General features: G+C 35.3%; 9 protein-coding genes, 2 long non-coding RNA genes and 1 other non-coding gene across 20 annotated transcripts in view; 7 read left to right on the forward strand and 5 right to left on the reverse strand.

The window, feature by feature from the left end:
- The window catches only part of LOC130646012 (uncharacterized), a 2,589-nt gene extending 328 nt beyond the window's left edge, over positions 1 to 2,261 (reverse strand). Inside the window, exons 1-6 of the mRNA XM_057452144.1 lie at positions 2,084 to 2,261; positions 1,977 to 2,013; positions 1,813 to 1,921; positions 998 to 1,396; positions 541 to 953; positions 1 to 471 (exon numbers count right to left, since the gene is read on the reverse strand). The exon at positions 1 to 471 is cut by the window's left edge and continues 328 nt beyond it. Of these exons, the coding sequence (XP_057308127.1) occupies positions 1 to 471; positions 541 to 953; positions 998 to 1,396; positions 1,813 to 1,921; positions 1,977 to 2,013; positions 2,084 to 2,261 (1,607 nt within the window). The remainder of the gene's footprint in view (positions 472 to 540; positions 954 to 997; positions 1,397 to 1,812; positions 1,922 to 1,976; positions 2,014 to 2,083) is intronic.
- Positions 2,262 to 26,372: 24,111 nt separating this feature from the next.
- Positions 26,373 to 33,930, reverse strand: LOC130645026 (uncharacterized). 2 transcript variants are annotated; one of them, XM_057450866.1, is made up of 7 exons: positions 33,706 to 33,930; positions 31,734 to 32,462; positions 31,303 to 31,551; positions 28,042 to 28,145; positions 27,562 to 27,644; positions 27,114 to 27,165; positions 26,373 to 26,599 (listed from the first exon to the last, which is right to left on the reverse strand). In XM_057450866.1, the coding sequence occupies exons 1-7, from the start codon at positions 33,725 to 33,727 to the stop codon at positions 26,513 to 26,515; spliced, it is 1,326 nt and encodes a 441-aa protein (XP_057306849.1). In that variant the 5' UTR covers positions 33,728 to 33,930; the 3' UTR covers positions 26,373 to 26,512. The 2 variants fall into 2 exon arrangements, with proteins under 2 accessions (XP_057306849.1, XP_057306850.1); XM_057450867.1 differs by having other exon boundaries at positions 26,515 to 26,599; positions 27,562 to 27,640; positions 33,706 to 33,927.
- Positions 33,931 to 35,680: 1,750 nt separating this feature from the next.
- On the reverse strand, positions 35,681 to 47,795 carry LOC130645027 (lymphocyte cytosolic protein 2-like). Of its 5 annotated transcripts, XM_057450868.1 has the most exons (18): positions 47,643 to 47,795; positions 46,196 to 46,245; positions 45,747 to 45,777; positions 44,385 to 44,413; positions 41,355 to 41,409; positions 39,970 to 41,133; positions 39,635 to 39,690; positions 39,448 to 39,484; positions 39,116 to 39,235; positions 38,903 to 38,930; positions 38,214 to 38,333; positions 37,845 to 37,899; positions 37,697 to 37,725; positions 37,430 to 37,592; positions 37,031 to 37,129; positions 36,815 to 36,900; positions 36,514 to 36,559; positions 35,681 to 36,297 (listed from the first exon to the last, which is right to left on the reverse strand). In XM_057450868.1, exons 1-18 carry the CDS (start codon positions 47,704 to 47,706, stop codon positions 36,208 to 36,210), a joined length of 2,322 nt encoding a protein of 773 aa, XP_057306851.1. In that variant the 5' UTR covers positions 47,707 to 47,795; the 3' UTR covers positions 35,681 to 36,207. The 5 variants fall into 5 exon arrangements, with proteins under 5 accessions (XP_057306851.1, XP_057306853.1, XP_057306854.1 ...); XM_057450870.1 differs by lacking the exon at positions 38,214 to 38,333; XM_057450871.1 differs by lacking the exons at positions 45,747 to 45,777; positions 46,196 to 46,245; positions 47,643 to 47,795 and adding an exon at positions 44,831 to 44,961.
- Positions 47,796 to 51,716: 3,921 nt separating this feature from the next.
- Positions 51,717 to 58,106, forward strand: LOC130645029 (uncharacterized). Of its 3 annotated transcripts, XM_057450873.1 has the most exons (3): positions 51,717 to 51,790; positions 51,908 to 56,181; positions 57,343 to 58,106. In XM_057450873.1, the coding sequence occupies exon 2, from the start codon at positions 51,912 to 51,914 to the stop codon at positions 52,629 to 52,631; it is 720 nt and encodes a 239-aa protein (XP_057306856.1). In that variant the 5' UTR covers positions 51,717 to 51,790; positions 51,908 to 51,911; the 3' UTR covers positions 52,632 to 56,181; positions 57,343 to 58,106. The 3 variants fall into 3 exon arrangements, with proteins under 3 accessions (XP_057306856.1, XP_057306859.1, XP_057306857.1); XM_057450876.1 differs by lacking the exon at positions 51,717 to 51,790 and having other exon boundaries at positions 51,797 to 56,181; XM_057450874.1 differs by lacking the exon at positions 51,717 to 51,790 and having other exon boundaries at positions 51,797 to 56,143.
- A 1,414-nt stretch (positions 58,107 to 59,520) lies between these two features.
- Positions 59,521 to 60,862, forward strand: LOC130645030 (uncharacterized). Its single transcript, XM_057450877.1, has 2 exons — positions 59,521 to 59,993; positions 60,088 to 60,862. Exons 1-2 carry the CDS (start codon positions 59,878 to 59,880, stop codon positions 60,707 to 60,709), a joined length of 738 nt encoding a protein of 245 aa, XP_057306860.1. The 5' UTR covers positions 59,521 to 59,877; the 3' UTR covers positions 60,710 to 60,862.
- A 143-nt stretch (positions 60,863 to 61,005) lies between these two features.
- On the forward strand, positions 61,006 to 62,359 carry LOC130645031 (uncharacterized). The gene is made up of 3 exons (XM_057450878.1): positions 61,006 to 61,196; positions 61,392 to 61,748; positions 61,968 to 62,359. The coding sequence occupies exons 1-3, from the start codon at positions 61,119 to 61,121 to the stop codon at positions 62,181 to 62,183; spliced, it is 651 nt and encodes a 216-aa protein (XP_057306861.1). The 5' UTR covers positions 61,006 to 61,118; the 3' UTR covers positions 62,184 to 62,359.
- A 3,820-nt stretch (positions 62,360 to 66,179) lies between these two features.
- On the forward strand, positions 66,180 to 68,192 carry LOC130645032 (uncharacterized). The gene is made up of 2 exons (XR_008982673.1): positions 66,180 to 66,575; positions 68,037 to 68,192. It is a non-coding gene; the product is annotated as an uncharacterized LOC130645032 (long non-coding RNA).
- Positions 68,193 to 77,486: 9,294 nt separating this feature from the next.
- LOC130646013 (uncharacterized) lies at positions 77,487 to 78,465 on the forward strand. The gene is made up of 3 exons (XM_057452145.1): positions 77,487 to 77,614; positions 77,707 to 77,783; positions 77,843 to 78,465. The coding sequence occupies exons 1-3, from the start codon at positions 77,487 to 77,489 to the stop codon at positions 78,463 to 78,465; spliced, it is 828 nt and encodes a 275-aa protein (XP_057308128.1).
- A 3,471-nt stretch (positions 78,466 to 81,936) lies between these two features.
- On the forward strand, positions 81,937 to 86,435 carry LOC130645033 (uncharacterized). The gene is made up of 2 exons (XR_008982674.1): positions 81,937 to 82,214; positions 86,280 to 86,435. It is a non-coding gene; the product is annotated as an uncharacterized LOC130645033 (long non-coding RNA).
- Positions 86,436 to 93,404: 6,969 nt separating this feature from the next.
- Positions 93,405 to 98,751, reverse strand: LOC130645034 (uncharacterized). The gene is made up of 2 exons (XM_057450879.1): positions 97,320 to 98,751; positions 93,405 to 94,767 (listed from the first exon to the last, which is right to left on the reverse strand). The coding sequence occupies exons 1-2, from the start codon at positions 98,585 to 98,587 to the stop codon at positions 93,738 to 93,740; spliced, it is 2,298 nt and encodes a 765-aa protein (XP_057306862.1). The 5' UTR covers positions 98,588 to 98,751; the 3' UTR covers positions 93,405 to 93,737.
- A 2,960-nt stretch (positions 98,752 to 101,711) lies between these two features.
- LOC130646346 (5S ribosomal RNA) lies at positions 101,712 to 101,830 on the reverse strand. Its single transcript, XR_008982783.1, has one exon. It is a non-coding gene; the product is annotated as a 5S ribosomal RNA (ribosomal RNA).
- Positions 101,831 to 102,685: 855 nt separating this feature from the next.
- The window catches only part of LOC130645036 (protein pitchfork-like), a 54,534-nt gene continuing 13,040 nt past the window's right edge, over positions 102,686 to 144,179 (forward strand). Inside the window, exons 1-4 of one of the 2 annotated variants that reach the window (XM_057450881.1) lie at positions 102,686 to 102,918; positions 125,857 to 125,990; positions 133,682 to 133,780; positions 143,753 to 143,880. In XM_057450881.1, the coding sequence (XP_057306864.1) occupies positions 102,864 to 102,918; positions 125,857 to 125,990; positions 133,682 to 133,780; positions 143,753 to 143,880 (416 nt within the window). In that variant the 5' untranslated portion in view covers positions 102,686 to 102,863. The remainder of the gene's footprint in view (positions 102,919 to 125,856; positions 125,991 to 133,681; positions 133,781 to 143,752; positions 143,881 to 144,179) is intronic. The other variant, XM_057450882.1, reaches the window with a different exon arrangement.

Here is a 144,179-nt window from a genome sequence, read left to right on the forward strand (position 1 = left end):
TATACGAAGCTGTCCGTGTCCATGTAACAGAGCTGTAGCTTGCTACCATATAGGGGCTGCATGTAGTCGTAATGAAATTCATACATGACTATTTTTGACATATCAAAGATGGCATGCCCTATATACACAGGCTTGTTCATTTTGACCTCTGTTTTACCAATCTCTACACCCAGTAGGTGATTGCTAAACCGATTAACCCCCTTGAAATTCGGTCTCATTACAAGCTTTGTGTACTTCTCCTCATTAGTGACCAGTTGGATGTTGCGGTAGTTCCGGATGTTTTCCATGGTCTTGCCAAACACGCTCAAATTCATCAACTTGTAGAAGTCCTTCTCGAACTCGCTCCTGGCAGCCGTTCTCAACCTTGTGTTGTGATCAATGTACCCCCTCAACCATGCCTTCTGGTTGAACCTGATCACCCTATGCACCTTCTTGAGCTCAAACCCATGTTTTATAGCCTCGTAAAGGGCTCTGATGTGTACAACATATTTACGCTTGTGCTCTAGATTCGGTATCAATTTCTCAACCTTGTGGACCTACCTTCGTTCGGGCAGAAACGGCAGCGCGTTATGCTTCTCATGTAATTCCTCGGGGAAATCAATATCTACCTCTAAAATATGGCCATGCTTGTTGTCCTCAACAAGTTTTCTGATCCGCCTTTCGGTGAATGCCTCGACATTCCGCACCCATTTGAAGCCATCTGTGGGCAGATCCTGCTTCATGGCCCAGCCGTATAGGTTGTTGGCATCGAGGTATTGCAAGTATGAGGATTCAAACTCCGGATCATACTGCTCTCTCATGTACTTATTATTAGCCTTTGCATATCGGTGTACGGCTTGTGTTATACCTCCTCTTATACCCTTCTCGAACATGAGGAGCATGTCGGGGTCCATAAGGAGTTCTAGCCTTTGCCCGTGAATTTTAGGGCTGCTTTTCAGGCCAAGCCGGGTGCGCTGTAAAAATGGGCGGGATCAAGGCTGTAGCTGCTCAGGCATACACCTCGAAATGTCTCGAAGACGTCGGCCAACAGCAGGACGTCTGTGGTCAGGTAGAGGTTGTGATAGTCTCTTATGGTAACGTTATCACCCTCTGTGGTAATGATATTCCATACTTCTTTGGCATAGGTATAGTCCCTGTAGCTAATCCCCTTCATATTTAGTTTGCTGTAGAATGCACCCTTTGGAGGTAGTTCCAGCTCCTCGAATCGCTGCCATCCATCCATGTATTCATAGGGATACACGCCGTTTCTCAGCATCAGCCTGAAGGTATCTTCTTTGTCCATAAATTTGGCCATGGACGGTACATTCGTCTTCACCTGATCCCGGTTAAGTTTCTTGGTGGTACTTGAGTCGCAATTTTTACAGTAGAATTTTGCTATGTATTCAGCGTCTATTCTCTGGAATTCAAAACAGTTAGTATCCGCACACTTTTATTTATTTATTTATTATTTCTTTAAAGTCGATATACAATATACAATGAAACATGCTAGATACATTAAAAAAAGAAGTTTAAATTTGTTAGCCTTGGGCTAATTAAAATCGACTGTCCTAAAATAAAGTTTCAAAAAAATAAGAGATTTATATTATAATAATAAGAAGCTAATTTGTATATCCCACGTTACAAATATATGTGGCACAGAGACGACAACTGCACTGAATAAACAGAATGGTGTTTAGCCCGTGATGGAATAAGGACAGCGAAGGGGCATTTCCGACAGAGTTTGGAAGCTTCTCCCATAATTTAGACGCAATATAAGAGACGCTTAATAGGCCATGCTTTGTGGTGCGAATTCAGCACCTTTCAAAAGCACACCCCAACAGTTGAAAAAGCACTTTCTAAACATAACTTTATCTCCTCAAATTGTTTTCCATATGTATAAAGTGTATTGTCATCTGCGTAATTACAAATTTTAACATCAGCTCTATCATTTAAAACAAACATTAAATCATTTATATAAATATTGAGTAAAAGTGGACCCAGAATCGAACACCACTAATAATCTCTTTCCACAAGCTGAAATAGCCATCAATTCACACAATCAAATGCTTTACTCAAATCCATCAAACATGCTGGCTGCTAATACCCTTACGAAAACCTGGCAAAAGAGGTGATAATTTACTATCAATAAATTCATAAATCTGATCAAACAAAATACGTTCAAAAATTTTTGACGCACTGCTCAGTTTACTAACAGGACGATAATTCAATTTTGATGAACGATCTTCGTTTTTAAATAGTGGACAAATGTCAGCCAATTTCATTGCTCCAGAGAAAACTTCGTCGACAATAGATTTCTCAAACAGCTTGTTGAGATGTTCTCAGTACACATCGACGTAATGTTTGAGGAAACACGGTGGAATTGCTCCTTTCGGACCGGATTTGTTTTCTTTTAGGTGACCAATATACTTTTTCATGATGTCAATTTCAATTGATTTGAAGCTCATTTTGTTGGTAGTGGTAACATGTTTCTTTATCCATATTATACTTGGATGCTGTTCGTAATTCTTGATGACGTTTTCAATATCGTTTTTAATATCGTTATAGTTTTCGTGCGGAATTCCATGAATATTCAAAGAATTCGTGACATTAATAAAATGATCGTTTATTATATTTGCTATATGTTCTTCTTCACGAATTATTTGATCATTTTCAACTATTAATTGGACTGTATCTTTTACACATTTGTTGTAAAATATCGGCTTTACAGTTTTCCAGAACTTTTTGTTATCAAAAATGTTGTTCATATTTAGTGATGTGTAATAAATTCTTTTCGCGTCTTTACAAACAGTCACACATTTGTTTCTTTGCCTTATAAAGTTTTCCCAGTTTTTAATAGAAGGGTGCTTATTGTAGATATTTTTAAATTCCGATCGATCATTATCTCCTTTGACATTTCATACCTGCGGCATTTGTGCCAATGAGGTTGCTTGCCAATTTCTCCAACGAGGATGCCATAAATCGACAGGAATCTATGAACCTGATTTCGATTGTCTTGTACTTCTCGCCATCACCATAACCCATACCTGCAAGGGGTACCTTAATTTTAACGCCGAAGCTTACATATTTCTCCGTGTTCTCGGCGATGCATCTAATGTCCTGACTATCGTATTTTTCGCCCAGTTCTCGGATAAACAGGTGGGCGTCATAGCCTGATAAGTTGTGGAAAATGACAGGGATATGGGTAGGTATCTTGTATTTGAGGTTAAAGCTGTTATGCGCTGTGCCCCTATGTAACCCCGTATAGTGTCTTGGTCTCTCTGGCATCATCCCCCATCGGGATTAGTTGGCTTGCAAAGTCGGCATAGATGGCAAATGGCACCTTGAATTGTTGCTGGCCATCTCTGTAGTATAGCTATTTTTCGGCCTCCGTTGGCATTGTGATCTTGACTGCAGAGTGGTCCTTGCAGTAATTATATTTGTTTATCTCCAACTCGATTGTGGGAAAACCCTGTAGACAATTTAGGCAGAAGTGCATTTGATTCCTATTTTTAGATATCTCCTTGCCCAGGAGCCTCGATAGACTTTTGACTGCCGTATAGTGATTCTTTTTATCATCCGTGATTAACAATAGGGTCACCACTTTAGTACGCCCTTTGTGCACCGATCGGCGTAGGATGTTGATCCTCTTTCCTTCTATATACAAGAAATTCACCGCAATGTCGGGGTTATTCGCCTCGAATTTGTAGATTGATTTGATAGCGGTTGGGTACCCTATACCATATTAATTGCATAGGCCTGCGTAGGGTTTCAGCTTGCCAATTCTTTGTGGGTCTTTTTCAGTATCCTCATGATGCAGGTATGCTATAACAGCCCACTTGAAACACTCTTCATGCTCATTCTTTTGGTTAATAATTGTCTTTTTAGAGGATACCCATTTAGGTGCTTGTACATATGATGAGCCTCTTGTCAGGCGTAGCTTATGGAAGTCCACATCAAGGTGTAGGATTTTAGATATTGTGAAGCCGCTTTGGGGTAACGCCGGATTTTCCACATGCGTTTTAACCTGGGCAAACATGCTGGATAGGATGTCATCTACGTAGTTACCCTGAAATACTGAGGCCATATTGCTATGGAAGACCTTTTTCACCTCGATGTACTCCTCACCATTAGCCCCCTCTATATTTGTTGGTTTTTTTCACATTATCCATAGCAACAGCTGTACCTTTGCCGATCCCATATCTTCTACCTGCCCCTCAAATAAGGTTTTTACGTTTGGCCTCACCATCCCGATATACCCATCTACACCTGCATTTCCTATACCGGGAATTCGGAAACTTCGGAAGTCCTATCGTGAGCATGCCTATGCTCCTGTGGTGTATAATCTTCCCCTGGCTGTTCATATAAATTTTGGATATCTTCTAAATAGTCCTCCTCGGCCTCTTGTTCGACTTCGTCATGCAGTGTAGGTTTCGCGCCGGCTACCCCATTATATATCCCCATAATAGTACGTTTAAAGGCCGCATAGGTCCTCTTGGCCCTCGCCATTATAGGATTGGGGACAGCATCAACTAGCCAGTTGTACCATCCCCGCATCTTGGTTTTCACGATCGATCGATTTTTCGACAGCTCCCGTTTTTCAAAAATATCCATGTCCTTGGGCGTTAGTATTATGGTTACCGGCCTTACCGGCCTTACCGGCCTTCGTTGTCCGGCCCTTCTGGGTGGCCTCTGTGGTACATCATTTAATAAATGAATCAATTCGGCCTTGCGTAGCTTATAATATCCGGTTAATCCACGGGTTTTTGTGATATCTCGTAATTGTTTTACGGTGTTTGAATCCATTTCCTTTATATTATACAATTTTTTGTTTTGTCAGACGATTTCATTATGCTCGAACTAGCATATCTTTATTGCGCATGCGTTGGATTTTTGATGAATATTAGTATCATTGGGGAATTCCCTGAGATGTGCGCGTTGATTATTAGGGAATTGCGCTAGAAAATTACTCATTTGCAGCATTGATGATGTTGGCATGGCACCGCATTGGTTACTAGGGATATAATCATGGCTATGTATTGATTATTAGGGATATATTATTGATATGCGCTGCATGGTACCGGATTGGTGGGGATTTGTTGTGTTTGATTGTGGTGTGCGCGAGATGTGCGTTGCGCTAGAAGTAACATTTCCCTATTTTAAAACACGACAGTTACAACGTACGACTGTAACACAACTCCTCTTTATCTTCAATGCTAACCTTTTATATAGGTTGGGGGGTTGGTGATAAGGCTATTATAGCCTTCTTCTCGCTCCTGCCATTTTTTACCTGTCTAGCTAATATTTTTAGCATATTGACTACTGACAATCTATGTCTATTTTAAAAATCTCTGCGTTTGCCGAGGTGACATTTTGCCCCAGGGTGATTTCACCCCTTTCTTTACAATAGGGGCGAGATTTCACCCGGGGCGCAAAATTCATGAAACCGCATTGCTCCGGGGCGAAAAGCGTACGTTTAGGAATAAATATTGAAGGTAATTTTATAACATTTTACTTTCACCCCAGAGAAAGTAAAATGTATGTTCTAGTGCAGTCGCGCATACGCGCACGCGCACGCCACAAGAAGTCCCTAATATGCGGTACTTAGCCATGCCTAGCCAATGTAAAGTCCCTATTATTCAATGCAATGCAGTGACGTCATCAAAGTATACATACTAGGAGTCCAAAAATTTTCTACGCGCATATTAAGAGTAAGTCCCTATCATGCAAAAAAGGGGAATTCCCTGATCGCAGTAAAAAAGGGAAATATCTGCGTTAGTTTTGACCAATATGAAATCTTCCGACGATGGTAAAATCCATATAATAAATAAGTGGATGCATACAACATGAAACAATTACGTGATATTGCAAAAGGTCGTGGACTATGTAAAGGCGTTCAGGGACTACGCAAGAAGGATCTGCTTCAACATCTCAAGAATGATATTGCAAGCCAGGAAAATTGGATGGCTGTTGAGGAGAAGTCCTATGCGCTCGCGTTTATCCCCGACAGGTTTAAAACGTAAGACATGGGGAACAAGGCCGTTGAGGAGGATCCTTGTATGTTCGAGTAAGTCTCCAACAAAATTAAAATGCAAGACATGTGCAATGATGCTGTTGAGGAGGATTCCTACCTGTTCAGGCACGTGCCCGATCAATTGGAGACGCAATGCATGTGCAACAAGGTCATTGAACACAATCCCCTTATGTTCAAGTATATATACGACCATTTCAAGACGGAGCATATGTGCAGCATGGCTGTAGAAGGAGAGCCTATGATGCTCGGCTATGTCCCGTACCAGTTAAAAATGCAAGTCATGTGCAACAATGCCGTTGAAAAAGATCCCTGGGCACTCATGTATATACCGGACCAATTCAAGACCCAAGACATGTGTAATAGGTTTATTAAAAGGTCTGCCTACCTATTCGAATACGTAGCGGATTGGTTTGTTGGTAGGGACATGCTGGCGAATAGGAAAAGCAAACCTAAATAGCGAAGAGCCAGAGGAAAGCCGGAAAGGCTAGAATTAAGGAGGAGTTAGCTCCAATAACCTGGTATCCGGATAGGGTGATAGATTGGTGCTTTTCAGAGGATGAAAAGGCAGATGAAAAGTTGTGGGGGTTGGCTTAGACTAAGGTTATCATACAACAATTGTTGCAGGATAATAATACTATAATAAATGAGTTGTTTCAAAAAGCAAGACATGTGCAATAAAGCTGTTGAAAGGAATTCATGGCTAATCGAGTATGTCCCCAACAAGTTCAGGACGCAGGACATGTGTAACAAAGTTGTTGAAAAGAAGCCCATGCTACTCAAGTATGTGCCTGATCAGTTCATGACGTAGGACATGTGTAACAAGGCTGTTTAAAAATATCCATTTATGATTGAGCATATACCGGACCGGTTCACGACGTAGGATATGTGGAATGGGGTTGTTGAAAAAAATCCTGAAATGCTTGAGTTTGTCCCGGCAGGTTCAGGACGCAAGACATGTGCAATAAAGTCGTTGAAAAAATTCCCAAGGTGCTCAAATATGTTTAAATAAAATGTGCATTAAATGTCAATCGAAATTCAATATCTACGGAACAGCTGCGTTCATGACCTTCATTGCCGGTATTGGCATATCCCTCCAAATCATGCCCCTGGCATTGGCACAAGAATCGGGAGGGAGAAGAAGAATGAACCGAGGATTCAAGCCCTGGATGATCGTCTTGAAGACTATAGAGTAAATGGAACAATGTAACGACTGCGAAAGGGTACTCGATGCATACGACAGGTGTACCTGCGGACGTAAGCTTGTATTAAGCGATAGGATGTTATGCTGGGACTGCTATCACCAATATATCACATATAATGCAGGAGGTTGCGTACGTACAATGACATACAATTCTCTGAAGTCGTTCGTAATATACAATAAACACGATGCTACAATTTGAGAATGAGCTTGTCAACCCTAAATTATTCTACTCATTTGCTGCTACTTTTACAGACATCGACGATATCAATGTGGACTATCTGACGGTGTCGGATCCCATTCCTTTCAATGGGGGTAAGGATCAACAGTATATAGTAGGCTACCATACACGAGACCTTGTAGTAGCCCTCAGGGTAAAAACACCAAAAATCTGGTCCGAGCATGGAGTCACTCGGTATAATGCCAATGCAGTACCGGCAATTAGTCTCGATTTCGAAGAGTACCCTGATTGGGTTGCGAAATATCGTCAAATCTGTTCCAAAATTGAAGAGTTGATATCCGAGCAATTGACGACAGAGCCCGCGAAAAAGGACCGCTATGATGAGCCATGCCAAGCCAGTCCCACCTTGGCAAGTTCATGTGTGTTTATACAAGCAAACAACACTACCCTCAGGTACATATTACAGAATGCCGATATAAGGACTTCAAAAAAGAATGGTTGCTGAGTGAGGAATAAAGAACCATAAATTTTATAGGCCATACAAGACCTATAAAATATACCAAATTAAGGCTTATACTACACAGATTGAAGATTTTTAAAAGTCTCATCTTTTTCCTCTTGCCTGCCCTTAGCGACTGTTCATTGATGACATTCACGATCCTGTTGAAACGCTGCCGCATCTGTTCCTTTAATAGCATATACCTCTGCTATTCACGGCTAAACCAGCTGTACTCGTAGTTGCTCACCACACCGTTTTCTACTGCCTTTGAGATGAGATCAACAACAGATTTACTTTTAGCGAGTAGGCTGATACCCTCATGTTTTTTCTATATAACACGGAGCCTTTTTGAAGCGTTTCGGAGACCTGCTTGACCTATTCCGGCCGCGATCGCGAGTCCCCCCATGGCACAGGCCAGGGGGACCCCCAAGCCTGTTCCACTCCTTTATTTCATCTCGTAGATATACCTCTATTTCTTCGATTTTTTTAAGCCTAAAGACCTGTCCTTCATCCTGCATATCGGCACCTTGTGCGGGTGTACTCGGCAAACTCGGATACAGTTTATCTATGTCGCTTATCTTTTATTCTATCAGCAAATGCATCGTAAGGCTGGTGAACGAGGCGTTATTTTCATGATGATAGACGTCCGTTAGCATGAACTCTAGACGACCTGTGTTACCCTTCAGTGGAAGGTAAACAGGGGTATCAAAACTCCAGGTTAACATGTCTCCCCAGGCGTTTAGCTCTTTGGTGGGAAGCAGGGCCAAAATTTTGGACTCTTTTCCATCCAGAAGGCAGTCGTCCTCGTCCAACGGCGGACAGACGAGTCTCAGCCTATGGTAAATATCAGTTATATAATAGGCATCATGGTCACCAGCGGTGTAGTATTTTTTCGCAGGGTCGTAGGGCAGCCCCAACAGCTCTCGCAATGGTCGATGAACCACCACCGTATTGCCATCACTAACACGGAGCCTGCAGTAGCCATTTTTAAGTACGAAAAGCTTAATCTTAACTTCTGCCCGGGTGATCCTCGATCTTGTACAGACCGTTCATAATCTCGATCCGGGTCACCCTCTGATCGGGTCCCACTTTCCGGATCGTGAAGTCGTTGTTACTGTACAAATTCAGCCATGCAGGCCTGATACTGATGGATTTTAAGGCAATCCTGCTATCCTGACCCAGATAGTCCTCAAATATAGTAGGCTTTCCTATATCTGTAATATAGAGTTGCTTCATTCCTTTCTTCTAAGAAAGGGATGAATATATACCAATACAATCCTAATGCAAAGTACAAAAGTAACAGGGGAGAATGGCCACTTGGTATTAAAAATCTTGAGCACCAGGACCTCTACGTATCTACAGAATCACATATCTTTGTGGTATTCCCCGAGTTTACCAAGTATGCCATCAAGGTTCAAACAACATGCCTTGATGACCCTGTTCAACTGGAGTGGGCAGGACAGGCGCTGGACTATTGGAATATCCAGGTCAATTTCGCTACCCATTGTGCCACAACAGCCCTTGGTATCTGTACCAAACATATGACAGGCTCCGTACCCCTTATCAACTCGATCATTACAAATCCACGTATATTGACACATGCGTTGCATCCTGGAAAGAATGAAAGTACACATGCCCTACGATGATGGGTTTTCTCAGTATAAAAATCCCTATTCCACCTCCGGATACGAACAGGTATGCCGCAAGTATGGCACAGATCCTAATAGTCTATACAAATTCAAGGCCGTGATGTCATCATTGACAGATGGTAGATGATGGCCACGGGTTGATGGGGATTGGGCAAAATTTATCATGCTGACAAGTCAAGGCTTGACATCTGAAGGGTTGACCAAGCTAAGCGAGAGTATCAGGGTTTACGTGGTCATATTGCGGGGATCGCAGGCAGGTGCCAAAGCATCTTTTAGACAACTACACAGCCAGACAAATATAGTGCAGAAATTTGAAGCCATGGTCCAAAGTCAGGAGAACGTAAGTCATGACATCACCGAATTCCAGAAGGTATTGCAATATGCCCGTAACTCCTGTAAATTTTGCGGTCATGCATGGCGTGTACATGCTACCTTCCGATATGAATTTGCGCATAGGCAAAATCGTAGGGTATAACAACAACATCCTTATAGCGTCCGCTAATGCGATAATTGGTATTCGGCCTGACCTGAATAACAAACCTATGAGATATGCATCTGCCCCACCCCTCAAGCATACTGCCAAAACACCTGTATATATTCCACGGCATACCACGCCTCCTATACATACTCCTGATCATACTATACGGGCTATACCATCCATACCTACAAAACATGCTACATCGCCTCCCATACCCGAACAACCACAAAATCAACAGGAGGATACCAAGACCGCATTAATAGCGACAGGGGTCGGCCTCATCCTTGCCTACATATGGTTTGGAAAATAGACTTATTTCCTCACGTATAGTCCAACAAACCCGACAGCGGCCGCGATGGCCATGTACAGATGCTTAGCTGCATATTCCACAATGGTTGACGCTACCCTCAGAAAGAAGGAGACTACCGTACCGATAATCCCGGGTAAAGCAGACGCTGCTTTACCTGCCAGATATTTCAGGAAGTTTCCAACCCTTTCAAGTTGCTTTCGTACGAATCCTTTTTCACCACCTCTTGCTGCACTTCCACCTGTATCACCTGCCGCGACACCTCCACCTCCGTAACGAAGAGTACGATAGTGTTTATCAACAGCCCAATAGCAGAGACAATGCTGGCTAACATTATGCCCTGCTCTTTAAACAATATCTTCAGCTTCTCGAGCAAGGAAATGTCATCTGCGGCATTTTTCATCAACATATCCTTGATGGAACTCAGCTGGCTATAAATCTGTAGTCTTTGTGTCCTCTCCGATTCCTCAGCAGTCTCCTTTAAATCAATCCATTTTTCAAGGTCCTCCTTCGCCTCTTTTATATCTTTATCAAGGCGGTCTTGATCCCGCTGGCCCCCATCTTTTCCGGCCTTCCGCTCCTCCAGCATTTTCAACCTATGCCCCACCGTGTCAATCTTGTCCTTATATAGGATCTGCTTTGCCCGCAGTACCTCCAGGGCGCCCCTGATAGTTTGCGATGTCTGATGAAGCCCATTTTTTTTACGCTGATCAAGGCCTTTGTTATCCCCCCCCCCCCAAAGCAGTTTCCTGAATAAGTCTTTCCGACTCATTTACGAAAATCTCTGCATTTCTAATACCATCCAATGAATCCATTTCAACATGTTCTACCCTCTGCAAATTTCTGGACCTCTGCCTTACTTCCCTTGTTGGGCGTGGTGATAAATTTTTTAAAACCCATGTCTTTCACAAAGTCTACCCCCAATTTTTTTATAATGGTACCAGCAGCCAGCAAACCAACGCCCTTCTATTTATATATTGAATCACTGATGTCTACGCCTCTATATAAAGGACGTTCCCCCTTCACACTAAATCTATCATAGGGGATCACGTGGATGGGCCCTACCCTCGGATCCTTTCTAATTTGTTTATTAGATCGTTGACCTTCATTTCCACCAGCTTCTTGCCCGTATCAATACCCGTAGCCGTGGTGTCTCCATGTTGTTGCTGTCCTGATGTTGATGGAAGTTGCTGCGTTCCAGGAGCCCGCTGTGTTGATGGTATATCTTCCTTATCATCCCAGCCCATATTATCCTCATGTGTAAAATCATATCCTGGATTATCATCTATTTTATTAGAACATTTTCCCCTATAATAAAAACAATGAGCATATACGAAAGCAGCTCCTGGCTATGAAAGGACGTCGTCAACGAGTGCAGATATCGCATACCCCATCAACCATCAACCAGAACGAGGACTTGTACGTCGATATCCCCAACATGCCTCAGAATGATGTTATTTTTCCGGGTAGTCTTAAGCTCCTATTTCATCTGACGCTAACGGGAACACACACCAAGCGCACCATTGTCAGCAATATAGGCAAAAGCCTGGTGAAGAATTTACGCATAACGTTGAATGACAAAGAGGTCCAGAATATAGGCGGCTACAACATCCTGGCCGTGTTCCGGGACTTGTGGTTACCAAAATTTGATAGGGACAACAACCTTATTATGCAAGGCATTAATCCGAACGACGGAACGATCAGAGCCCTATAGGTCGAAGCTAGTGACCATGTGGCGACCGATGAAAAGAAGGCGATCGTGGCGGCCTATGGCAACACGTTTTCCATCCCTCTCGGCAAAATGTTTGAACTGACTCAGGATCTCCCATTTTACCCGGCGGGCTTCTACGATAGGTTGCAGTTTGCAATACATTTTGCGGCTTATGGTGACGTCATAAAGGATGCCGGGACAACAGCCTCGGGGTCTATCGCGGCCAAGGCAGCCGACGCTGCCTACAAAATTACTAATATCAAGCTGCCATTTGACAAACGCACTCATGAAGGCCTTGCGAGTGCCATGATGACCCGGTATGCGAGATTTTCTTGCCCATGTGAAGGAGTAATTAGAATGAAGGTAGTCACAACGCTCCTGCTAAGTCCTTCAAGGGTGTTTTGCTATTGTTTATAGACCCAGGAAAGGTGAAGCCCTTTGCTGGTGTCAATGAGGTCTTCTACAACCCCAAGATCGAGGGTATTAATATAACTGTTGAGGGGGGACTTAACGAGTTATATTCGCATGCAATGCTTCCAAGTGATCATTTGGAACAGATTGTCAACATTTTCGGTGCCCACGATAGTAGCGGCACAATTGGGCAATTCTTCAACGAGAGGTATGCATTATTCATCGATTTCAGGAGTTCCCCCGACGGTATTTTACATGGTAGTGGAAGGCCCCTGCAACGCCTGAGTGATGGCATCACGTTGCATATTACAGAAAAGGTCGATGGAACTGGGGATTTTAGATGTTACGTGTATCTGTTGCAGGACGCCTAAATGAACATCTTAGATGGTAGGCTCGATCGTGTGGAGTATTGAAATAAAGAGACATGGCTACAATCGCCGTCATTATCGCGTGCGCCGCAATAAACGCCCTAGCATTCAGCGGAACAAATTTTATATTTTCAAAGATCTGGGGGCATGGCGAAGCGGAACGGAAAAGACACGACGAGGCTGTTGAAAAGCTTAACGAAGCCCAGGCGGAATGGAGACGGAAGAGGCAAGGCAAACTCGATTGGTTTAATGAGCAACGCGAAGTGCAAATAAAGGCCGGTAAAAGCCTCAGAGAACTCGACGATAGTATGTATCAGTATTTCATCGCTTCAAGTAAAAAAGCCCCGCAATTGAAGGATTTTTACACCCCTTCCAAGCAGCAGCAAGATGGTGAGTTAACGTTCGTCCTTGGCTCCTTATCCTTGCTGGGGTTCCTGGCATATAATTATCTGTAAGAACGTTTTTGTGACATATAATAAAAACATGTCAGAAAAATCACCACATACCGTTACGGAGGAAGAAGCAGAAAAGCTTGGCAATATCTACTATACCCCGGAACATCTCTGGACCCCCGCAAAGCTATTAAATTACTCGCAAAGGAGAGCGGTCTCTCCAAAAGCTGGTAACTCATTGGCTATCCAGGCAACTCTTGTGGTTAAGATTGACTACCCCCATTTCACAATTACAAGGCCTAACGAGATGCATCAGTTCGATCTGCTATATATGCCCCATGATCGGCTGTATGGTAATACGTACAAGTATGTTCTGACAGGCATTGACGTTGCCTCGAGGTACAAAGTAGCGAGACCCCTACGAACAAAAAAGGCTAGTGAAGTCGCGGAAATGTTGAGGGACATATACAAGGAAGGACCACTTCATTACCCCAAAACCTTCCAGTGTGACAATGGTTCCGAATTAAGTCGAATGTAACCAAGCTAATAGAAGGCAAAGGGTTTGAGATTAATCGGGCCACTACCAAATATCACCACACATTTACGGCCTTCGAATCGTACAAAGGTACTCGCGGATAGACTCTTTAAGCCTCAAGATGCGCAAGAGCTGGCTTCCGATGAGACTAGTACCATCTTGGTCAAACACCTGTACACCATCGTGAAAAATCTTAACAATGCCAAGACCGCCATGATAATTATGAAACCCAACAAGGCGATCAAGCTGGAGGAGGTACCACTAGCGAAAAGCGAGGAATATCCCGAAGAAAAACCCCTACCTGAGGATGGGCTGCACTTATACCTCCTGCAGCCTGGGGAAGAGCACGGTGATGCGAAACGACGCGCAACTGGTGCTTTCTGGAGTAGGAATATGTATAGGTTGGACCGTATAGTAGTGGGTAGCCGTGTTTTGTACTATTTAAAGGATGGTCCCGATCGCAGCTTCGTCCCGCAAGAACTCCAGAGGCACCTGAACATCCTAGAGGATGCTCAGGTGCCTCATTTCCGTGTGCCGACATTTCCGTATCTCTTTTGTAGTATTTTTTTATCTTGCGCTGATGATTCGTAACAAAGTGGTGTGAATAATTTCTATTTCTACGGTAACTTACTGTTGTTTGCTCAGCCGCCATACCAAGTTGAAAAAGTTAATAATATTTCTATGCAACAAAGTAATAAGTTCTTGCACTTTATCTTATACCAAACCAAAAACAATGTAATGCCCAGCAGTAAGAATAAAGCTCTATGCGACTTGTAAATACTGTAAATTCTTGTGAAAGATTATATAATCTTTTTTAGATTATAAAGTTTCATTCAGTACGTCCGTACACTTCCGTGTTTATGTATGTATGTACATACATGTACATGTATGTACATGTATGCGACGATTGTTGTTAACCTCGCTTAGCACCGTTTTGTTGATTAACAACTGTTCAACGCAACCCCAGACATCACGCTTCCCTCCAGCTTGTTCGGTGGTTATAACACACACAAAGCACACAACGTAATCCCTATCTCAAAAAGGTTGTGGAAGGAGAAAGCGAATGCATCGTACGACAAGCTAGAGAGTTTTTATCAACTGCGAACATCGATGTTGAAGAAAACTGTACGCCACAGAAACTATCACAGAAGTACTTACAGTACTGTAAAAAACAGAGATTACAACGATTTGAAGAAAAAGCTATGCACAGCTATATCTGGAGAAAGATATCATCACAAGAAAGTGTAAATCTCGCCAAAACAACATCTTGGTCGGCGAACAAGTATATGACTTCGCATTTTGAAGGTTATGCACATGCACTGTACGAACAAGAAATCAATACGAAAGACCTTCAATACCGCCGCGATAAAAAAGCCGGTTTGCAGCCTAAACACAACAACCGATGCCGACTCTGCAAAGTGCACTTCGAAGACATCACACACGTCGTCTCGTCATGTCCGAATATGTCAGCTAGATATTATCTCCCATTGCGAAATGACCCGATTGCAGCAACGGTCTATACGGCATTACGGAAGAAGGAAGACCCTCATGCGAACGTCAAATGCAGCGAAAACGAGTTTGTGTACAAGGAAGGGTGTAAGGAGTATTGGTGGAACGTACCGGTGAAGACAGCGACAAAGGTTAAACACAACAAACCCGATATTATCCAGTGGGATTTACAAAGTAAAACATGCAAGATTATCGAAATTAGCTGCCCTGCTGATGTAAAAGTTACATCGAAGATATGCGAAAAAGAGAACATTTACGGACCTTTAATACGCAATATGCAGTTAATGTACAAAGACTATACCTTCTCGTTTGTGCCTGTTATTGTCGGTGCACTTGGAACTGTTCCTAAACGCTTGGAAAGCAGTTTGAACGATCTCGGTTTCACGCAAAAGGAAAACTCTAGCTTAATACGAACAATACAGATGCGCGCAATTAGCGGCACAATAAAAGTTTGCAAAACGTTTTTGAGATTCTCTGTGTAATTGTTCTTAGTCTCGACTGTCTTGATCCCACATTAAACTGAATATGTCACATCTATTGCGCACACCGCATATGCTTTTCCGTAGGCCGGACGAATGTGTCTGCAGTGTGCACAATAGGCAACTACTAAGTTTTAACGCCTTGTTACTTTGTTAGTGACCGGCTAATTGTGAATTATGTCATTATAGAAATAAATATTAATCGACCATACATACATCCTCGTTTTCATTCACCGGGTCTTTTTAGAGGCTACCCATTTGGGTAGCTCTATATATGATGAACCCCTTGTCAGGCGTAGCTTGTGAAAGTCTACGTCAAGGTATCGTATTCGACTAATTGTAAAGCCACTTTGGGGTAATGTTGGATTTTCCACATGTGTTTTAACCTGAGCAAACATCGTATCTAGCACATCGTCTACGTTGCTACCCTGTAAGGCCGACGTCATATTGCTAGTGAAGACCTTATTCACCTCGATATACTCCTCATTGTTGGCCTCCTCCAAGTTCGTTTTCTTCTTCTTCCACATGATCCATATGAATAGCCGTACCTTCGCCGAGCCCATATCTTCCACCTGATCCTCAACCAAGGTTAATGCGTTGGGCCGCACCATCCTTTTATACCCGTCGATGTCTGCTCCTCCTATGCCGGGAATTCGGAAACTTCGATACGTCCTGTTATAAGCATGCTTATGTTCTTGGGGTGTAAAATGTGTTTATATAGATTTTGGATGTCTTCCAGATAGTCTTCCCCGGCCTCTTTTTCCACCTCGTCATGAAGTGTAGGTTTCGCGCTGGCTGCCCCGTTATAGAGCCCCAGAACCGTACGTTTGAAGGCCGCATATGTTCTCTCGACCCCCTCTTTTATAGCTTCGGGGACAGCGTCCACCAGCCAATTATGCCATCCCCGCATCTTGGTTTTCACGACCGAACGATTTTTCGACATTTCCTGTCTCTCAAAAATGTCCATGGCCTCCGGCGTTGGTACTATAGTCACGGGCTTAACCAGCTTTCGTTGTCCAGCCCTTCTAGGTGGCCTCTGTGGTACATCATCAAAAAGAAATCAACTCAGCCTTAATACCCGGCTAAACCACGACTTTTCGCAATATCTAGTAATTGTTTCACGGTGTATGCATCCATTTCTTTATTGTATAGAGTTCTTTTGTTTTTCAGAGAATTTCATTCTGCTCAACTAACACAGTTATTCCCCTCTTTACTGCATATGCGTTGATTTTTAGGGAATTCCCTTTTTGCTGTATGATGTGCGCGTATAATATTATGGGAATTGTGCTAGAAAATTACTCATTTGCTGTATGATGTCAGCATGGTACTGATTATTAGAGGATAACCACTTGATAGGCACTGCACTGCGTGGATTATCAGGGATCAGTTGCGCTTGACTGTGGCGTGCGCGTGCGCGACTGTACTATAACCAACATTATACTATCTCTCCCCATAATTGCAACAAGAACATTTAAAACATGCATCTGGTGAAGCTCCTAAACAAAAGTGTTCTTTATCGAGTACTAAGTCCATATTATCTACAAATTCGAAATTTTCGTGTTTTTTGAAATCTCCAATTAATTTCAGTTTGCTTGGATATGTGTTGCAATTCATTAAAGACTTAGTAATTTAAAGCAACGGTTTCATGATCTCTACCCCACTTTAATGCAGGAGTGTTAATAGCTAAAGACTGACTTTGACAAAGTCGCTTTATAAGTGATATCGATGGGGTGGAGGAGGCTTGGTAAGCGGTTGAACCAGTAATTTTACTAATTCTTTGCTCATACCATGTTGAGCTTTTATTTTGATTCCGAATACTTTCCTCCAAATATAAAAGCTGTTCTGTTGTTACCTCTGAACAGAAAGAATCCCAGATTTTTTAACCCTCTAACTTTAAAACGTCTGGCGGTGCTTGAACAAGGTCCTTGTCAAAAAAGCTTCGAAGTGCGGGAGGCAGTTTTACTTTTGGAGCAGCTGGTTGTGTGGTTATAAAATTGTCCTGAAACTTTCCAAACAAGGAAAGAGCAACAACCTTTTTTTTTTCTTTTGAGCTAAGTTCAGCATAAATTTTTCCTTCTGTGCAGAAGTAGGATAAACTGGTTTTGATCTTATTGGAGACGTCAGTTTTAACTTTGCTTCATCAGTATAAAATTTTATTTGGTTAAGAGGAGCAGCAGTAACATTTTTAGTAAAATTTTGATTCTACATACATGGCATATCTGTGAAAACCCGCTCTGTAATACCACTACGCACTTCTTTCTTAATTTTATACGGCACTGCAGCTACATGTGAACATGTCTCTCCCAACCTAAAAAGCATTAGCAATAAAGATAAGATGCAGAAAATGTATTAAAACTCAAATGACAGTAGTAGTAAAAAATAACATTACCCAGCCATAGAGGTGCAATGTCCTGCAATAACACTGCCAGTAGCAGAAAGGGCAATCCATGGAACATGACAATCATCTGTAATTCTGTACGAGGGTCTAACTTCACACTTGGCAATAAATATGTTATTTCGTGTTGCATGCTTGATTGTTTGTACCCACCCAGAGACGAAGTAGTTGTAGGCATCCAATGATTTATAATTTTCAATTATTGGGCTAGTCTACAAAATAAATTTCTTTGAAATAGATATAAATATACATACTTGGGCTCTTTACCAAGTAATGGTACAAATCATAGTATTCCAAGGAAGCCATTCTTTTATATTGTCTTTCCACTCATCTTCTGGTAATTACCGGACACTTTTCCATACCTGAAGGAAAGTTGTATTTTAATATCTACCTAGCTGTAGCTACACCCCTGATACTATCAGGCTAAAAATATGTATGTGTTTAGCATAAAACGTGAAATATATATATAGGCAAACTCACCTATTAAACTAACTTTTTCTTTGTATCTTTTACTTGTTTCATTATCCAAACTCTCAGCGTACGAATACAACGTTTTACTCATTTTATTTTGCTAAAATATTTTGCGCGCAAATTCCACAATGTTTTCCCTCGTTTCATAATGGCTGCTACAAATTACGTAATTGTCACGTGATCCTCCGGACGCGGGAATATTGCCAGGTTTTTTTTTACAGGGGGTGTAGACATTTGATTGGAAATTCATGTGGGTTTATGACTTTTTTTTAATTTATGAGAGGATGGTCGTTCGGTTCGGGAAGGTTCTTCGTGTTTTTGTTTGTGTTTGAAACTGATGTTTTTTAAAATTTTCTGTAAACTTTTGTGGGAAAAAGACCACATGCAATATACTGAAAGCACAAATTTTGTAGAATTGGTCTCCACTGAAGGCTGTTACAGATTTTAAATAACAATCGATTACAGATTAAATAACAATTTTCTCTGACTGCATGAAATGTAACATCCTATGTTTTATGACTTTTTATCTCTTAGTAAAGCAACAAACATAAAAAATTGAAAAAAGTTAATTGGTTTTACCGTAGTGGCCATTTAGTTGTAAATGAGTTTCCAGGGACCCGTTTCGTGAAAAACCAAAAGTGCAATATGAAATGAAAATTAAAGATATTGAGATGAAAAAGAAAGATGAAAAAGAAAGATATTGAGCTAAAACTTGTTAGGAGATGCTTTTAGGCTGGTCTGATGGGATTAGCATAAAAAATGATTCTGTAATAGCTATACTTTCCGAATTTCAGAATTTAGGCATTTAAAGCAGGGCGATAAGATTTTTTTTAAAGACAATTATAAATTTTGACATAACAATAACAAGTTAGGTAAAAAAATTTGACAATACGATTTTATTTAGGTGTATATGCACGTTACAACAACAATAACAGACAAAAGGAGCCAGTTATTATATACGTCTAAACGTATATATCTGATCTGTATCTTACACATGGTTACGTTGATGACGTTTGATGACTCAATACTAGTATAATATATAGCTACACGCGACCATAATGCCGGCGTGATAAAACCTCAACTTAGGTTTATAGAGTTTAGCAATAAGTCGCCTGCAAGACAAAAATGGAATTAGAAAGACTGCATGTTCCTAAAAAAATACTTAAAACTTAACTTGCTATAGCTAGGCATTTTTAGTGCAATTGTATTAACAAAACCCTCCGATAATTCTGTGGCTAGCTAAAACTACTTTCTATAATATAAAATAATATAAAATAAAGATAGCTAAAAATCATAACTACCTCGGATTTTTTGTTTTTTTGGGGGAAGGAGGGTTCAGTAGATGATGACGTAATTCTGGGGGGGGGGTCAACCAAATACTTACGACTGATTACATGAGGGAGGGGGAGTAGAAATAGGTGAGAAACGTACGTAATATGTGAACGCTCCCTTATGACATTTCATGTCATTTAAGAAAAGTTTATATAAACTTTTTTTGAGGGAGTACTGTATACATGGTAACACCGAAGAAACTTGTGCTTTTTTTTAATTCTTATTTGAAAGAGGTTTTTGACATTGTGGGGAAAATTTACGTAGCTTTTTTACATTTTTTGATTTTGTTGCAGTATTTACATCGGTTTTTTATTATTTATTTTTTAATTTTATTTTTGGGGGGAGGTGGTGGAAGAATTTACATTTTTTACACTTAATGTAAAAAATGTACAGGAAAGGCTGGGGTGACTATCCATTTATATACATATATAGTGTATATACTATATACAAACTTTTTTTTAAAAAAATTATGTTAACTTTTGTGGCAAAAGGATCATGCAATTTACCGAAAGAACTAATTTAATAGAATTTAACTTTTCACCTTGCGTTGCAAGCCATTCCTGTTTTTTATATTAAAATGAGAAATTCAACTGACATGATATATACAAAAAGTAAAATTCCCACAAAATCCAGCAAACGTTAATAAACCCTGAAAATTTTAGGCATTTTCCTGATTGTTTTTTTGGTTTTCAAAGTTCTTTTTCTTCTGCAAAAATTTCTGAAAATAAAGTACAGAAATTACTTATTTTAAATGTAAATTTAATTTCTTCTAATTTATGTTTGATATTTTCATGTAAGAGTGTGTGGGCAAAGACAAATCAACATGCTAAAAGAACTGATGTTTGTTGATTTAGAATTACTAAACACAACCGTTTTTAAAATTTAGTGTAAACTTTTGTGCATAGGCCAATATTCAATACACCAAAATAGCTACTTTGTTGATTTCGGTTTTATACTCTTAGTAAGCTATTTTTTTTATTCTTTTTGATATTTTGGATTAACTTATTTTTGTAGAAGGCATATACATTATATGCATATAAAAAATTTGCAAATTTCTGTTTTACAAACCAATTTTCACATTTTATATAAATTCTTTGGACAGGAGGTATGAAATAATTAAATTGATAAAGCCATTCCAGTGCACTTAAAATTTTGAGGCCAAATAACTTGAAAACGAGGTGGTGACGTCAATGTTTTTTCACCGCGTGGGTAACTAGGGACCACCTGGGACCAATTTAGGTAAGTTTTCCAAACCTGGGTCCTCAAATCTGTTTCGGAATGCACGGGTTTATGTAGTCATCAAAAAACCTTTAAACCACAATATTTCCGTAACCGTTTGTCAAGAGTACATGATCCTATACATTTTCTTGATCAGCATTTCAAGATTTATAAGATGAAGGCAACGGGTATACAAATTTCAAAAGAAAATTTTTTTGTTGTGTTATATTATGGACTTTGCTGACGTCAGCAAAATGCTTAAACCCTTATATCTCAGTAATCATTCATCAAAAGCACGTGATTACATACATTTTTTTGATCAGCGCTTTAAGCTCTACCCAATAGAGGCAACGTAAAAACAAGTTCTAATTTTTTCTGCAGATGGTTTGCTAACGTCATCAAAATTCAAATGACGCTTCCTCTTTATTTTATCTTGGCTCAGTGGATTTTTCCACGGGCCTTATCGACTAGCTTATATAATAATCCGCCACTTCTGTCTGTGACTTTTGCAAAGTGGATTATATTCTTTACTATTTCCTTTGACAAAGTCTTTAAAACATCGCCCATAAAATTGTTCTGTAATTTACGAAACTTCAACGTTAAAATAATATTAACGTCAAAGGAATGTACATAATTAATGAAGCCATTGCAGTGCACCTAAAACTCCTATACATTTTCTTGATCAGCGTTTCAAGATCTATAAGATTAAGGCAACACATTTTTTGTGTTTTTAGGTCTATGCTGACGTCAGCAAAATTTTTATATTTCATTAATCGCTCATCAAAACCACACGATCATATACATTTTCTTGATCAGCATTGTAAGCTCTTCACAATGGAGGAAACATGAAAACAAGTTTCTCAATTTATTTATTGTGTATTTTCACTGCTGACGTCAGCAAAAAGTCTAAAACAACCTATTTTTCCTTGTGCTTCTGCCTAAGTGGATTACTCCACGGGCCTTATCGACTAGTTGCATTAACAACGCGACTTGTTCATTAGAAGAAGAAAAAGATAAACTAAATGAAGGGATTAAGGACCAGGCAGATATTAAAGAAAGAGAAGAAGCAGATACTGAAGATGCAACAAGTGTAATTGAAAAGGATGAGTTCAGAAAAAAAAATCGCATGAGATTCCAACAGCTAAATTTGTAGATAGCAAGTGAAGAATGTTTCAAACGTTTTTTGCTTATCAGAGAGATCAAGTATATTTAAATCTGGCAAAAGATGAATTTCGCTTAAAGCAAAATATGGTGGACAGAGTTACAGAGGCTGCAGAAGAATCTACTAGAGCTTTGAAGAAAATATCTAAGTCTATATTGCAAGTGTTGGTAGGTCATTTGGAGACGGATTTGCTGCTTTGGCTAATGCACTGATAGGAATGCAGCAAAAAGGCTATTATCATCCCCATGCATTCTAAAGTTTTAATTACGCTACTCAGGCCTTTTTTGATATCAGAATGATCGAATGACTACTTCTTCAATTCTTCTTCCTACGTATCTTCCTTCTTTCGGGGGCAACATTCCGTGACACAATTACTTCGTCGTTACAGTAGACTCCCGGTGGCTCGAACACCGGTTAACTCGAACTTTTATTAGCTCGAACTGTTTTCTACGGTCCTTTGGACAGTTCTTAATACTTCCTTACAAAAACTACTCGTTAACTCGAACCCCGGATAACTCGAACATTCGTCTTCTCGAACCATTTTTTGGTCCCCCTTAAGTTAATTTCTTCGGATAACTCGAACTTTTTAGTGTCTAAGTAGGAAATAAATGTTCGAAAAATGAATACTGGTATGTATTGTAGCCAGAAATTTTGAAAAAGTTGTTCTCAAATGATATCGTCTCTGCTGCTGATTTCGTCATCAACACCGACGAGTTCTTATCAGACGTCTTTGATGAAGAACATCCTGCAGAAGAAGACGCAGATGATGATGCTTCAAATGAGCCAATTCGCCCGCAATCTTATGATGTGCGTCAAGCTCTGGAGTTACTCCGGATGTTGTTTAGTGAAAATGGAACCTGTCTTCACAAAAACATTAACCTAATAAGTCGAGTTATTGAACCAGAACTATCAACAAGGCTAAGCCAAACCGACATACGAAATTTCTTTCAGTGTCTGAAGAAAAAATCGCCTTAAATCGAACTAATATCTCATTTTTGTCTAAGTTCGAATTAACGGGAGCTTCGCTTAAGTCGAAGATTCGTTTAGTCGAACTGTATCTCTGGTCCCATGGAGGTTTAAGTTACCGGGAGTTAACTGTACTTATTGTTGTTGAAAAAAAGATAGTCAATGTTATAACTGAATCAGTAGAGAAAAAGATGCCAAAACTGTATTTAAGGAAGTGATCTGCATAGTTAACAACTTCTTATCACGGGCCATTTATAAACAGAAATAAAATGTACTAGGTATCAACGTTTCAAATGTGGGCCATACTATTTTATGCAGCAAAACTTTTTTTTTTGAGTCTACATGTAACCCCAAAAAATCTCCCCCCGTGGTGAAATTTCACCCTGGCCACTTGTAGCGGGCCCCAAAGATATGTTTTATGTTATAAATGTGCAGTAAGTAATTTTGAAAGTTATGCTTGTAATTAGAGTGGTCAATTTTTAAAAAAAATCATTGAGCTCCAAAGTTGGTTTACGAGTGTTAAAAAAAAAAGTTAGAAAAACACATTTTTTACAATTACAAAAATTACAATTAGCTCATTAATTATGCATAATTAATGTCATTTTTGATCCCGAAAAAGATCAAATTTTTTGTAAAGATATCCTTGGATGTCTTAGTAGTGCTATGAACTTGAAATTTTAGGTTTTACAATTCATATACGGGTAAATGTTCTAACATTGACATTACTATTTTTTTAAATTCCTTCAGAGAACAGAAATTGAGGCTATGCATTAAATCCGATATTTTTTGACTTCAAAATGCACATAAATAGAGCACAAGAACCAGTAATAAAGTATAAAAGTATTCAGAATCGCAATGTCAGAACATGCTACATATAGAAAGGAAAATATTTGGAAAACCTGGGAGAATTAGCATTATTCTGTAATAACGGCTCAGGGGCCACAAGACCCTGGGGACGAGGTTGCCACTGTTATTCTTTCTTGGTCCTCATACTTACCAGTGTAGCCTTTCCTCTTTGCACGGAGTTGTTTCCTTTGTGTTTTCTCGAATCTGTGTTTTTATGGTTCATATGGTGTATTCGGGTAATGTCAATGTTGCGTAAACCCTTAGAATAATAATGTCCTACTGGGATATAAAGTTTCTCAAAAACACTGCTAAATCCTTGTTCACCCTCATTAAAACTAATAACTGCAGATGCTACAGCAATTTCCAAAGTTGTATGGCTAGAATAAACACGCTTTGGGCATCTTTAATAAATCATGTTGTGGAGCGATTAGTATTGTTGCAAAGTTAATAAAACACTGTCAATCTGCTAGATTTCATTTGAGCAGTGGCGCAACGTCTTTGTTCGCTTCACGAGTACTGTTGCTCTAGAGAATAACATTTTTCCGTAATAAGTTTAAACCAATATACCTGTGGCATTTTGTTTTTTGATATATAACAGTCGGTGACCGTGGATAAATCCATGATTCAATCCATCCTTTATTTAGAGCATTTCGAGTGTCTCGCTACTGTGATTAACATTTTGCGTGACAGACAAACTTATACGGGCATTGTAATATAGACTAGCTGGGGGAACCGACGCCAGATTAAGTCACAAGTACCTGTGTGACCTTGTGTTGAATGCGCGGTGAAGCACGTAATAAGAGCCCTACACTGTGTAATTTCAGATGTAGTTAAAACATGGGGTTAAGCCATTAACTAAGCGTTAATGCCAGCAAATCCAGTAAAGCACTGGCAACGATACAGCATTTCAGGTAACTCCTTGTCATTGCAAATAACAGTCAGCTGGCATGTAATTTTGTATTTTTGTAATTTTTGCGAAAAAGTGTTCATAAAAGTTTTAAATTTATAACAACAACGGGATGAGCTCTTATATGAACGTAAGGTATCGCACGATTATATAGGCATAATAGGCTTTCCAAAAAAACTTTATCGCAACTTTAAAATAAAAATACAGGAAACAGCCCATCGTTACCCCGTCCAGCTAAAAAACATCATTAAGTAATTTTATTTTTCGGAATAAGTTTTTATGACAATAAATAAGATGAAGCTACCACACTGCATTTTCATTAGGCGTAGTAAGAAAGATTAAAGATTTTGTTGTAGCCAACTGTATTTATTTAGCTATTTTCACTTTTCACCAACAGCTAGCTAGATACCCCGTTGAAACTTAGTAAAAATAAGAGTGGCAAAAAAAGCGCAATTGGAAATATGGCTGACTAAGATAAAAAGCTGTTGTATCAAACTGAATGAAAAAGCTAGCAAGCTTCCTTGAAATCTATAGCTAATATACGCCAAAGTTCAAGATTTGCATGTGGCTAAAAAACGTAACAATATATTTACCTTAAGAAGTAAAAAGGCATAAACTAAAGTAAAACGAGTTTTATTTCAACTTCGTGTAAAATTGCCGATAAAAACGCATGCTCTAAAACGGCTCCAAAATACTAATACGTACAACGTTACGTTACATAAAAATCACGTGATATAAAGAATTATCATTTTTTTGGAAATGATTGGGGAAAATGGTTTAGCATAGAGATTAAAAGAGTTAAAACCAGATAAGATAATTGAGAAAATCAGAGGAAAGTCAGTCTCTTATAAGGATCTTTCCTAAAGTAAAATGGCTAAAAATACCTGGGGAGAAGGTTGGAGAAAGTGCCATTTCACAACCTTGTCCTTATCTTGTACTTTCTCTGAAATTGCGGCAACGCGGAAGCAATGTTAACATCTCGGGTAAAAAAATGGATAAAAAAATCTAATACTATGTGGGAATAAAAATGTGAGGTACCACACGTATTACTGAAAAGATGTGAGGTACCAAACGTATCACTAAAAAAATGTGAGGTATCAAACGTATCACTGAAAAAATGTGAGGTACCAAACGTATCACTGAAAAAGAGGAGAAAAATGTGAGGTACCAAACGTATCACTGAAAAAATGTGAGGTACCGAACGTATAACTGAAAAATGTGATGTACCAAACGTATCACTGAAAAAATGTGAGGTACCGAACGTATAACTGAAAAATGTGAGGTACCAAACGTATCACTGACAAATGTGAGGTAACGAACGTATCGCTGAAAAAGAGGAGAAAAAACCTTCAGTCACGTTTTATTTATTTATTTATTATTTACACGTTAATAACGCAATAAAGTAATAAATATTTTATTTAAAAATATACAATAATCAACATGTCCTTCTTGTTTTGTGTTGTACAATTGAGCAAGCTCTTTTAAAATTTACAGTGCTAGAAGTACCTGTGACTCACTTAACAAAATAGCATTCCGTCGATAAAAGGTAATCAGCTCTGGAACGGAGAGAAAAGTCTAAATTGGAAATTAATAGTATTGTATATATTGTATATATATTGTAATCAGGGCTTTTGGGGATCAAGGTTACCTTTAACTGTAAAAACGGCTAAATTTAACATTTTTATGCTGGTGGCAGTATTTCTGGTTTAAAGATAATAAAAAGTCAATGCTATCTTTCGACAGAAAAACTGTCGACTGGTTTTCGAAAAGGAGTCCTAAATATAGATTTAGATGGCCCAACATTATAATATCTAACTTATGGAAATTATTTTTAGACGGTGGTTTAAAACGCTTATTCTTCAGAGAAATCTCTGTGAATAATTACTTGCGAGACGTTGGCCCATAGAAAAATCCAAGGAAATTAAACCGTCAAAAACACCTATGAAAATTCACCCGTCGACACCGGCAGCTTCTTTTCTGACTTACAAACATATGGACAGACGAACGCATCCTTTTTCGCATCCTGTTTCAAAGTTCTATGCATATATAACAGAATAAAAGTGCGCTAATATCTAGTTTGTTTACTTACATGCAAATCGAACCCATCAAGACTATAAGAAGCATTTGGTATCGTTATTATTCTAAAAAAAATGAATAAAAACTGTCTGAAGAGGATAATCTCCATGGTCTTCCCCATAATATCGGTATGCTACAGACCCTCCAAAAATACAACAACAAAACAGTATTATGAATATAATTAAAATATCGGCCAAAAGTAAGAAAGTTTTTGATGTTGTCGAAAATTGTTTGTGGAATTATGAATTAAAATACAGTTTTTTTGGAACCATGCATATTTGACTGTACTGCAAAGAAAGTGTACTACTTCTAAAAGAGATACAATCTTTTTGAAGAATGGAAAAAAGTGAAGAAATTTTATTCGAGTCACGAAAATTATCTGACATTTTTTGTCTAGGAGGTAGCTCTAATGAAAATGTCATTATTGGTGATTGCTGCGAAAGCCTAAAGACTTTTCTTACCTAAAAGACCGAACATCGCCTTTATGATATACGTGCAATGTATACGGATGATTATCAGAATCTCGCACGACAAATGAACCTTCCTAAAAAAGAAGATTTTATAAAACAAACATTGCTAAGCAATTAATTTTTCTCCGCTTTCTATTTCTTGCTATCTCAAGTTATTTTCTGTCCCCTGTCAAAGACGCAATAAATTTTTGTATATCTTATCGTCACTTTTACTTACCTGGATATGTGTTGAAAAAAAGTTACCATGTTGGACAAAAAGTAGGTAGGTTTTTTGACGGTTATGGAAATTTTATCTGACAAACAATTTTATAAGACAGAAATATAGAAAAGTGACGAAAATTCATTTTAAAGTTATAAAAAATAGACAAAAGTAAAAAAGGTGGCCAGATTTATTTTCGACAAATAATTTGCCCCACCAAAATTATGATAAAATAGATTGGCAGGCTAATTTGCAAATATAATAATATTCACCTCTTGTTTTTTTCGTAATATATTTTCAGCCTCACTACGTTTCATTTTTCCTTTGTACCAAGAATAATTATTAAGTACAGTGGCTTCAGACTGTGGAATACATCCTACGGTAAAAAAAAGAATTTGGAAAGTTTCTAATAATACTTTTTTGAAAAAACAATGTCTTAACAACGTTCCCATGGACGTTTTTTTCCGGTGTATATTTAAAACGGCATATCGGAAAAGTGGGATGCGGGATGCAGGATGACCTATCGGGACAACATATCGGGATGCAGGATGCGAGACCGAACATCGCGTAGACATTAAAATAAACTACGCTGGAATTTTCTAAAAAGAATACAACAGTTAGAAATGAATGATTTGATTTTTTTTCGCTTGGTGAACTTAATGTGATACGAAACAATTTGTTTGACATTGAATTTTTATGTATCCTTTGGCGAGGTTGAGATATCAAGCAACAAATGTAAATGCCTCGCATCTGAAAAAGTAGTGCTTCGAGCTATACACTCTAAAAAGTGATTGAAATGGTTGATATTGCAGAAACCAGTCTATGTGTGAGTGTTTATTTCATTGAGTAAGAAAAACGAAAACTTTCGTGACTACGAATTGCCCATTTAGAGTAGAAACCAGATTTTCACAACATATAGCACAGAAAAGTAGACACAACTCTGTTTTGTTTTCTCGTATCTAAACTCAACTATCCGCGCTACAAATTACGGTCTACCGACCGAAATGATCAGGAAAATTAATGCGCGAAAAGTTTGCCAGTGTAGTGTGTTGAGATATTGTATGATTGCAAGCTGTTATTCTTATCATTGTGAATATTATTTTGTAGTGTGAAACTCGATTCTGGATTTTAGACGCATTTCGATTATTCTTCTGGACACGATTTTGTAACTGGATTTTGGATGTTTGCTTGCTGGACAAGATTTTACACATTTTGAATTTTGAATATATCTGTTTTTTGTTTATTATTTGTACTAATTGATACCAGCAAAAAGTAATCCCTTTTTGAAGGATATCCTTTCTACCCACTCTGCACATTTAAAATTTTCAAAGCAGAGTCGCCTTCCCTTATCCTTTGTGTTTTTTATAATTCACATTTTTTTGAATTTGTTAAAATTCTGTTAATTTTCGTTATACTTTATTAAGTCTGTGAAAAATAAACAAAAATGTTACTTATTCATTATCGAGTTTTTTTCGTGCGTTGAATCCATGGCGAGAAAAAATAACATTGACGCGGTCATTATTCTATTTCGATGATTTTTTTGCATCCCAAATCCTGCATCCCGCATCCTGCATCCCGTGTCCCAGTCAGCATCCCGCATCCGGCATCCCACTTTTCCGATATGCCTATTTAAAACAACATCTTTCAACAGAGATCTCCTCCGCCTATGATAACGACAGCCTTCCTGGTTGGAGGAAGGAAGGATATTAGAAATACAAAATATTAGTTGTCTAGAATACATTAAGTTTTTAGATATTGATCTTGTCAAGATTGTGCAGTTGGTGTTAATGCTGGTTGGAGTCCCCTGGGATCCATTAAACTTAATATAGTTTTCTGTCCTCCTAGATTAAACGTATTGTTGCTAGTCTATTTGCAGCTATCTGTGGCAGGCTAGCAACGTACGTATTTTAGTATAATTGTCATAAAGAATAACATTTCCTTTAGTTTCTTCCTTTATAGCAGATGTCATAACAAGTTTCTTTTATAAGAATTTAGGTGGAGCATAAATGCCCTGGCTTAGCATGTTAAATTTAAATTTCTCACTTTTTTAAATCGGTGTTTGCTGGAAGAGTTATTTTAAGAGTTTAGCGTTATATTATATAGATCACAACCAAACAATCTGGGTGATCGAAATGTCAATACTACGACCCAAACTTAGTGATAGACACACCAGTTAGATGTAAGTAGCTAGTAATGGAAATTTTAAACGTTCGTGTGTTGTAGATAAAGCAAAGCTAGAATTCTCATCCAGCAAGGGCGTGTATCTTGTTTAAGAGAAGTGGTTGATTCACAAACATTCACATTCGCGACATAGTTACATATGTTTGGTTAACCAGCAGAAAAAATGCGAGCAACAGCGTAAAAGAGTTTTATGATATATAACAGCAAGCGAGAGAAAAAAAAAGATTTATTTATTGTTTAACTGAATAATTTGAAAACATTCTGTATAGCTTCCGGTGGAGACAGAAAGGGACGTTGTATACCAACCTTACTAATAACTTTTCAAAGATTTCTACATTTATTCAACCTACAAATACACTGGACCTTTCAACTTGTGATATTGAAATAAAAGATACTCCTGATTACTGCTCAGTTAAAAGAAATTTATTGAATATGTCTTTCCCTTCTTTTATAGACTCAAAAATTCGCTAATGAAGTTGGAATCGATGTAAACAAACACCAATATGCTATTTACCAACACCGCCCAAGATAGCTAAGCAAATCTTCTGCCGGCAAAATTTATCACCGAAAAAGCCGTTAACTGCTACTTCATCAACTAACATTATGCCACCTCGACTCAATCGCGTGCTCTAGTTTACCGGCAAGCAGGCCTGGCTGGGTTTACCCAGTTAGAAGAATATCTTCTTCGTGTAATTTGATTTCACTTAACACGAAGATGACTTTCTCCTAACGAAGCAAAATTGCAATTCTATGGCACATGTTGGAAGAATTAATTTGTTTTCAAAGAGTTTGTGTTGTAAATATATCCAAATAAAAAGAAAATGGACACGTGGAGAAACAAAATACAATCTCGTATTTTGCAAATGGTTGTTTCTTGTTCGATTTGCTAGAAAAAAGATCACCGTTTCAAAATATTAAAAACAACATTGATGGCAATGTTAACAAAATATGTGGATAGCTGTAGCTTAGTTGATAGAGGGCTGTACTCATGCTGAAATGATGTGGTGTTCCATTCCCAAGATGAGCCGTGGTTGGAGAAAAATTCAGAAGGAATCTTCAAAAACTTTAGAACCGTGACGGTACATTTTTGGCGCCGTAGCTTAGTGGTTAGAATATTCGCACTTTGTGCGGCAGACACTAAGTTAAGTAAGTGCTATTTTATTCATGTTTATTTGTCTGAAGATAGATGAAAGTTGCGCCATTTTGAAATAAGTCCGACAACGTGTTTCAGACGAAAAACGTTTTGAAAATATGCAAAAACCGTCAGTTATAATGTGTAATCGTTGAAATAAACAAAGTAAACGTTTCCTTGAAATGCTGCGTGAATGTTAAATAATCACTATTACTCTAACCTTTTACTTGTGTGTATTCCTCCATTCGACAATCACAGGTTGAATTACATGAAGCTGATTCTTTTGTAGGTGACAACGTGTGTAGAATTTTTCGAACACCATCCAATGTAAATTTTTTAATCTTAATAATTTGTTCCTTGGTGTCTTTAAGTTTTGCGGGAAACTTTGATGGAAGACTATCTACGTCTACCATGTCGTCGTAATCGTTATCTATTTCTTCATAAACGTACTCCGAACTGCTGCTTGAATCTACATATAACAAACATGCAATGTTAGAAGAACATAAAACAACAAACACAAAAACGGCAACGACAACAATGACAATAAATACTCTGGTCTGCGTAATATACCCTTATTGCAAGTGCCCTAAACCTAAAGTAACACTAGAAACCTTGATTTAACAAATTTTATATGAAGAATTTTTTTAGTACCTGGTAAGGAGAACTGTGTCTGCCTTGAATTCCATGGAGTTTCAACGATAGGTCGTTGTTCCATGCTGTTTGTGCGTGATTCCTGAATGCGAAAGTTAGGTTTCTGAGCTGAGGGAGGGTCAGGTCTATACTCTTGATTTAGCACGTTATACCCTGGTCTGTGTGTATGAATCTTGGAATCTTCTTCTATATTTAGATATCTCTGTGCCGTGAAGCCAGTTTTGTCGTGTGACGCGTCGACAGGTATCTCCACTGGCGGGCGGTTTAGTCTTCTATTATTGTTTTGAAAAGGTTGAACACCTAAGTTGCGTGGTCCTTCTGGCAAATCTTGTTGAGGATAGAAATTGTTACTTTCTATGTTTAAAAGTTCTGCCAATGGTGAGGTAGAAACAAGCCTGTATTGCTTAGGTTTCTTCTCACAACTATTACTAACTTCTTGTGATGTAGGTTGTTGACTCGTAGGTAAAGGTGGTAGCGCTTTGCTGGTATGTCTTTCGGTAGAACCTCTTCTTGGAATGTTGGGTTCCGGTGCATATCGTGGTTTACTTATTAAAGATTGTTTTTTGGCGTGTTGCTTATATTTTGATTGACAGTTAATTCTTTCAGGTAAGGGAGGAGGCTTAACAGGTAATTGTATGCGTGCTTGGATCTCTTTTTGCAGCTTAGAATTTAATCTTGGGTGCAGGTCACGCTGATATGAAGGTGGAATTGGAGATGGTCCCCTGTTAACTAAGTAGAAATTAATAAATATAATTAAATTGATTTATGGATGACATTTTATTTTTTGAATGGAATTGGAGGAGGATGTAACAGGCCCTGTTGCAAAGGAGTGGAAATTTTGCCATTATCCAATCGTTTTAAATAACTTTTCTTTTCGGTGAGATGGCCAGACTTTTTTTATTTTCTTACTAGCCGATAAGGCCCGTGGAGAAATCGACTTAGGCAAGGGTACAATGGAAAAGAGAACCATAACTTGAATTTTGATGACGTCTGCTAGGAAATGTCAATACACAAAAAAATTTCGGAAATTTGTTTACACGTTGCCTTTATTGTGTAGAGCTGAAAACGCTGATGAATAAGATGTATAGGATCAAGCGGTTTTGACAAACGGTTAAGGAGATATAAAGGTTTAAAAGTTTTGCTGACGTCAGAAAATTCTCCCCAAAATTAAAAAAAAATTTTTTAGAAATTGGTATACCCGTTGCCTTAATCGTACAGAGCTTCGAACGCTAATCAAGAAAATGTATAGGATCGTGTACTTATGGCAAACGGTTACGGAAATATTGTGGTTTAGAAAGGTGTTTTGATGCCGTCATTAACCTGCTATTCCGAAACGGATTCAGCGACACAGGTGTGGGAAAACTAGGGTCCCCGAAGCGTGTCTATCAAGCATAATTATAATCTAGGAGGATATTTCCATCCTTCTAATGTTAACTAAATAACAGAACTTAACAACTTAAAGTAATATGTTTAAAACAAGAATGTGCAAAGAGCTTTTTTAACCGTAAACTGTCAAATACAACACTTCAATCAAAGCTAGTTCATGATGTCATGTATAATCAGTGGAATGTCTGAATCTAAAATCTTCAGATACATGCAAGATTTTTTTAAAAAATATACAAATTCTTAGGCAACTTTTCAAGCTTTTCTTATGAAATTGACTTGTTTCTTTTCGCGGGAGGTAAGCTATAACTTTATGTTTTAGAATAAGTACAGGTTCGATGGCTTATTTCTTTTCTAATTCATATATTTGTTGCTCAATCAGGTTAGTGTGCTAAATCAAACTTTTTTTATATGAAATTTACATGACTACATAAAAGAAGAAGCTATGCCTTATGATTCCTGTTTTTGAATTTTCTTTTTATCTACTCCAGGCATGTCTGTTGCTTGGAAATTATTACATTTTCAAATCTTGCTAATAAAGTCTTGCTTAGACGTATAGTTACTGTATGTTAAATAATACAAGCCATACCATTTTGTCTATTGGCAAACATATCTTGAACTTTTTCCTCAATCTCGTATGTTAATCGATTCTTGTGCTCCTGGCAATCAATAACATTTTTTCCTTTTATTTTGTACTTAATAACTGCTTGATAAAAGAACTGTGTTCTCGCTTAATATTCTTAAAGCAGACGTGCAAACTCAGCATCATTTACTAACGAAGGATGCCACAGTTGTGGTTTTCTCTTTTTTCACCTTCAAATATTTTTTAATAAAACTATAAAACAGAAGCATTAACATATGTTATTGGATGTTTCTTTCTTTTTTCTTACGTTTTTCAACGTTCTGGTATCTCTAAGGTGACGGAAAATTCAATTTTTTCAAATCTCTTTAACATAATCCCTTTTCACGATGCTTTAATACTAGCCATTATCTCAAAGGATAGAAACTTAATAAAGCTAGCACGAATTAACAAAAGGCTGATAACTGAAACCGCGTTTCACGAATTTGCTGCAAGCTGTCATGGAGCTAAAGGTAGCTGAGCAAAATGATATTGTGTAAGACAAGGTTGTTGTGTAATTTTGAACACCATGGAATTATTTGCTACTCAGAAGCTCATTTTATGTATCTTTCTAACAAACACTTATTACAACCTTGCCCCCTGGGCTAACGCAGCCATCAGCATCAGGGTTTGCAGTACATCAAACTATTATCTTATTTTCAAACATAAAAATGACATATTTTTCTTGACAGCAAAAAGGAGTTATTTTCCTGACTTTGACTAAAGAATTGCATCTTACGGTACAGATTACAGTATGACATACAAGCAGTAAGCCTACAGTCCAAGGGAATCCACCAATTGGCTTGCCGTTGCTATTTTGGCGAGAAAAAGTTAGTGTGAAAGAGAGACAACGAATGTTATTAATAGAGATATTTTTTTAAAGATCTAATATCTTTACTGTTATTATCCGAACCTTCACCAATATTGTTGACCATAACAGTCCATGTGAGGCTTTAATGTGTCGCGAAATGTTTTACTTAACTTCTGAAATCAGAGTTTTCTAAAAAGAAAATTATACGAAAACAAAAATTTGGTTCACTAGATCATGTTAGCAATCCATGACATTAAAATATAAATGTTGTTTACAAAGGCAAATTCAGCTTTTTGTTGTGCTTTTGTCTCCTTTTACATTCCACATAGAGTTGGCAAAATAAAAACGAGCGATTTTATACTATATTCGTTTCCACATATTCTTAACTTTCGGGAAAATCATCCTGACATACTTTTAGCATATTTTTAGCACAGTTAAGGTTGAAAGAATGAAAACTGGTGTGAAAATCATCTCTAAGGAGCTGTTGTTTAAGCAGTCTAACTTAATTCACTAACAGACGGTTAAGAAAATATATTTTACGCCAATGATGGGATACAATTGACTTACAAAGATTAAAAAACAAAGCCCAGCATCTATGGCCTTCTTAATGTTAAAGTATGGAGGGGACCCTGGGAACGAGGTTGTGCTATTCATTTAGTTACCCCTTAGAGCGTCTAAAAAATCCTTTTAGACTTTGAAATTTAAAAGGATATTTTTAAAGTTTATTGCTTCTATATAAGAACTAACAGGAACTTAAACGATAAAATCAGTTCAGAGTGAATTTATAAAGTTTAAGATTGGTACCAAGCTGCAACGCAGACTGCAGACGAGGTTGATTAGAGAGTAAACACTTAGTCAATCGATGAAAGTACAGCTTGCAGTCGCTATCCCAAATATTGTCTCGCAGTCAACCTGCAAGAGTAAAAATATCAAATCAATTTTGTAGTCACGTTGTCCTGATATCCAGTTAAGTCAGGTTATGTGTTGCGAAGGTGTACTTACGGAGGTGATTTTTTGAATACCTCATCAAACAAAATAAATTGTGCGACAAAAATCACCCGGAATATTTCGTCACTTTTGTCTAAGATTTTTTTCGTCTGATAAGATGGATTTTTTAAAATAAGTAAAAATATGTGTTTTAGATAAAATAATTTTATGAAAATACTTTGTTCATCTTTTAAAAACAATTATTTACAATATAATATTCACAACAAATTTTCTAAAGAAATCGAAAAACTTTGTTTAAAGACATTATGGGTAAAATAGCGTCTTGATATACATTTTGAGAATGATGATGGGTCGTCGAGTTTCTTTTGTTTCGATATATATTTGCTCCTCGCTTTGTAAGTTATAAGCTAGGAACGTAAGCTAAACAAGACAAAATTGATTGAGGCAAATTAAGCAAGAAAAAATAAGCGAGACAAAGACACATAGGAAGATATGGGTAAACGAGGATCTACCAAATTTTCTTATATTTTGAAGGTGCATGAACTGTTTTTCCTTAACATCGTCGTTTTCTTCACTTGTAACTCGATTTTTCTGTTCTCGTACAGGCTATCGTAAAACTTTAACGTATTCTTCGGTGGCTCAACACAACGGCAGGCGATGGATGGGAGTTGTGTTTAAGAAGATAGTTCAACTGATACGATTTACTTTCACGTTCAGGTTTTGAGAAGTACTTCACCTCCAGATATTAACGCTACTTTGTTCTTTTGATAATATGATACCAAGTCTTGTACTGTGGCAAAATCCTACCAAAGATAAAAGATTTTTTTAAAGATTTTTTTGTGTGGATATCGAGGCCAAACAGAAAACATAACATAGATTTAAAATTTTTTTGCCAGACCTTGAAATCCGCTTCATTGTTATTCAATAAGATTGCGCAATATTATGATAATCTCATTCATGCGCAAACATATCACCGCATAAAAAAATATCTTGAACTTCAAATTAACAGAGCGACTTACCTGATTAGAAGTCCCTAAGTAATAACGACCATCTTTTAACGGAACTCTAAAATAAATAAAATTTCAGTTTTCAGGTCATCTAGAAAACCGCACCCTTCATGAAGAGCGTAAATAAATACATAGTGCAGAGGTCAATTTCTTACTTTCCATTCTTGATTTATATTTTTTAAAAGCAAAAGTTTGCACTCTTATAAACTCGCCGATATTAGTCGTAAATTGAACTCCGCACCATGTAATTACGCCTAACAAATAAACAGACTAATTGCAGGCTAAATTCTTAAAGCTGCCGGACTCCACTTACCTCAAGTGAGTCACGTTTCCATTGTGATATACAGATATAGAGTAGCCTTCTCCTTTCGTTGTGTCTCTGATGATAAATCCGCCTTCCTATATAAACAGTAAGTATATGGAGTAAGAGAAGTGAAACATTTAGAAACACAATGTATTATTAATTCTCCCTTAATATCGTTCTATTTTCCCATTACAGCCCTTGCCTTTTTTTAAAAAGGAAGCTTACCATTCTTTTACTCTTTAAGGTTTGTTCTGAATGAATTCTGTCTATTTTTCCTTGATACCATGAGCAAACCCTCAACGATGGAGAGTGGGAATGTTGAGGCTAAAGGAAATCAAATACTGGTCAACAAAACTTGTCTCGATAAAAGAAAACCCAACATTTTTTTAACGTCGAGCAAAATAAAAGACTTTAGTCTTCAAACACGGACAACGTGCAATGCTTAACCCACCATTTCATTTTGATACACGGAAAACTATTGTTAAAGAGAAAAATACAAAAGCATATCTTTCCTAAAATGTTCTCTAAAAATATTACTAATAGTTTCGTTATAGGTGCTCACACAGAGAAAAAATACTGAATCAACGACAATAACAACGCAATAGACAAGGACGTAGGTTTTACCAGAGAATGTCGCTGAGTGACATTAGGTTTACTAGGAGGCGGTACAGGTGGCTTCGGCTGTTGACTAATTTGCTGTCGTTTCAGACTATTATTAATGATGTTTATCGGTAGACAAGGTACACCGGCGTTGAACGGTCTCGATAACTCTTCAGGTTTTGATGGTCTAAATATATACTTTGTTTTATACTTAAAGTTTTATGCCGTTTACACGACAATCCAACGAACAATCAGAAATAGTTTTTACGCTTTTAATACTTCATAACTCACATAGGTATTGACCTCTTTGAACTCATCGCCTGAATTGAAAGAGAGAAAAAGCAGATAATAAAAAGCAAAAAAAAAGACATGCAAACAAAATTATGGACAATTTACAAAATAAATTTAGGAAAAAACATTTTTTTCGTAATAATCTTACTGGTTTAGCATTGTCAGAGCCACTTCGTCCCTTTTCTTGGGTCAACGGGGTTGCGCTAAAACGCAAAAAAAAATTTTTTCAATGAAGTTTCATACGCCGCTTATAATTATTTGTATTTGGTTTGGTATTCAACCCAATGCACGGGAGGATGTAGTAATTTATAATGCATATTTTCCGTTTTAAAAATTGAGTAAAATGGTATGAAAACGGTTATCATCAACCTAGTCCCCAATGCTCCTTAGAGTTTTATAAACCTTCAGATTCTATACCGATTAAATATCTAAGCAGTTTTTGTAATGAGTTAGAGTTCTTGTGATTTTGTGAGAGCTGGAGCGCAATGCGTAAAATGAGTTTTTCTGAATTATATACCATGGCAGTTGTAGATTATGTTTAAGTTTATTGCGCATGTGCTCTACGTTCTCATTGTCTTTTTTCTGCTGACAATGCAAACCTGCCAGCCAGCCATGCGTTAGGATGTTAAGTTCTAACCTGAAACATGAAACATGCAACATCAAAGCAAAGGAAACATAATACTTGATGTCAGGTTGGTCGGATATATTAGGAGTGTGCGTCTATTTTGTTACACATTCATAAATGTGGTAAGGTTGTCGGGATGTACTAGTAGGTGTAATGTTGGTTAAATGCCCGAAAATACGAATACGGTTGGTCAGATATCCAAAAGTGCGTGTACGGTTGGTAAGAAATCCGAATATGTGTGTAAGGTTGGTCAGATATCCGAACGTTTCTATACGGTTGATCAGATATCTGATATGTAGACGGTTTTTCGGATATGCTAAAATATGTTCACGGTTAGGAAAATTTGATTGATCAGAAATAGCGGAGCGTGTGTGTAGTCAAATTTTTGTGATCCGTTCGGACCCTCCTGGATATAATGTTGTAAAGTAAATAAGTGTTGCAAAAATATACATCGTTTAGCAGTTGTATTATGCTGTCCTAAGTATTATGTATTTAAGCACTGATGTGTCTACATAGGTTTCTGAAAGTAAACAAACGTTACAGTGTTTTTTTTTAAAGTTATATAAGTAAAAAGCATGTACCTTTCTCTTGTGTTTGGATTCATATTGCCTAAAAAATATAAAATATAAAAAAATACAAAAAACATTTTCTTTCGTTTTTTGGGGGGTGAAGTAGTCTAGTATATATACGTGATATACCTTTTTGTCGTATTTATTTATTATCAAAACTTATTATTCTTTTATTCATTTACAAATTGATTCATTCAGTCCATGGAGAACATCAATCATACATACCGTCATAACTATGTCGTGGCTTCATGCGTGCATCATCAATAGCTGGTTGTGATGGTAATTTCATAACGATTTTTGGTGGTCTGGAGGGCGGCGAAATTCGCTTAGGATCTTCAAAACGTTCTACAAATAAAATTATTCTCTTATTTACATATGTCCAATAAACATACGGTTTCAAGACCAACGGCTAATTACACTAAAAAAATTACTTATATATTCGATTCTAAAAAATAAACAAAGTTGCCATAACAACTAAATGACGCAATTTTGCACAACTTCGGTTTATTTTCATTATTATGATGGCTGGTTTGGAAAAAAACTTGATATGCTCTTACCAGGAATCATTGGAGGAGTATCTTGATGGTTGGAAACCTGAGATGAAAATAAATTAATAAATAAATGGAAGATTAAACGAAGAGAAGAAGTAGGGAAAAATACAAAAATATTACGTGCTAAAAAATCAAAATAACATGTGAAACATGTTAACATTAAAATGTGGAACAAAATTTCTGATCAACGTACAGGATCAATGTATTGCAAGCTTTCACTTCTGCCTTTCCTGGAGGCCACTGTAGGATCTAAAATTTTGAAATAAGAGTTAAATTAGTTTCATTCAGCATCAGGACCGCAAGCTCGCTAAGAAAATATTAAATACACATTGGGTTACTAGTTATTCGGAAAACTCAATGCACTAACTGTACTACAAATGACTTTGAGTAAACAACAGATTTTTTTTACTTATAAGCTTTTAAATTTGCATTTTCATTTTCTCTACGAGAATTTATTCATGCAAACATTGGACATTAATTTGCAATGTCGTTGCGGCATAAATTGCAAGAAACGCTTATAAGACATACTGTTTTCTGGTGGCATTTCATATTCATCTTCATCAGGCACCTTAATGTTAGGATCAAGTTTTCTTGGTGGTGGAAAAAGTGGCATATCTTCTTCTGCATAGACATAATCTTCCATCTCTTGCGAAGGTTTCGTTGGTGGAATACTTCTATTTCTAATCGGTGTCTGATTGTTATGAATGTGATGTGTCGGGATAGGTGCAGGTGGGCGGGAGCCTGGTTGTGATTCGACGACCTCGTAAGCTTCTTGTTCATCTTCATTAGGATTAGGTAAAGGCCGCGACTCCATTGGTGATCGTGGATGGTGGTCAGAACGAAAGCTGTTGTGCGGTGACGAATGCAGTGAAGGTGGTGTTAAAACTTGGTTTAAGTTGTTTCGGAAGGAATTCTCTCTTGATGAGAGATTTGTTGGACTGCCTAAACTGCCGCTCCAGCTACTATTACTCTTTGTGCTACGCTGGCTGCTGTTGGAATTGTTCCTTGACCTTACAATATCAGTATCGCACACTTCGTAATTTTCAGGTGTATCGCACACTTCATATGTTTCTTCAGCAACAGGTGATCTCTCTTTTTGTTTTATAGTATTGATTCTGTTAAGAAATTCATGAGTGGGTATAGGTTTTTTAGGTTTATTTGGAACCGCTGGTAATCCCCTCTGCGACATGTCAGGACGTGGTGGAAGATCGTTCCTCCCTCTACCATCGTTGTCTTCTAGCGGATCTACGTACATTTCATCGTTCTGTTCGGGCACTTCATAATTTTCGGGATTACCATTGACTTCGTAATATGAATCGGGAGTAGGCTCGGCGTTATATCCATGTTGTGAGCCATTATTATTACTGTCTTTACGACGCAGCATTGAATTATGGTCGTTGTTGTTCATGGAAAACGTGGATGGTGGATTTCGCCGAAATTGTGTTATCATTTGATTACCTAAAGGTAAACTATTCCGAAATGGACTCGGGACTTTTCCACCTCCAAGGTTTTGAGCAAACATGGCTTTTCTTTCGGTTATAGACTGAGCTGCGTCTTGATGTTTGATATTTTTGTTCAAGTTATTGACTTGTGATGGTTTGTTCGATATAGGTGGTTTTATTGGTAGTCTTTGTTTTTGCTGATGCCCTAGTTTTGGTTTATTTCCGCGAATAACTGCCGGTGGTGCAGTACCTAGATTACAATTAAAGAGGTATATAGGTCAATGTGGCAAAACTAGCACCTAGTTTATTGCACTGGTACAACAACATGAACATAAGTAAGGATAAGATAAATCTTGCATCTCAAACATTAAAAAATGAGTCACCAACTAGGATTAAAGCTATATCAAATGACACTGTGTTCAAGTGTTTGTCTACACTTGAAAGAAATGCTGAAAGTGAGATCATACGTACCACTTATCTCATCAGGATCGGGAACATCATATAATTCCTCTTCGACAGGTTCCGGCTACAAGTAAACTTAATGAGTCAGATAAACAAGTAGAGGAATGTTAGTAGAAATGACAAAGCATGAGATAAAATAAAAAATAATTCACAATACGTAGAAATGGTTTATCATGTGGCTATCACGTGACATCAGAAGGAGAGCTGTAAAACAAACAACTCTAATAAAAACAACAACAAAAATTAACTTCATATTCAAACAATAAACATAGAATGATGGGTTAAAAGTTGGCGGTTATAGTTAAGAAACATTAAAACTGAACACAACGACAACGACGACGACAAAGGCAGACATGTTAACACACACGAAAATACTTACGAAAATACTTACAAAAACACTAAAAACTTCTTTCATGTTGATGTTTACAAATAAAGTTAACTCGATGTTAACACTTATGTTTTAAATAGTACAAAACTCATAAGAGTTACGGGGGATGAAATAAACAGATAACAGTGTTGAAAACTTCATTAAGATAAATAAAGCTATTGTATATAATTAATAATAGGCTTAATTAAGCGATTTGGCACATTCTTAAGAATTGTATAGACAAGCCAAAGTTGCTCGTCTTATTTTTTATAAAATTAAACTATTAATTTTTTCAATAATAATTTTCACAAAATATTTTAACGAGTCGCATGCTCATAAGCCTAAACTAACCCCTCAGTTAAAATTCAGGATGCTGCTTTCTAAACAGAATCCTTTCAACATACATAAATTCTATGTAAAATAAAAAATGTATAAAAATATATGATTTCCATTAATTTTTCTATACTGTGCCCTTAACTGTATCTCATGGGAGGAAAATTGCGTGATAACAGAAATAAAGAAATCTGAAAAAGTGTTTTCTCACTGTTAGCATCGATGACAGTGACTATGTTAATCTATGGGATATACCAATGCAAATTAATTTTCACACTTGAACTAATTCAACACTCAACTTTACGCCTCAAATCAATCTGAACAATTTCCAATTTCCTTGTCATTTCACACTAACCTGTTTCAAATTTTCATAAATGTCTTCAATTGACATTCGTCTGTCAAAGATAGGCATGTTTTTTTATTCTCGCTAAGTGTTTCTCCGTACAACTATAAACTCAAAAAATCGTTCTCATATGCAATGTATCGAACTCGTGTGCGACGTAACAAATCTGTTTATCGAAACAAAAAACGGATTTAAGAATTATTTGAGATATTTTTCAGAATTTAAGACACATTCCAGAAGTAAATAATAATTTGAAAGTTTCTAGGATCATAACTTGTGGACCGTTAAGTTTCTTTAAAAGAGAAAAAGGCTGTAAATAAATAATAAATGTTTTACAACAAAAAACATACAAATAATAACATATACTACATATTAATACATTAAATTAGCATAACACATTTTGAACCTTTGGCACCCTCCTTCGTCTTTGTCATACGCTTCTGATTTTAATTTTTTTTATTTATATCCGCTTTCCCTCCATGAAAAAAGGATGTCTGACAGTATGATGTTGACAGTAATTGCGAAACTATGAATAGTTTTATGATCTGAATCTGCTGACACATTTTCATTGTCAATATTATTGCTGACGTGAAAAAAGGCATAAAATGTTTAGCAGAACCTCAGTTTGTTTTCTGCCGGTAATTTGACAAGGCTGTACGCACGCTTTTGCATCAGAGGTTGCTGTCCTCCTAGGCCGGGCGAAAATGAACATAGAAGGTTAATAAACCCCATTTTTTCTGAATCGTGTGATCAATTTATTCTGTTTACATATTTACAAAATCTATACATTGGTAAGGCTGCGTTGTAATATCGTCGGCAGGATATTAAAATTAAAAATAGCGTAATTATGACATCATAATTTATGTGGCATAATTAAATCGAAAAGTTCAAATTGCCATTAGAATAAAAACAAAAAAATTAAAAAAATGTCAGGCGCATTTGCATTTTTAAATGGCATAACACTACACTTTTCCTAATTTGAAGCCTTAAAATATTCTTAAATTGTTTTAAAGAAAAAAAAATTATTCAAAAATTATATTCCTTAAAATATTTTGTATAACTTTTGAAAGAAAAAAAAACTTATTTTATAAGAAAACTCAACTAGAAGAATTTTACCAAGTTTTTTAATTTGAAGCCTCATAATGCTTTTAAAGTGTTCCTAATTTTTCTTTTTATCACTTTTGAATTTAAGGGAGCATTTCAGTACTTGTTGATACTAACAGAGTATTAAATGAACATGTTCTCTCGTTTAGGACCTCAGTAGACATATTTTTTTATACATTTTGCTCTAATAAAAAAACTTTAACACCTGGGTATGACCGTAGGTGTTTTACAGCACAAGGATAAGCTTTTGTGTTTCTATAACACTAATACCTTTCTTACTGGATTTATCACTGCTTGTTTAACACAGTAAGTAGAATTTAGGTCTTCTCATAACACTTGAGGATGATCTACATCAGTTAGATAAAGATCATATTCCATGCTTATACAAGTGTTACTTTTATTCAACTATCCTAAACGCCTAGAATAATTTTTACTGGTCATATATGTCTTATTCAGGTGATTTCACCCTGGCCACCCTGTAATATACATGTTGCTATAATAAATGAACTAATGTGAGAGTAATAAAAAAGATTAATCCATTGTGATCATGTATATCTTATGACTTTGTAGAGCTGTTTATCTGGAGGCAGATTCTATCCACTAAATTTTTAACAGGTTTTCATTGTGTTATTAAGAAACAATTCAATATCAAACTAATGCATATTAATTGAGACAATGCAAATTCAGTACGTGTTTTTAACAGTCAAGAAAAAGAGGCATTTCTTGTATTAGTCATGTCTACATAATCGAAATTAAGTAAAATATGAAATAAATAAAAAATAATAATAAATTAACAAGGAAAAGAAGAAAAGAACAATACAAACCCAATTGCAAAACAAAAATGTATGTGAAAATGTAAATAAATAACTCAATTTACAAAAAACAAACTCACAAGTAATTCTGTAAATCGTCTTGAGTTGTCTAAAATCAAAAACAAACAAATCTTAGAAAAAATACATATCGAAACGAACTAAAAATTCTGTCAGCCACGAAATCTCCATCATGCTAGTCACATTTACTGTCAGAAACAAAAACATACTCCTTTTGCAAGTTTTAGCAGAACACTCAACAATTGAAGCAAATTGTTAAAGTCATTTTCGGGGATAAAAAGGAAGTTGAGATGGTAGTCCTATTCTGCGGAAAATTTGATAAAATGGAACCTGATAATGTGATATTTTAGAATGTAACAGGTAAATGTAACAATTATAAATATCAACAAATTCATTCAAAGAGCAGAAAAATATTTTCGGCTATAGGATCTGCAAGAAGATATTGTAAACAAATTAGGGCAAATAATACGAACAAGATTATTATATTAAGACATTGAATTTTACTTACAACGTGACATTTTTAGCTATATTTTTATTCCTGAAAGCAGCTGCTCGTGTAAAAGATCTTTAATTTTAATGTCAACATTTTATCTGTGTTATATGGAAAGCAAGTTTTAACACATACTTTGTTGATATATCTTTCAAACAAAAACAAAACATCAAATAACTTGATGTTTATAAGAAAATTTCACTTTTTATTGTTTGTCTCATCAGGGAAGATAAAACTTATTGTTACAAAAGACAAATAAAGATTTTTTATGTAAATATGATTTAAAGTTTGAAGAAAGCACCACTTAAAAAACATCAAATTGGCGATGTAAAACTAGGAGTTTACACACACATTCTAGAACTGTAACAAAACAGTAATTTTTATGCCCCTTTTTTAGCAAATATGTACTCTTTTATTTAAAACATACATTAATCTTCGCTTGACTATTTTTTATGAAGCATTATCATGTCTTAACATCTGTTTGCTTGTTTGTTTGTTATAATCACTTTTTAGTTAAAACATGTGCACTTTTGAGAAAAAATGGATAAAAATTTTTTGGTTTGTTTGCTTTGCTTTCAACCTTTGCACTTAAATTCTTGTAATTAGGAATTATGCTTAACCCTGTTCATGTACCCTCCTCCACCCCATCCCTGGGCCCTAACCTGTAGTATTCTATATTCTACATGGATATGCCTAACCTACACATTTCTGCAGCCAATTCACAAGTGATTGTGCTTGAGGGTTGTAGGATGAATATAATTAACCCTGAATTGATATTTGTAACAAACGAATTTGACATTTAGCATACACATTTTAATTTTTCATCCGACCCTAAGTGGTGAAATGATGACTGCAAACATAATGGTATTCCTGTCTTTATGAAAAATAAAACGTTTCTGGCCTCTCTTGACAAAAATGAGAAAATTGTTCCTACCATCTAGTTGATCATCTTCTGAGTCTGAGAACTAAAAACAAAGTAACTGTATGAACAAAGAGCATTAAATACTATCCAATATAAAGTAGTTCAAGTGAAAAAACATATTATCGTAAATCAAATTTTCCCACAGTTTATAAACTAAAGGAGAGAAATAATTTCAAAATCCTCTAGGAATTTTTTTGTGAACCTTATAATCTGATTTCCTACAAAAACCTTCAAATTTTTTGATGATATTACATTAATTTTTAATTCATTTTGTTGTTGTTGAGAAATTGGATGTTTGCTTATAGCATCACATTGGAGCACATTAGTTGGTTATGAACTTTTACCAAGTTAAACTTAAAACGAAAAAAGCAAAGGAAATTTTTTATAATAACCCAGCAGTTCCGGGCACGCAGTCAATTTTGAACAGTTACATATAAACAAAAAAGTTTAAAATTCCATACCTCACCATCCCATTCATCACCATCACTTTCCACATCATCTTCAAATGCATCTAAAATTACATGAAACAATTTTACAGAATCTACTCACAAACTTTGCCTATTTTATTTACATTGCTTTGGCTATTAAACTTACTATAAACCCATAAACCTACTGAACATGGAGAAACGAGATAAAGATTTAGGCATTTATATATTTTTGTTTAACAATGTTTGATAGTTAATATGCAGTCAATTGTATATTTAATTATAATTTAAAATAATTTGAAAAGAACATTATCATTCTACTATCTATACCTTCTGCATGTTCTAACTCAAAGTATAAGCCTTGGTCATTCATTGTAGTCCAAACGGCTGTTTCTTGTGCACTTGGGTATAACTAACATTTTTTGTATAAAAGTTTTTAAAAAAATAAAAAAGTACGAAGATAATTATTATCACCTTTAAAACATACTATAGAATAACTTCTTACAAATTAATGAGAATTCTATCATAATATAGCCCCCACTATAAATTTTTACAAGTTCATAATAAAGAAATGTTTTACATGGATATTGTTATTGATATCTATGGAACAAGTATTTTAGAAGCATTCTTAAGTGTTACATTAAAAGAAGGTGGGAATTGTTACTAAATTATCCTAGTAATCTCACGCTCTTACTTTTTTATAAGAAACATGGTGATTTGTATTTATAAAGGGTTTTAAAATCAGCTACTTAGCTCCACAATCAAAATAATATACACAATAGCGTCAAAAAAAATTAAATGTTTTATTTATTTGTTCTCAACAGTTAATAAAACATCATGTTTGGTCTGCTGCATTCCCAACAAAAAAAATACTTTAGACATTTTTCTTCCTTTTGTGAAATATAACATCTATAAAAATCTATACAAGAAACCCGTCAAAAACAACTGTAAACCATGATCAGGAAATACTTTTGACAATTAAAACAACTATTAGGGTTGACCTTGTAGGATGGGGAAGGAAACTTGCTAGGGAGTGTTAATTAAATCTTACCCACTCTTCAAGTAAATTAACAAAACAAACAAGTGTAAAAAGTACACAGTACACACAAACACATAAAATAATCACAAAATTGCACTAAGTGCAAGGTTTATAAAGAGCTGTTATTCCCTGCCTTGCTACTTCTTTCAGAAAGGAAAAATCTTTTTACTTGTTTATCCAGGATACACAAATATCTTCTGAACTTAAAAACAGACAGGTAAATAGATGTTTGTAGAAACGTTAAAAAAGAAATATTTTCTTGTCTCGTAATATAAAATACACAAAAGCCCTGGGAAATTTAGTAATTTGAGATGAAGAAAACTTGGAAGAAAATGACTAGGATTGGATAGTATATAATTTGATTTGAATTACTTTGCAAACCTTTCTCAGATCTTTGAAGTTTATATAGCAATAGGTGTGAGAATTTAATTTAAACCTTCCTACCTGATTTCTGCTCGAATAGATGCACTGCATTCTGAATTTCGCTTGAGTTTCCATAGTAATCCATTTTTAAATTTATTTAAGGCTGGAAAAGAAATTCTAATCAACTATAGGACAGCTTCGTAAATAGGGCAACCATATATCCACCAAATTGAAAACAGCTACCAACAAAGATAAAAAAAAAACTTGCCGTAAAAATATTAAAAAATGTATACCTATGATATACAATTTTAAAACAAGAAACTTGTACCTCAATTACAAGCAACCACACAACACAGCACACAAGAAATGCAGATAAAAACTAATTAAAAACTAATTAAACTCATATATAATACCACAGCAGAAAGAACACTATAGATGCTACTAAAATAAAGATTAGCACTGACAAAGTTATCTTACATCAACAAAATGAAATCATAAATAAATAAAAAAAGGTAAATATCTAATTTGATAGCAACACTGCACTACATAAGTATAAATAGAAACCACAAAAACTTTTCAAAAATCCATGCTAAAGATAAACATTAGAAACCTGATTCCTAGAAATTCTACAAAGTGACGTTTACTTAAGCTGTAATTGTATCATATCTTAACTTCAAATTGACTACAATTAATGCACTGTATCTTTAAACAATATTAGAGAATTATTTTTTTTATTGTTTCATAATAGGTCATTAACTGCAAACGCATGCAACAGCACACTTGTAACATTCTTTACCAGTTAACTTTTATTATACATTCACAGCTTGGAAAGGTTGGTAAAGTTTGGCACAAAGATTGGAAAGCCAAGTTATTTTTCAGTTTTTGATTTCAAATGCGCAGTGAACTTCAAACAATATAAAACAATGCATAGGTACATTGACTGTTTTTGCATATGAATGTACCAAATTGACACAGATATGTATAACGTTATGCAAACTTGTTTACCATAGTTGATTGAACTTAAATCTTTGATTAACAGAAAGACTAACAAGAATTCATTAGCTGCATATAAAGACTTATAGAAGATTATATAAAACAGCAAAAATATAATAAAGTGCCCTGGAAATTACCATGTTAGCCATAATATTCTTCACACTAAACCAGCATATTTTGCACAATTAAACACAACATAAAAATGGGGGAAGAGGTTTTGTGGTAAACACAACATTAAATGTGTAGAAAACATTTTTCAGCACAACTTAACGTGTTAAAATGGTTATGGCTGAAATTTCAAACTGTAGTGTATATGAAATAAGAAAGGTTTCTCTTTCTACTTACACATGTAATGTTTCTGTTTCTGTTTCTTATATTACACTGCAATATAATCATGTTATTGTTAAAGTTTCTACGCCAGCTAATGTAAATATTATTATACATTAAATAAAGCTAAATTTTAGAGTTAAGATTTAAAACATAAAAAAATTGAATTGTTATAAGCCATTCATATTTATCACCAGGTAATGTTTTAAAAGCATCAAAAGTCTACAACTAACAAATAACATTTAAAATCTTTTTGTGTTTCAATAAAGCTTTATAATTGCATAATTGCTATTATAAAGCTATGACAATATAACCAGACTTAATCAGTAACCAACATAAACTCTAAGTTACCGCAAACACCAAAATAATTTCACAGTAAAACCAAACTATAATATAACACACACTGTTAACCTACAAATTAAAACTATTGCTATTTTGTTTTGTTAAAATACTAATATGGCTCAGAAGAAAACATAATTCTTTTCAAAAAACTTTTTTTTCAACTTTGAAAATCAAATAAGTAAAGTAAACAAACGCAGATAATCTAACATAAATACATCATAAAAACCATTATTTTAACACAAGTATGTTTATGACACCAAGATCCCGATATTTATGACAAATGTTTCAAAGTGTTTTAACATGGAATACTCATAACAAAAAAGGTGTTTAAAACTACTGAAAGTAAAAACAGAAAATGGCGAAAGAACGTTCAAATTTCAAGGTGCTTTACTTTATAACACACTGCCAAATGACCTAGGTGGATAAATTAAAAGTGAAATTAAGAAAATATATACCAATTAAATGTATTTTACAATTTTTGCAAAAATCATATATGTGACTCTCCAGAGGAATTTGATAACAAACACTTACCTTTTAACGTTACATCGCTACGAAGAACAAAAGAAATAACGCTAATTAACGCTAGAAAAAGTTCACTTTAACATTATAGCGCTAACATCAGATAACACTGCAGTGTTGATTATCATTGCAAAATAGCGCTAATGTTGGCTAATAACGTTAATAGCGCTAAATTAACGTTAAAAGCGTTAAAAGCGTTAATATAATTTAACATTGTCTACATATTCTGAAGCTTAAAAAATTTTTTTAAAAAAAATAATAGGGCCAAGTTGTGACTTATAGAAGGATTGATCTTTGTGGCGCATTTACTTTGTGGTAGAAAACTGGTTGACGTTTTGAATCAGGAACCCCAAACACGATGATCAAGCTGGTATAGCAAAACTCTTAATCATAACTTCTTTTTCCACATGTCCGAAATAGTATGCATGACTATACTGTTATTTTCATAAATTTATTGCTTATTTTTCAGATCATCACAAGTGTATAGGCAAAAATATGCTTTGTTTTCAAATTAAAAAAAAATCTTTATCCATGTGACTTAAAAAAAATTATACCCGATGTGGGTTTCGTTTTTAAAATTGTTTGAATAAAATTCATTAAATTCGGACCTGCTATGGTTTCCAATTATTTTGTCAAATGAAGAAATTAGCTACAATTAAATCCATGATAAAATGTCTGTTCTGCCTGTAAGTGCAGTTTTGCAGACTTGCTTAATCCGTTGTTGCCGTTCACCTCCGCATTAGTTAAAAACCGCATGGCTGGATTTTTGTCTACGTAGTTTTTTTTAACTAAGTCAGGATGGTCAGGTCGGCTATGAATAGGCTTGCTCATGGATTAAAAGGACCATGACTATTCAATAATTTTGAGATCTAAAAGTGTGTGATCAAGACGGAAATTTATCGGACGTTTTGTCCGAAGAAAGTTCGAAACGAGCTACGGGCAGTCAGTCTTGCAGGAAAGGTCTCAGCTCTGTTCGTATTATTTGACATTCGCTGAAAAACAAATTTTGCTGGCACAGGGAAAGTCAAAATGGCATACTCACGCTTTTTAACGTTAACAGTGCTATTCTAACGCTAATTATTACTATCATCGTCTTAACGTTATTATCATTACAAAAAAATTGTATTATCGTTATTAACGTTATAGCGTTAAATGTTAGCACTAAAGCTAACATATTAGCGCTTTAAATGCTAATTAACGCTAAGCGTTTGTTATCAAATTCCCCTGGACAGTCACATATAAACACATAGAAACAAAACAAACTTTTTTTATATAAAAATAGGTTACAAAGATTAACCGATTGCAAACTATGTAATGTGTAATGAAATTATAAAACAAGTGCATACAAAGACAACACATACTGTTTTAGTTTTGAAAATACTAATTTTGTTTCAAGTAAAATTGCTACTAATAAAATTGCTACAAAATAAACTTGCAATGCTATTTCAAACTTTTTGCGAAGTAATTGACCTTCGCGAGCGAAGCGAGCGAAGCGAAATTGTGGAGCACGTTTGCTACGCGAAGTATACCAAGAGAATTATTGAGATTCTCAAAATTTCGGTAGAAAAAAAATCATATAAAATCAGCTTAAGGAGATATGACTGATATTTTTTCAATAAGAGGTAGGTTATTTTTTTGTCTAATAGAACAAATAAGTTTGGACCAAGCAGCTGTTATAAATGTTAGCTAAAAATGCCAATAAATAGGCTTTGTACCCCCCTACCCCCCGTCTTTCGTACCCCCCCCCCCGTTATTTCCCGATTTTCCGTTTGCCGGAAGCGAGAGACTGGGAAGTACACTTAGAGTGAATTACGGTCACAGTTTTGTATCTCAAATTTTCAGCCTTCTGATTGGCTAGAGATGCCGTACGGGTTGTGGTGTACGTAACGTCCGTGAAAGTAAAAAGGCAAACAAAGATGGCAGATAATAATTTAGCCTCTGATCGTAAGTATTCAAATGAGATTCGGCTTCCGTAAATTTCCTCTTTCGATTTCGTAAACAAATGTGAACGGACGCGAAGTGCCAAGTGCTCGAGTAGACACGTTTAGGTATCTTTTGTATTGATACATAGCTAAGTGACATAAACTAAATGAGTTTATAGTGCTGGTGTTAGGTTAGGATAATTCCTCTAGTGTTAATTCCTTTTACTAATTATTCGGTTTAAGAATAATGCAACAAGAAAGCGACGATCCCATGCTCCCACAGCACAGCCAAAATGGCGACCATGACTTCACCTTACAGGACCCCGAACACCCTGTTTCTATCCCTGTGGACTGCACAGGTATCGTAGACCAAGTCGTATCCATCGTATCCGAGCGACAGAAGGCCGAACTACGTCGGATACACGACACACTAGCCAACATGAACACCTTTATGGCAAGACTTAGCCACCTGACAGAACCTATTGCCCCAGAGGGGACCCGGTCTAGTCTTAATCCTAGCCCCAATGTTCCAGATGGAACTCTGGCTAGCCAATCCAGTACCCAACAGGAGGAAGAAAGAATATCTATCACTGGTTCAAACCTCTGGTTTAGATCCACGCGCTCAGAATCGCCTTCTTCCAAAGATGAAGCACCAGAGCATTCTAAAAAGGGTACCAAAGAGCCAGCCCAAGAGTACTGGCAACAGTCCACTGATGACTATGAAGAGGAAAGCAAGGCCTCGGGACCAGAAGTCACGTCATCAGTGGCATGTGCCGCCAAAGTGTTTTGGCAAAAAAGGCTCAAGGGCGATGTTCTCAAGCGGAAGTTAGAAACGGCAGCAATTCCATCGAACTGCAACTTTCTACTCCCAAAGAGAACAAACACCGAAATTTGGAAAACACTTTCCAATTTTCACAAGTCCACTGACGTAAAGATGCAGGACATCCAAAACATGCACTCAGCGTAGGTTGCTATGCTTCTGAAAGCTTCATCTACGTTGGTGGAGAAATTCGGTGATGCCAACGCAGACACAAAGGGTCCGTTAAACGACCTTAAGGACGCCATGAACCTCGCTGGTAAGACCTCCCAGCTGCTAAATCAGGTCAGGCGAGACTTAATTAAGCCTTCCTTGCCAAAAGAGTACGTAGCCTTAGCTACGGAAGTGGAAGAGGATTCCGAATGGCTGTTTGGTTCCTCCGTCTGCGAAAGGCTTGAGAAGCTGAAAAAGGCAGTGGAAAGACATAACTACCGATGGGGAGATCCTCCAGACCGTGTCTGGTTTGCAAATTCCAGTAAACGGGATGCCCCAAACCACATATCGGACATACCCCCTAGATAGAAAAAAGAAACTCTTCATTGACGAAGAAATACAAAGCCTTTTGGGGAAAGGTGTAATAAGGTTGAGCAGTCGCGAACCAGGCAACCTTATCTCACTCATATTCGTCACAGAGAAATCAGACGGTGGGTTCAGGCTCATCCTAAACCTCAAAAAACTCAACGTACACATTGAGAAAAGAAAGTTTAAGATGCATACCTTAACGTCCATTCTCCGATTAATCCAAAAGGACATGTATCCGGCAAAACTTGATATCCAGGATGCATACTATAGCATACCAATACACAAAGAAAGCCAGAAGCTCCTACAATTCGAACATGAGGGTAAGGTATACGTGTTCCTGGTACTCCCCTTCGGCTATACAGAAGGACCTCTAAAATTCACCAAGATAATGAAACAACCCTTATCTAAATTAAGGAAGGAACAGGTCACCATTGCTGACTACATTGACGACTCACTATGAACGTCAGTAAACAACAGTGCTGCAATAACGTACACAAAACCGTTGTTTTGTTAGATTCACTGGGATTTACGGTCCACCCAGACAAATCCAAGTTTGAACCAAAACAAGTTTTGGAATTCCTTGGATTCGTCATCGATACAGTGAATATGACCGTCGCTCTCACCCCCAAAAAGAAGGCAGCCATAATCGATCTGTGTCAAGCTGTGACACAGAGAGAGAAGATAACAATAAGAACTCTAGCGCGATTAATTGGTAAGTTTACCAGCAGCCTCATTGGGGTACCACACGGTAGACTCTACTATAGATCTACCGAAAGACTAAAAATTGAGTCCTTAAAAAAGAGCGCCGGAAACTTTGATGTGCAGATCACATTAACCCCTATTGCCATGGGTGACATATCTTGGTGGAAGAATAATTTATGGGGTAGCATATCCCCAATAGTTGGAGGCAACCCTCAGGTCATTATATCCATGGATGCCTCAACAAGAGGTTGGGCGGCGTCAATGACACAAACCCACACAGGGGGTGAGTTTTCATCTCTGGAGCAGGAACACCACATAAATGTCCTAGAACTAATGGCAGCATTCTTTGGACAAAGAGCCTGCTCTTTGCAACCATACTGCAAACACTACCATATTGCTAAAAATGGATAACACTGCAGCAGTAGCCTGTGTAAACAAAATGAGTAGCGTAAAATCTATCCCAATGGATAAGATTACACATAGCATTTGGGAATGGGCAATAAGCAAAAATAATTGGATAGTCGCTACACATCTTCCTGGCATTCTTAACGTAGAAGCAGACAGAGATTCGCGACAACAGGAGACAAGAACAGAATGGATGTTAAACAAATCAACATTCCGCTATGCACTGAACGAACTGGACTTCCGTCCAGAAACAGACCTCTTCGTGAGTAGAATAAACACGCAGTTACCTGCCACAATATCTCGTTTTATGCCTTTCCACCCTTCGCCTGCCTTCCCCAGGTAATTCAAAAGATCCATAGTGATAAGGCAGTAGGTATCCTGGTAGTTCCGGACTGGCCTAACCAACCATGGTTCACAGGGTATTCTGAACTAATCATTAAGGAAATTCTTGTGTTACCTAGAATGGACCTATTACTGCTTCGACAGCAACCAAGTGTCTTTCATCCACTGCACCCAAATCTTAGTCTTCGGATAGCAATTGTCTCAGGGAGGCAATAAACCTAAAACAGTCATGTTCTGACGATCTTAAACAACTGCTCACTGCATCGTGGTCAGAAAAAACCCAATATAATCTCTATTTAAGGAAATGGCTGAAGTTTTGTAAAAGTGAAAAAATGCCAGAACCTTATGGGGCTAGTCATAAACAAGGTATGGACTTCCTTGCTTTCCTTGTCCACGTAGAAAAGGCAAGTTATGGATACATCGCAGCGGCAAGGTCAGCCTGTCAGCTGCATTACCAAAGGATGCAGGAACAAGCTTTGGTAAAGAACGAGGACGTTAGCAGACTAATCAAGGGAGTTTTCAAGCTACGTTCTTCCCTACCAAAACACACTGTGATATATGACCCTGATGTAATATTAAACTATATGACAACCTTGCCTGGTACCAGCACCTGGAGTTAGAGTTACTAACGAAAAAACTAGCCACCTTGTTGTGTCTCCTGAGTGGCCAGAGAGCCCAGACAATAGGTGCCCTAAAGGTTAACTTTTGTCATCGATCTTCAGATAGGTACACTTTCTACATCTCTACAATCATGAAGACAACAAAACCAGGCAAACATCAGGAACCTCTGCAATTTGAGAAGTACCACCTCGATAACCGGATATGTATAGTCCACTGCCTAGATGAATACCTGAGGAGGACAGACCTTATACGAGAGAACCTTGAAAACCAACCAAGGGAACTACTTCTCTCCTATGCATATCCCCATAAACCTATCGGAATCACCATTGCAAAATACGTTAAAACTTTCTTAGGCTTGGCTGGCATCGATATTAAGACGTTCAGCACCCATTCTACAAGGAGTGCGTCTACCAGCAAGGCAGAGGACATAAGCGTACCTATAAAGACAATCACAAAAGCGGCAGGCTGGAGAGGCCTTAGCACGTTTGCAAAACATTACAAATTGCCCATAAGCAAGAACTTTGGGAACGCACTTCTTAAATGTTTATAAACACATTTACTTGCGTTAGATTCTGTATATATATATATGTAATAGACATGTACCGTTATGGTACATTGTGGCATTGCCAGGAGTTATAACAGACAAACCATAAATATGTAGTTCTGTTTAATCATATACTGGTCCTTGCCCAGTTTTTACTGAACTGTTTGTTGAATCCAAAATAGGTGGCTTTGAAATCTCATTTGAATACTTACGATCAGAGGCTAAATTATTATTTACAAAATTAGACAAATGAAATGAAGTTTAATTAAAATAATAATTTAGCTCTGATCTAAGTATTCAAGTGCCCACCACCACTCCCCTAACACCTTTAGCACTATTATTCACTATTTTGGCCTTCACAATGGGTCTTTGAAGCAGGAAATTTACGGAAGCCGAATCTCACTTGAATACTTAGATCAGAGCTAAATTATTATTTTAATTAAACTTCATTTCATTTGTCTAATTTTGTAAAAAAGATGTAGCGTATCTGCAAAATTCCACTGGCATCAGGCACAAAAAACGCGAAGTAAGCCGTCTATAGCTAACACACCTGAAGATAGGAATGTAAGCCTTTGTTATTATCGCCTTTAGCTATAACTTTCTAAGTTGATGAAGCTAAATGTGTCGAGAACTGACCAGCCCATTTAACTTCCAGCACCTTCAAATGGCCCACATCCTCACATCAGTTAGGTTAACCTATCATCATCATCATCATTCTTGGCTTAACGTCCGTTTTCCATGCTAGCATGGGTTGGACGGGGTATATTAATGACCCTCTTCAAATCTGATCTGGACTGTGTTAGATCTAAACTCAACTTCCGCTGTATCAAGTCTGTCCTTATAACCTCCTGCCAAGTCTTTCTCAGTCTGCCTCTGGGCTTTGCCCCAGGAACTATCAAGTCTCTACACTTTCTTACCCAATTATCCTCCTCCATTCTTTCCAAGAGCCCCAGCCAATTCAATCTTCTTATCTGGATAACATCTTTAATTCTACGGATACTTATCCTGCTTCTTAGCTCATCTGAACTCTTTCTGTCTCTCAGACTGGCGTTACACATCCACCTAACCATTCTTATATCATTCCTTTTTAAAAGGTCAAGATCTTCCTGCTTCACTGCCCATGCCTCACTACCGTACAATATAACACTTCTTACACAGGGCAATGGTAATATTTACTTACACATATGGAATCAACGCCAATATATATCTATATCCATCGACAGCAAAAAGTAATACCAACATCTTGTGGATAGTTCATGTGTATGAAATCTGTACAATAAATGAATTTCCAAAATTACTCAAAATTTATGAATTTTTGTACACACGCTATTTAGTAGGTAAAAAAGCGAAACCACAGAGGGCTAAATGAAATGTAAATCGTAGATTTTTTAGAGGCAAGATCTAAAAGGCACTGGAATTAATCTTTTTAGTAAATAGTTTTTTTTTGATTTATTTCTATGATTACTTCAATTTTTTGCTTTTATGTGTTTATTGTGCTTAATGCAAAATCAAAATAATGAGTTGCACAGAAAGTCATTTAAACAATATATACTCTATTTAATTTTTGGACTACTTATTATTATTGAGATACAAAAGGGTAGAATCTGAACCGAATAAAGGAAAAAAAGTTTTTGGAACCTAGGGGTCATGGACCTGATCCTCACATTATATAGGATAACCTCTATTTGCACATCAATCATTTATATTTTGTTATTTTTGTTTTAGTCTAACATCAGGCACCAGTAGGTATGTGTGAATATGCAGTTCGTGATGGAATTTATTCATTACAACCCGATTGTAAGAAAAACAACCGATTAAAACGTTATGATGGAAGAACAGCAAAATAGCATATTATAAACATGAAAGTCGTTTTTGTTCTATGGTAATAGTTGTTGTGATTGTTATAAATATATATATATAAAAATGAGTAAAATTTGAAAAACCAGAAAAAGACGATTGCTGTAATAATATCTCCTATATAATTTGAAAAAAGTCCGTCTGGGTGTGAGGCAAGGTAAATTATATTTTCTACAATTTTCTTTGCCTAAAGAAACATCTTCTAAAACTATGTTCTGTATTTTGAAACTTCTTTAATTGTCTAAAACAAATCACATGATAAAAGGAAATAATTTCATTAGCTGGGAATTTTGGCAGTTTTACCCTAATTTTAATTTGCTAAAGGTTTTTTAAAATGGACTCTTATTATACGAATTTATGTTTTGCGTTTGAATGACGTTTTTATATGTCGAATATCCCAAATAGAAATTACTATCTGCAAGGAATCTTTTTACTCCTTGATGGTTACTCATGTTTCTAATCAAATATTGGTAGAGCTTAGAGATATTTTATAATTTTGTTGTTTTGTACAACCCATACTCAATTTATTTTGTTTTGTAATTATCTAAAAAATAGAAAGTAACGAGCTGTGACTATTGAAGACTGTTTACTTTTTGTTCTCATTTTCTTGTAATTTGAGTTATTGTCGTGAGTTTTGTGAAAAATAATACCTTAAAATTTTGTTTTATGGTAAAGAAATATTGTACACGAATTCGTTTTTTTATTCTTAACACCAGCAGGTTTAATGTAGTTATATTTCCGTTTATTAATTCGACCTGTTATCCCCTTTCACAGATACAGTTATTTTTTTAATTTCATAGTTAGTAAGTTAAGTATGGACGCCATAAGTACGGATGAAGTAGAATATAATGCAATGCTGACATCATTAGAAGAAGTTCCAGAGGTGTTAGTTGAAGACATGGAGGTTGCTTCCAATGTTATTATTGACAGTGGTTTAGAAGATACTAATTTCAGTATCACGTCAACAGATCTTGCCAACTCGTGTAGGTGATTAATATACTGTCAACTCCCGAAACTCTAAACAACTCGAAATTTTATGACCTCCAACACTAGCGTCGTTATCATGAGTATTCCTTAAAGATAATACTTACCCGTTAACTCTGACCTCGGGTACCTTGCAAACCGCTCTTAAGCCTACTCTTAGTTATAATGTTCAGTAAATCGAACTGTTCACTGAGGAAAGTAAAATTTACTAAAACGACGAAAAGAAATTATTGTAAACATTTTAAGTGTTAACTTTCCGGTTGGATATAATATATTACATACTTACGCAAAGTTAGTACGCTTTAAGATTATTATGCTAAACTGTATCAAGAATGCATTACCATACATAAAATTGAAGCATGTTCCACTCGACAGTAAAAAGATTAGAGTTAGAGGAAGTTGACTGTAGTTTACATTTTCTTCAAAGGAAGCAATATATATATAAATATTTTTCATATTTTCCCACTTCATATCTTGCGACTAAAAGATGGCAGATTTAAGAATGTTGATACATATTGTCAGTAATGTTAACCCATCGTTCACTACTTTGCTAACGTGACAACAGCTAAACTTTGCGTTGTCACCATATTAAAAGAATTACTGAGTATTGTGTTCTATATCATATTTACCTTGTCATATTTAGCCCATTCAGTGGAGGCAGAGACAGATAAAAAGAAAATCGTATTGGCAAATTTAAATAAATGCCACGAAGCGTTAGATTTGGAGACTTCAATAACAACGGCAATGCTTTCATCTTGTTTTAAAGCGAGCAACGCGATAATAAAAGCAGAGGACACTTGCTTGACAATGGCAGCATCTGGTTATTATGATGATGTGTTTTATTGCTCTGTTTTGCAAATAGAAGTACCAGTTCGAAGAGTTTATGTGTGCCGCCTTTTTGAATCTGGTGGATTTCAAGGGTATTTTCATAACGAAGGGCAGTGTTTTATTCAGCAACGCTTAGGTTTAACGAATGACCTGTTACCCTACCATGTCTATACAATGGATGATGTCAACATGGAAAAATTCAGATCTAGAAAATTATACCAAACAATGCGCAATTCTGGTAATTCGTATTAAGTAATCGTTATTATAATCTGGTAGAAGAGTGTTTTAAATTTAAGCTAGAATAAAAGAAAGTTGCAAGGCTTTTTTTATTTCCCAATCCATTTTAGAAGTTGATGTATCGCTGCAGTTTCTGCGTATCTTGGACGAATGTGCTTTTCTTAACGCATCATACTTTCCAATAACCAAGTTGCGATTGCTTTGTCAGATTATTGAAATTAGAAACAAACTTTTGCTCTCGTAAATTATAATTTAAAGAGCCGTATCTTTATTTCTTTAGAAAATTGCAACGAAAAAAAGAAGAATGTAACTTCAAGGAATATAAAAGGCAACAAAAATAGTTTTTACAATACTATGAGCTCGATTATGCCAACCATACAATCAGAAAAAGTGAAATGTCTATTTGTTTTTGGTATTACGTTGCACAACAGCCAAAAGTTTGAGGCAAATGAAAATAAAATTGAGAATCGGTACGTATGTAACCTTGCGCGCATGCGATGAAATGATTATACTGAATTATCCTTCTGTTTCCTATTATTTCTGTGTTTTTTTTTTGTATTTTAGTCACGTTATATGCGATAATAAAGAAATTTGTTCAACACTCCAACCTCAAATTGTCAAATATCGTTCCAAGTCAACATTTTCACAAAGCATACGGAGATGTCTCCTTCAGCAATATCCCTCTGTGATTTCTCTGAACGATCAGTTTTCTATTATTTCATCTTTATCAAACCACCATCGGTGGGACTGGCCTGCTAGTTCCTCACAATTGAAGTATGAACAACGGTTTTCCACATCTATGAAGTACTATCCCGGGTCACCAAGAAACCGGATCATACAAGCATGGTGTTACAGAAATGACCCAGGAAATATAATTGACGCGTGCCTGAACAATTTGTTCGGTTCCAAATGCGAAATTCCGTATTCAAAAAAGAGGTCTGGAGAACCTTATCGGAAACGATATCCTGTTGCAGTAAGGTCAAAACAAGCGGCAACTATAACACCAGCCATTTATCCAAACTTGGCAGATGATTACGGAACAAATCTTTATAAATATTTCTGTGGTGAATTATTCCGTCATAACCGTCTTCACTGGAGATTAAGAAACGAAAATAAACAAGTTGTTGCTATGGGTGGTTACAACAGCTACAGTGGAGACTTTATGGTAACCTTTTCTTTCTCTTAACGTTCAAATTAATTTCAATTTGTTTAAATTTAGCTGTTTTCAACTCTCTATGTAATCGCTATGTACATTTTTTCAGCTTCTTGCAATCATTACATAACAATATACGCCAGACATAGACGGACGGTAACAACAGACACGGTTACGAGCTATTAATTTTTTTCCAACTTTTATTTATACTGATTTTTTGCCTTAAAATGTTCTCCATCTATAAATAACATTTTAATGTCCGTTATATTTCTCGAATTTTTAGAATTATGAATACGTTCATGTTACTGCGGTAAAAACGGAAACGACACCGATAATTACATGCCAATGTAAAATCTTTAGTACGTTGCAAGCCTCAATCGATGTTAATCATGGAAATTATGCAAATGCGAGAGAGAGGGTCACGTGTTGCCATTGTCGCTTAATGAAGGAATTAATGATATTTGTAGATTTTGACGGTTTAAACGAATCAGCGATTATTCCAGAACATATTAACAAACAGGTGTGTTTTGTTATATTCATTTGTAACTACATTTGTAAGAAATACCGGACAAATTATTGAGTAGCATAAAGGGTCAAATTTTGAAAATAATCTCCTTAATTAACTATATGTGTTGTGTCAATAAGAAACTCTGACAGAAAGGGTTGTTATAAATCTGTGTAAGTCTGTTTTAATTTTTTTTATTTTAAATCTTAGATTGTTCTGGAAGCTCTTGAATGTACGAACGATCAAGTCATTTCACTTCCCGCCAAAACAGGCGTTAAACGTTTTTCTATTGTTGCAGATCAAGTTGAATTTGTTACAGTGTGTAATGTTGACAAGACTCACAAACAAATCGCAACATGTCACTCAACTCAATGTCGTTTATCAAAGAACCAATCAACAAAACGAAATGTAAGAAATTTAACTGATTGTTCATCACTTTGTCAACATCTTAAATTGCTAAAAGAAAGTTTTGACGAAGTGCCAACGAGGATGGAGATGGATATCGAGGTTGATGATGGTAACTATGGTGATAGCAGTGATGAAGATGATACTTTACCCTCTGAAAAGGTTGTTAGTTTTACTTATTACAGCCAAACCTATGTACTTATAAAAGCAGACTTAAAAAATAATTTTTTGAGGAAACAAAGCAACGTTAAAAATTGAGAAAAAAGTAAAAAAAAAAAATCCTTCAAAGTTTAAGCTTGACTTTAGAAAGTAAACATTTTTTGTCAGAATTATTTTGAATCTATGGACATTCGGCATTTTACACACATCTTTTCTTCGTAGTGGGAAGATATATTTGATGTTGCATGTGGGTTATGGACCTTTGGCAAGAATTGTCCTTCTACTCAAATTGTTGATTCCAATCCAGATTCAAACAACTTAAGTATACAATTCTATCAACGAAGTAGAATAGATATTAAAGAACCAGAAACTTTCCCATTGTTCGTTCCTAGTGCTAATGGAACGTGTACTTGCCAGGTAAATTTTTCAACCATTTAGAAAAACTATTACTCTCTTAGAATTAGTTGATTAAGGTTAATATGTTTTGATACTTAGGCCAGATGGACGTCTGACGAAAATCCAGATGGTCTATTGGAAGAAGTCGGAAAGACTACGCTGTTTTTAAGCTTAGGTAAAAGATTATCAATTTTGAGAAGCCTTTTTCCAAAACAAAGCCAGATTTACCAATCCAATCTTTTTAGGCGCCGTAGAAGCAAAAGTCTGGAAAAGAAAATGTCTTCAAGGTACATGCATAAGATCATGGGCTGGAGAGGATGAGTGTATATTCAGGCTTTCCGCTCACACGTGTGCCGGATATGAAATTGGTTGGATGTTTGTTGATGCTGTAAATAGCGGAAAACAAACATTTTCAGGATTTACCATGTGCATGAATAAAACGTACAAGCGCCTGTTTCCGACAGGCAAATCTTTTATGTCCAGTCGGACTTTTATTGCGTGGTGGTTTGCATGGGCATCGCATATGAAAATCGACTTTCGTATGTCTTGCTCTTGGTGCGGCGGAAAATGCAGTTCACTTGCTTGTGATGGAACGAAAATTGGATTAAATTTTAAACAAGCATTTGTTTCACCCATTAAACGCTCCAACGAATCTGAAATTTTGGAAACGAAACTGAGACGATTGAATCGGTGCTTTATTCCCACATCCATGAACAACACTGCAGCATTTTGCAAATTGGCGCGAGACACTTTTCAACAAATGTGTCGATTTATAATTGATGGGGATTATAACCAGATTTCGTCACTTATGTTCAAAGAATATGTGCAGTTACTTGATGATCGAGTTGTACCTTTTATTTCTCGCGTTTTTAACATACAACAGGAAGGTATAGATCGAAACGAACAACTGGCCGCCGCCAAGTGGTTATCGATGCTGTTTACTGATTGTTCCGTTGATGTCATATGTCCTATAGCTTTAGCAAAAAAGCTGAACAGTTTTTTTAGCACTAGCAGTATGGACACTTTGGCGTTTGCCGAAGATGTTAAGACATATTGTCCTGAGATGGCATGGTTAATGATACAATCATTCCTCGTTCATAATGGGACGATTCCCGAGGACACGCTTAGCTTTTTCGTACACGTATGCGAGCGTGTAAAATCTATACATTCTTTTAATACTCCACCTGCACCAACTCAGAAATTAGAAGGTACTTATAACCCGGCGAAGTACGGTCGAGCGTACTACTTTACTGAGAATGGAGAGCAAATAAGAAAAATGCGAAGTTTTTCCATGGATAAAAGGGAAATAAAAGACACCGCAAATGATGACACCCCAGATGTTAGATGTCGGAAGGTGTACCCGGACGTGTCAAAAAAAGGGACAACATATCTTTTTTTGTGGTTTTGTCCTTATCATGGTCACTGTCTTGGGTTTCACATTATAACAGGAAGTGAAGGAAGAAAGGACGCACTGGCATCATTGTATACCCATTTGGAAAAAGGGCCCGAAACCATTTTTTACGATTTTGCTTGTAGCTTAAGCGAGTACGCCAAAAATCGAGAATCTGGGTATTTTCAAGACACGCGTTTTTTTCATGACGTGTTCCACGGATTCAGCCATAAATGCTCTCAAGCCTACAACAGTAGCAGGTTAAGTGGAATGAACTCACCGAACACAAGTATCTGTGAACAATTTAACAGCTTTCTGCAAAGAATTAAAGCCTCGGCAAAATTAATGGGACAAGCGCATTTTACGTTTTACGTTCAATTCTTCATACACCAGTGGAACATTAAAGTTTTTAATAGTAGCCGGACTAGAATGAAGATTGGTTACTACGGTGCGTTTGAGTAGACACTGACTAAGAAGATTGTGCAAAACGATATAAAGTAACATTATCAGGTTACAAAAGTGCTAAGCCTAAAATCTATTATTAAATATGGTGCGTGATTTTATATAGAAGCCTGAATATTTACAAAAGTAAAAAATATCCACGTATATTATAATACAATCACTGTACTGGAGCTTCTATCATTGTTTGTTTCATAATTTTGTTGACATAATATCTTATCGCCTTGTTCACACTAAGGAGCTAACATCGTTACGACTTTACCAAGATATGTAGTGTGTGTAGGTGTAAAAGGTGTTAATAACTTTTTCTATATATAATGTCAAAGTTCAGGTAACAAAGCTCTTGATATTTAACACAGACTTCTTACTGACTTCAATCAAAGCTGTGTTTAAATACTTAATAAATTCTATTTGAAAATCTGCCTTAGGAATAGAAAAGAAGTGCTTTCAATAAAATTATTTTATATACATAAAATAAAGCAAATATGTTTTTGGTTTACATATATACATGCTTGACTGCATTGGAACAAACATTAATTTAAGTTTTTATAAGTTTCATGTCTAGCTTTTTCATATTCAGTGTTCATGCTGCTACCAAGTATAAGATATATAACAAATGAAAAAAATATATATAACTAAGGTAACATATTGTCTTCCTCTATGACCATAGAATGTGCTGCTAAATTTGTATGCCAATCTTTTCGTAGATCCATTTCATGTCTCATTATTCACATCGCAAATGTCATTTCTTCCCAAGCTATATAAATAAGGAAAATATATTATCTAATAATAAATACACAGTTTCACATTGTCAATCACCAAATATGTAAATAATTATTGTGGTGCCGTAGGTTAGTGGTTTTAACTCTCACAATTTGTGTGGGAGACTGGGGCTCAATTTCTCTTGGTAGCGATTTAATTTTGGCAAGAAAATGTTATCACAACTCAAGCCATGTGAGGGAAATTGGGGCATGGCTGCTTTTCCTAAAGTAGGAACCAGCAGTAACCAGCAGTATTTTGAACTAACCAACAGAGAACCAGCAGTTTTTTAATTAACCACAAGAGAACGTTTAGTTAAGTAGATAAAAACGAAATAAATGCAACTACCGCTTCGAATGCGCAACATGTTACAATGTATACAACAGTTCATGACACGTTTTTTCTGAAATGTTTATGTCTGGTGGGAGTCAGGCTTTATGCAACAGTTGATTAAAAGGGTGAAGGCTTTTTTTAAAAAAGTCTGCGTAACTCAAAATGAGCATTAAATAGATAGATAGATGTGCATATTTTACATGGCTAGCCTCACAAATATCGAGGGATATACCCTGTCTATTATTTCCAGGAGGGGCCATGGCTTAGATTGGGAGTCCTCGAGTATAGTAGTCCTCAAGTCCACGCTCTACCAGACAACTCCTGGCAACATCCAACAGCCCACACAGTGTGCCATCTCTCCAAATTCCCTCACATGGCTTGGGTTAACCCGGGGCTATGGTAACATTCACTTGCTCATGTTGAATCGCTGTCAAGAGGAATCGAACCCCGGTCTCCCGCACAGCTATAACCACTAATCTACGGCACCACAAATACTCTAGGACTCCGCATCTATATTACTTCCAGGCCTTTCCTGGAAGTAATAGACAGGGTATATCCCTTAAATTTGTGAGGCAAGCCATGTAAAATAAGCGCATTTATCTAGTAGGATTAAGTAACACTCATACTTAATAACACCTATGTGTACAAAGTACATGTCCTTTTGAAGTGCATTAGAAAGGCTTTGGAGTACTCTACACTAGAGTGCGTATCATCAGTGAGTGCTGATATTGTAGCTGCAGAGCTACAATAGCACTGATGGCAACATAGCAGCTACATTTTTATGCAAATTGCCATTAAGCTAGCCAAAAGAAAAAGGAAAGTTGGGTGACTATACCCTGTATTGTGTCATCAGCTAGGCTAGAGTAAAGCTAGCTAGCTATAGATTTTGTGTTGTAATTACCTCAACAAAAAATGTTTAGCTACCAAAAAAGGTAAAAAGTAAAGGTAACTATACATACATCCTGTTGTATATAGTTAGCATTCCTTGTGACTCCCATAATATTCAGTTTTTTCAGCAAGAACATTTAAAATCCGAGCCAGAACTGCCTTTACATTCTGCTGCAGCTGTCGCGCCATTATTTTTTCCTAGACGAAAACATTTGCCTTATATGGACACAATTTCACCATATATGGGACAAATCTTGAGATACGAAACTGTGACTGTAACGGTGTGCTTAAGCAATCAGAAAACGGCTATCGGCTAATTTGAATTGTCGTGTATTTTACAGATCTAACACAAATACATAGTTTATACCAAGTCCTGACAATAATTGGCTTCGCTGGTATGCTATTTCTCTTAAATTTGGACTTGGAAAGCTTGTATATACCTTTTAAAGGCACATTATATTATAATTTGAACGTTTATAATGCGCAAAAACGTGTTATATTTATGGCTTCATTAAAAAGAAGATTTTAAAGTACCAAATTATCAGCTTGAATTGGCATGTTTGTGGTATCCTTTTCATACAGCAGAAGAAAAGGGAGTTGCGAAGGTATGGATGATTTGAAAGTTGTATTTACGTTTTTTTCCTTGGTTTAATGTAGCTAGCTAACTAAATTATTTTTTGGTGCCTATGGCCACCATGGAAAATTATTTTTGCTGTCATCCTTCAATCGAATCATTAGCTAGCTAGCTAGATAGCTACCTCTAGCTACAGTCAGAAGAAGAAAATTCAATTCATAATGATTAACAAAACTCTTTTATTTAAATTTTTAGATTTTTAAATATTTCCTAAAACTCAAGTTGCTTCTTTTTTTTGTTGCATCGTGGAAATAAATTTAAGTGACCAATCCAAAACTAACGGGAAAATATCTCTTTATTCTTTAAGGTATTTGCTCATTTGTGGTTAAAAACTTTTGTACTTTTGCTACTAGGGTCTTTTTACTGATATATGTTCTAAATCTGAACTATTTTATCAAATGGTGCCTTTACCTGGAAATTCTACTTTGTTTACCCACTTTCGCATGTTGTTAAATTCTTCAACACTCAAACCTATAGCAATAAATTTTTCAAGAAGTTAGCTTATGTACGACGTGTGAAGTCACAAATGACCAATTGGACTTTTGTTCGATAATGGTGGCAACCGCTAATGTAATTATTGTTTTTGTGAGATTAAGTTTGGACATATATAAAATATTTAAAAAAGATAAAAAAAAATTTAGGGCTTCATCATTTTCATTTTTTTCTTTGCGACCCTATGTTTTTGCATTGTGTTTCACGAGCTTACAATAATGTGGTATTGCTAAGTTATAATATGTAAAAACTACTCTTGAATGACCCTTTACGAATGTGAAACCAAATAATACACCTTAATCAAATTTTGTGTTTTTCGTAATTTTGTGTTCAGTATGGTAGATTAGTATGCGTGTCAACTGGCCAAAAAAGCCATAAGTATGAGGGCAACCTTGAGCAAATTGTTAAGTACAATTTTTACTTTCCAAATGGAAAACAGTGCCTTCAATTCTGTTGTCTTGGCCACAAAAAGTAGTGATCTATATTTTATGTGGTTAGCCTCATTAATTGCAATAAATTTACCCTGTCAATTGTTCCAGGAGGGACAACATGACGGTTCTAGAGTGCTAAAAAGCTTCCATTTGAGCTACAAAAACCCTTTAAATTTCTGTTCAATAAGAAACAGCTGTTATGTGGGATTGAACCCATATGAATATGAAGTGAACACTCTACCGACTGAACTACCAATCCCCAAAAGAAGACAACCCTCAAAGTAAACAGAGTTGCATGACTTTATTAATTCTATCAAGCATGTATCAATCATATTGTATTTAGTAAATAATTTTTGAGCACTCTGTCCCCAAAAAAGATATATATTTGTAGTTTAGAAATTTAGCTCTAAATATCGTCTCTCAAAGGCACTGGATTTTAATGTATTAAAAGACTTTACTATATATATAATATAATATACTATATAAAAATGTTTTCTGTTTCTTTTTAGATTGCGTATAATGAGAGCGAGAGATGTTATCTTTCAATACGTGAGATAAAAAGAAGAAAGCGAAACCTCATCCCGCGTTGTTATTGTTTTTCTGTCAAAAACTTGAAGCTGTTTTATAAATCTTGATAAAGTTAATAATTTGTTTTCGTTTCTGTAGATTGTTTGTTTTTGTTTATTGTTTCCCGTGAGTTTACAAAATTTATTGCAGCAGATTCATTGGCTTCAAGAAATCGGTTTTCATAACTAGTGCCGTTATTTTTAAGTGAAAAAAAACCCATGCTGCTTCGTTCGCCTTCTTGTCTCCGAAAGTCTCTATTATTATCTGCGTTTCGAGTATTATTTTCCGGTTGAAAGAAAATGTCACGAATGCGCATCGTAAGGTACACACCTTACGATGCGCATTCGTGACATTTTCGCACACTACGGATTGTACAACTCGATGTATTGCATTTCTTTCAAAATAAGGGTTTTAACTTTATAAAAGTATAACTTTACATGGATTTTTAGCGCTAAAAGCTTCATCAATGTTGGATTTACGTCGGCCACCACTGTCAATATTGCGATTATTATCAATATTTAATTTTATAATTCTGTAAAAAAGAGGTTTTACGAAATTTCTTAGTTATCGTTTATGTTTAGTTTCGCGCGATCTAAATTTCTCGTACCTTCTTAAAAGAAATATTCCGCATATATATATTGCATTTTTGCCAAAAAATCACTACTTTTGCACAACGAGTTGTTGTTCCGCGGCAAGTTTATTTTACAACCTCGTCCCCAGGGTTTTCTACGTCTATGATATTCAGTTTTAGTGTATTTCCCAGATATCAGTTGCAGTAAGAGTAAGCACCTCGTCGTATTATATCAAAGAGAAACAAAAGCACTGGGGTCAACTATTGGCTAGTTTCGATTTTGCTTGCAAGTTGCGTAATGCTTCGCAACCTTTTTTTAATTTCTACTATAATTACTTTCAACTATAATATTTACTAATATTATTCCTACTTCTCTGCTATTGTAGTGAAATATTCGGCACCCCTGAATTATTCGGCACACCCTTCTGCTGATGGTTTTTAGAGTTACATTTGTTTGGTTATTTGTACGGAATTAAATAATTCATAATGGTAGATAGAACAGTCCATAATGGTAGCTTGACAGTAAGAGTATGAGTATGAGTCTTTTCTCTGAGCATGGACTTAATTGTTAATGTAATGGATCATCCTCATTCAACCGTTTTATCTTTCTGATTATAAAATAGATCACTCAAGTATTTTGATATTAATAAATAGATCACAGAAAGAATGATATTTTGCTTTACTATACCTAGCTAGCTAGCTGCTCCCCACCTTTTTTGGACACACAGGCCAGTCCTTTTGAATAAAAGCTGACGAAGTAAGTAAGTAAATCATCTATTTCGTAGCTAACCCAAGGGGGTGCCGAATAATTCGGGGGTGCCGAATATTTTACTACACCTGTCTATCTAGTAATTTCCACTTCTCTGCTATTCCTGCTTCTCTAGTATACCTGCCTATTTTACAAGCCTATTTTAATATCCATTTCCATTCTGCAAAATACACCGCCTAGAATAGACATTCTAACATTAAAACGAGGTTACTTTAGAGACAATTTTAATTTTTTAGCGAAGTGATGCACATATAGTCTGTTTACCTTTATTGTGAACTTTTGGTATAAGAAATAGAAAATGGCATTTATTTTATATTGAGTTTATTAAAGTTGCTGGTTTTTTACATTTTTTTTGGTATTCAGCCAGCTAAGGTTGAATGATTTGGATTTTATAATTTAGCTACACTCTCTAGTATTTGTTACCACTAGCTAGTTAAAGCTTTAACCAATGTTGCTGACATATATTATACACTTTATTCTTTGTTTGGATATCTTTTTTTTTAAAACATCTGTAAATAACAATATAACTTGGCTATCCTGAGCATGTTTAGTTGGTGGTAATAGGCTGAATACTGGTTTTCATGTTATATATTTAACACATTTTATAAGAGCAAGCATGCTAATTCATAAGTACCCCTAAGCCTTGATTTTTTCAAAAAATATGGCCTGTAAGAAAGTTACAGTTGCAGCTACAGATAATTGTTGTGGTTTTTTAAAATCACAAAATGTTCTGTCAATAAGTATATCTATATAATATTATTTCTATAAGTATTGCCTAATGGTTATTCCACGTCAAGTATAACTATAGGTATTGTCATGAATGATTCCCTAAAGCTAAAGAGAATTGTAGATAAATAAAACATCCTAATTTGTTTCAAGTCACATTGTGTTTCAATGCAATAAAATTTGGCCAGTTAAGCTGGGCAGTACTCCCTAACATACGTTTATTACTCAATCGATTCACCACAAGAACTTACCTGATGGCCTAAGAACGTTAAAGTTTTAAATATAACAAACGACCTTACAACTAATAAATGGCTTTGTTTTAATTTTTGAGGATAACCCAGACAACGTAACCCTACAATTTAGTCAGGTAGCTAAGACCATCGATTTACTGGAAAACTTTAGGACAATTTGAAATTCTGTTTAACGTGACGACTATGGACGTGTGATGTTGAAAAAAGTTACCGGCATTGAAAATTATATTTATTGTGGCCTATTGAGACTTTAATTTATAATGATGACGTCACACAATAGGAAAATAAATGAAAATCATCAATTTTATTCTTCAAGTAAACGAAACGATGGATTTTGTGTTGGAGAGCAAAAGTTAAAAAAACAGTGAATGGTAATTCGCTACACAAAACGAACAAACACCCTGTAAAGCTCAGTTAATGATGTCACATGTCTTAACAATGTTACGCCGTACAAAAACCTAAAGCACTACTACCTACAGACAAGAAATAATTACATGGCTAAAATTAATTTTATTTAGAAAGAATCGGATCCTTCATCAGAACAAGCAGAACTTTCTTTATAATTTACGTCAATATTATCACAATCAACGCTATGACACAAGTCGGTGCAGCTTAAACTATGCGATTTGCAAATACAAATTCTTGTTTTTTTCTTGTTTTTTCACAGTTGCAAGATATAAGTTGCAGAACTCCTTCTTGTGCTGGAAGACGAATCATCCATTCAATTTCCAAAATACCATGTTGAAGGATCCAACCATACCCGGTTGCGTTGGGAATCATTTTCCAATCAATGCCAGGAATGTGCACGACGTATGGAACCGCCCATTCTCAAAACAATAAACCTTTTCAAATCCGTATGAGTGGGATTCATAAGAATTTCGGTTGCTTTAGCGTAGATAGCTTGATCCAGCACGACGTCAGTTTCTGTAAGAACAAGCGCCTCCGCTTTACACTTTGATTGTAGAAGTAATATTTTTCGCTGGTAGGTAAGTAACAGTATGAACGTTTTCCTCATTATCAGGATATGTCAAGTAATTAAAACCAGTCCAATTGGGTATGGAGTTGCAACTTTGCCGTAGTAATACCCAAAGGAAGTCATAAGCTTCTGACATACTAAGATCTCCATCGATTTTTGTTCTTGTATCAAGGTTTATATTTCTCAGATGAAGCGGCTTGGCTCTTTTTGTACCTGTGTAACGTGGCATGATGGCAAAGGCTTGAAAGTTCTTTTTCTTTCCCTGTAATATATTATTGGAATACGCTGCTCACATGATTGGTTCCTGTTTGAAGCTGGATTATTATGCCGTTTGTAACATGCATAGAAATACCTGACAGTGACTCGGGATTTATGTCATTATTATCCCAAACAAATGTTACAAATTGTGATGGCTGAAGTGATGTTGGACAATACGATGCAAGTGTTTGCATCGCAACTGCATGATTAGCCAGAGACGTTTCTACGTGGTTGACTTCATTGTACCATATCTCATGACCAAAACGATTAAACCATTTTATTATATCTTTGGAACCCGTTTTACGTTTAGTACATAAGGATAACAACACATGTTTTGTACAACGATGCCGCCCATTAGTTACGTTATAAATGATATCTTGACATATGGAATTTATTATCGATTTTTTTCTTTTTCCTATCCGCGAACTCTGCGAACTAGATGAGATGTAGGTTAGCAAACTTTGAAGCAATGGCGGTATAACAGTTTTCAGTGAAGTTTCTTAAATGTTGCTGTATATTTCGATATGAATTATACAATTATCACTATTCTTTTTACTTTTGTTCTTTGGCGTTAATAGCAGTTTGCGAGACATGTTTAATACTCATGTGGATACTCATCCACATTTCAAACTATTCCCGGAAAGACTACTTTTTCAGCTTAAGTTACGCCTTTTTTGTAATGTACAGTTAGGACGGGGGGGAGGGTCCCTTTTTCTTTTAAATACGTAGACAGTTTTTTGATGACTTTTATCTAAAATTTGAAACTATTTGATAATTTATATGAAATAAATAAATAATTTTTACGTATTGGCATATTTTAGTTTTAATTTTTGTTTATAATCAACTACTTTTGAGAAGTATACACCCCCTGAATATTTTTACATTGGAATGCGTGTGTTCGATATCAAAATTCGAAATGCGTTAAATATGGCGTCTTAAAGTAGTGTAAAAATTTTGTAAGAATTATTTATTATTTGATTGATATTTGTCCAATGAAATAAACTTTTTGTGTCCGGTAAAGATTTTTTTTGTTTATTTTTTTCTATAGTTTGATTTTATGTAGGTTAGAAATTGTCCTAAATATTGCATAGTTTTCCATTTATTTATGCTCTCAGTTACCTGACTATAAGATTAGTTTTATATTGACTTTTATCTTGGATTTCTGCACCACAGTTTACTATGGTTTATTTTTTGTAGATTTCTGATATCATCATTTATTTGCAACTGATTGTATTTTGAAAGTTTTAACAGTTTTTAGTCCCTGTATCAGCTGAAAGCATGGCTGAAAATTCAAATGCAAATGATACTACAGTTACTTCTCCTAATACAACAAATGTCGAAGGCACAGACAACGATATGAGACAAGCAATTATTGCAGATGTACTCAGTGCAATAAGAAAAGAGTTCTCTCCTTTACTGCATGGACAAAAGAGGAGACCACTGCCTCCATCTGACGATTCCCTGTCTGTCCATGCTGACAAATACCGTCTTGTTGATGACGAGGATAATATACCAGGAGATACTTCTTCTGAGCATGATAATGACAACAATGATGAAAATAACTTACCAAGGCATTCCCTTGAGAACACTATCCCTGGAGATAATATGTCAGATTTATTTACTCCAAATAAACATGGTGGCAAACGCTACCGTGATTTGGATGTTGCAGAAGACATCCTCTTACAAGTGGATAATGAAATGCCACAATCATTAGACCTTGGTGAAAAAATCAAAGAAAATGTTGCCACTAGAGTTACATCTCATTTCCTGGAAAAATGTCTTATTCCAGAGGTAAAAAAGAAGATAGGGAAAAGGCACTTGCTGCCTGAAAACTGTACTAAAATGGCTGTGCCAAAGATGAACAAATGCATTTTTAATCTCAAAAGTTTTTCAGAATTTCAAAAACGTAATGAGAGAAATTTGTACAACACACAGCAAACACTGTTGAGTGCAACATCAGCCATTATAGAGGTGGTTGAAAAGGTTTTACAGTCTGATGAAGGGAAAAAGCCCTTGAATTCCAAGGATGTTGTCATGAATTGTCTTGATGCAATAACATTACTCGGGTCAGTCAATACAGACCTAAATAATAATTCGCACCTCTTTGAACCCTCAATACCGAGATCTATGTCGAGTAGACCATGCAATGAATTTCTGCTTAGGGATGATTTACAAAAGGGTATGAGAGAAGCCCAGGAAGCCTCAAAGCTTGCCTTGTCCTCATCCAGTACATATAGCCACAACAATAGCAGGAAATATCAATCATATCCTTATGTTGGAAGGTTTAGTAAAATCCCTAGCTCAACGACAGCATCCAGGAAAGATAACCAGAATTTTTTAGAGAAGGCCCAGAAACCACAACAAAGTCATCGGAAGCCCTCAACAGAAGCAGGAAATAACTCCTGGCCTCACTGTATGTACGTATATATCAAACCTTAAAACTAAGTTAGCTGAAAATGTTAAAAATTTTCAGGCAGGTGCTATTTCTAGATGTTTGCCTGCATGGAAAGAATTGACATCAGACCATGAGGTGTTGTCAACCGTTTCTGGTCTAAAAATAGAATTTGAGGAACCACCTGAACCTGGTAATGCTGAATGCATGAACTGTTCTTTCTCTGCTGGTGAAAACGTATTTATCAAATCAGAGATCACCAGGTTACTTAAAAAAGGAGTAATCAAACAAAGTTATCATGTAGCTGGAGAGTTTATATCTCCTATTTTTCTCACTCCAAAGCCTGGTGGTTCATTCAGACTTATTTTGAATTTAAAAAAGCTTAATAGTTATATGCCATATATACATTTTAAAATGGACACAATTTCTTCAGTTTTGAAATTAGTTACAAAAAACTGCTTTATGGCAAAAATTGATATTAAAGATGCTTACTACTCTGTTCATATAGATGACGAATATCAAAAATTCTTAAAGTTTTATTATGATGGTGTGTTATACCAGTTCACTTGTCCCCCTAACGGTTTGTGTTCTGGACCACGAAAATTTACGAAGCTTCTTAAACCACCTCTTGCTGTCTTAAGATCATCCCAGTGCTTGGTTTCAGGTTATATTGATGACCTTATTACCATGCACAAATCTGACAACGGCTGCTTTGTAAACATAAAGAGTATTGTATCTTTATTAGGAGAATTAGGATTTTCTGTACATCCTGATAAATCACATTTTCTCCCCACTCAAACCTTAGAATACCTCGGTTCAATCATCGATTCAGTTAATATGAGAGTGTATTTAACTGACTCAAAAAAGAAAAGAACCAAGGAATATTGTCAAAAACTTCTGTCTGCTACTCACAAAGTTAGTCTAAGGAAAATTGCCCAACTTCTTGGTATCTTCAGCTCTAGCTTTCATGCTGTGTTATTTGGAAAACTTCATTATAGAGATTTAGAACGTCTGAAGATAGACTCATTAAGAAACAACTATGGCAATTTTGATTCATACACTACTTTGTCTGCTAATGCAATAGCAGATATACAGTGGTGGTGTGACAATATTACCTCATCATACAGTCCTATCTCATTTGGTAAACCCACTATGACTATTTCCACTGATGCTTCTAAGCTTGGGTGGTGTGCAGTATGTTCTAACTCACAAACTGGTGGCTTATTCTCAGAAGTTGAGTCTGAGCAGCATATAAATGTATTAGAGCTGAAAGCTATTCTTTTTGGACTGAGGTCATTATGTGACTCAGTTTTCAACACCCACATCAAAGTATTGTGTGATAATACAACAGCTGTACATTGCATAACCAACATGGGTAGTTGTCGTTCTATCCCTTGTGACATTGCTGTCAAGCATATTTGGGATTGGGCCATTAGACATGACAACTGGCTTACTATCTCACACATTCCAGGGCTTCTTAATGTAGAAGCTGATGCAGAATCTAGGAAGCATGAAATTAAAACAGAATGGAAATTGAGTGAAAAGATCTTTCTGGACATTGTTTCACACTTTCAATTTTTCCCTGATATTGATTTATTTGCCAGTAGAATCAATACTCAACTGGCTACATTTGTTTCATATAGACCAGACCCTTGTACTACACATGTAAATGCTTTCACTATTAATTGGCATGGTCAAAAAGTCTATTGCTTTCCGCCTTTCGCCTGTGTAGGTGCAGTTGTTCAAAAAGCAATTCAGGACAAAATTGAAGGCTTGATTGTTGTGCCAAATTGGCCAAACCAATTATGGTATCCATTACTTCTCCAGGTTGCTGTTAAAAATCCTTATGTAATTTTACCTTCTAGGGAGCAGCTATTTCTTCCAAATCAACCGTCGTTACTTCATCCACTACACAAGAGCCTGGAGCTTCTTGCAGTGTTGATTCGAACCTGATTGTGCAATTTGATGTTTCTGACAAGGTAAAGTCTTTGCTTATTAAATCATGGACTTCTGGAACAAGGAAGCAATATGCACCTTATATCAAGAAATGGCTTGAATATTGCAGCACCAAAAACCTTGATCCAACCTCAGCTCCTACAGTTGCAGGTGCAGAATTTATAGCTGAGTTATTTTACTCCACCAAGTTAGAATACTCTGCTTTGAATACAGCCAGATCTGCTCTATCATCTGTACTCAAACCTGACCATGGGATAACGTTTGGCAACCAACCTATAATCAAACGTTTATTGCGTGGCATTTTCAAGGAACGACCAACTCTTCCTCGATATACAATCACTTTTGATGTGGATGTCGTGTTGAGGTACCTTGACTCTTTGCCACCACCAGAAGAGTTATCTTTACAATTATTAACGCAACTTTTAGCTGTCTTGATGTGTGTTCTTAGTGGTCAACGATCAAAGACACTCAGTGTTTTATCTTTAGATAGTTTGCATCAGGAAAATGAAAAATGTGTCTTCTTTATTCACAGTTTACTTAAACAAAGTAGACCGAAAAATCACCAGAAACCATTGGAATTTTTTGCATATCCCACTAACAGGAAAGTCTGTGTTGTGCAAAACCTTACAGAATACCTTGCTAGAACTAATAGTCTACGTAACAATGAGAAAAGGCTTTTCATAAGTTATGTTTCACCCCACAAAGCTGTAACATCTGCAACTATTGCTAGGTGGACCTGTAAAATGTTGCAAGCTGCAGGGCTGGACACAAATGTTTTTAAGGCACACTCAACTCGTGCTGCTTCTACATCAAAATCAAAACAAACTGGTTTGTCTCTTTTAGATATTGGAAAAGCGGCGGGTTGGTCCAATGGTAGCACTTTTGCAAGGTTTTACAATAAGCCTGTTACGACCAATTTTGGACAGTATATTTTGATGGAATCCAACATTTGATTAAACTTTATTTATGTGTATGATATAGAGTGGTGGTTTAATTTTTTGTGGTGTACATATATTTTGTGTTATGATTTCACCATTTAGTGAGTCTTGTATATTGTTGTTTTAATATACCCTTTACTGGTATTTAACCTAGCTTTGAAGTCTCATATGGATTCTTGCCAGGGTGCCGGAACCGAGTGGGGAAAATAATTCACCAAATTAAACAAGCATAGTGCAGTTTGATTAGAATTATTTTCCCCTATAGGTTCCCCACCCTGGCAAGAGTTCATGTGCCCACCACACCCTCCCTATGGTGGTGTTTTATGATATACGGTTAAATACCATGCTTGGAAGTAGGATATTCGGGGGGCCGGGCCGATCTCACATGAACTCTTGCCAGGGTGGGGAACCTATAGGGGAAAATAATTCTAACCAAACTGCACTGTGCTTGTTTAATTTGGTGAATTATGCCGAAGAGCGAAATGAAAATTTTCAAAACAAACTTCACGTGTGACTCTTTTGAGAATTCACGTGTTAGCTATAAACACTTGCGACATGACTGATGATATAAATTTGGATATGTCCCTAGATAAATTTAAACTGTGGAGTACAAACGCCTTAAAATCTTTTCTACATGTAAGAAACAAAATCACTGATGGATCCTTTGAAGAACTAACTGCCAGGTAATTTTCTGCCAGGTATTTTTTCGTCTATTTACAAACTCAGTAAAACATTTTCTTTCACTTTCTTATCAGCGTATTTTAAACGATTTCAGAGCTTATGCAGCTTGGTGTGATAACATTGATGTTGACCCTGAACTTGAACAGAGAGAGAGAGAGACGTTTTGGAGGAGTATCGTAGTAAACTGACGTTGAAAGATACCGTATTTGACGACCCCCTTGTTTTAAAAGACGGGTGGATTGGAGAGCACAGTAAAAGTGGCATTAACTCGTGGCCTTCGTTAAATTATCTTGACATAGCAAACTACATCGGCTTGAAACAGCCTGATTTTTTAAGGCGTATGCAAAGTGATTACAAGCAAGGGAAATCGTTCACATATTTCGCATGTCAGTTTGTTCGTGAGATATTTATAAATACAATAAGCGAAGACTCCAAATATTGTATGTTGAAATGTCGCGTAGTTCCTTCGCAAAGAGTCAACAACAAACCCTACTTTGTTTGGGCAATAATTGTAAAAGATACTCCAAGTCGACCTGGTGGACAAATCATAAGTGCTTATTGCTCGTGTACCGCTGGGCTTTATGGTGCATGCAATCATATAACAGCTATGTGTTTCCGCATTGAATACGCAGTAAGAGCGGGCATGACTAATCCTAGCAAGACCAGTACATTATGTACATGGAACGTCCCTTCAGGAACGAAAGTAAATACAAAAGCTGAAGAGATTAGTGAAATACATTTCGATAAACCACACTACATGAAAGATCACGAGGCTAGTCAAAAAATTATCGAAACTAAAGCAAAGTTTAAGTTATTTTCACCATCTGATCCCAGTCGTCTAAAAAAGCTTTAAAATAAAGATAACATCAGAACAGAACTATTCGCAGTTATTAAAGACGACATTAAGGACAGTACCTTGTGGGAATGTATGGAAGGCATTAGCATATCTAGAGAGGCAGAGAAAATGAACTCAAACAAAACAACTTTGTTAACTTTACCCGCCGAAGCAGAAACGTTTTTAGAAAATAGGAAAATAGACAGCGACCAAAATATTACTTCATTCAAAAAAAGCCTTGTTTATACTGATGAACATATTAGATATCTCAATGAGGCAACAAAAAATCAAAATCAAAGTTCAGAATGGCACAGTCATAGAAAGGGTCGAATCACTGCATCGAATTTCCACAGAGTATTTACAAAAACTACCACACTTCAATCAACAAAAAAAACAGTTTCCGCTGATGCTTTAATTTCGGACCTCATGGGGTATAAAGACAATCCTACAACACATGCATTAAAACATGGAACATCTTTAGAGCCACATGCAAAAAGAAAATATCGACTTTTAAATAAAAAAAAACATAAAAAATTTAAAACACAAGACTCTGGTCTTGTTGTATTGAAGCAATATCCTTATATAGGTGCATCTCCTGATTTGCTTGTAGAATGTGAATGCTGTGGAGCAGGGTTAGTAGAAATAAAATGCCCGTTTTCAATCAAAGATCAAATTCCCACTAGCAATAATCTCTCTTATTTACATGAAGTTACAGACGAATTAGGAGCTAGGGTGACATTAAAAAAGAACACCAGTTACTATTTTCAAATTGAAGGGCAAATGGGTATAACAGGCCGGAGCTACTGTGACTTTTTTGTTTATACCCACCATGGATATTTTCAAGAGAGAATTCCATTTGTTGAAGACTTTTGGACTGCTTTATTAGAAAAACTAGATTTTTTCTGGACGCACTACATAGCACCTGAATTATTACATAAAAATATTATCAATAAAGGTTCAACTATATGTTCTACTTCGAAAAATAGTGAAGATGACGAAAACCAAAAGAAAAATGAGTACACCACTTCCATAAATAATGTAAATATCATTCCTATAGCATCTTCAACATCTAACTTAATTATTGGAGAAACTCCAAAAAGAAAAATGAAAAAATCAGAGCCTACATTTCAAACGCATGTTAACAATAAAATAACAGTGGATTGCAATAAAATAAAAGTAGAACCTCCTAATTCAAAAGTAAAAACTAATACAATGTTAACATCACCAGTGGATTTTGTTATTGCAGCAAAAGAAACAATATCAACTAATACAAGTGTCATAAATGTAAACAACAAAAAAACGATTAAAAAGAATGTCACTAAACTATTACCAACAAAAATTGTAAATGTAACAGATGAGCAGTGCACAAAGAAAAGAAAGAACAAAGATAACTGTGACAACAAAATCACCAGCAAGGCACCTAAAGTGGAAAATAAATATTACTGTGGATTGTGCAAAAAAGAACTCCCATATGCACCTAAATCATTTGACGAAAACAGTATTGGTTGTGATAAATGTCCACTATGGTATCACTTTTTCTGTGTTCAAATAAAATCAGAGAATGTTCCACCTAAAGATGAAGAGTGGTTTTGTCCAAATTGTAAATAAATTCTAAAACAATGTGTATATATATACGTTATATAGCTAGGTTATTTATTATATATATTTACTTTCCATATATCGGCTTTTTGAGGTTACATAAGGCTGCACAAATTATAATGATGTCATCTAAGTGACATAAAAGAGTTATAGGAACTTCTTTTGCAATGAGGTGAAACTTTTTCAAACGAGAAATAACTTGTTCAACCAGAATTCGCAACTTTGCAATTTTAGTGGTTTTTCTAACATCTGCTTGTGACATTTGGCTCTGACCTCTTTTACCTGGTGGAACAATTATATTGATACAGCGAGCTGCACATTCATCAGCAATATTGAATCCTTTATCAACCATTACATCTGTATATGGTTCAACAAAGTCTAAGTATCCAGATTGTATTGTTAATTCTTTGTCAGAAATGCAACCACTATATGCTTTGGATATAAATGCTATATGAGAATTAGGTAAAACTACAACCAATATTTTAGCAGTGTTATGGTGCTTGTAACTAGACCAGGTTTGCCGTTGTGCTATATGATTTTTGGGGGTCTGAATGAATATTTCAGTACCATCAGCTATTGAATGAAGATTTTGAACATCTCTGAATCTTGGAGGTCTTGTAGCAGCAATATGTCCATAATCAGGAAAGTAAACAAATGATTTCAATACACTTGCTGTTCTCCATTTACGTTTGACATATGGTGTAATATACGAACATAGTTTATCGAATAATATTCTGGAAGTAATTCCAGTATAAAACATAACATCTTCATCAGAATTTAATAGCAGCTCATTAACAGGTTTCTTGCATGTACAGTTTTTTACTTTTTCTTCCAGCTGTTTATTAAGCCTGTTGAGAATGTTGACTTTGTTAAGAAGAGCTTTAATAGTCAGCTGCAACAGTAACTTTTCCTGTTTATGTTGTGACGGGGCATTTTCAACAGTGCGACATTTTGCAAAAATACAGAAAAATGGTAAATAACTACTCAAAAACAGGAACATTTTGAACAGGTAGAAATAACTATGTGAAATAATTGGAAGACTATGAACAGAATTTATTAAATGTGCTTCCTTCTTGGTGAATTCTATTAGTGATGCAATCTGTAACTCTGTAACGTATTTCTCCTTTGCATTTTTTAATGTGGAAACAGCAACTTGTAAAGGGGATTCCATTTTATGTGAAGATTTTATCTGACGCATAACTGTCTCAGCTTTTTGCTTACAATTGTAACCCATATGCAATGATGGAAATGGGTGACTATCAGTAGGTCTTTGTGAAACAAAGTGTTTGGAACATACTCTAGAAGACTTTCCTAGAGACCACAACTTGTTCCTTTTTACTGCATCCATACGATTATCATCAATCCTTCTTCTCAGTTGGAAATGGAAACAATCTATTAAAAATAAAAGTTTATATGCATTATGGCTATGCAGCTTTAGTAGCTCAAGCTAGCTGCTATACATTAGCTTTTACTTTCAACTATAAAATTTACTAATATTATTGCGAAGCAATTGAGCTTCGCGAGCGAAGCGAGCGAAGCGAAATTGTGGAGCACGTTTGCTACGCGAAGTATACCAAGAAAATTATTGAGATTCTCAAAATTTGGATAGAAAAAAAATTATATAAAATCAGCGTAAGGAAATATGACTGATATTTTTCACGAAAAGGTAGGTTATTTTTTTGTCTACTAGAACAAATAAGTTTGGACCGAGCAGCTATAATAAAAGTTAGCTTAAAATGCCAGTAAATAGGCTTTGTACCCCCCTACCCCCCGTCTTTCGTACCCCCCCCCCCCCCCCCCCGTTATTTCCCGATTTTCCGTTTGCCGGAAGCGAAAGACCGGGAAGTACACTCAAGCAATCGGAAAACGGCTATCGGCTAATTTGAATTATCGTGTATTTTACAGACCTAACACAAATACATAGTTTATACCAAGTCCTGATAATAATTGGCTTAGCTGGCATGCTATTTCTCTTTAATATTTCGAGTTGGAAAGCTTGTACCTTTTCTTTGAAGGCACACTATATTATTTGAACATTTATAATGCGCAAAAACGTGATATATTTATGGCTTCATTAAAAAGAAGATTTTAAAGTACCAAATTATCAGCTTGAATTGGCATGTTTGTGGTATCCTTTTCATACAGCAGAAGAAAAGTGAGTTGCGAAGGTATATGGATGATTTGAAAGTTATTTTTACGTTTTTTCCTTGGTTTGATGTAGCTAGCTAGCTAACTAAATTACTTTGTGGTGCCTGTGGCCACCATAAAAATTTTTTTTGCTGTCATCCTTCAATGGAATCATTAGCTAGCTACCTCTAGCTAGCTACAGTCAGAAGAAGAAAATTCAATCCATAAGTATAAGACTCTTTCTTTTTAAATTTTATTATACAATTTTTAAATATTTCCTAAAACTCAAGTTGCTTCTTTGTTTTGTTGCATCGTGGAAGTAAATTAAGTCACCAATCCAAAACTAACAGGGGAAAATATATCTTTTCATTCTTTAAGGTATATATTTGGTTATTTGTGGTTAAAAACTTTTGTGATGTTGCTAAGGGTCTTTTTACTGATGTATGTTCTAAATCTGAACTGTTTTATCAAACGGTACCTTAACCTGGAAGTTTTACTTTGTTTACCTACTTTCGCATGTTGTTAAATTCTTCAACACTCAAACCTCGCAATAAATTTTTCAAGTGAGCTATGTACGACGTGTGAAGTCACGAATGACCGATTGGACTTTTGTTCGATAATGGTGGCGACCGTTAATGTAAATATTGTTTTTGGGAGATTAAGTTTGGACATATATAAAAATATTTCACCATTTTCTTTACAACCCTATGTTTTGGTATTGTGTTTCATGAGCTTACAATAATGTGGTGTAGCTAAGTTATGATACGTAAAAACTACTCTTGAATGACCCTTTAAGAATGTGAAACCACATAATAGACCTTAATCAAATTTCGTGTATTTCGTAACTTTTGTGTTCAGTATGGTAGATGTGTATGCGTGTCAACTGGCCAAAAAAGCCAAAAGTATGAGGGCAAGCTTGGGCAGATTTGAAATACAATTCGCACTTTCCAAATAAAAAACAGTGCTTTCAACTCTGTTGTCTTGGCTACAAAAAGTAGTGATCTATATTTTATGTGGTTAGCCTCATTAATTCCAATAAATTTACCCTGTCAATTTTTTTTCCAAGAGGGACAACATAGACAGTTCTAGAGTGTTATAAAGCTTCCATTTAAACTACAGAAACCTTTTAAATTTCTGTTCAAAAAGCAACAACTGTTATGTGGGATTGGACCCATATGAATATGAAGGGAACACTCTACAGACTGAACTACCAATCCCCAAAAGAAGATAACCCTCAAAGTAAACAGAGTTGCATGACTTTATTAATTATATCAAGCATATTGTATCTAGTAAACACTTTTTGAGCACTCTGTCCCAAAAAATTATATATATTTGTAGTTTAGAAATTTAGCTCTAAATGTCGTCCCTCAAAGTCACTGGATTTTAATGTATTTAGAGACTTTACTATATATATAATACTAGAAATTAAAAAAAAGGTTGCGAAGCATTTCGCAAGTTGCAAGCAAAATTAAACTATCCAATACTTTGTCCCTAGCGCTTCTTGTTTCTTTGGAGCTAACATCTTCCGTAATACATCAAAATTGAATATCATATAGAAGAACCATGGGGACGAGCGAGGAAAATGAACGCTCTGCAGAACAATTCGTTGTGCAAAAACAGTTTTTTTTTTGCGAATGACCTTACAACAAAACAGTCTTTTTTTCACGTAAAAATACCGGCAGTAGAAGCCACAGAATCTGCTGGAACGAATTTCAAAAACTTACGGGAAACAATTAAAACAAAAACAAACAAATCAAAACAGTTTTTTAACTTTCTCAAGATTTTATTGAATAGCTTCAAATTTGGGCAGAAAAACAATAACGGTTTCGCCTTCTTTTCACCACACGCATTAGAAGATTACATAACTCACTCCCATTGTACACAATCTAAAAGAAAAAGAAAACATTTTCAGATAGTGAAGGTTCCAGTGCCTTGGATGGCCAAGTCAATGGAATTGAAAGCACTGTTTTGCATCTCATAAATAATTAAGTATAAAAGAAAAAAATCTAAACAATTTGGCAACTTTACTATTTTTATATGCAAAGTTCCAACCATACCAACAGTTTCCAAATCTGACAAAATCATTTTAGAAGAACTTTTTCAGAATTTGATTGATGCAAGGCCAAGGGAAATTAAATAAGTTTATTGTCCTAGACCCATTCAAAAACATATGCTTCTCATCAATCAGTTTTTTTTCAACCAACATTAATGTAATCACCCAGAGGAAATTATAATGTCTCTTGTGTGTGTTTTAGAAGCTGAATACACAAATACACAAATATTACAAGTGCTGAACTTTGGCAATCATATTTTGCAATCAGACCCTTTTAAAAACTATGCTGAATCATGCCAATTATTAAATTCAGCATTAATAGAAAAGCATCTTGGATAGGATTCTTTGTTGGATGAATAAAATGACTGACAAATGGTTTATCGTGAATGAAATAGTAATTTTTACACAAATAATTTAAAAAATAATGAACTTTTTTATGTGGGTTGTTCTCAAACACACGTTGGCAGTGGACAAGAAACTGTGATTTGGAACTGAAGAGGGTGTCAATAAGCTGCAAATGGCCACATATATAAGGGCGAGTTCGGGCAACTTTTCCAATTAAATTAGTGGTTGTCTTCCAAAACCGCACGCACTTTCCCGAACTTGCCTGGAACATTTCCAAAATTCAATTCCTTGTAACATACCTTGTGGACGATAGTTGGAAAAAGATGTTTTAAGAGAAAGGAGTTGATAAAGTTTAAAAGTTATTTATCAAGTAAATTTTATCAAAAACCATCAAAAACAGTTGTTTTAAGAACTTTACTACTAAACGCCTGCACGTTATACGGCTCAGCACCCTTGTTCTAAAGTTACAAGCAGTTTCGAACATTCCCCATGCCGTTTAGAGGACGTGTTCGGCTTGAGCATCCTTGAAGTTCTGTTTAATGACAGTTTTAATGTTTTAATGTCGTTTTAAACCTTGTTCTCAGAGAGGGTGTACGGACAAATAATTTCTATTGACAAATACCTTGCTGTTGGTTTGATAGCAAAAGTGGATATTCTTTTTAATTACTGTAACAGGTTACTTATATAATAAATAAAAAACTGTAATAAAAAACGGTTGGTCAGCTCACTCTAGCACCCAGAGTTATTTGTTTTGTCTGCGCCCTAGCTACAGGTTTTCCTATATCTGGCTATCAGTTAGGTAGTAATACAGCTTCTCCATATGTATTCTACAAATTACTTTCAATTCTTTTATACAAAACTGAGCTCTAGCTACCTTTCGTGTGATTAAGCCTTACCTTGATTTGGATAAAACCAATTAAAATTGATAATATTGTATTCTTACATCTTCTTAGAAACAATAAAATAAAACACAGCTGGGCGCGTTATAATTGTACAAATTACTTCAATATTTCTTTAGGAAAGGGTACCTTAAACAGGAGCTTTCCAATCCAACTAAAATCTCCAGAAAAAGCACAGCAACAAAAAAGCTTAAAATACACAAGTAAAGTCGATTAGACACAGGACTAGCAATAAATTTTTTCAAAAAAAGAAAAGCGTTTTAATACTATTATGTTTCATTAAAATACAACTATAATAGTATTAAAAGCAAAATTGCAAAATAATTAATTAATTATTTATACAATTAGCTATAATACAAAGAAATAAGGCATATTTTGGGTCTGTAAAATATACATGTCTAAAATGCCGACTACCGTTTCTTGTTCACGGCATATTCCTCTTTGTGTATTCAAGTTCGGCAGACGTATAATCCGGACCAAAAGACGGGGGGGGGGGTCAAAATCCGGGGGTGGGGGGGGTACGAGCCGTACTTCTTGCATTTTTTACTAAACTTATACTTGAACCCCTCGGTCCAAACTTATTTTTTTTATTAGAAAAAAAATACCCTAGCTTTATGTGCAAAAATATCAGTCCTATTTCTTTACGCTGATTTTATATGATTTTTTTTCTATCGAAATTTTGAGATTCGTAATAAATCTGTTGGTATACCTCGCGTGTAGCAAACGTGCTCCACAATTTTGCTTCGCTCGCAAAGCTCAATTGCTTCGCAATAATATACTATATAAAAATGTTTTCTGTTTCTTTTTAGATTGCGTACAATGAGAGCGAGAGATGTTATCTTTCAATACGTGAGATAAAAAGAAGAAAGCGAAATCTCACACCGCGTTGTTATTGTTTTTCTGTGAAAAACTTGAAGCTGTTTTGTAAATCTTGATAAAGTTAATAAATTGTTTTTGTTTCTGTAGATTGTTTATTTTTGTTTATTGTTTCCCGTGAGTTTTCGAAATTCATTGCAGCAGATTCTGTTTTCATAACTAGTGCCGTTATTTTTACGTGATAAAAAACCCACTAGAAAATATTCTCATCCCCGAAGTCGTTAACGCGAAAGTCTCTATTATTATGTGCACTCCGAGTGTTATTTTCCGGTCGAAAGAGTGTACCTTACGACGCACATCCCCGTAATTCGTGACATTTTCGCACATTACGGATTGTACAACTCGATGTATTGCATTTCTTTCAGAATAAGGGTTAAACTTTATAAAAGTATAACTTTGCATAGATTTTTGGCGCTAAAAACTTTATCAATGTTGGATTTACGTCGGCCAACACTGACAATATTGTGATTATTATTAATATTTAATTTTATAATTCTGTGGAAAGAGGTTTTACGAAATTTCTCAGTAATCGTTTCTGTTTAGTTCGGCGCGATCTAAATTTCTCGTACCTTCTGAAAAGAAATATTCCGCATATATATATTGTATTTTTGCCACAAAATCACTACTTTGCGCAACGAGTTGTTGTTCCGCGGCAAGTTTATTTTACAACCTCGTCCCCAGGGTTTTCTACGCCTATGATATTCAGTTTTGGTGTATTCCCAGATATCAGCTGCAGTAAGATGTAAGCACCTCACCGTATTATACCAAAGAGAAACAAAAAACACTAGGGTCAACTATTGGCTAGTTTCAATTTTGCTTACAACTTGCGCAATGCTTCGCAACCTTTTTTTAATTTCTAGTTCCGATTTTCAGATAAAATCCGAAAAAATTGGGAAATCGGATTATTCACGTGTCCAAAACAAACAAAATGATTCTTCTTAATGAAACAAAGTTGTGTTGTAAGTTTCAAGTTTTAACGATAATCCTTACAAGAGTTATTTTATTTTCTCCATTATAAGGGTTTCATAGAGATTTTTAGGGGTAGTTTCGAGTAATAGCCAATATCAAAGCCTCTGAACGGTATGAGACCTAAAAATTTGGCATGCAGGTGTCTAATAGATAAATATTGAATTTCAGTAAGTATCGTACCCATACATTGAGGAGTTATTAAAAAAAAACGTTAGGGGCGGCGGCATTCGCCCCCCCCCCTGGACCGAATAGGGTTAAAGCATGGCCTTTCCCCCACCACGTTTTTTCCTCTAAATCCCGTAGAAACTAAAGGCACAAAAACTACCCAAAATAAATTATCAAAATTCAGATTTAAAATACAAAAAAACTTACTAAAATACTTGGGTCAAAGTACAGATAAGAACCCCCACAAAAAATCCAAAAAGGCCTATAAAATATAAAATGCCCCATAAAGTACATGCACAAAAATTTTTAGGTAAGTACCACTTATACAAAGGAACTTGAACGAAGAATAACTTACCAAATATTGTGTTCCTAATTCTTCCTCACTGAAATCATCGGGATCAAATTCTTCTAAAAGGGACAAAAATAAAACCCACTTTAATAATTGACCAGTTACTGTAAATTAAATACAATTATCCTTGTAATTTTTATACCTTCCTCAGTGAGCTCTGCATTATCACGTTCAACACATATATCAAGGGACTTTGGTGACATATCTCCCACGAACCAATTTATCTTGTAATGTTGTTCCTCCGGCATCTATCCACAATTTATTGTTGACAGCTCGGGTGGATCAGATGAAACTGATGATAACTATTCCCCAGATATAAGGTTTGTTCTATCGATCTTCTGTTTTAAAATTTGAAAGTAAGGTGGAAGAAAGCTACAATCCATTTTCTTGACAAAAGATATAGCTTCACCGCTGTTTTGTAGCTTATATTTCTGAAGAAATAACTCCAATCTCAATTCACCAACAGAAATCAATGGGTTTTTTCCATACAATTTGTAAACGAACTCTTCAATATTAGAATAGGTTTGTTCATCTATGTGTTCGCTGAAACCTATAAAATTATAAATTTAAATACAAAGAATTGTTTTAACAATTTGAAGTGAACATGTAATCTTGACTGCAAACATCAGGTGATGTATTTCTGTGTTAGCTGTTATACTCATTACCAAATAAAGCTCGGGAACATAATTGATTCTGGAGATTGATATTATTCCTTGCAAAATGGATTTTAATGTTTTCGGACGGGGTGCATTTAAATAATATTGTAAGTATCAATATTTCTCTGAATTAAATAAATATTATCATGTCATGAACAAGCGAGTTTATTCTAGGCTACGTTTCGACAGCTACAGCTGTCATCGACGGGCAATGATCGTAATCATCTTTATAATATAGATAATTAGAGGATCGAAATTAACTAATCAGATCACAGCAATTAAAGTAATTAACTTTTTCACGGACCCAGATGGAAGCAATAGATTGACTAAAATCTTTCCTTTTTCTTAAACTTCGCTTTATGTTACGTTTGTCCCGAACCATTTTTTGCACTTTTTCCTAAATGTTCGCCTTCCGAAGTGCGGGTAACCATATTTCTGGAAGTTGACAGGAAATACTATTAATATGAGTATTTCTGTCCATACTATTTCTGTTTCTTTCTCTTTTCTTGCTGTCCAAGAAAAGTGAAAGAAACCATTACCCTACCGTACTCTCGGTCTATGATCTTTTTATTGTCCCAGTCAATAGCATGATCATTCTTCCAGCTATGGTCCGCAATCTCATTTTTGTCTGTATCTGCGTTGCGTACGGCTCTTTTGGGCTCTTGCACACGTTGTTTAAACATTCGTTTTTGTTTCACCGACATAAACAGCATCACAATCCTTACACGGGATTTCGTAGACAATATTATATTGATTCTCTAGACTATTTTGTCTTTCGGATGCGACAGTATACTACGTGGCGTGTTTTTAGATTGAAACACTGGATTTATTTTATGATCTTTCAATACCCGACGAAGTATGTTAATTGTCCCTGGTATATATGTCATACACACTGTAGCTACAGGTTCATTTTCCGCATCTTCCCTGTCACTGCTCTTATCAGTCCTGTTCCTGATTTTCCTCTCAACCTTTTTAATGATCTGTTTGCATCAGCAGTAATGGTTTGTTCCAGAGTTAAATCAATAGGTTGTGCAGAGAATGATTTCTCAGTTCTGTGCAAGGAAAACCAACCTTTCCTGAACTCTTCGTAGACAGTTAGATGTGTCTCTTTTACCCTCAGTAAGTTATCGTGATACCTTACGAGCCATTGTGCATATTTTATATGGTTAAAAACAAAGAAAATATCTCCAGTATAAAATCACCGATTCGAATACTTCTAATAAGCACATAATAAATATGAAACGTGTTGACATAAATGATCCGATATAGTGGTGTTTTCCCATGAGCACATTCCTTGGTCTTTTCAAGGTATTGTTTATACCCTTTCAAGACGCCACCAAACTCTGTGCAAGGTGTATATTTAATGTTCAATTTATTTTGCTTCATAACATCCGATTCTGATTGAATATTACGGGTAACCTCTTTAACATTTGACAGTTGTGCTATATACGACTTAAAATGTAGTATCTCAAAGGCTACACTGAGAAGTTGATGACGGCGTTAACATCTCTTGTAATTTTTCCCAGTTATAAAACCTTTATCAGAACTTTTAGCTAAAATGTTGCTCTCCGTTAAGGCATACGGACCTCCAGATTCGTCTATAAGTTTACCAATTGCATGGAAAAATGCTATTTTAATATAAAAAGCTCCCGTGGCAATAAACAGATTACTGAATCTAGGTGATTTTTTCACTTGAATCTGCATTGCAACTTTTGTGATTGCAAGATCGTAAGTTACAGCAAAGCTGTTTTATTTCCTTCTGCAGCTACACTTTGCGCTTTCTTTATTGTTTCAAGAACCACTGAACTTGATGTGGGAGATTGGTAAAGTTGACGAATATACCATATCTTTTAAACAATTTCATCAATGCAAAGATGTAATAAATCTTTCCAACCAACCCACATTAATATGTTGTACATGTCATTCACATGTAGATCAACCATCCAAGGGACATCTTTAAACCAAAATTTGTTTGTACGAATTAGGTATACACAATCTTCTTTTGTCGTTTTTTTGGAAGAAATCGTCTCTATGAAGAAATGTAGCTTTATTCATCTTTGGTTTCTTTCTTAAAAACGTCTTTCATTCCATAAGGCATAGTATTTTCATCTTTGTTTACTTCAAACGTGAGCTCGGTCTCCAGTTCTTCGATTGTATGATAACTCGCACAATGCCCTAGACGATTTAATATTTTAATTATTTTTCAGCTCCCTGAAATAATTTTTATAGCAAGGCCTAGTGTAACATGTTTTGGAGGTTTTTGCCCTCCAGAAGTAACAACAAAGACCATATTTCGGTTGATAGACCTAATTCTTCGTAAATTTAAAGGTGAATTTGATCGTCGGATATCTGGTCCTCCAATAAGTTAGGATAGAAATTTTGAAATAACTTCTGGAACATCAATCTCTTCTTTCTCAAAGTTTTGTACTTACAAATTTGCTGGTAATTTTCTTTTTTCAGCATTAAACACAGCGTCACGTAATTCAATAGCTAATGACTTAAGTTTAGTGTCAGCGCTTGTTTTTGGAGATTGCTGTTCCTTTACTACTTCTTCAATACCAATTGAAACACTGTTACTTATATTTCACTCTCCTTTGAAGGCTTTTGCTATTTTGATTTTTCTTCAAAATGATTTAACAGTATACCCTCAATCTTTTGTGTTGATGATTCTAAATCGCAACCTTCTTCTTTGCCAATTTCATGAAGCAAAGCCTGGTAATAGCTATTTATGTGTTTAAAAAAAACACTTCATTATTCACAATGACATTGTCATGAATGTAATATGTCAATGGTTTAAATACTCTAGCATGTATATTTCTTGCTTCATGCCACGATGATATTGGTGACGCCAAGCTTCTATCTATGAGTTTTTCTTACAATGCTAAAGGAGTGTTGTCAGCAATTCTTGATATTGCATTCTGCAGTGGTTGTGATATTTGACTTCCTTAGTTGCAAAGTTTATATTTGATATTCTTGCCTCCAAATTGCTGTTTTCTCTCCATCTAGCATACTTCCTCACGTTGTTCTCAAAATTTTCTGTCAAAGCAGCAACTAACTTTGTCTCACCACACTTGTCTTCTTTTCTCTTTTACAACACAATCTGCCATTCTCTTTCTTTGTGTTTTAGAAAGAGCAATAAATACTTTGTAACATTGCATATGAAAACCATGTAGCTACACCATCTGCTTTTTCTGAAAGAGACAAGTAGATGTATTTCAGATTTTGTTTCTTTCTACTGTTCAAAACCCTTTCGACATTTCATTAACTCTGTTTTTTAAAAAGGGATATTTTGCTATCACTGGATCTATAACCAACATGCAAACTGCAACTGCTAAAACAAAAAGCCCCCACCAAATGTAACTCTAGTTACTGGAAAGTAAAAATTACAATAATGATTTGAAACAATAGTATGTGATAAAATATAATTACAAACAATTTCAGAAATAGCACAAAATTGGTACCTGACTCCACGTTCTGATTATTATTACATTCAGAATTTGCTGTTGTTGAAAATTTAATTGCAGACTCTTAAAAAAATGAAATAATTACCTCTGTATTCAGTATTATCATCTTTTTCACAAAAAACAAAAAAAACGAACAACATTTCTGAAATAAGACTGTTTCAACTGTTTATCAATTGGACTTTCATTACACTTCGAAAAGTTAAGAACTCTTGTTTCTTCTTTCTTCAAGTAGAGTGTTCATATAAGTAAACTGTGTAGTCAAAAAATAGAGGTTGTATATATTATTACCATTAATCTGTTTAGGTGGTTGCTGTAAATTAATTTCTATATTATCTTTTTTTTCTTCTATTTTTTTTATATACGCCACATTCTGTTTAACCTATATCTTCAAATTACCTTTCTTCTTAAACTTTCTCACATGCTATTCTACTTAGGACCTGGTTACGTGCACAATTTTGCCCCAGGGTGAAATTTAACCCAGGGTAAAACCAACCCCATGCTTGGTCAAGTTGTACTTAGTAGTTACAGGCGTTTGCCGAGGTGAAACCCTTGTCTTTAGCATAGGGGCGAGATTTCACCTCGGGGCGGAAATTCATGATTTTTGCATGTAACCGCATTGCTGCGGGGCGAAAACCGTACATATTAGGAGTAAATACGCAAAACTATGCTGAAGGAATGTTTATCGCTCATGTGCTTATATATTTTACTATTTGTTGAAGAAGTTGTTGTGCTGCTCGCGTGTTCCACTTAAGTGATTTTATGAAAAATTTTACTTTCACCCAGGGGTGAACCTACTCGTTTTTTACCCCAGAATGAGTTGACCATAGATTTAAAACTTTTTTCGTCCCTCTTCAGAACATGTTCTGTACAAAATGTTCTAAAAAAAAACACGAAACCTGTTCTGTAGCATCTTCTCCTAGTAAACTTGGAATTTTTTTTATGAATCGTGCATGATTGATAATATTTCCTCATCTCTGGGGGATCTCTGTGTTTAACCAAGACTTAGGACCACAATTTTTGGTAAGTTCTTCGTTCACGCTTACCTACAAAGTTTGATGCATGTACTTTATGAGGGTTTTTTTAGGCTTTTTTTGATTCTTTTGGGTGTCCTTTGACCCAGGTATTTTAGTAAGTTATTTTGTATTTGAAATCTGATTTTTTGATAATTTATCTTGGGTAGTTTTTGTGCCTTGTACCTGGGAGGTAACATTTACACAGTTTCTATGAGATTTAGAGTCAAAAACTTGTTGGGGGTCTGACCATGCTTTAAGACCGGAAATTTTGGTAAGTTCTTACATTTTTAAACTTCTTCATAGCATAAAATTTGGACCATGTAACTTATGAGGCACTTTGTGGGCCTTTTAGTGGGCTCAACATCACCTGTTAATGAACGCCGCATCCAACTGGAATTTTTAATACACCCTGCAGTGTTTATTAGAGAAAATACGGTAACAATTTTTAAAACTAATTTTGAAGAATTAAATTTACTATATACAAAATAAATAAGCGAGAGACTAGATAAAACATAACAAAAAACTGGATTATAAATTTTATCTAATTTAAGCAACTTATTGATACGATGGGATGATGACAAACATAGAGAACTAGAACGTACTATTAAGAGGAGGTATTTTATATGCAAAAAAGCTAGAAGCGGATCGAAGAGGATGTACTGACAAGTATGTTACCCCGATAGTTCTGTGAAAGTTGAGCGAACCACATATTTTCTTTTATCATGTTGAAGAATTAGCCATGTTATTTAACAACTTCATAATAACAATTTTCTTTTTACTTGACATCTTTTTCCTTCTTGTCAAGTCGTTTTAAAATTCTTCGCAAGCCTAGCCAACCAAGAAAGAGCTCTTTCTTAGTCACAGATTTCCCCTTCAGCTCTTTCAAAATAAACTTTGGTTGTTCTGGTGGCTTCAGTCTGCCTAATTTACTCTCCTTTTTTAAGATCAGTGCCCGTTGTCTCAGGGTATATGGTCTATATTTTAAACTTTCTTTTAATTTGGATTTCTTTTCTTGCGCTGAATTCGATCTTACTGTGGGTGGCTTAATCTTGTCCGCTGTTTTTTTATTTTTATAGATCTTTTTCAATTCGTCATCGCCTACCGTAGAAAAGACATTCAATTCCTCACTGTCTGCGTTCGATTTTTTGACCGTGTTCAATTTCATTCTGTAATGTTCTTTGTTTCTAATGAATTTATCATTTCCGCCATGTGTATATGGGTTTTCATATTTTCCAACAATTGCTTCTTGTTGGTAATCTCCGCAATAAGGATAATATGTAGGATGGTGTTGGTAGTAGCGCTCGTATATATATTGCGGGTACAGCCAGGGGAAGTCTGCGTATGAATAAGAGGATCGAGAAGTTTGGTTTCTCGAAGGCGATGGTTGCTCGGAAAGAAATTGAGAAAAAAAAATCATATTTTCCGCATCAGGACTTTTATATGTATATCTTGAACTAGTCTTTTCTTCATTTATATCTGTCCTAAAATCAAAAATGTCACTGGTTAAGATTTTTGGTGAATTTTTTTTATCCGATTTTTTTAATAATAAGTCGCTGCTTTTCTCATCTAGTTTTTGTTTTTTAGCAGCCGGTGCCCCAGCGGACGGGATGGAGTTAATCTCACTAAAGTCTAACAGATGGTGCTTTATTTTCTTGTCAATATCCATGGGTTTATCTAGGTATGTTTGAAATTCCTTTTCGAAATCTTTTACGCCGTTAGCTCGTCCTTCCGCTGATGATAAATCTTCGGTAAAAGATTTTATGTTCAAGACATTCTGAACGGCTCTTTCGTACAATTCTGAAAATCTAAAAATATAAATTATGACTATATTTGCACCAAAAGTTAGATTAATGCTCTTTTACTCAATTGTGTATGTTTTATTACTATCTCGCCTGCGAGAATAGTAATGATTTACAACTCGTAACTGGCTATCTGGCTAGCTGGCTATATCCCAAATAATTAATCATCAACGGGATTTTTATTTTGGAAAATCTGCCTCGCGGGGGATTCAAACCCTTGCGTAAAAGCACTTCTTGCTTCTCAGTACGACGCGATCACCGGTTAGGCCATTACGCTATGCATTAAGCGGTAGAATTTAAGAAGAAAAGTTAAAAAAGCGGTGTTAATCTGAAATGTCTAATCTGAACGAATTATTATTTAATGTAGTGAAATAAATCATTTTAAGGATATAAATATGTCAGAAATTAAAGTATTGACCGACAATATTACTTTAAAAGTTATGCTAGCCTATGTTTATTATAAGGAAAAAAATTAAACAATCTGTTATTATCAGTCATCATTTCAGTCGGAATACCCATCGGTTTAAAATTGGAAAAGACACGTCGTGTTTGACGTTTTGCTGAGGCAAGTGTGGTTTCCGTACTATAGAAGACAAGAATATTATTAAATGCGCAGCTTTTTATTTCATTCTTTATATTTTTATTATGTTATTGTTTTATTCTATATATAATTTTTTGCCTCATCTGATATGCTATTCGGTAGCTTCCAGATGTCACTAGATATGCCTGCTGTGACTTATAACTACTTCACTAGAAATATGATCGTATTAGAAACTTATCAAGCTGTCATATATTCCTATTGCACATGCAACATGAAAAAAGGTTTTAGTTGCACACATTGTAAATATGGTTCATGTTATTCTTTGCATATAGCAGGACTGGCAATGATGCTTATAATTGTAACTTTAAGTTTGAATGCCGCAGTCATGAAGCTCCTTTTAGAACTTTCAGGCGATGTTAAAAGCAACCCAGGACCTTCAGTTTGACGGCATTACCAAAGATGCAAAACAGATAGAACTTGTTGGTGGAATAACAGGTGTGTGAAAGAACAGGTATGTGACTATAAATCTCTATTTGTTGATTTGTTATTGATTATTTCATTTGGTATGTAACCTGTATTTTTTATCTTGATAAAAGTAGAAAGATTGACTCCTTTTTAAAGTTTAATTATTACAGTTAGAGCAGTGTGAGATGCTTTACAAGACTAGTCTCCCTTATTGTATCCAAAAATTAATCCAACTTTGTTTGCGGCTATTTGTTTTATACAGAATATAAAAAACATATCAGAACTTATGGAATGAACATTGTTGTATTTACCAAGTTGTTTTGTTATTACACTTTTGACCTTAGTACGTTTATTTATGTCTGATCACCAATATGTCATCCTTTACGGCTATATCGTTAAGAAATTTGCTGGTGTTTACCAAACTGTTGGAAGGGTTGGGATCACTGACTTCTTCCCAGTGCCACGTGTCGTTTTTTAAAATTGTTCTAAATGAAAACGCTGGGGAATGGTACACGGGCAACACACCCAGTAAAATTAATTTTAAAGTAAAAAAGATTCTGTGATAATTTTTAAATGACAGTAATATCATTACAACATGCCAGATAGTTTACGTACACGTACGTCTTGTTTTTTTTATTATTTTCAATTGATATACCAAAATGTAAAGTTGGGAAAGAGAAAACCAATATTCTTTTTGATAGTTGTTTACGGTGACGGCTCAGATACACTATCATTTTTTACAGTTATTGTGAATAATAATTGTTATTAAGTATTATCAATGATCACTGAAAATGGAAAGTTTAACATTTTGTTCGTTTTTCGTGTATACACTTTCAATAAAATCTGAATAGGACTGATTGCAAAAATGTCAATTTATCTGAGCCTTTATGTATGGTTTACTTTAAGGAGGCTACGCGACATTAAGTTTCGCGTAGTTAATGCGGCATTTATTTCGGTTATAAGCTTCCTGTTCAAATTATAAACAAGTACTTTAAAATCATGCTCAAAGTCGCCGTTTTCAAGTGGCCCACAGCTTAAAAAATAAACTGAACATGCGCTATACTTCACGTAAAGGTCAGTAAACATAATCAGCATAAACCAAATCTGGTCCTTCTTTTAGTTCAATCTAATACAGAAGTTACACAACATCACCACTGGTACCAGTTTCTCTTCTTAACACAAGTTTTTTTCTGAGTTTTTTTCTTAGCATTGAACAGTTACCTAGTTAATGTCTATATTTTCATATAATATGTGTTTTAAAATATGGGCGATTAGCATTTTTTCCTCCGATGCTTCCTTAAGCCACTTTTACGTTATTAATTTGCCTCCATCCATTTGCATTTTGAAATCGAAATGATCTTTTGTTTGATCCTGAAAGTGGACACAACAGTAACGCCATGTCAAAAATAGGCTACTTAAAATATTTATCCAGAAAAGAATAACAAAAGCTTTACGATCAAACAATTTAATGATTAATGCAGCTGGGTTTTTAAATTTAAATCAAAACGAAATTAAAGAAAAATAAAAACAGAAAATAAAGAGTATAACATACCCAGAAATCATTCCCTTGTTTTCTTTCTCGTGGCGATGGTCCGTTTTATTTAGTTTTGTCGAGTCTGTTTGGTACATAAATGATTTCGCAGTTTCTGTGGCCAAAATTGTAACACCTCCTTTTAAGCTTGTTGCATTTCTTGTTTTTGAATCCAGATTTAGAATGTTATGCATTTGAAAAGGTGTTTTTTCTGCTACTTTTTTTGTGGTACATTCTGTTCTGTTAGTCTCACTGATGATAGCATTTAAGGTCTTGCGCACATCCGCCGTTGGTCCTTTTGTATTAATCCTAACACTGGCCAAGTTGCTAGTGCCCTTTAGATTAATCTCTGTTTTGATGTTTAAATTTTTTCGGAATAAATTCATCCGTCCTGTCTCCATACTAGCTGATATTGATGAAGCCTTTTCATAATAACTACTACTTGTTGTTGCTGTACTTGGTGGAACTTTATTCGATCTAGTTGGTTGTATGACAGGCTTGGTTATTATTGTATGCTGGTTAACAGGCTTAATAACTGTCCTCGTTGTCATGTTAGCTTTGAAAGTTGAAATGGCAGGCAATGGATTCAATGTGCTTGCAGACACTATAGTAACTGGCTTTGCTGTTAAGGCTTTTTCTGATGCTTTTAGTGCAAACAGAACACTTCCTGCCTTTGTTTGTTGAAATGAAGCTGGAACGACACTAGTTGTTTTTAATAATTGAAATGATGCACCTGATAGGCTAGATGTTGGCGTTGCAGTCTTAAAAGCTGTTGACAGTCCTGTTAATAATCCCTTTATTTCCGGCGCAAACTTTTTTACTTCAATGCTGGACTTGGGAGTATAGCCATTTGCTGGCATCTTTGGGAGTAGCATTTTCTCTTGCGATTTTTTTGTTGATGTTTGGACAGGTTGGGGTTGCTTGGCCATTTTAAACAATGACATCTCTTGTTTTTTTGAAGTGGCAACTGACTTACTGACATTGAACTTAGCTGAAGCTATATTTGATAAAAACTCTTTTGAAGCAGTGAAGGAAACAATGTTTCCGCCATTTTGTTGCTGCAGTTTGGTTAAAATATTGATGTCAACAACTTTTCCATCAACGCTGATTTTATTGGATGAAATACTTTGCTTGGCAGTATTGATTGTAATCGGGTTTGTATACGAATATGCAATAGACTTCTCAGGATAAAGTAAGTTCTTCACTCGATCAATATTTGCACTTGTGGTATCAAGTTTTGTTAAAGCTGAAGCCTTGACTTGCGTATTTCCGGTCGGTATGCTGCTCATACTGTCGATCTCATTAAAAATTCACTCACATACGATACGAAAAACAAATGAAATGTGATGCTAATTTAACTTTTTTCGAAACTTTTTTCCCGTTCCTCCGTTCGTATGTTTTGGCTTGAATCTTCTTTCGTCAAAAATTACAAGGAGATAAATAAGTAAATTCAACATAAGTTAGCTATGCATAAAGTATTTATGACTGGTAGTCATGAAAAATTTAACGAATCAAAACATAGCTTCGCCATTCTGAAGTATGGTCCGTAAAATCTCGCGTTTATCGCTTCATGTGAGCAATCATGCCGAACATCTTCTGTGCTGAAGGGGAGAGTATCGATGTTCAACCAAATGCCTGATGGAATTATTCAGAATGTGTTTCCAAAATTTAAAATGGTAAAATGGCATACTATTTTGAAGTTTAAATATACGGTATTTATTATTCTAAAAGATTGCTAATAATCCCGTTCAAAAATGATCCAAGCAAAAATCATCACATTTTTGCTTTTCTAACAGAACGTCTACGTTTCCGGGATGTGCTTATTTTTTACAATTTTAAAATATGGGTTAATATCGAAGAAATAGATGGTGTTGAAGTCATGTTATAGCAAAAGTGTACATTAGCTATTAACAGGGAAAAATTTACAAAAAGATTACAAAAAGGATCGGGGACATAAAAAACATAATGGAAACAAAAAGAAACAACATTTTACTTATTCTCTTAGTTATTTTAGTATGAAAAACATACATAAGCAAATAAAAAAAATTGATTCAAATTCCTTGTGAGGTTATCTACAGGAATATCAAAAAATAGTCGGGGAAAAGTGACTTATTTGAAAAATTAGTCGGGGAAAAGTACCTTATTTATCAAAAGTGACTTAATTTTCCCCCGACGAAATTTTAACCCGACGAAATTTTCCCCCGACTTTTTTCCCTGATAAGGTATGTTTTCTGGCCGTTCACTTTGACGCGTTTTGAGCATTTTACATAAATTTTAATATTTAGTTACCCAACCTCGTTCCCAGGGCATCTTGTATCTTTTCTGACCCCGGGACGGCGATACGAACCTGGCCCTGAAGGAGGTCTCGTCACGTGACCCTCCAATACACAGTTTTTCTGGGGTCAGAAAAGATACAAGATGCCCTGTGGATAGGTCGTTAGTTGCCATAATTATGCTTAATGCATACTCATGACGTCATAATTTCGCATAATTAGCGACACTTGAAGACAAAAATATCTCGAGAACGGGATAAATAAAGACTTTTCAAAAAAATAACAAGAAGCCCTGGGGGCTCTAAGAATTTCCGCTCGCTACCAAAATATTTGATAAAAACCTGCTAATTCATTGTGTTATTGTGCTAAGGTTTTTCGAGGAGGTTTGGTGCATGATCCTCTGAAGATAGAGCACACAAGTGACATTATATCTTACAACAAACGCAAACAAAACGAAACGTGTCATAATAAACTCACATTTTAAAATAAATTGCTAACAAAAAATACAGCCTATCATTCATGGTTGAAAGTCTTGCGATTGAAACGTTTATGGTCTTAAACGGCATTTAGTTGACAAAAAATCAAAATTTTGCTGTGACCATCATTTTCAGCATACTTTTTTTATTAACTGTGCCAATTTTTGTCGAAAATAAAGCAGTTTTAATTTTTGGTTAAATTTTGGCCTAAAATGACATTTAGGTGACAAAAAATCAAACTTTTGTACCATCACCATTTTCAGCATACTTTATTTGTTAACTGTGCCAGATTTAGCCGAAAATGAAGTGGTTTTAATTTTTGGATCAATTTTGGCCTAAAATGGCATTTAGGTGACAAAAATCAAAATTTCGATGTCACCATTATCTTCAGCATACTTTTTTTGTTAACTTTGCCAAATTTTTTCGAAAACAAATACTAATTTTGTCCTGAAACGTCATTTAGATGAGTTCCCAGTAGTTAGGGAGCTTGGGTACGAAGTTTACATCTGTGACGGAGGAACGTGTAATCCCAGGGTCGATTTTTTCTCAAAAAATGCTCCAAAAGAAAAAAAAGACGGTTTTAAAGAATTTCCTACGCCTTCGGGCGCGGAAATTCAAAAAGATTTCTAGAGAACTTTCAAAGATCTTTCATATAAGCTCAACTTGATTTTTCGCGGGAGGTAACCTTTAATCAGAAACATAATTTGGACACAACCAGAGCCTTTTTCGCCTTTTATTCATCTTCTAAGATGATGTCTGTTCCATTGAAATGGTCCATTTTTAAGTAGTCTTCCGATTTGTCAGAGTAACCTACTTGATATTCGTCCAATTTCTCGTATCTATATCATAATACTCTATGTCTCTTTAATAATAGCCGCATTTTGTCTGTCTCTGCGCAACATGGCATCGTAAGTACGGCTTTTTTCGGATCCCCAGCAGACCCACCCTCGTCCCCAGGGTTTCTTTTGTCTTTTTTATATGAGAGGTCTTTCATATCAAAAAGTAGAAAAACCCTGGGGACGAGGGTAATGTACACCAGGAGTAACTTCACTATTCCAAAAACTATTTTAAAGTCTAGTACTTTTTCAATTCGACATAGAGAACCCCAGCTGTGGAATTCATTTTTGACCGAGGATATGAAAATGTTAGGAATATATAATACGTTTAAACATGTAACTAAGTCAGCAATTCGTAACAGTAAAATTAATGTAAGCAAATATTTTTAGTAAGAATAAAAAGATTGGTGTTTGTATGTAGAGTGTCTTTTAACAAATTCCTCGTTATATCGAACAAAAACGCCTGGTTTAGATAGATAGATGTGCATATTTTACATGGCTAGCCTCACAAATATCGAGGGATATACCCTGTCTATTATTTCCAGGAGGGGCCATGGCGTAGATGGAGAGTCCTAGAGTATTTAATGCTCATTTTGAGCTACGCAGACCCAATTAGAGCCCGCGCTCTACTAGACAACTCCTGGCAACATCCAACGGCCCACACAGTGTGCCATCTTCCCAATTTCCCTCACATGGCTTGGGTTAACCCGGGGCTATGGTAACATTCACTCGCCCATGTTGAATCGCCGTCAAGAGGAATCGAACCCCGGTCTCTCGCACAGAGTACGAGAGCTATAACCACTAATCTACGGCGCCACAAAAGTCAATAGCCTACGACACCGGGAGTTTCCAGGCGGTGCCCCATCCAAGTACTATCCCGGCCCGACGATGCTTAACTTCCGTGATCGGACGAGAACAGGTGTGTTCATCGTGGTATGGTCGTAGATGCAAAATCCTGCCTGATGTTTCTTCAACTAGTTTTTTACTTTAACTGACGCTTTGTTTGTTGCTAACCCTCTTTGTGGTATATTGACATGGGTAAGATGTTGGAATCGAAGAAAACTTAAGTTACTGACTTTTATAGAGAGGCAAGAGAAGACAAATTGTTAATGCTGGTTTTAGGGGTTAGCTTCCTCTGGCAAGCTACATATACCATACATTTTGTGTTGTGAGGAATAAAGTAATGGTTAAAAAGAAACACTATTATATCATTATCAGTGCACTTTGGCAAGAAGAAATAAAAATTACAGCTAGCTATAGAAAGACTTAATAAGGAAGTTTTTTTACAGTAAGCTATAGCCTTAGCTAGCTATATATGCATCTGCAAGTTTGACATGGATTAACGTGAAAGAGCATTTAATAAAGGATTTATTTGCAAAGTATAGCTAACTAGTTATATAAAAAAGAGCACAGATGAAATCGATTGAAAATAAAATACACACTTCAATGATATAATGAACTTTAATGACTGGCTTTGACTTTTCGTTAGAAATTATTGTATATAAATATTATAACTAGCTAGGAAGGGATATATATAATAACATGCTGTACTGTATTACTGTATTCTTAATTTTGGTAAAATACAAGAATAAACTTAGACAAGGTCCACTTTCACATTTTGTGATAGCTATAGTAATTTTGGTAATCTGTTTACCGTATGAATAGGGCTACGATATAAATGAGTGACCCAGTGTGACCCCTAGCTACCTTTAAATAATTCTAAAATCAATAAATCGCACCAGTTTTACAAAGTACAAAGGAAAAAGTGAATAATTCTTTGGGTCCTGCATGTCTGCGGGGGATATAAAAATTTGTCCCTACAAACGCTTCGCTAGTGCCCAAACCTGCGCGGTATGAAACTCCAAAAAGTGAATCGTTAGCAACGTATATATTTTGCAAACAGGGTGTAGCCAGTTGCGCGAGGGCTTGATCATTTAGAAGGCACCTTTTCTGGGACTGTTGTTGACAGACGAAGCAAACATGTCATTAGACATTACTGAACACATGAAAGTCTTCTTATTAAGCAACAAGAAAGGTAGGTAAACTTGATAAACCACTTCTAGGTAGTGAAACATTTATACCTTCTAGTATATATGGTGTATACTAGAGCTAGCTAATAATAATAATAGTAATAATAATAATAACAATAAATATTTAAAGTGGCTAGCCCAGAAAATCACAAAAACCTATAGTTAGTGGATTGTTTCCACTGGGCGCCACTAGAACAAAAAAGAAACAAAAAATGATAAACCTTAGACTGGCCTCAGCTCAATCAAACATAGTAACATTTATTTTCGTTCCTAAACTTTTAAAATGCCATCTAAAAAGCTTTTCTATCGCCACTTTTTGTTCTTAAACTTTTAAAACGCGATCTAAAAAAGCATTTCTATCACCGCTTTTTGTTCATAGACTTTTAAAATGCGATCTAAAAAAGCTTTTCTATCGGCGCTTTTTGTTCTTAAACTTTTAAATTGCGATCTAATAAATATTTCTATCGCCGTTCTACGTTCTTAAATTTTTCTCTCGTTGATCTCTTGACAACTACAGCAATTAAATACAACAATGGGCACACGCAGTTTACATGAGCTAATTAAATTTCGCAAACAAGACATAAATTCTATTGTTTTCAACATGCAAAAATAGCTCATGTATTTAACAATACGCTAACAATAACAACGAAACTTCTGACACTACCGAAACCTCATGCGAAGGTGATAACTATCGCGTACATGTAAAGTTACATTCGGGCGGCACTGTATGTAGGCTAGTGTCACTAGCAACAAGTAAATCAGCTGCAGCAAACCACTTGCTCCAATCGCCCTTTTTGGTCTTCCAAGTTTTCCTAAATTTATTCTGAAAATGAAGGACAAGGAACTTTGCTTTATTTACACCCAGCTCGTTTGATTCTTTAAAATAATTCATGCCACGAAATTGTCGCAATTTTCTTTTTACAGTTTTTTCAAGTACTTGTTCTGAGCCCAAAACTATTTTTTTACAGCATGCTGTGAGAAACAAATAAAATCTTTGACCATATTTTTTACCCATAATGACGTTGCCTTCCTGAAATTTATTGTCGTTTACAACTATATCGTTGTCATCATAGATAGATAGATAGATAGATGTGCATATTTTACATGGCTAGCCTCACAAATATCGAGGGGTATACCCTGTCTATTATTTCCAGGAGGGGCCATGGCTTAGATGGAGAGTCCTAGAGTATTTAATGCTCCTTTTGAGCTACGCAGACCCAATTAGGGCCCGCGCTCTACTAGACAACTCCCGGCAACATCCAACGGCCCACACAGTGTGCCATCTTCCCAATTTCCCTCACATGGCTTGGGTTAACCCGGGACTATGGTAACATTCACTCGCCCATGTTGAATCGCCGTCAAGAGGAATCGAACCCCGGTCTCCCGAACATAGTACGAGAGCTATAACCACTAATCTACGGCGCCATCAAAACCACTAATCTACGGCGCCATCAAATCATCATCATACGAATCATCAGGCTAAATTACAGAAGAAATGAAAGAACTTATTAAAAAGTACACAATTTTATTTTTTCCAGCGGATCAGAATTAGTATCATCTGCACAGAACAAATTCTAAACAAATCAAAAAACAATGTGTGCATGTGATATTGGCTTAGTATACCAGTGTATTTGTTTACAAAAGTTAGGTAGTTACGAAAAACGTGTTAACTCTGAATTGTTAAGCACTACCAAAAAAAAACAGAAACGGAAAAGAAAAGTGTAAACCAACCTCCGTAGACGAACGTTTTTCAGTACTTCTGATATCTTCGGTAATATCACAATCCTCATCATCAGTCTTATAGTATTATACATATTTTCATTGGCAAGAAACAAAACAACAAAAGCAAAAAAAAAATCTTGAGCAATTATATTGCCAGACTTTATTATATCTGCTAGTCGTCAGAGAAACATAATGCCAACCACGTTCTCTTTACCGCGTTATTAATGAGCATCCATTTTTTTTCTTCTTGATGAGCTGTTAATATACGCTGTTATACAAGTACGGTATTATAAAAATTCAAACGATAATATAGCTATTATTTAACTTTTATGTAACCAAAAAGAATATCTATGCACTTTTCCACCTACCGAAAACTCACTTCCATAAAACCTTCGAGTTGTAGTTACTTCTTCACTGTTTTCTTGCGTCTTAAGTTCATTTAAAATGGCGCTAAAATCTTCAATTTCCTTCTTAGACAAATCAGGGTTGTTTTTCGTTAACCAGCCAAAAACAACATCCTTATCCGGTATTTTGTGTTCATCTTGAAGCGTACTTGCGATATTTTCAACTCCATCATCCTCAACTGTTATCACTTTGTTGTTTGTTGAAAATGATTTATACAACTTCATCGCTATATTAAGGGCATGATGACGGTCAGATAACAAATTATAATAAAGATTTGTGGTCTCTCCTCGATTCTTTATAAAATGCTGAGCAAAGTAAGAACTTTCATAGCCACCATCATTGCACGCAAATGTTGCTATGCCACACCGAATTCTTGTGCACGACACTCATTGATTTTCACCTTTACCTAAAACTTAAGCCATTCGAAAACTAGCAGTAAGCGATGCAGATACGTTAGTTTGGATCATCTTAGCAGCAGTACCGGAACCGGAAAGAAACACATGTTGAACGTACGGTGGATATCTTTTCACGAAGGTCAGTAACATAAACCCATAATGCTCAAAAAGAAGGTCGGGAACAACTAAGGATTTTTTGCCGTGGATGGTGCTAGTCTTATAGTTGGTGTTAGATATAACTCGATAACCTTCATAACCACTCACAACTTTCAGCTCCTTAAAATCTTTAAGTCTGAGCTGAATTAGATCTGAAGCGCGAAGACCATTGCCAATTGCAAGACTCATCATCAGATAATCTTGAAATTGGATACAAAGTTTTCTGGTAATCCTATTGCCATATGTTTTTGGATTTTCTTTAAATTTAGAATAGAAAGGGAGAAGACTTTGTATTGCATCACTTCTTCCATAACCAATGAATTGTTTTGGAGTAAGCTGCTTAACTTTGTTTTTCCGGATATGAACACGTCTTTGCTTGATGTGAGGATTGAGATCTTTGTTAAAATCCTTTATGCTCCCCTCCAGCAGATGCATTTGTTGACGATTCATGCCAGCATACACAAGGCTTTTACGTAAAAACTGGATAAGGAAACCTAACGAACTAAATCTGGATCGCAGAGTACTAACTTGCACGCCAGATATTTTACCAATCATTTTAAGCGATGTATAGTGGTAAAAATCGCGAAATAAATGGATGTTTGTAAGTGGATGGCTTGGGAACATTTCTATTTCTTCAGATAAGACATGCCGCATCGCAGCAACCTGATTTCTATGTTGTTGCACTACATTTCTGTTATTTGTGTCTGGTCCCATTGAACAAGCCATCTCTCCTGAAAGGCATTGAGCAAATCGTCAGAGTTTTCATAAAAGATCAAAAAATAATCTTCTTCCTTAATTTTCCACTTATCACGCTCATTTTGTGATAACCGAATAGCATTGGGTGGAAGGTAGCTCTGATCGATTGTCCTTAATGGCTTTAATTTCTCAGGGGCCGATCTGCGCAGAAATTCCTCTGTCCCTCCTTCTTTTGTGTCTTCGTTGACCTTCTCTCTACCCTTCTCTTGGTTTCCTGAACGATCAGCTTCTGCCCACGAAGATTTGACGCCAACTTTCCAACATGCTGACCGTGATTCGCTCAAAATGCGTTTTCACTCTTCTTCATTTAAGTTTCGATGTCTTTTGTGATGTTCTCGAAACGCAAAAACCAATCTGAGCACTCATCACAACGTAAAGGTAAAGGTGCATTGTGTTCGCTTTGCTTCAATTTTGCATCGGTTATGCTAGACTTGTGTTTCATGATTAAATGTCTACTAAGCTTGTCCTTTATAAATATTTTACATTCAGGACATTTGTACACATAATTTCTCCGCTCGCCACAACTGACTTCCTCCACCACGTCGATACCACCCAAAAATTCCTTCATGAAATCTTTAACCTTTTTTTCCTTTTTCTCAACACTTCTTTGCAGTCTCAATTTGGTGACGGACAATTTGATTTTTTTAAAACGTTTTTTAAAATTTTCTTTTTTTTTCTTTGTTTTTTTACCACCGAAAATTCTCTTTCTGCTGCCATTTCAGCTTTTCGCATCATCCCTTCATTTTTAAACAAAGCCTGTAGGGAAAATTGCAATACGACCTAAAAACTTAACAATGATTTAAACCCTATTTGCTATGAGTACCTTGTTGTAGGCTTTCGAAGAAAGTCTTCAGGATTAGCAGTTGTGTGCCAGTCCTCCATTGGATTGAACATCCAGTTTACACCAATGTGTGCATATGTATAATAGAGTTTGAATCAGCCCGTCTTAACGTGGTGTATCCTACCAGTTGTGGTTCATCTGGTATCTGGAATAGATATTTATCAAGGCTGTTTTTAAAAGGTCCAGTGTGCAACCAGACATATTACGGATGGATTTGGGGAGGATGTTAAAGAGCTTTATTCCATGGATAGGTAAACTGAACTCTGCCACCCTACTGCATGGACCACACGGAAGTTTTGCTTTCCGCCCATGCCGAGGATGATGATAGCTTTGGATTTTCAGATTAACATTTGGTACCAACTGTTCCATGATTTTCCAAATATAAATTATTCAATACCTTTCCCTTCTATGCTCCAATGAATACAGTTTCAGTTCCTTCAATGATTTCCAATAGTTGTGATTGGTCAAGTTTCTGATTTTTCGTATATAGGACCATTGCAATGCCTCTATCATCTGTATCTCTCCAACTTTATGTGGACTCCATAGGACTGAGCAATACTCTAATAGAGGAAGAACAAGAGATTTCCACATGGTCATAAGGTGATCCTTCGTTCTAGTGTAAAAAGTTCTTAAAATCCAAGAGATCTTGTTTTTACTGTCATTTACTACTTTCAATATGTGGGAATGAAAGGTGAAGTTGGTGGATAATATGACACCAAGATCTTTCAGTTCCTCTCGCTCTGTGATTATGGATCCAGAGGGGGAAAGATACGACGTGCATATTTTCAGGGTGTTGTTCATGCCATAACTCATGACCTCAAACTTTAGATCATTAAATTTCATGTTTGCATCTTCTGCCCTTTCATAAATTTTCTGTAGATCACTTTGCAACTTGCCCATGTCCCTGAGAGAGTCGGTGCTCTTGGTAACCCTTGTATCATCGGCAAATGACCGTACAATACTGGCATTGACATTTCAGTCTATATCTCCAAGGAGGATGATGAAGATAAGTGGTCCAAGCACACTACCTTGGGGTACACCTGAAATAACAGCAACAGGATGTGATCCCATTCCATTGACAATGACTGATTGGGTGCGGTTTGTCAGGAAAGCTTCAACAAAGTTAAATAATTTTCCTTTGATTCCAAGTTTTTCAAGTTTTTTTAAGACAATGGTAAAATCCACTTTGTCGAAGGCTTTCACAAAGTCAAGGTATACAATGTCACAATTTAGTTTTCCATCAACAAAGTGTATCACATTATCAAAGTGGTCTAAGAGTTGGCTAAGACATGACCGACCAGAACGAAAACCATGTTGATTTTCGTTTAGTAGCTTGTTTTCTTCAAGGGAGCAGGTGATATGATTCCAGATGACTTTTTCGAAAATTTTGATATGTCAAGGCTACTCGGCGGCATTTGGATGCATCAGATTTCTTTCCCCCTTTGAAATGAGGGGTGATTAGTAAGTGCTTTAAAATTTGGGGAATTTCACCACAGTCCATACATTTTTGCCATAACAGAAGAAGTGGTACAGATAGCGATGTTTTACACTTCTTCAGAAAAATTGCTGGGAAGCCATCTGGGCCTGGTGCAGAGTTGTCAGAGAGTTCATCAATTGCATTGACGATGTCTTTTTGAGAGAAGTGGATTTCTTGAATTTCTGATGTGTGTTAGGGTAGGTTGATTGTTATGTCTTCTACATGTTTTGGCTCACTGAATACTCTTTGATATTGACAGGAAAGGATTTCAGCCATATCTCTGCTCTCATGTGTTAATTTGTTGCTGTGATCCATAAGCGGTCCAATTTTTGTTTTTATTTTAGAAAACTTTTTTGCGTATGAATAAAAGTATTTAGGATTTTTTTTGATAGCTTCTAAAGCTGTTTTTTCTTTTTGTAGATTTCCATTTAAATAAGACATTTGTAATTTTTTATCAATTTCTAGGAGTTCCTTGACTAGTTTTTCCTTTCTTGCAGGTGAAGAGGTATTGTTCAATATTTTGTGGATTTGTCTTCTCCTTCTTGTGAGATTTCGGCGGTATCTTAAATGTTTGTTTGGTCTAACAGATGTTTTTGCAGTTTTGCTTGGGACTAATGCTGAAGATATATCGTAACATGTAGCATAAAATATAGATAGTATTTCATTCACATCTTTTTTTCGAAATTCATTATGCCAATCATATTCGTGAAGATTGTTGTTCAGTTTTTCTCAGTCTATATCTTCTTTAAAATAATTAAGTGACATGAAAGATGTTGGCACTCTTTGGGGGGTGTTTGCAAGCTTTGTTTTACCTTGAAGAAAGTTAGTACTTCAACAAAGCTATGATGAGATATACTGAGTAGCGTAGGAATAATTTGATAATCAAAAGACATATCAATGTTGTTCAAGAATACCAGATCAAGAGTGTTACCATCTTTGTGCGTCGGTTTCGTGATAATTTGATTGAACATCAAGTCACAACAAAATTCGTTGAGATATTTGATCATGATTTTCTCCTCGGTATTGGCCCCTGTTGATGGAGTTCCACTGGGCCAGGCAGTATGGGGTAGATTGAAATCCCCGCCAAAAATTATTTCGGGGAGAGTCGCATTCTGAATACCAAGAATGCTAGTTGCCAGTCCATTTAATGCAGCTTTAAAATCAGATGGAGTGGATGGGTGGCCGTGGGTTTTGTCATCAGGTTGGCGGTATAAAACAGCAAGGGCAAGATTTTCTTCTTTCGAAAATAGACATAACAATTGTATTGCTTCTGAGGAATGGGTAAAAAGCTCCTGACATGAGCCAGCTAGATCATCTCGAACATAGATTGCTACACCACCAGATTGACGGCCTTTCTTTGCCTTTTTTCGAGCTGAGTCCATTCTGTAAAGGGTATAACCTTCGATGTACAATTCCGCATTTCTGTGATTATTCAACCAGGTTTCTGTCAGGCCTAAAAATAGTGCATTTTTGATTTGAATTTTATCCCTTAGATATGTCTTGTTTGTGGACATAAACCTTGCACATTATAATAGGTGAATGCATTCAAAACGTTTTGCTCTGAGTAATTTGTTGCATTGGTTGTTGGGGTTGATTGTGATAGATTTGATTGAGTCGTTGAGATTGTTTGGTTGGTAGTTTAGTGGTTGATTGTATAATTTGGTTTGCCATGGTTGAGCTGGAAAGGACTCCTGGCTCCAAGGAGGATTTTGGTAGGGTGCTTTTACAGTGAAAATTTTTCTTCTATCTTTTGCATCAATTCCGCCTTCAGAAGGCGGATTGCATCTAAAAAATCTGACGATGTTTTGTTTACACTTTCCATTTTAGTATTTTGATGGTGATTGCTTTGTAATTGATTTATCGGCGATTTAGTGATTTGATTGTGGTTTGTATTTTTAGGATGCCGTATTGTACCTTTCACATGATAAAAGGAACAGGATTCGTTAAAACATTCGCTTTTCCTCAGAGATTGCATGCACATGTTCGGATGAAAATGTTGACAATTGCGACCAAGAGTACATCCTCTTAGGTTTCTAGTCCCATGTTGCATTAACTTTTTGCAAAGTCTAGGATGAAGTAATTTACATGATACACCTTTCATACCATGTTTACATTTTCCTTTTTTAAAAAAGGAACAATTTTTGGAAGTCATTTTGGGTTCTCCGTTTGTGTTATCTTGAGATGAGTTACTTTGTTGTGGTGGGAGTGACCTTGTAATAGTAAGTTCAGTCTCAGTGTTTGGTTCAGGATTACTTGTGGAGACTTCAGGGTTCAATAAATTTGTAGCACATTCATTTGTGCCACTAGGTTTTTTGTTACATTTCACTTGAGTTTTAGGTTGTTTGAATTAGGTCAGGAGAATCGTAAACTTCATTCAACTTTAATTTAGAAAACTTTTTATAATCTGGCTAATCGAATTCTTAACAGAAAGTCTTTCCTTAAGGAGGGGTTAACACAAAAAACACTTCTTACATTCTTACGTTCAAAGGTGTTTCCTGCATTATACCAGTCCAAGTCTTCTTCATCGGACGACTCTTCATCTGGTACACAGTCTTTTTCCGGTACATATCGTATCCCTTTTTAAGCGCGTCTAGATAAAAAAAAGCAATTTTGGCGTCGTTGTGCAACATGGACAGAAAATTTTGTTCAACTTTTACCTATGGACAAAACAATTTTTTTAACTTTACCTTATTCCATGTTTGGCCGTCAACCTTATTTGCATCGTCCTCATTTTCAGATTCTACAATTTTTTCATTCAAGTCAGATTGCTGTAAGTAAATTTGTATTGATACATATAAAAAGAATCAATATAAAAAAGTAACTTTGGATCAAATTTTCTTAATACTTTAAAAGGCAGCTGAAAAAAAGTCACAAATTAAAAACATCAAGAGCAAGAGAGATGATCAAAAAAAAATTATAAAAAATGCATACTTCAATGTCAATAGAATTTTCTTTTGCAGCCGCCGTGTCTTTTGGCGCAACTTCATCTTCCTGTTTAGGCAGCTATAATTGCAAAACATGAAAATTATAGTCTGGAGTTCATAAGTATTAAACTACCAAGTCTAAATCAGCCCCTCCTTATAGTTTTAATGGAGGAAGTACTGAATAGAGAAATAAGGCTACCTTAAAGATAATAAATGGAAAATCAGAACCTACCCGTTGTTTGAAAAAACCAGGCTCAGTAATATCTAAAATGTTTTTTACATACTTAAGCTTTGGGCTAAACTATTTTAAAATAGGGACCAAAATGTATAAAAAAATACTAGAGGCATACATTACATACCCTCGTAATAATCGGGTTTGTTCGCATGTAACATGTCTAAAATACTGCAACAGTTTTTCTCCGAATGAGTATGCTCCTTCTCCCAAACAGGATCCTTTTCTATCTCAAGTGAACATAACTTGCTTAAATTCCTCAATCGTACGAAACGTGACCTTGTTTAAATCGAAATAAAAGTAAAAAGAATCTTGTAAATTTTAAATTAAATAAATCTTTCCCTTTCTCTATATTTGTAATTGCATCCATGCAGACAAGATAAGTTTTGAAAAATCTGTTTGGGAAAGACCATATAAGTAAGCATAACTTTTCTCCTAAAATATCACTTACATTCCTGTGGAATGGGTTTCTCTAGTTTGGAAAAGTTCATTATAAGAGAATTATCTTTTAAACAACCATAACCGTCTTCTTTGATGAAAAATAGATTTTTGATCAATATAATGTCACCAATAAAAATTTCAGCTAAGATTCTTTGGCCCATGACATCGATTTTAACTACTTCATCACTAGTTTGGTCATGAAGCTTTATCATCCCCAAGCCCTGGCACTCTTCTTGAAAGGATTCTGTTTCTGAATGAAATTCTTCTGTAGTTATCTTGTCTAACACTACACCCAAATGTTACATTTTGCATATTGTCTTTTAAAATCCTTCTCTAAAGGGACTATAATGGGACGTTTTCCTTTCTTAACATTGACACCCTGTAAGATATTATAATATATGTGAAAAAACATAATATAATCTCTAACGTTTTTGACCATTCACATAAGGGGTCATCTACAAAATTCGTAGCAATTCGTATAAAAAAATTCGTATATGCTATACGAATTTTCTTTTGCCATACAGTAATTAAATTCGTATGAAATTTTTCTAAAATCGTATAAAATTCGTATGAGTTTTTAATTAAATTCGTATGAGTTTTAAATTAAATTCGTATGAGTTTTAAATTAAATTCGTATGAGTTTAAAAAAATTTGTATGAGTTTTAAATTAAATTCGTATAAGTTTTAAACAAGAAGCCCTGGGGGCTCTAAGAATTTCCGCGCGCTACCAAAATATTTGATGAAAACCTGCTAATTCGTTGTGTTATTGTGCCAAACATTCGAAGGGGTTTGGTGCATGAACCTCTGAAGATAAAGCCCATCAGTGACATTATATCTTACAACAAACGCAAACAAAACGAAACGTGTCATAATAAACTCACATTTTAAAAGAAATTGCTATGTAGCTGGAGCCACCGAGTTGGCTTTCGCCGATGCGCTTAACCATACTCATCGAGTTTGATGTTCCGATTTGGACAAGCAAAAGAACAATAATATGGTAGCTATGTCTGTATGTAGAGGGTAATCAGAAAGTTTTGTTTCATATTAGCTAGGTTTAACTTTATTCTTTGATTAGGATACCTACGACTGGAGTAAATAGTTTTTAAATCCCACCAGAGCTGCTTGTTCCACCAAGGTAGCCATAGCTATAGCTAGCTATCTACTCCTTTTGAGTAAAGTAACTTTGTTTTTTTCTTACCAAGTTTTTATCAGCTATAGCTAGCTAGCTACATGTAGGGAACCTTTCTGTCAGTTTCATTTATATTTCGATACTAACTAAACAAATACAAACGCAAAATGAAGAATCTAGAGCCAACAAGGAAAAAGAAATTGAAGTAAGTGATGGTCTATTAAAGAAATTTATTTCATAATATTTATTTTTTGATTATTTTAACAAAAAATACAGCCTATCATTCATGGTTGAAAGTCTTGCGATTGAGACGTTTATGGTCTTAAACGGCATTAGTTGACAAAAAATCAAAATTTTGATGTAACCATCATTTTCAGCATACTTTTTTTATTAACTGTGTCAATTTTTGTCGAAAATAAAGCAGTTTTAATTTTTGGACCAATTTTGGCCTAAAATGACATTTAAGGTGGCAAAAAACCGAAATTTTGATGTCACCATCATGTTCACCATACTTTTTTTGTTAATTGTGCCAAAATTTGTCAAAAATAAAGTAGTTTTAATTTTTGGACCAATTTTGGCCTAAAATGACATTTAGGTAACAAGAAATCAAAATTTTGATGTCACCATCATGTTCAGCATACTTTATTTGTTTACTGTGCCAAATTTTGTTAAAAATAAAGTAGTTTTAATTTTTGCACCAATTTTGGCCTGAAATGAAATTTAGGAAAGAGAAATCAAAATTTTGATGTCACCATCATTTTCAGCATACTTTATTTGTTAACTGTTCCAAATTTTGTTGAAAATAAAGTAGTTCTAATTTTTGGACCAATTTTGGCCTAGAATGACATTTAGGTGACAAAGCTCAAAATTATTATGTCACCATTATGTTCAGCATACTTTTTTTGTTAACTGTGCCAAATTTTGTCAAAAACAAATACCAGTTTTGGCCTGAAGCGTCAATACTAGACTTCCCAGTAGTTAAGGAGCTTGGGTACGAAGTTTACATCTGTGACGGACCAACGTGAAATCCCAGGGTCGATTTTTTCTCAAAAAATGCTCCGAAAAAAAAAAACGACGGTTTTAAAGAATTTCCTACGCCTTCGGGCGCGGAAATTCAATTAAATTCGTATGAGTTAAATTCGTACGAGTTTAACAAAAAATTCGTATGAGATTTTAATTAGATGCGTATGGTTTAAAAAAAAAGAAAATCATTTGACATTGTATTAAATTCATATATGAGTTTTAAAATAAAATTCGTTTGAGTTTTTTTAATTAGATGCTGCGTATGGTTTTTTAAAAAAAATGCGATCTAAAAAAACATTTCTATCGCCGTTTTTCGTTTTAAAACTTTTAAAAAGCAATCCAAAAAAGCTTTTCTATAGTGGTTTTTCGATGTAAACTTTTAAAATGCGATTTAAAAAAACATTTCTATCGCCGTTTTTCGATTTTTAAACTTTTAAAATGCGATCTAAAAAAACATTTCTGTCGCCGTTTTTCGATTTTCAAACTTTCAAAATGCGATCTAAAAAAACATTTCTATCGCCGTTTTTCGATTTAAACTTTCAAAATGCGATCTAAAAAAACATTTCTATCGCCGTTTTTCGATTTGAAACGTCAAAAACGAAAAATGGCGATAGAAATGTTTTTTAGATCGCATTTTAAAAGTTTAAAAATCGAAAAACGGCGATAGAAATGTTTTTTTTGGATCGCATCCCAAAAGTTTAAAAACGAAATATAATTCGTATAAATAAAAGAGTATAATTCGTACGACAATTCGTATGAAAATCGTATAAAAGAGAATATAATTCGTATGACAATTCGTATAAAAGAGAATAATTCGTATGACAATTCGTATGAAAATCGTATAAAATTCGTATTAGATTTTTTAAAAATCGTATAACTATTTAACACTATACGAATTGTATACGATTTTTATACGAATTAAAAGCAATTAAATTCGTATATATTCGTATAAAATATCATACGAAATTTGTAGACGACCCCTAATATGATTGTATAATGCAGACTTTAAAAAAAAAAAAAAATTGCAAAAAATCAGCATTTTGTGGTCCTATCAAGAAAATATATTTCGTATGTTTTGTCAGATATACGTTTATTCTTCAGGCTGAATAACTTGACTTATAACCAACAACAGGTACCAGACTTTGTATTTAGCTTTTGGACCTCATTATCGCTATCCTGCGATATACCACTTTGCCTTGCAGTGCAAAAAGTACATGGACCTTCTGAAGATTTGGCAAATTTTCAAATTTTATATAGCCCATACGTTCAGACATTACTAATGTAAGATTATTAAATATCATTACCGTGTAAAGCCAAAATCTTAGCTTGTAAAAGCTATTAATTTATAAAAAAACCATGTATTTTCTGTGCATGGATTATGCAGACACAATGCCTACTATTTTAAAAAAATGGGAAATGGGAGCCTAAAATTATGTTTATCATTTCAAAAAGTTATCAAAATGTTGTAATATATTAAAACATCAGTCCAACAGAAAGCCGTTGTAAAGAAACAAGTCCCAATATTTTAAGTCTGCATTATCCAATCACAGCACTATAATTATAATTATTATTATTATTATTATTATTATTATTATTATTATTATTACTAGTCGATAAGGCCCGTGGAAAAATCCACTTAGGAAGGGTAACAATTGAAAAATCCACTTAGGAAGAAGACAAAGGAAAACATATAGGTTGTTTTAGGAGTTTTGATGACGTCACATACAAAGAATGTCAATGTGCTCTAGTTTTTATGATAATGTGATCAGCCCAATTTGCAAACATCCACAAAGATGCAAATTTTACTTAAATTTACAATCAGACATGGAATTTATAGTTAAGCGATAACACAAATAAAAAAAAGCGAAACAGAATAAGGATAAGTTACAAAAAAAGAATTTCGTTCTTTATAAACCTTCCCCAGAACTTCCTGACTATTAAATGTGAATAAGACGTTACTTCCTCAAGACTTTTCTTGTTAAAAACCTCCCCATCTGACTCTAAGACCCTACCAAACCCTGATAATTTTTTTCTGATGTGCCTTAAATCTACAAGGCAAGGGTGCACCGAATAGGAGCATCTGCCCCCATCTACAGTGCACGCTACTCTCATGTTGCACAAAAGGGCGTGTCACTATAATTACTCTAACACGCCAACCTCTTTTCACTTTGTACAACATGGCAGATAGATATAAAGTGCAAAATATTGAATTTCTGCTAGGCATTTAATAGCTGCATCATCGTCTACTACATTATTGTATGAATTATGACGGTAAACAATATTTTTAGTGTAACATTTTCCATTAAAAAATCCTTGCTTGGATGAGGGAACAACACTTACTCTAACATCACCAAATGCTCTTGCTCTAGAAAAAGCAACATACAGCTGACCATGAGAAAAACATGTAGAAGCCATGCAGCAAATTGTTGTTCTCCTGGCCTTGTTCTCATGTTTTGAAGTAATTGAAAATCTTTAACTAAGTGCCATAATGGAGAATTTTTTTAAACACATGTCCACAATTTCAGTTGGTTTTCCTTTTCTGACAACAGGCAGTAACTGTGAAAAATCACCACCTAAAAGAACAACTTTACCTCCAAATGGAAGCTCATTATTACAAATATCTTGTAGAAGACTATCTATTGCGTGAAAAGCATGCTTAGGAATCATGGAAGCTTCATCAAGTAAAAAGAGACTCTTTTGTCGTAATTCTGCAGCATAAGTAGAAACCAGGGTTATGCTGCATGTATTGTTCTCTACAATGGGAACAGGTAACCGGAATAGTCTATGAATGGTGGTACCCTTTTTCAAAAGTGTTGCTGTTATGCCAGTAAACGCAGCAGTTCCAACTTGGAAACCTTTACTTGTAAGTTCAGAAATAAGGTAATTATAAGTAATGTTAATATCTTGAAGCAGCTTGTACTCAGCCTGCTCATCATTCATTCGGCGTATATAATCTTCATACATTGCATCCTTGAACCTTGTCCACAAAGTAAAAGGATCAGAAGGTTCACAGCAACATTGCCATTGACAGTTCGTAACTCTTCAAAAGAAGGTTCACCAGGTGTATGCAGTAGCAACATTACGAAATAAAAAAGCTCACCTGCGCGAGGACTTACATTATACATTCTGGATACGATTTTACCATGACTGCGTTGTCTTGGCTTCCAAACTTTGTTCTTGTTGAAAACAAAATGAAGAGGAGTATCTGGATACATATGTTGGCGAGCATCACGATTCTCTGCATTTAACACAAACCAAGCTGTTAATTTTGTAGCCTGATCTGCAGCTCTGTCAAGAGCCTCTTCAGCCTGTCCTTGCTGAAAATAAACAATATGGTTATTTGGCAAATGCACTGGCAATCTATGGACAACATGAGATTGATGGTGCATGTTAAATTAAAAAAGAAGCCATACTGACATACCGCGCATCTAAAAATGTCTGCACCTCATAATGATCAATACGTTCATTGATCTCAATGTTGGCACAATCATGACCTTTATAAATAGAGGTATTTAACAGATTTAACAGACATGCACGCCTCCAAGTTTATATGTGCATTGTATTTCTTGGAAAGCCATGGATTATATGGAACAATCCAGCGATTATCTATGTCAACATTATTGACAATGATATGTATACCATTATCACAACGTCTATATAATGGATATCCGTTGACTTCAGCTAGGGTAGATGCTAAAAAGTTCTTTGGAAAACTTTTAGTGCAAACCCAATCTTCCATACATCCGGATTAGGATTCAGATGTCCACATGGTCCATGAATCATACACGATCGTACAATTTCAAACAACTCAGGGTGTTCCTGTTGATTAAGAATTTCTGCTGAAATAACACTGTCTATATGTCATCTGCATCCCTAAGTTTGTCATTGGGATCTAAATGAATTAACAAATGACAATGAGACAAACCCCTCTTTTGAAATTCTATAACATACACATGTGCTATAGTCTTACCTAGAACTCCCATTTCAGTAACATCTTCAAGGTTCTAAATAATTTTCGAGACTGGTCACGTCCAGATAGGTAGCTAGGGGCAAATAAATTTCAGTGTAAAGCCAGTAATGTGGCTAATAACAATAACAATGGCAATGACGATAATGATAAAGATGATGATGACGATAATGATGACGATGACGATGATAATAATAATAATATAATCTCTTATAATAACAAGCCAGTTCTGTCTGTCTGTGACTGTTACAAAGACGATATTTTTTACCACCCGAATGCGCAAGTTTGTCGAGTTTCTTTGTTTTGTTTACATATGTCGCGCAACTGTCACAAACCACGTGATAGAAAATAAGCAATATGGTTCGCTCAAATACGTACTTTCGAACGGGACGCGTTCGAATACAAAGTTCCCTTGGTGTAAAAACAAACAAACAAAAAATTGTTTTTAAAGTTCTCGTGCCAAAAGACGAACTAAAAAAGGTGAATAAAAATTAGTATCGTTAGAAGATAAAGAAAAACACATAACTAACACAGTTTATTTTAAGTGGGAAGGAGGAATTTACAGGTAAAGTTTTAAATACTTAATCTTCTCTTTTACTGTTGTTTTAATAAATAGGCTAGCTAAGACATTTTTGTTTTCAAATATAAAGCTGCTGAAAATATGTTTAAAAAATGCAGAAAACCATTGCAGCTACTAGGTTACTGAACATATTCTTAAAAAAAGAAATGTTCACAAAATCATATTTTAATAGCTCCAGCTAGCTACAGTACATCAGCTTGCTTTCAAGTGATATACCTAAAGCTTTACTTTTACTACATTAAGAAATATCCGCATAAATCAAAGTAGTCCGTTGAATAAATTTCGTGCAAAGAAAAGGGAAATATTTCTTATGCTTTTGCTTTCCGATTTGTTTATATATAAAGACAACAACAAAGCTAGCCTATTTGTTTACAAATTTTGCATAAACTAAAGTATCTTTAAGTGCGTAACTATGCGTGTTTAATTATTTAAAATGCTGCACAAAGATGTGAGTACAAACAATTTTGTAGTTGTTCAAGCAAATTATATTATAGAAATTGTAAATAGCTTCTAAACAATTTAGAACCACCAGTATTTTGAAGTAACCAACAGTGAATGAGCAGTTAAATAGATAAAACGAAATAAACGCAACTACCGCTTCAAATGTGAAACATTTTATAATGTGCACAACAGTTTATGACCCATTTTTGAAATGTTTATGTCTGGTGTGATATGGGCTTTATGCAACAGTTGATTAAAAGACAGAAGGCTTTTTGAAAAAAGTATATACTGACTTTGTTAGTAGCTATTTTAAAACACACACAGAATTAACAAAAACAAAATTAATATTTTAAATAATGAACTAATATCTGAATTGTAAACCAAAATAACGAAAAACACTGTACGGATGAGAGTCCAAAAGGAGACATTTTTTCCTTCTGGTAGACAAAGTTAAAGTTCAAATGAATTCAATAAATTGAATGAATTAATAAACAGCACAAGTCATCGAGCGTGAGAGATACCTCTACTGCCATTGTATCCACTGTTAAGGAATCCATATCAAATTTTAGTTTATTTTTCGCAGCGATTACACACTTCCTTCAACACTTCCTAAAAAATTATTCCGCTTAATCAGATTATGTATTTGACCAAAGGATTCTCATTTTTCAATTCGTGTATTTTAAATGTAATGCTATACGGAGGAGGGTCCAAAACGAGACATTTCTTTCTTTTGGTAGACAAAATAAAGTTCGAATGAATTAATAAATATTAGGAAGAAACATCGTGGCATCCGGAAGTAAATATACGTTTGTTTTTCTCACATGGTTTCTGTTCAAGTAAAAAAATTATGCTTTTGATTTTAACATTTTTTCCTTGAAACGTGTTACATTTTAAAAAATATATATGCATTTTAAAAAGTAAAAGCGTTTGAGCTGACGCCATCATCAGTACTATAGAAAGTTAAATCGAGACATTTTACATTTTATATCAAAAAATGAACTTTATTCTTGAAAACACTATTTTCGTTTTGTTCTTCTTGTTCCCATTATTGCCTTTAGGCGAAATAAATAAATAACTTAGTTGGTTAATTATCGCGAATTCTGCGAATTTTATTCATGTTTTCGAAAATTAATCTTTGCGGAATGCATTTTATTTGACCTCGTGATAACAACTTAAAAGTAACTAATTAGCAAGAACAAAATGAAGTATCAGAAAAAAGACGTGGGAACTAGGTGACCTTTTATTTATCATATTTGGTTGTTTAAGGTCATGAAGTGTTGTGCATAAAAATCACAACACCTTTGGGCCGCTGTTGTTGCCTTTTCTGGAGTAAATTAATAATAACTGCTCGTTCTCTTGTGGTTATGTAAAAAAAACAGCTGGTTCTCTTGTGGTTATTTAAAAAAACAGCTGGTTCTCTGGTGGTTACTTCATAATACTGGTGGTTCTCTGGTGGTTACTTCGAATTACTGCTGGTTACTGTTGGCTACTGCTGGTTCCTACTTTTACTATATGCGCTGAAAATATTTCACTGCAGTTGAATATTACGGTCAAACTTAAAAAATTTAAAAACTTTATATTACAATAAATCCTGTTCTAATTATCATATGGTATTCAAAATTTTCTATTATATATTTATGTTTTTTGGTAATAAAACAAAATATATGCCATTTTTTTTCCAAAAAAGTTTTTTGTTTCCTACAATAAAATTTGATGACAATAACCCAGATCCGAGAATTGTGTTACTGATAGTGTTATGACAACTTTACTCACTGGATACCTTCATGTTTTTGACTATACGCCATTAAACAAAATGGCAAAAATGCCAGTGAACAGGTGAGTATTTGCACAGGCTTAATGCAAAAAACAAACTGGCTGAATTGTCCCAGATGTCTTTAATTCTGTGATGTGTTTATTTTAATGTGAGACACATTGGAATTATTTCTAAAGCCCATGTTAGGTTAAAGGTTACCTCCCGCGAAAAATCAAGTTGAGCTCATATTAAAGATCTTTGAAAGTTCAAAAATCTTTATCCGTTCTTGAGATATTTGCCTTTAAAGTTGCGCTAATTTGCGAAATCATGAGTATGCATTGAGCATAATTATGGTAACTAAAAATTAAAATTTATATATGTAAAATGTTCAAAACGCATCAAAGTTAACGGCCAGAAAACATTTTTAACTCTATATGGCTTGTCAAAAATGTTAAAGTAACCCCCATCATGCATAATTAGTGAATCTTCTTAGTCTAAATTCTAAAAAACCAATCAAGAATTTTAAAAAAAATATTCAAATTCCTAGACAACCTTTCAAGCTCTTTCATATGAATTAACTTTATTTTTCGCGGGAGATAACTTTTAAATTGTTGCAATACTTGCTTGCTGACTTGCCTCATATGTAGGAAATAGCCACTTAGGCAGAAGAACAATAAGAAAGATCTGTCATTTTTTTACAAATTTGTTTACCTGTTTTCTCCATTGTTTATAGAAAGGTTAAAACACTGGTCCAAATAACGTATATCTTATACATTATTTGGACCAGGGCCTTTGACAAACACCATTCAAAATTTTCCTGATGTCATGTCAATTTTTTATACCCATTACCTTTATCATATAGATCTTAAAAAGCTCTTTTCTTTCTAAAGATTTTCACATTTAAAGAATTTCAGATTTAATTATGCTGCATAAATTATGATAGAATAATATAAATATTATCATGTCGTGAACAAGCGAGTTTATTCTAGGCTACATTTGGACAGCTACAGCTGTCATCGACGGCAATAATCGTAATAATCTTTGGCTAATTATTAGTTGAGGAGATATTAGAGAATCAAAATCAATCAATCAGATCACAGCAATTAAAGCAAATAAAGTAAATTAAATTTGGCTGGCAAACAAGAAATTCACGGATCGAACCTCAATAATAAAAAATGTATTGCACATAAATTTTTTTATTGTGAAATATCCAACAGGTGAAAAAACTCACATAAGCACCTATTGTTTGAATGTTTACACAAGAATTCAAATGGAGCTAAACATAGTTTAGCTCATGTTAATTGCAGTTTCCAGTTACATTGCTAGCTGGTTAAGTGAACTAAAATATAAAAACAGAGCTACAAAATTGGTGCATGATGTTTTGTTTACCCACATGGGGTATTGCCTCAATTAGCCAGGCCACTGAGCCTATATAGCCTCTGTTACCAATGACATATATATAAATTAAGAATTTCACATCAAATTGGCCTCTGACCTAAGCTGATAAGATTGTCTTGAAAAAACAACTAACGATTTCATTATCAGTTTAACTATACTTCTTTTTCAAAAAGCATCTACCAGTGCAACCTACTAGCTAGACATCATCAACTCCATATTTTGGCTTCAATTACTATAATGGCATCCAATAGCGGTAAGAAAAGTGTTATGTTTAAAAAAAACAAGCTGACGCTGTGGAGCCTCATCTGCGTTTAAAGAGTGGGTGCAACTTGGCAAGGAATCCCTTGATGGTCAAAAAATCCTGGAAATTAGAGGGACCTTTTGAAGCAATGTTTAATAGGTTCCTTATTGACTGAAGATTCAAAAAAGCTTTACTGGAACTTTTAAAAACACTTGAGCCGCCCTATTAGGTTAAAATAGAATAATTATGATGTCATCAAGAGGGCGGATTGCTAGAAGATGTTTTTTTTGCGCTTTTTTTCCCAAGTCATTAGAAAGTTCTGAAAAAGTTGAAATACAAAACTGCTATTTTTGTGTGAAAGTTCACATTGGGACAAGGTTTTTAAGTGTCGAAACGATCAGGGCGTTTTAAGGGTGGTTAAGTTGGAGAGCAAGTGGACCATCGAATTGCCACTGCGCCTGGAAGGATAAAAAAGATATACAAAAATAATATTCACTATTTTTCTCTTTTCTTAATGCTAGTATCACAGATAAACATAATCAATAAACAACAAGCGTAAACAATCTGTTTAAACAATCTGTTGAAAATAATGATCATTCTGACTCTACATCATCAATAGCATCCTCGTTATTATCTTCATTCTCTGAATCAGAGGAAGAGACCGAGTCTAAGTCGTCAGAATCGTCCGCAGTTTTGTCGTCAGATTTTGTTGCATTATTGCATGAGGAACTACAAATATCTGTGCAATGCAACCCCCATGCGACTTGCATGCACACCCTTGTGTGGCACATGATGACTTTTTGCGGCTGCAAGAAATGAGTTCCAAGACTTAATCAGGAGCCGGATTTCAAAGCATCTATTAAATATTTCTATGTTCCTCCTGTAACTTCCACTCATGCCCGTCTGCAGCTGGAACTATTGGAAAACCGTACAACGCTCTTTTAATGATAGCGGTTGCATACAAAACACGTTGGCAATGGCAAAGTAACGCATCTCTGGTCAGCGGTAGTTGTTGTGGCTCCGAACATTTTTGTTTAGAACAAAGTTTCTAATATCGAGCATTGTTTTTATTCTCAGCTTTCAACCCGTATATAGCTTACAAACAAACCTTTCAAGGCTTGAAAATAACGACACACCGAAAACAAACGAGTTTCCAAAGGAAGGAAATGTGTGGATGAATTCTTCTGATGACTTTAATATATTGAAAACTTTCACTTTTCCGATACCATGAAAAGCGCTGGTGTAGCCGTTACCAGTGAACGCATGTAATGCAGGTAGTGCAAAACAAACGTTGAGGCCTACCGCTCCAGCGATTTCACGGATACCTAGATCTTATTTTTGTTGCCAATGCTTATTCTGATGTACATTCGTACGTTGATAACGTTGTCAAAATATAAATCGTAAATTCCGATGTCGCTATCGACAGTAGTTATGCACACGTTATCCTCTCCATTTTCTTCAGCATGCTTTACACAAAGAAAAACCTTTTTGTCGGCTTCTTCTTGGTCTCACACTATGGTTCTGGGCCCAAACCTGGCAAGCATATCTTAAATGAGAATCAAAGAGAGCATAATAGATACAAAGAAGAGTAGATTTAGGAACAAAATAACGTAGTTTGGAAGTGATACTATTAGCATTTCGAAGTTTAGCAGATACATTTTGTATATGAGAACTCCAAGTTAAGAAGTGGTCTAATAAAATTTGAAGGTGTATTTTTGACCCACCTAAATTTAGAGGTTTACTATTAAGCCTTGAACTAAAATTTGCAATGATTTTTTACTGGGACTACAAAAGAGGACAACCTCAGTTTTCGAAACATTCAATGATATTTTATTTGCACATAACCATTTAAATAGCCTCTTGAGATCAATACTGTCACATTTGTTGATCTTTTTTAGAGAGGGACTTTAAAAAAGTAGACATCTATCATCCGCAAAAAATGTAGTTTTACTAAATATTATAGCCTAAGAAAGATCATTAATATAGATGACATTGATATAGACATCATGACGGTGTATCATGTACAACGCGTGCGATCCATGATGTTATCGTGATCTTTGCAATAGGAAAAAATGACGCCACAGCATTCTCATGAGCATTTTAAGGTTGCAATGGTAACAAGGGTTTGCCATGTTTGTGTTGGATCGCGTTGGTCACGATACATTCTAGTGATCTATCATGGTGTGTAGAAATATATTTGTAAATATTTAGAGTGGTAAGGCCATCCATATTTAAAAGTGCGTTCATCGTCGCTCCACAATTTCATTTCACTCGCACCACTTTTTACCATTATGTATATTCAAATCATGATTAAACAAGTTTATTATAGGCTACGTTTCTACAGTTACAGCTATCATTACCATCGAAATGTATATACAGCCTATAATAAACTGTTTTGGTCATGACATAGTAATATTTATAAAAAAATGCATTGTGCTACGTTTTTTTCAATTGAAGTGATAAAACCAATTATTTAATATACTAGTCCATAAGGCTCGTGGAAAAATCCGCTTAGGCAGGATGTCAGAGAAAAACAACCGTCTTTTAAATTTTGCTGGCGTCAGCAGACAGCTGTTAGAACACAAAAAATTTTTTCAGAAATTTGTATGCCTGTTGCCTTCATCATATAGATCTTGAAACGCTGATCAAGAAAATGTATATATAGGATCGTGTACTTTTGACAAACAGATGCAGAGATATTAGGGTTTAAAGGTTTTTGGATGACGTCATTAACCCGTCCCTTCCGAAACGGATTCGGTGAGCCAGGTTTGGAAAACTTACCCAAATTAGTCCCAGGTAGACCCTAGTTACCCACGCAGGAGATGATGTCAGTTATTTCCACCCGTTTCCAAGTTATTTAGCCTTAAATTTAAAGTGCAATGCAATGGCTTCACTAATCTTAATATACTTTCCTTTGACGTCAATATTGCTCTAACGTCAAAGTTTGCTAATTTACAGAACAAATTTATAGACTTTATCAAAGAAATTTTATCCACTTTGCAAAAGTCACAGACAGAACTGGCGTATTATTATTATATAGATATTTAATTTTTCTATTTTAGAGTCTAAAGTAGCTTTTGGCACAACTCTAAATAGAGAGTTGCTACCTTTAAAGACTCCTCACACCCGAGCAGGAAATGAACTTGGACTTCGCGGTATTCCAAATCTTGCCCCTGGTTCATATAACAATGCCGAAGTAAGGTTTGTTGTTTACGGTATTTTGTTATAAGATCAATTTATGACAGTTTACAGAACGTAATGCAGTGTTATTTTAAGCTTACATCCATTAAAAAAATAAGTTGGTTTCCTTAAAGCGCTTGAAAATCATTGTCCTTTTTTCGACAGTTATCAAGATTTTTGACTTGGAAGTTTTTAATTACTTTAAGTATGCATGACATGTAGTTTATAATAGATAAGGTGTTGTATTTAAGGGTTTATTAAGGTATGTGGTGATGCAAATATTTTACTTATCCAGTTTAATATTTTGGACATATTTACATGAATAATAATACATAATTATCCTTATTATCATTTATTACCAGCAATTGTTTCTTATAATCTAACTGATGCCATAATTCCACATAATTATCTATGTGGGTAAGGAGAGGACAATTTGATTAGTTGTTTTACAGGCAGCAAAGATTATTTTTATTGGTTGGTCAGTCAGCAAATTAAACATAATTATAAAGATGTAATATATACATAATATGTAATATATAATATTTTGATAAATTTAAATTTAGGGAGCTAAATGATAATGTAACAAAATACTTTACCCCTTTACAACACACAGCATGGTGTAAAATCCAATTTTTTACAAAAAAGCAAAGATATCCTGGAATTGTCCTGAAAATTAATCATATTAAGTTAAATTTTTGCAGATCCAGATTTTTAATGCATATACGGATATGAACCTCAAGAAACCTCAAGAACCTTTGTTGCATTAAGATGATCAGTTTGTTATCTAAGGACGCTTCCAGAACTTATTGAGAAAAGAATTTAATTCTTATTTCCCTCTGCTGTTAATGGCCAGGTTTTTAAAAATAAATCCTTTGCAGTTATTTCATTCTGATATTAATGCCATTTCTTAGTCATAAATCTTGTTGTTTTGTTGGTTCCAAGTTTGTTTTTTTAAACCTAATTTTTTTATAATTTTTTTTTATAAAAATCCCATATACGGAAAAAACAGTTAAATTAAGAAAGGAGAATGAGAGCAAAACTTTTTTAAAACAAAGTTACATACAACGTAAAGAAAAATTGTGTCAGCAAAAAGTTCCGACATGATACAGGAATTTTTGTACGCGTCAACAATAGCTGAAAGGCTGATGTAAAAGCTTTTCATGCTTAGCAAAACCTTGTTTTGATTTAAAATTACTTACTGTGGCCCTAAAACTACAGTAAGTTTCTGAGTAAGCGTGTTACAAATACTTAATCCTTGAAGATACAATCAACATTTTTCAGCTGCATATGCCCAAAAATCAAGTTTGAATTGAGTAGCCACCCTAAGCCTTTAGAAATTAGGCAATTAGCAATTAATCAAGGAACAAATTTCAGCATTTGCACAGCATATGGGTTAATATATTAAAAAACCGCAACTCACCATGGCACAGAAAATGCCGTTTTGGTGAGGGGAACAACATAATGCAAGTTAATGCTTGAAATTTTAACCTATATATGAAAAAGTCATAAACAGAGTCTTTGCTTAGACTTTCTAACTACTTGTGGGAACAAGTAGGTAGAAATTAAATTAAAAAAGAAAACTGTGTGACTTATCACACATTGGTAATACACGTTATTTGAGTCTAGTTTTTGCTGACAAAAACACTTTTAAGCAGAATAGAAAAAAATATTATAGCTACCTTAATTTGTGCCTGTGTTAATTTCATGAGCATTGACCTTGTCCTTAAATTGTATAAAGAAGTAAAACTTCTTAAGCGAGAACAGGGAATCTAAGAATTTTAAGAAAAAAAGGTTTTGGTTATGCAGCATGAGTGTTTCACGCAGTACAAGATACTAGAAGTGGTGCCATAGTTAAATTTAACCCTTTTCTTTGAGTAAAGAAAAGAAAAATTTGAAATAAAAAAATGCTTGCTTGTAATGTATATTTTTGGATAACTGTGTTAATTTTTTGCTTTTGAAATATAAATTTTTGACGAACCACATTAATCTCATGTCTTGGGAACAAGGTTAAAAATAATTTTGCTAACCTCGGAAAGGCCACATGCGCGCATATTTTTACGTCCAAGAAACTAATTAAGCATGCGCACCATGGACAAAATAAAATTATTGTATCATTCATCAGACGCATTTTCTAAAAATATACAGCATATTGGGTATTTGTTGATGAAAAAGTGTGACTAAAAGGGTTGAGAGTTATGTAATCGGAAGAGAGAGGGCACATGCATATCTGAGCCCGCAGAATGAGACTGTTGTCTGAAAATTGAGCATGTGCACATTTTTAGTCCAGCATGCTTGAAACCACGCTGCATAGGCCAGAAGGTAACGAAGGACGAAGGAAGAAAGACACAATGGCTATAGTTTATTTTTTTATCCTACGATAGCTGAATATATTTTACATCTAAGATAGATGACCAAAGTAACAGTAGATATGAAACAGACTAAAAAATTGCAGTAACAATCTACCATCAACATACAAAAGATTGTTGTTTTCAAAAAACAATATGGCAACAACGAAAAATGAAAAAAACTCAAATTTACCTTCAATAAGTTGCTGTTGTGGTTGTTATGCTTATCATTGCTTCTGGATTAATAAAAAATACCAACACTACTCGATAAGCCTCTGCAGTTATTATTTTTGGATATATGTAAGATACTATATATAATACTAGTCAATACTGCCCGTGGAAGAATCCACTTGGCAGGAGAACAATGGAAAAGAGAACTGTCACTTGAATTTTAATGATGTCAGCAAGGACCCGTCAAAAAGCAAAATATTTTTTTTTTTAGAAGTTTGTTTACTTGTTGCCTTTATTGTGTAGAGCTATAGTATAGGATCGTACATTTTGGACGAACACCTAAGGAGGTATAAGGGTTTAAACATTGTGCTAACACAGCAAAGACAAACAAATATATATAAAAAAAAAATTTTTAAGATATTTATATATCCGTTCCCTTTATCGTATAGATCTTGAAACGCCGATCAAGAAAATGTATCGGATGATGTACCTTTGACAAACGGTTGCAGGGATATTGGGGTTTAAAGGTTATTCGATGACGTCATTAACCCGTCCATTCTGAAACGGATTCGGGGACCCAGGTTGGGGAAAATTACCCAAATTTGTCTCAGGTAGTCCCTAGTTACCCACGCGATGAAAAATCATTGACGTCACCACCTCGTGCACTGTAATGGTTTTACTACCGTTAATATACTTTCCTTTGACGTTAATATTATTAAAACGTCAAAGTTTGGTAAATTACAGAACAATTTGATAGGCGATATTTTATAGACTTTTTCAAAGAAAATTGTGAAGAATATAATCCACTTTGCCAAAGTCACACACAGACACACGGAAGCTCCGTATTATTATAGAGACTAGTCGATAAGGCCCGTGGAAAAATCCACTTAGGCAAAAGAAAAATAAGTTGGCAAAAATTAGTTCATTCGTTGCCCGTAATAAGAAGTGGTGGTCCCTAGTTACCCAGGCGGTAAAAAATCATTGACACGTCACCACCTCGTTTCCAAGTTATTTGGCCTCAAAATTTTAGATACACTGTAATGGCTTCCTTATTTTAATATAGGATATTGTTAACTGTCTGGATTTTTCAAGAGGGCAATACAAGTTTTTAGGCATTCTGATTGGCTTAGCGCTCTTGACAACGGACCGATGTATTGCGGTATTGCTCGTTGTCAAGAAAAATGATAGCTTAAAATGTAAACTAACACGAAAAAAAATATTTAAGAACCATTAGAAATGATTACATATCTAACTCCTACAATACATTTATCGATAAAAACATTTTCATGGGATAGAAACAAAACAATGTCAAGTTTAACAGTTAAAATAACCAGATTTTTAGCAACATTTCGTCTGGACGTCTTCAACATGGCTAGTTAACTAGCTATATTGTCCATAAAAAAAACGATGATCTGATATCCAGTTTTATCAAAAATACTAAATACAGGACGACGGAATCATAAAAAATACATCTCCTCTCATTTTCAGATTCGTTCCTTCAGTTTTGTGGTTACCGAGTCAATATAAAACTCGTTGAAGCCCATGTTATTATTGGCTACCTAGCTAGTTAAAAAAATTACTTCAATATTCGTTGTAACTATATTTTAGCTGCGCATTCAACTTCACACATTATTCTGTACCTGTCAAACATCGTAATGTTTTGTTTACAAAGTTTTATTCTATAGGGACATTCGAATTCAAATAAAATGTTTGTTTTTAGACAGGACTGTTTCGAATTTTGACCTTGAGTGTTAACAAAAGTAGTGCTAGTGAATTATATTATTATAAGAACACTAAACTAAAATTTTTATTTTTTATTTTTATCTAACTTAGACGGTTAACAAATGCAATAATAACCGATTACCTCGTGCTGTACCGAAAATAGTGTGCGCGCCTAAAAAAATCAGATACGCTATGTCAAATTTTATGCCATAGTCAACTGCAACAAAATGATTAAGCGACTTTATTCCTTGATAGACTCAAACAAGACCATTTCCATTACTTTGTGCACTGCACACAAAGCCTTATCTGTTTTAAGGGGCGGGGGGCGTTCACAGAGCAAGCTCCACGAGCAGTGAATCCCAAACTCTGTGCCACTATTAATGATGGTGAATCATCGTCAAGCATTAGCAACTTACCCCAGGTAATAGCAACCCAATAGTCTTTGTTAATACCATTAAAGTCAGTTTGTATCTCTTTGTGGATATAAAATTAAATTTCGATAATTAAATTGTTGCGAAAAGAAAATAATAAAAGAAGGGAAATTACGACCGTTACAGCCCCCTCTTTTTTTAGAGTAGTCAGGCAAATTTTCTATCACATTTCCAGTTTAGTTGGGCATGTCCGCAGCTTGTTTTTATTTTTCGTCAGACAAAAAGTCCAATAGACTTTCTTCTTGGTCAAACACTTCTATTTATTTACATGACGAAATTATTAAATAGCCCCGCTAAATAGGTCAGTCTGTTCATAGCCAACCTGACCATCCTAGCCAATTTACTGACTCCTGACTTAGTTTAAAATACTACATAGACATAATCTCAATTGCCTGGCCTCTCCATTGTTGGTAACAAGGTCTTAGAAAGGACATCCAGCCATGCGGTCCTTAACTAACACACTGATGGAACATGGATAAAACAAGTCCGCAACACCGCAGCTACAGGTGAAACAGACATTATATCCATGAATTTAAGAACAATAATACTTTTGTCAGCTTTCGTTTTGGCTTAAGGAAAAAACGAGGAGGGAGTTCCAACAAAGTTCACAGCTTGAGGTTTAAACTCGTAGGTAAATCATTAATTTAGTCATTAATTAAACTTTGTAACCACATGTAGAAAAAACAATATTTAATGTAACTAAAATTACGGGAATTTGATTGGTAGCGATATATATAATGATATTTAACATTGCGCTAACAACAACTATATAATATTTTTTAAATTTTTTATTATTTTATAGCTATTTTAGTTATTTCTAAGTTTATAATTCTACATTGTCCGTAAAAAGATTAAAATGTTGTAATAAGTTTTTATATTTAAAATTTGAATTATAAAATCACAAAACGCTACTAAACGGAACATGAATATCGCTTTTAACAATCTCTTATAATAATACGGAGAGTGTGTCTGTGTGTCTGTAACAGGCAGAGGGGATATCTTCATTTTCCTTTAAAAGTCGCCGAAAAAGGTAAATGTAAAATTATCTGACGTTAGGGCTCGACGTCAATATCACTACTGTAATGTCAATATCTTACTTTAAATTAACAAAGCCATTACAATGCATTTAAAACTTTGAGACCAAATAACTTGAAAACGAGGCGGTGATGTCAGTAATTTTTCATCGCAGCGGTAACTAGAAACCACCTGGGACCTATTTGGGTAAGTTTCCCAAACCTGGGTCCCCCGAATCTGTTTCGGATGATTGACCTGTAAACCCCAATATCTCTGCAACCGTTTGTCAAAGATACACGATCCTATACATTCATAATCAGCGTTTCAAGATCTATAAGATTAAGGCAACACATTTTTTGTGTTTTTGGGTCTATGCTGACGTCAGCAAAATTTTTAAACCCTTGTATCTTATTAACTGTTCATCAAAAGCCCATGAATATATACATTTTCTTGATCAGTGCTTTAAGATCTATCCAGTAGAGGCAACCTGAAAACAAGGTTCTAAGTTATTTTAAATTAATTTGGGTGTATGATGCTCCGCGGGCCAGCTGAAAAACTCACTACCAGGCCTGGATTATGGGAAGTTAAACAGCCACTTACAATGATATTAAGTATCAACCTTGTGCAACTCAAAAAGAAGCATGTATTATTATTTTATAGTTTTTTCAGAAAAATATGGTCAATTGGGCCCTGTAGTACAACTAATCAAATTGCCTTCACCTAACCAATAAAAATGTTCCTAAAAAATTTACATTCATAAAATACTGTAAGATCTTTCACATCGAAACAACTTTATTTTTAAATATGCAATGGTTTTTTTATACATTTTACTGCATTTTCTCCTGAAGTTTGACCCTAGAATCTCCTAAATTGTTTTAAATCTCCTACTGTTCTATAAATTCAAAGCTGCAGCCACCCTGAAAAGGGATAACTTCTGACTTTACATAATTATTAACTGTCCCGTTTTTCTTTTTGAATATTTTTTCGTGTCACTGTTGCTGAAAATTGGTCTTAACCTAAATTGCAGATTTACAGCTGAAATTTCGAAACACTTTTTATATTTTTTATAAAGCCCTATCACAAGCCCTGTTTTTACTTTTCAGGGTCAATGTTTTTATTTTCTTATGATGGTAAAGTTTTATCATAATCTTGTTGTTTTTTAATATTTCCTTCTGTAAGGGTTCTTGTTTTTAAAATGTGTTTTTACTATAATCATTTTTAGGAATGTATTTGGAATTTCAGGACTAGATTTCATAACTTTCTATTCTTTTTATTCTATTATTTTTATTCTATTCTTCATTTCACCTTTAATTCTCTATTGTGTCATCAAATCTTTTTTCCACATGTTAAGGTTATAATACACTACATGATTAATCGTATATGATTATTTATAACAAAACATGCAGTGTATTTTTTGTTTTAGCCTTTATGATTTATCATAAAGTTGCACATGTTTAAGTTTCTGTGATTAATCATAAGGTTTTTACCCAATCAGAATTGATAAAAGCTAAATCAAGCAAGGCAAAAAAAAAAATCCTTTGTTATAAGTTTTGTGTAATGGACAAGTGAAAATTGTATCAAACTAAATAGGAATAGCAAATCTGATTTTTGCAATTATTGTCTCAAGTTAGCATCTTGTTGCTTATATTTGCTGTATAGTTGTTATTTTTTCTCTTAATGCCTCTTTTTCGATATGTATTTCTTTTTGCTACCAACTGCAATAGCCACCATTACAAGAATCGTCTTTTCGTCTGAGTTTGTATATTTATTTTTGACTTCCTTTATAAGAAGTCAGATACATTTAATCACATGTAGTGTATACAAAAGAAGTCTTGTGACCTGTTTAATACATCATGTAAATATGATAAATCTCATATGATCAATCATGTAGTGCATTATAGCCTTTATACATTACATGCACTTAGTCTCTATATCATTGCCAATGAACTCAAGGAAATTACGGAACAGGATACACTGTTATACACTTGTATTTAGTATTTCTTATTATTTATATTGCTTTTTAGGTGAGCTCGTTTGTTCATGTTTTGAATCAGAAGCCCATGTGCAAAAAAGGATATGCATTAGGAGCAAGAACAGCACCGCGATTTCAGAGAGGATTTGATGTAGGTTGAAATTTAAGGGGTGTCCAAGTTTACAATAAGTTGTTTTAACAAGTCCTTTAAAAAATCTCCTTTTATGTCTCTTATGATATTCTTGTATATATAAAGATTTTGATTTAATTTTTAAGCAATACAGCAGTGAAATTTAAACATCATTTGTTACTTTGAATTCTCTTTAACAACAATATATACACTATCCTTAGTTATATAAACACTTCTAAGATCCTGTAAATCTATCCTTGACGATACAAGTTAGTTATGCTTAGCAAATAAAATGGTGCAAAAATTCTTTTGTTGGTAAATAAAAACATGTGATAAATATTATCTTGTTCCGGAAACACTTAGTAAAATTATTAGAGAACAGAAGTACAGTTATTTCACTTTAATTTAATGAGATGTTATTCAGCGACTAGTCGTTAACCTATGAAAATTTTTATAGGGGACAACACTGGTACATATTTATTCCGTTATTCCGTGGATCCTTGCCTGTCTGTTAGGATAAAGTAATGAAATTTACTAGGACAGGGTTATTACTATGATTCTAGGTGCCGTTATAGTCTAGTTTCAGATTTAAAACCCCTTGTTTTCTCATTTTGAACACTTTAATATTGTTATAAATATCTCTGTATGAACACAAAAACATTTGAGGTAGGTATTTAAGGTGCATGCATGGAACTCCATTTCTAAGTATATTTTGAAATTGCTAAGTTTAGTTGAGCTGAGAATAACAAAAGTTATAATACAGCTTCAAAAACCTATTCCTGCTGTCACCTTAAGATTCCTTGCCTCCGCTTAAACATATAAAATTGTTATGTACCAGTATCGAATTCACAGAGCAACAATAAGCAAAAGTTAGCTCCTGAAGTTTGAAAAAGCAATTTATGAAGTATTGAAGGATGAGTATTTAAAAGTACCAACTGATGCAGAAAATTGGCTCGAAGTTGTAAGAAATACCCAACACAGATGGAATGTTCCTAATTTTTTGCAGCAGTTGATTGCAAACACATACCACTTTTACATTTGAAAGGCACAGTATGCTGGACGTGGGATATCAGAGAAAAATAAGTGATCGTGGGATACTCAATAAACCCTCAATATCTTCACAATGCGAAATAATACATTGAAATATACCATTGCCGCACTATTTGCCGATTCCCCAGGCTATTCAATAACTAAACCATCTTGAAAATGTTGTTGGTATGTAAGGTTGCTTTCCACCTTGACACACCTTGTATAAAGCTGTATTTTTTCTGTTTTTTTTTTTTTTTGCACTTTTTTTAAGTCGTTCAAACTTAAATACTGAAAACAATCAAATCATCACTCTCAATTTTTTAGCGCTACATAACATACTGGGCAAAAAGTCAATGTCTTCCTACACACCACTAGGCTATTGTGACACACCAGAACCTGTTACTGGAGAAATTATATTTGAAGATTGGCACTCAGAATTCCCAGAAAATGCAGTCATAAATTTACCACCTACATGATACAACCATATACAAGCATAAGAGCAGATGAAATCAGGCAAGAACTTACACAAAATTTTATGACAGCAGGACAGGTTAATTGGCAATGGGAACAAGAATTTTAACTGCCTATATTTATTGAGAGGAAAGCTGTAGGTGAGATGTTACAACATAAAATATAATACTTTCTTTTTTTTACACATGCTTGCAAAGAGAAATTATATTTTGGCCATACTTTGCATCCAAAGCAGCCTTATGCATTTTCAGCTTGAACACATCTTTTGATTCACCCACTGGAGCTTCCTTTGATATGTTTTCTAGTATTTCGCAAAAAGATTTAACTGGTGATAGAACTCGCTCTGTCATTTTAAGGCCATGGTTAGTTGTAATAATAACTAATCCTAAAAATAACTTATGATTGTTTCATAATTTCATTTGTAGTCTTCATGGTATTATCTCTGACATTTCTTTCTGTTTGTGAAAAACTTGAAACAATAGAAGAATCGTGACTGTCATCACAAAAGTGGTTGTAAACATGCCTTCATAACTTTATTTGAAGTCTTCATGGTGTTATCTCTGACATTTTTTTCTGTTTTTTGACGAGCTTGAAGCAATAGAAGAATCATATCACTGTCGTCACAATTATGCTTCTTGGTTGGCTTACATTACTAAGTGATCTTCACAGCACTACATTATAACTTAAAAAGGATAAATCATTAAAGAATTTCCAATTACTTTCAGCACCAGCCCCACTTGTTTTAAATAGCTTTTTGCTTGTTCTTTTGAAAGCAGTAATAAAATCTCAGCTCGTTTCTGTATGCAGCCTTTTAAGATCTTACCTCGTAGCTGCATCTTTGTACAACATTTTCTCTATCAAAACACACAGACTCTTTACATCAACTTTTAGTATGTTCTCTCTACGAACTTTTCATCGCTGTTAAATGTCAAATCACATTTAATCCTGCCCAAAAAAACTGAACGAAATATAAAAAACATCAGCTTACACAACAGTTTGAAGCTAACATTAGCTACAGTAGCTAAGACACCCAGTAAAATATAGTTAAGGCGTGAGTATAGGAAATTTTTTACAGTGATTGAATAGGAAAAAATCTGATCTTTCTAATGGTGCAAAAATATTTTTAAAAAAATGTATTTAAGTTAGAGTAGTAAAAATTGTCATAAATCCGTTTTTACTGTGTGATAAGATCAAATATTTGTTCACACATAATCATCTTGGGTATTAATTTTTACTACTCAAGGTTATAATGATAGCGGCCTCCAAGAGAAAAACGATTTTTGTATGTAGTTGAAAGATTCTTTTTGAAGTTTTTCTATAACTTTTCCATAAGAATATACTTTTCAAAGTCATCAGGTTTTTTGTGATTTATTTTCTACAATTTGTTTTTGTTTTACCCATACTCGACTGTGTGTAATTGCGGATGTGAGCAAACACGTGAGGCATAAAAAGATGTTAAAAAAACCTGTTAGCTAACAGTCGTTACCATAGTGACCAATTATTTATGCAGAAGTCTAAGAATTCTGTAATAAACATTAAACCTCGTTTTCACAGCGTTCATTTTTTAAAAGAGAAAACCATAAAGGCTCTGGGGTGGAGAGCACCCCTAGCGCGGAAAGGAATGTTTGATCTAAAGACGATCTTTTTTTATTTTGTGAGTTCGAGTAGAAGGCGAGTTATGATGAGTTTTCTGACGATCAGAGGTTAAAAATTTTGGAAAAACATGTAATACTAAATATCTCCAAAAGTAAAAAATGTTAAGAAAAATTTTAAAAATCTTTTTTAAATTAATGTTTTGTGATCCCAAAAAAGCAAACAGCAAACATGAGAACCTAGTAGTTTTGTAAAGGGGATGTCATTTGTAGGAGAGGGGTCGTTTTTTATTCCTGTCTATTAAACCTTCAAACTCTATTTTTTCTTGATAATTTTTTATACCATTATATAGGAAATCATACAAGCTTTCTAAAAATATATACATTGAAGTATCAACATAACGTTTTGGTGAATTAATAGCATTTTAAAATACCACACCTTTTTTTTATACTCATGCCTTAAACTGGAGAGACTTAGCTAGGTATATAGAAAGCTATTTATGCTTAGTAAAACGTATAGAAGAGAAACAATAATGATGGAAAAATTATAACATTGCAGTGAGTTCAACAAATCAAAGTTTTCTGTTTGATCCCAAATTTCTTTGTTAGCTACAGCTAATAACTTAATGTAGCATTTTAAATTTTGTGTGCCACATAAAAACGTAACATGTAGCTCCAGGGTACATAAAAACTAGACTCTTCAAAATATCAAAGTTCTTGCTGTTTCTGAATTCAAATACTGTATAAATTCCAACCCACTTCAAACTCTAGCCTTTACACTTCTACTTCTGACTTTACTTTATTACTTCTAGCTCCACTCGCCACTTCCGAAGTAATTTCTCGTAGCTTATAACTTCACCTTACTACTTCTGCTTCTAACCTAAATAATTATACTTTTTTTCTTTAACTTTTCTTGCTTTTACTTTTGCACTTTTTTTCAGACAAATGGCTGTTGCCCTGTTCAAAAGTCAGTCATTAAAATTGTGTCAGCAAATCAAATTGAGTTGTTTTAATCACGTGATGTAAATAAAGTAAACACACAGTCTTATTTCTGACAAAATGGATATACCTTGTTTGGTGCCAATTTTTCGGACTTCAAAGAAAAATGAGCATAAGGAGATGTATATGTTTAAAAAATTTTCTAACTTCAGCAAAGTCCCTTCCAAAGTACAAATATTTTTTAAAGAAATTTGTATAAACACTGATCAAGAAAATGTATAGAATCATGTACTTTTGACGAATGGTTGAAGAATTATTGGGTTTTAAGTTATTTTGATGATGTCATTAATTTCCTAATTTGTCCTGTTTTTGGTCCCAGGTGATCCCTAGTTGCCCACACGGGAGATGATGTCAGTTATTTCCTGCCATTTCCAAGATATATAAAGCCTTAAACACACTGGCTTCACTATTCTTATTTAATGATGTCAGTCTAAATGCATTGACGATGTCGTGCCGTATTGTCTAGGCAGTTACAAATAAGACACTTTTTTAGGTGACTTTAAAGAAAATCTTCTCTACTTCAATGGGAAATAAACACATCTACTATGCCTGCCACAGACCCTTTATCTATATAATAATACGCCAGTTCTGTGTCTCTGTAACAGGCAAAGTGGATATGTTCATTTTCCTTTGATCTTACCAAAGTTTTTTTTGAAGTAACCGAAAAATGCATGTCTAATATGTTAAATTTTCTGATGCTACGACTTTAACGTCAATGGGATATTGACGTTAAAGTAGTGATAAATTAATTAACCTAGAACCAATTTGGGTAATTTCCCCAAATCCGTTTCGGAATGGACAGATTGATGACGTCATCAAAACCTTAAAACCCTAATATCTGTGCAACCGTTTGTCAAAAGTACATGATCCAATACATTTTCTTGATCAGAGTTTCAAGATCTATACGATGAAGGCAACAGGTATACAAATTTCCAAAAAAAAATTTATTTAGGTTTTAACGGGCCATTGTCTCATTAACCGCTCATCAAAAGCACATTATCATATACATTTTCTTGATCAGCAGTTTAAGCTTTCCACGATAGGGGCAACATGAAAAAAGATTCTTTTCACGTCAACAAAATTCAAATGACGCTTCTTTTCCACTGTTATTCTGCCTCAGTGGATTTTCCACGGGCTATATCAACTAGTCTATATAATAATACGCCAGTTCCGTCTGTCTGTGACTTTTGCAAAGTGGATTATATTCTTCACTATTTTCTTTGATAAAGTCTTTAAAACATCGCCCATAAAATTGTTCTGTAATTTACCAAACTTCAACGTTAAAAATATATTAACGTCAAAGGAATGTATATTAAATTAATGAAGCCATTACAGTGCAGCTAAAACTTTGAGGCCAAATAACTCGGAAACGAGGTGGTGACATCAATGATTTTTCACCGCGTGGGTAACTAGGGACCACCTAGGACCAATTTGGGTAAGTTCCCCAAACCTGGGTCCCCAAATCCGTTTCGGAATGGACGGGTTGATGACATCATCAAAAAACCTTCAAACCTTAATATCTCTGCAACCCTTTGTCAAAAGTACATAATCCAATACATTTTCTTGATCACCATTTCAAGATCTCTACGATGAAGGCAACAGGTATACAAATTTCTAAAAAAAAGTTTTTTGGGGTTTGACTGGCCATTGCTGACATCAGCAAAATTTTGAAACCCTTATAGCTCATTAACCACTCATCAAAAGCACATGATCATATACATTTTCTTGATCAGCAGTTTAAGCTCTACACAATAGAGGCAATGTGGAAACAAAGTTCAAATTTTTTTTTGTGGATGGGTTGCTGATGTCATCAAAATTTTTATTCTGCCTCAGTGGATTTTTCCATGGGCTTTATCGACTAGTCTCTATAATAATACGGAGCTTCTGTCTATTTGTCTGTGAATTTTGCAAACACGATATTTTTTACCACCTGAATGCTCGAGTTTTTCGAGTTTTTTTCTTTGTTTAAATTCCTCTCGCAACCGTTAGAAACCATGTGGTAGAAAATAAGCAATATGATTCGTTTAAATTCGTACTTTCAAACCGGACGGCATTCGAATAAAAAGTTCCCTTGGCGTAAAAACAAACAAACAAAAATTTCTCGACAAAGTTCTCAATAGAGGGCAAACTAAAGAAGCGGTTAAAAATGTCTCGTTTTTGACGATCCCTTAGTCATAAAAACGTGCAGATATTAAAAGTCAAAGTGGAGAAGTAAAGTGGATTAAAAAATCATATAATTTGGAACAGGGTTACCATTGACACACAAAAAACAACAAAAGAACGGTCCCTCTACGTGGCACTCTATCAAAAAATTTCTCCAAAGGTACAAAGGCAAAATAGAAATTCTTTCTCTCACCTAAATACTTTTCCTGAAGCTGTCTTAGTAGAAATATTGCTTCTTTAGTGCCACGCCCTGGAACAAAACCAAATTGCATCTTATCTATATCAATCACTCTTTCAATAACTTTCGTTACTTATCAACCAACTTCAACCCTCTATAGTTACCTCTTTCTAATGACTCGACTGCCAGTCACTTGGGATAACACCATCCTTTATAATCTGATTAGCAAGACTTGTAATAAGCTCAACTCTAGTATGTTCAGGCGCTTTAACCATCTCTGCAACAACACCTGATAATTCTGTAGCCTTGCCAGTCTTTATTTTCCTAATAGCCTCCACTACTCGTTCTGTCTGATCTGCACAGCTGGCGTGTGAAGCAAGCTTTTTCTCCTCCTCTGTGCTACTCAAGACACCTTCATTGTTACGTATACACTTCCCACCTCTAACATTTCTATTAGTTTTCTTCATTTGCTCTGCTATCTTGAACACCTCGTTGCACTGATTTTTCTTCCTTAACACATCTGCAAATCTGTTTCTCTGCTTTTGATTTTGCCTTATACAAGGCTGTACGAGCAAGACGCTTAGCTTCTAAGTAAATATTCTTACTGCCACCTGACTTCCACTCTTTCCAAAGTTTCCTCTTTTTCTTTATACACTGGTCAACGTCATCATTCCACCACCAGGTCTGTCTATGTCTAGCTGGTCCTTTCGTCTACCCACAGGTATCATCAGAAGCTTCTGAAAGACAATTCGTCAAAGTAGTCCAAATACTTTCCACATCTTCACTATCACATTGAGCATTGTGGGCCAACTGCTGAACTTGTGCACTAAATTGTCTTACTACAATCTCTTCTTTCAGCTTCCAGACTTTACGAAAAGGCCTATACTTTGCCTTGGCTTCTTTTACAGTCTTCAAGATGATATCACAAACCAGCAACCTATGCTGGGAAACACTCTCCCCCCAATAAAACTTTAACACCCTTCACCACTTTCTTGTCTGACTTCCTAACCAGAAAGTAATCTACCTGTGTCTGACAACCACTCGACTCATATGTTGCTCTGTCTCATATTGAATGATGTGTTGCAAACCACCATGTCCGTTGCCATTCCAAACTCAAGCAATTTCTCCCATTCCTTTTTTCTGCTCCTTAATCCGTTGTCTCAATGCACACTTTTATAAACTTTAGATGACTTCCCAACATGACTATTAAGTCACCGGCCACCACGACAAGTTCACTGTCTCCAAACCATTACGTGACTGCTATTTACTCATCATAAAACTTATTTTTATCCTTCTCATTAAGTCCACACTGTGGAGCATAAACTGAGATAAAAGTGACAATTCTATTGCCTACACACACAGACAGGCAGGCAGACAGATAGCTTCGATAAATCTCATTGAAGCTCCTCTCCACCTGACTTCCTAAACACAGCACATATCAAGAGACCTACATTCTAACATCTCAACTACCTCACCTGCTCTACCTCTTAGTATACCAACATTTACACTAGCAAGCCTCAATTGTGATGTAATAGTTTGGTAACAATCTGACGATGATCACACCTGACACCTGTTCTACCTTGCGCGACACCTTCACTCCTTAGATTTCCAGTCCTGTTTACGCAGTTTGTCTGATCAACTGTCTTCACGGCCATTAGTAAAGAGTTTTGGCATTGTTTTACAGCTTCATGCCCTTTTAACGCCAACCATTTACAGACCGGACTGGGTGGTTTTTGAAAGTGGCACCATCACCATGTGGCTTTCATGGGACTTTGATAATCGCCCCTTTAACCTAAGGTGTGGTGGAGGACGTTCAACTCCTTCCTTGTTTCTCAAAAGAGACCCCTCACTGTAAATGCACTTAAAACTTTCAGGCCAAATAACTTAGAAACAAGGTGGTGACGTCGGTCATTTTTCACCGCGTGGGTAATTAGGGACTACCTTGGACCAAATTGGGTGAGTTTCCCAAACCCGGGTTCCCGAATTCGTGTCAGAATGGGCAAGTTTATGACATATGTCATCAAAAAACCTTTGAACCACAATATTTCCGTAACGGTTTGTCAAAAGTGCATGATCCTATACATTTTCTTGATCAGCATTTCAAGATCTATACAATGAAGCCAACGGACTTACGAATTCCTAAAGAAATCTTTTTTGTACTTTTGGGGAATTGCTGACGTCAGCAAAATTTTTAAACCTTTATATCTCCTCAACCGTTCGTCAAAAGCACATGATCCTATACATTTTCTTCATCAAATCTTCCAGCTCTAAACAATTATCTGGATGGGTCATTGCTGACGTCATCAAAATTTAAATGTTGGTTTTTTTCCATTGTTATCCCGCCTATGTTTTTTTTCCACAGGCTTTATTAACTAATATTATTATATAAGATTATATATGTGTAGCTAGTCTTAACAACATATACATAAAACACAATCTGTCTCAATAAGGCTAGCTGTATATAAGGGATACTTTAGCTAGACAGGCTTCATTTTCTCAAAAACAGATAAGAATGCCCGTGAGAAGTGATGTATGGAAGCTAGTTAGACTCTGGTATAGCTAGCTAAAGATTGTGTCAGGGTAAATCTTTAGCTTTTAACTAAACTTTTATACAACACTGTAAACAACAATCCATAGTTACATTTATAGAATATAATTCGCTTGAACAACTTCAAAATTGTTTGTGCTCACATCTTTGTGCAGCATTTTGAGTAATTAAACACACAGATCAGTTACGCACCTGAAGTTGCTTTAATATATGCAAAATTTGTAAGCAATTATGCTAGCTTTGTTGTATGTAAACAAACCGGAAAACGAAAGTATAAGACATATTTCCCTTCTCTTTACGCAAAGTTTATTTCACTGACTACTTTGATTTATGTGCACCTACATTTTTGCGTGAATAGGATATTTCTTAATGTAGTAAAACTCATAGCTGTGAACATTTATTTTTGGAATATGTTCAGTAAGCAAGTAGCTGCATTGACTCTCTGCATTTTTTAAAAATACAATTACCTTTTTTATATTTGAAAACTAGCTAGCCTATTTATTAACACAACAGTAAAAGAGGAGATTAAGTATTTAAAATCTTACCTGTAAATTCTTTCTTCACGCTTAACTGTGTTTTGTGATTTTCTTTATCTGTCAAGGACTTTAAAAACAATTTTTTTGTTTGTTTTTACACCAAAGAAACTTTCTATTTGAATGCCGTCCCGTTTGAAAGTACGAATTTGAGCGATGATGTTGCGTATTTTCCATCACGTCATGTAAAAACAAAACAAAAAAGCTTGAAACACATGAAAAACTTAGCCTTTAGGTGGTAAAAAACATCGTCCTTGCAAAAGTCACAGACAGACAGACAAACGGAAGCTTCATATTATTATATAGATTATGTATCCCGGCTTTAACAGAATGATGCAAGAAATATAGTGTTTTTTCTTGTTAACACAATGCATAGAATCTGCAATTTTAGCATGTCATTTTATCAAAATAAAATGTTAAATGCATGGTTGGCATAAATAAAAATGTCTTAAAAAAAATAAAAATGATCTTACCTTCTAGGCTGAAGTTCCTGGTCCACCAGCCTATCAAAGAATAATCAGCAAACCAAAAGAGTTCTCCCAAGCAGTTAAACCCTTTCAATGTGGTTTAACAAGATTTCCAAAGTTAAAACACGAAACTATGCCTGGGTAAGTAATATAACATGACTGATTTAAGTTATCTTGTGGTTGTCTTGTTAGTTTTTAGTCTTTTTTGGTCCCTTTTATCCATTGATTTCTAACTATCTTACTCACTCTGTGAATAAATCTGAATATCACTAATATGCGATGTCATGCTTATTATTTTATTCCCTGTTTGAAGCTAGCTCATGGTGTTTGCCAGACCTTCACAACCTTCAAATCAGACTAGGTTACCTTAAAACCTTCAATATCCATTATTCACTAGAAAAAAAAACCTGAAATACAAATATTTCCAAAAACATTTTTAT

Source organism: Hydractinia symbiolongicarpus, chromosome 5 (assembly GCF_029227915.1).
Source record: "Hydractinia symbiolongicarpus strain clone_291-10 chromosome 5, HSymV2.1, whole genome shotgun sequence".
In the NCBI taxonomy this organism is placed as follows: domain Eukaryota; kingdom Metazoa; phylum Cnidaria; class Hydrozoa; order Anthoathecata; family Hydractiniidae; genus Hydractinia; species Hydractinia symbiolongicarpus.

Coding starts and splice junctions, on each gene's coding strand:
- LOC130646013 (XM_057452145.1), top strand. CDS start 77,487: ATGACTGATGATATAAATTTGGATATGTCCCTAGATAAATTTAAACTG. Junction 77,615..77,706: donor TTTGAAGAACTAACTGCCAG/GTAATTTTCTGC, acceptor AAACGATTTCAG/AGCTTATGCAGCTTGGTGTG. Junction 77,784..77,842: donor GAGAGAGACGTTTTGGAGGA/GTATCGTAGTAA, acceptor TTGTTTTAAAAG/ACGGGTGGATTGGAGAGCAC.
- LOC130645026 (XM_057450866.1), bottom strand. CDS start 33,727: ATGTTTGCCAATAGACAAAATG. Junction 32,463..33,705: donor GTTTGCCAATAGACAAAATG/GTATGGCTTGTA, acceptor ATTTCTACTTAG/TTAACAGGGGACCATCTCCA. Junction 27,645..28,041: donor TATTACGAAAAAAACAAGAG/GTGAATATTATT, acceptor CTTCTTTTTTAG/GAAGGTTCATTTGTCGTGCG.
- LOC130645031 (XM_057450878.1), top strand. CDS start 61,119: ATGAAGGAATTAATGATATTTGTAGATTTTGACGGTTTAAACGAATCA. Junction 61,197..61,391: donor CAGAACATATTAACAAACAG/GTGTGTTTTGTT, acceptor TTTAAATCTTAG/ATTGTTCTGGAAGCTCTTGA. Junction 61,749..61,967: donor ATACTTTACCCTCTGAAAAG/GTTGTTAGTTTT, acceptor TTTTCTTCGTAG/TGGGAAGATATATTTGATGT.
- LOC130645034 (XM_057450879.1), bottom strand. CDS start 98,587: ATGAGCAGCATACCGACCGGAAATACGCAAGTCAAGGCTTCAGCTTTA. Junction 94,768..97,319: donor AACAAGGGAATGATTTCTGG/GTATGTTATACT, acceptor TTATATTTTTAG/ATTTTCAGAATTGTACGAAA.
- LOC130645030 (XM_057450877.1), top strand. CDS start 59,878: ATGAGCTCGATTATGCCAACCATACAATCAGAAAAAGTGAAATGTCTA. Junction 59,994..60,087: donor GAAAATAAAATTGAGAATCG/GTACGTATGTAA, acceptor TTTGTATTTTAG/TCACGTTATATGCGATAATA.
- LOC130645029 (XM_057450873.1), top strand. CDS start 51,912: ATGCAACAAGAAAGCGACGATCCCATGCTCCCACAGCACAGCCAAAAT.
- LOC130645027 (XM_057450868.1), bottom strand. CDS start 47,706: ATGGATTACTATGGAAACTCAAGCGAAATTCAGAATGCAGTGCATCTA. Junction 39,485..39,634: donor GCTTGCAATACATTGATCCT/GTACGTTGATCA, acceptor TTTTCATCTCAG/GTTTCCAACCATCAAGATAC. Junction 37,900..38,213: donor CATAATCTACAACTGCCATG/GTATATAATTCA, acceptor TTTGCGTTTTAG/CGCAACCCCGTTGACCCAAG.